At 43.0% G+C, this 144,179-nt stretch overlaps 4 protein-coding genes across 4 annotated transcripts; all 4 read right to left on the reverse strand.

Annotated features, from left to right (window-relative positions):
• Nucleotides 1–4,705: 4,705 nt before the first annotated feature.
• LOC115776552 (programmed cell death 1 ligand 1-like) lies at nucleotides 4,706–11,435 on the reverse strand. Its single transcript, XM_030724266.1, has 3 exons — nucleotides 11,337–11,435; nucleotides 6,445–6,813; nucleotides 4,706–6,207 (listed from the first exon to the last, which is right to left on the reverse strand). The coding sequence occupies exons 1-3, from the start codon at nucleotides 11,422–11,424 to the stop codon at nucleotides 6,044–6,046; spliced, it is 621 nt and encodes a 206-aa protein (XP_030580126.1). The 5' UTR covers nucleotides 11,425–11,435; the 3' UTR covers nucleotides 4,706–6,043.
• A 33,117-nt stretch (nucleotides 11,436–44,552) lies between these two features.
• Nucleotides 44,553–87,769, reverse strand: LOC115776518 (uncharacterized). Its single transcript, XM_030724235.1, has 6 exons — nucleotides 87,630–87,769; nucleotides 86,177–86,373; nucleotides 51,554–51,655; nucleotides 50,185–50,283; nucleotides 46,228–46,314; nucleotides 44,553–44,913 (listed from the first exon to the last, which is right to left on the reverse strand). Exons 1-6 carry the CDS (start codon nucleotides 87,767–87,769, stop codon nucleotides 44,870–44,872), a joined length of 669 nt encoding a protein of 222 aa, XP_030580095.1. The 3' UTR covers nucleotides 44,553–44,869.
• An 11,506-nt stretch (nucleotides 87,770–99,275) lies between these two features.
• LOC115776553 (programmed cell death 1 ligand 1-like) lies at nucleotides 99,276–102,207 on the reverse strand. The gene is made up of 3 exons (XM_030724267.1): nucleotides 102,127–102,207; nucleotides 99,851–100,189; nucleotides 99,276–99,613 (listed from the first exon to the last, which is right to left on the reverse strand). Exons 1-3 carry the CDS (start codon nucleotides 102,176–102,178, stop codon nucleotides 99,528–99,530), a joined length of 477 nt encoding a protein of 158 aa, XP_030580127.1. The 5' UTR covers nucleotides 102,179–102,207; the 3' UTR covers nucleotides 99,276–99,527.
• A 35,576-nt stretch (nucleotides 102,208–137,783) lies between these two features.
• On the reverse strand, nucleotides 137,784–140,901 carry LOC115776507 (programmed cell death 1 ligand 1-like). Its single transcript, XM_030724228.1, has 3 exons — nucleotides 140,711–140,901; nucleotides 139,399–139,731; nucleotides 137,784–139,161 (listed from the first exon to the last, which is right to left on the reverse strand). The coding sequence occupies exons 1-3, from the start codon at nucleotides 140,766–140,768 to the stop codon at nucleotides 138,944–138,946; spliced, it is 609 nt and encodes a 202-aa protein (XP_030580088.1). The 5' UTR covers nucleotides 140,769–140,901; the 3' UTR covers nucleotides 137,784–138,943.
• Nucleotides 140,902–144,179: the final 3,278 nt, after the last annotated feature.

The raw sequence follows: 144,179 nt of genomic DNA on the forward strand, positions 1-144,179 counted from the left end.
GACTCCTGAGCAAAGATAAAGAGTCAGTTCAGACCTGCAGTTGGTCCTCATGGTGTTTGAACTTGAATTCAGCCTGATTAGTTTTTCATGTCTTCTCCTCCATCATCAGTTATCAGGAGAGCAGACAGTCAAAGGTCAATAATTCAAACAAACACAGAGATTCTACTTACAGAGCAGACACAGCACAGATGTTTCCTTCATCGTCCTTCTCACTCATTTGAGCTTTTTTTCATTTCTCTCACTGACACCAAGTAAAGCCCCGCCCTCTTCCTCTGAGCACCAGCTTTACTATTGGTGCAGACAGGGGGGTTCTTTATGTACACATGCTCCATTTCCATGTAGTGGACGTCCCCCTCAGTGAGAGAGGCAGATATGAGCTGAAACACAGGAATCAAACCAGGGACGCTGCTGTTATGGAGCTGGACTGGAACCATTCACACACTGAGGCCCTCTGAACACATTTTAATTACAGCTGTGCAGAGACACACTGATGACTGACTGGAACACTATGATTCACATTTTAGATTAACACCATCCTCCCACAGGCTTTAGATATGGACACTAGAGGGAGCTGCTGGACTGGAAACACTACATGGATACAAGCAGGTCATCGGCGATGCTTCCATATTTCACTATAAAGTCATAACTAAGTCCAGCACCAATCCAGAGGCACCACCCATGCCACATTGCAAAAGTGTGTCAGCCAAGATAGTCCAACAATGCTCAGAGCCTTCAGGAACTCAGGGTGAATCTCAATCACTCCAGTGGCACTACCACCAAGGAGTTGTTTAATGACCTCAGTGACCTCACCCCCAGTGATGGGTGAGTTGTCCCCTCATACCCAGACTCTACTTCCACTACAGAATTCAGTAACAGAACACCTGTTAGCACTCCACCCAGTGATTCCAAGAAGGCCGGGTACTCTAAACTATCTTTGGCACATAAGTACAAAAAACAATCAGAGCCCATTCCCTGGCCCAAAGACAGAGGCAAACGACCCCACACCCTGGTAAAATCTCCAATATATGTGCAGCAAGGCGAGGATACGAGGATAGTCACCCTAGCCCGGTGCCGTACATCAATGTAATTCCAGACTGGAACAGAGTTCAACACCTCTCCAGGAGATTCCAGTGCCCAGGCCATGCGTGAGTCTGACTATATCCAGCTGGTGGTGGAACTAAGGCCAACCACAAGCGCTCTCCCTTGAGCACCCTCCCCAAGCCTGATGCCAGGGTGGGGCTCCGGTTACCCAGTCAGGAGATCGAGACTGCTCCCTTGATTTTCCTCTCAGAAGGGTTGTCTGAATTTCTCTGTGTCTGGCTCCTCACCCAGGACCAAGTGCCATGGGAGACTCTACCAGATGACATAACACCAGGGATCCGTGGGACAAAGAACACCACAATAAGGTGGCAATTCCTGGAGGAGTAATAGTAGTGAGGTGCGGTGAGGTAGACTCGTCTGGAGTCGGATGTTCACATATATGAACCCAAAATAGAAGCTTATATTTCAATTTTAATTATGCTAATGATTAATTATGCTTGAATCAACATCATACTGTTCAACAATGATGGCAAGAAAAACAAAATATTTAATGTGAGGTCAAACTTTTTTTTGTTTGTGTGTGTGTGTGTGTGTCTCTCTCTCTCTTTTTATATAAATAAAAAAAAAAAAAACATGTATTATCTTATCACGGACTACAAAGCACCACACACACACCCGGTGAGTGCCGACGCTTCTCTGGCTGATGAACTCAACATCTTCTTTGCGCGCTTTGAGTCGGGAAGCCGACAGCCCGCTGCGCTCCCGGCCGGAGGGGCGGAGACACTCACTGTGACGGAGCGCGACGTGAGGAGGGCGTTTCGACGTGTAAACACCAGGAAAGCGGCTGGACCAGACGGTATTAGTGGACATGTCCTTAAGACCTGCGCTGACCAGCTGGCACCTGTGTTTACACTGATATTCAACCTCTCACTGAAACTGTGTGTGATTCCCACCTGCTTTAAAAAGTCCATCATAGTCCCTGTCCCAAAGAAACCACACCCCAGCAGCCCCAATGACTTCAGGCCCATAGCACTCACCTCTGTGGTGATGAAGTGTTTTGAGAGACTCATCAAGACATTCATCACCTCCTCACTGCCCACCACCCTCGACCCACTACAGTTTGCATACCGGCCAGACAGATCCACAGATGACGCCATATCCTTCCTCCTCCACAAGACCCTTTCACACATAGACACTGGTAAGGGGAACTATGTGAGAGTGCTGTTTGTAGATTACAGCTCAGCATTCAACACCATAGTTCCCTCCAGGCTGGTCTCTAAGCTGCTGGACCTGGGCCTGGGCCCAGCCCTGTGCAGGTGGGTTCACAGCTTCCTGACCAGCAGACCACAGGTGGTACGAGTGGGTCACCTCACCTCATCCTCCCTCACCCTCAACACTGGATCCCCCCAAGGCTGTGTGCTCAGCCCTCTGCTGTACTCACTGTACACCCATGACTGCGAGGCCACGTCAGAGTCCAACGTCATCATCAAGTTTGCTGACGACACTGCTGTTGTGGGACTAATCTCTCACAATGAGGAGACAGCCTACAGGAGAGAGGTCTCCCGCCTGGAGAACTGGTGCCAGGAGAACCACCTCCTGCTCAACGTCAGCAAAACGAAGGAACTGATCGTGGACTTCAGCAGGAAGCAGCAGAGGGACTACCATCCACTTGTCATCAGTGGTGCTGAGGTGGAAAGAGTGGACACTTTCAAATACCTGGGAGTGACCATCTCACAGGACCTGTCCTGGACTCATCACATAAACATCACTGTGAAGAAGGCCAGACAGCGTCTCTACCTCCTCAGGCGGCTGAGAGACTTCAAGCTCCCACTCAAGGTGCTCAGGAACTTTTACACCTGCACCATCGAGAGCATCATGCGTGGGAGCATCACCACCTGGATGGGAAACTGCACCAAGCAGGACTTCATGGCCCTAAAAAGGGTGGTTCGTTCAGCTGAACGGACCATCAGAACCACCCTCCCCAACCTGCAGGACATTTACACCAAGCAGTGCAGGCTGAGGGCCATGAAGATCCTAAAACAGCCCAGCCACCCCGGACACTCTCTCTTCTCCCTGCTCCCATCAGGCCGGCGTTACCGCTGCCTGAGGACTAAAAGTTTGAAGAAGAGTTTTTACCCACAAGCCATCTGCTCAACTCTGAGTCCTAACTGGACTATTATTGCACTATGTAAATAATATAATATTCTATAGTTCCGTGTAAAAGTGTGTATAGTATATAGTGTATAGTGTGAATTACTTTTTTTTATTTTTATTCTTATTATTTATATGTGTGTGTATATATGGTTGCAGGTCCAAAATATATTTCACTGTGCATTGTACTGTGTATAACTGTGCATGTGACAAATAAACACTATCTTATCTATCTTATCTTATCTTATCTATCTTACCTTACGCATATCCTTCTCCCTATGGGGTAGCACTGCTGCACCACTGCCCCCTATCGGTGCAGCACGGTACTTCCTGCTTCCCCCCTGTGTATTTTCACTGTGCATTTATGACCGATCACAAAGAATAAACCTGTCACACACCGTCATTCAGTATATTAGACAGACTGTGGAATATGAGCATGTGCAGCACAGGTGTGATCAAACATGTATTTTGGTGATACAAAGAGAGACAGCAATGGGCATGCTCCAAACAACTTCATTTATTGTATGTGACACAGCGCCACCAGAGGTGAGCCACAGCACTGCACTGGATCGCCCCACATTTCTTCCATGTGTTTGAACAGGTAAACGTGTAAATTCTGCAATTTTGACCATTAAAATGTTGAAATAATTCAGAAAACAGTTTAATAGAACAGTCAAATGATCAAATGTATTTTCTCTGATCATTGTTAGTATTTTACTTGTCATGATGACAGGGGAGGCACTGCCTCACCTGACTGCACATCACTGGGTGATATGTATGTGTGATGTATATGTGTAGCAGCTGGGCAGCACGGTGGTGTGGTGATTAGCACTGTTGCCTTACAGAAAGTCCTGAGTTTGAGTCCACCTTGGCCCGGGCCTCCCAGTGTCTGCGTGGGTTTGCATGTGCATGTGTTTAGACTGTGGGTTCCTCCCACAGTCCAAAGACATGCAGTTAGTGGGGTTAGGTTAATTGGTCACTCTAATTTGCCCACAGGTGTGAATGGCTGTCTGTCTCTCTGTGTTAGCCCTGTATAGGTGTATCCTGCCTCTCGCCCTATGACAGCTGGGATAGGCTCCAACTCCTGAACAGGATAAGCAGAAGAGAATGGATGAATGGATGGATGTATATATAGAAGCTGATTCACTGGAAATGGTTGTTGAATGAGAAATTCAATGAATGAGTGAGCTTGTTTGGTACGGGGACCTTCACTCAGCCTGTGAGGACCTGTGGTTAGTGATGGTACAATAAGACTTTCTCAAGTTCTGAACATCATTTAAATTTGAACTTCAAACCAAATTTCCATCTTGTTTGTTTGTTGTTCATCTCTGTGTGCTGCAGGGAGACAGTCTCAGGACTGTTGGGATGTTGTTCTTGGTTATCTACGATCTGTTTAGACTGACTCCAGCTGAGATCTGGATCATCTGCTGCCACAGATCCAAAACCTTCAGATAAAAACTTTCACAATCACAGAGGAAACAACTGAATGAATTAAGACAAACACACAGCACGATTTTCTGTGAAAAGTTTTATTAGCAACACAAACACAAAGTAAAAAATAAATAAATATGTGACCTGCTCTTGAACTAAAGTAACAACCAGAAACTATCAGCATGCAGAGGCCACTTCATGGAGGGAAAAGTTCCACACATTCAGTCATAGCTGCCCAGTGAACTCTGACCTCTATCAGACAGATTAATGATGATCTGGGATCCACAGTAATTCATGTGTTCATCATCAGTGTGTGTTTGTGTCAGGTGGTTCACTCGGTGAGTAATTGTACTGTAACATCTGATCTCTTTATGAGCATCAGTTTGTTTGCATCAGACAATAACGAGTCTGATCTGACACACAGCTGCTGATAAAACACAAACACACTGATTCTGATGCTGTAACACACACACACGCACACACACACACACACACTGAACTCAGGAAACAGAAGATTTTGCCTGGAAAAAAATACTGAAATGTTTTAAACTTATTCTAAGATTTGGTAACTTTTCTTTTCTCCTGCTGTTCCACATACAAGCAAAAGGGAAATGTAACCTCACACAGAGGTGAGCGGCTAACCTGGAAGCTAACCTGGAAGCTAACCTGGAAGCTAACGGGGCCTCAAACAGCATCAACACAGATCTGACATTTTCCTCCTGAATTCATCCAAACTGGACACATTCAGAGCAAATATACAATCACAGGATGACAGACTGTCTTATAAACATTCAAAACATCATCAAAACGGAATAAAACTACTACTTATCATAATTTATGAATTTCAAGCACATCATAAGTCAAAGATGCTCAGAGTTGGAAGAACATAAAATACCTGTAAAGAACTACAGAAAAGCTGTAAGCTTTACATTTATCGTAATCTAACAGGCAGCATCTTCTCTGATCTTATCAGCCTGTTCATTAAACATGACACAAAATAAACTCTCATTTCCTGGTTCTATCTCACAGATGCTGGAACATAGTTTTTTGGGGGCTTTTTTCAAATCCATTTGAACATTGCAGTTAAAATTATTTGTAATAACTGACAGGTTTTCATTGGGCTGACAGATCAGCTGCTACTTAATCTAAAGTCTTTGTCTTTTTTTCCATCTTCAGGCACAGTGAGGGTCTCGGGGGAACTGATATTCAACCCCTCTGTGTTTCAGCCCAATCAACACTTTCTTTAATTTAATCATCATCTCCTCCTTTATTACCTGTCAAATCCCCAAATGTGAGTCTTCTGGTTTTCTACTGTGATGCTACTGCATTAGTTTATTCAGTCAGACTTTCTCCTGCCGTTTTGTCTAATGATGAAGGTTTCTCTAACCCAGCATCATCATCTAAGAAGCTCTGAACCATTTCAAACAGGATGCAGTTCAACAGGAGGATGATATGGATCCTGATTCTGTTTGTGTTTCCTGTAGATCACAAATCCAACAACAGCAGCAAGAAGCAGAGCAGAAACTGAGAGACCAACGATCAGTCCTACAGATCCTCCACCCTCTGTGGTTCCTCCTCCTGGACCTGCAGGTAGAAACAGGTGTGAGGTGTCAGCTGTCAGGTAGGTGATGAGTGAAGAACAGAACAGAATCCATTTCCTCTTCAAACTGCTGTCAGACATTATCTACTGCACTCTGATCACATCACTCAGACCAGCTGCTTTCTACAAAGTCTCATCAACAACATCTTTAGAAACAAACATCAACAACCAGGAAGCAGCTTCACCTCTGATCACAGACACACTGAACTCTGCTCACTCACCTGGAGGAGCAACTCTCAGGGTGATGATGCTGATGGGGTCACTGTCCAAATTAGCTTCCATATTAGCTCTCTTCCTGCGGTTTGTTGTCTGGAAGACACGACACTCGTATGTTCCAGTGTCGTTAATCGTCACGTTCTTCAGAATCAGAGACACGTCTCCATCCTTCATCTGTCTGTCCTGCAGATCCGCCCGGTTCTTAAAGGATGGATGCTGGTTACCTGGATCAAACTGCTCATGCCTGTACAAAAGGACATATTTCAGCCCCAGGTCAGCTCTGCTCCACTCTACAATCATGACGGTGTTGTTGTTTGGAGCTCGACATGTCAGAGTGGCGTCCTGTCCAGGCTGAGCTGTGATGATTTTCTGCCCTGAAAGAGGAAACAACACAGAGCAGAGAGGTTAAAGGTCAAAGTACAACTGTTCACAAATATTGATACCAACATTGGTATTGATTAGGGCTGGAACGATTCCTCGAGCAACTCAAACAATTCGATTATAAAAAATCCTTGAAGCAAATTTGCTGCTTCGATGCTTCGTTTAAACTCTGCAGTGATCAGGTGTCTCCGTGTAAGTGGAGCATTTCACCCACATCAGCACATTACAGTTCTCTGTAGTTGTCATCTTCTTCTTCTGGTTGTAATGACAATAGACAAACCAGCTTAGAGCTGCATTACCACCCCCTACTGGAATAGAGTGGGAACCAGGAGTTAGAAAAAACCCTCAGATTCTATAAAGTTCTCTGTCGCTGCGACGGATTCCCTTTAACACTGAGTGGATCATCGCTGACATGTTTTTCTGTCTCCACCGCTCTCTGTGTGTTTGTGTGTTGTGCTCGCTGTGCTGAGAATTTCAGCTGTTATTTCTTTCTCTACTTCAGCTCCCGGACATACTGCTAGCGAGTGCAGCTATTAGCACTGGTGACCGTGACTGTCCGGTCACCAGAGCGAATAGAGCACTATTTTGACCCCTTCCCCGTCAAAATATTTTTGATACTTTAATCCCTTACTAGTGACTAAATATAGACCTGCAGTAGAAACTTATTTAGGAGAATGCTTTTAAATATAAAGCATTACAGGAATACGCTCACGCAGCCCCCAGTTTTTCAACATAAACACTGATAACACAACAACAGTAATCAGCTGTTTTACCTGCAGTCTGTCTGCACAAGCACAAAGAGGCGGAGCCGGTGAGCTCAGATGGAGCGGAAGGAAATGTTTTTCTAGCATCCAAAAGAAGCTTTTCCCCCTGTAACCTCCATTAAACCTTTACTGGGAAACAGCTGGAGGTCCTTCATCAACCAGCTGATCAGTAAGTGAAGAAAAGAGAACTTTGTAGCTGCTCCATCCACCCTGTTTGTTTCACACAGGGAAAAACTGCAGTACAGAAGTTAAAATATGCAGATGAACTGTTAATGTTAAAAAAGGATTTCTTATCCAGTTACTCGGGTAATTGATGGAATAATGAATAGAATATTTGATTACTAAAATAATCGATAGTTGCAGCCCTAGTATTGATATTGATCAATATCAGTGTAATGAGATCAATACTTTAGCTTCAGTTTCTCTCCTGTATGCAGTGCTGCGGTTTCATCAAACTAAGTGCCGCTCCTGTCACAGCTCAGAGCAGGCACACTTTGCTCCTCCCCTCCTGCAGGGTTTTGACGTTATACCATCATGTGACACGTAAAATATTTTACTTGGGAAAAAAGAGAATTTGCTTTAAATGTTTTATAATGTTGTGGAGTGATAATTTTGTACAGCTTGTTTATTTAAGAAAAAAAATCCATAAAATTTGTGAATGAAGGGAAATATTTGTTACATTTTTGTATTATCTTAAAAAAGTTTTAATTTGTTCTTGAGTGATAAATTTGTACACTTTATTTAAGAAAAAAATCCAGACATTATATGGGTAAAATTATATTGTTCTAATGTTTCAGAAAAAAAAACTTTTATTTTGATTTAGTATTTTCTATTTACCTATAAACTTTGCCCAATTCTATCCTGGGTTTTAACTAATTAATGATCCAAAGAAAAAAAAAAAATCACAAAAAACTTAAAAGTCATGAAAACTCTTCATAACTATTAAAAAGTGTCGTTATCAGTATCAAACTCAGAATCCAGCACACATAGATACTGTTTTTTGTTTTTTTGGTTACCATGGTGCTCAGTGACAGCCTGTTGCAGGAAGTTGGGTGTTTTATTTTGCTCTACAAAGTTCTCTTTGCTTCACTTACTGATCAGGTGGTTGATGAAGGACCTCCAGCTGTTTCCCAGTAAAGGTTTAATGGAGGTTACAGAGGGAAAAAAGCTGCTGCTTTGGACGCTAGAAAAACATTTACATTCGTTCCACCTGAGCTCACGGCTCTATAACGGCTCCGCCTCTTTGTGCTTGAGCAGACAGACTGCATATTAGTGATGTTTGATACCACAGATTTCCTTTCCGATCCAATACTGAGTAAAATTCAAGATGGAATTGGCGATACTGATCCGATATCAATACTTTGTGCAAAAACACCAAATGTGTCTGGTAAATATAAATAAAGAAAAAAAATGGTGTAATTCAAATCTTGGCTTCATAAAAAGCACAAGATATCACTCTGATTTATTTATTTTAAACTCGGAAGTACACTGAGGTAGCTTCCTCATTTATTACTCATTTCCCACAAACATCGCAGATCTTGTCTGGGCTACTTGTGGAGCTGAAATAGCTCCACGCATGACTTCTTTTACGTTTTGCCGTTGTGTCTGTGTTTGACTGTGTGAGCAGCAGCACACTCATTTCGTCCTTACGCATTACACACTTATCAGGTGGAAGAAAAAGTAGTTCCAATCAACCTCATCTCATTTAAGTAAGATCTCAATAATTTAGTTACTTTCTAATGTGTTCTTTTTAAGATACATCACAAATAACTGAAGTATTGAAAGTATTGATACTTGGATTTAAGAAAAGAGTTTTGAAAAACCTGTCAGTGATGATCCACTCAGTGTTAAAGGGAATCTGTTGCAGCGACTGTGAACTTTTAAGAATCTGAGGGTTTTTTCTAACTCCTGATCAAATTTTACTGAGGATTTTACATAATCGAATTATTTACATTAATCAAGGAGGAGTTGCAGCTCTAATCTATTCTGTGTGTGTCTATTATTCAAGAAGGAAGAAAAAAGCCTGATCATGAAAACAAGTTCAAAACCACAAAGGATCCTTCGTGGCCTACCATATCCCATGATTCACTGCGCATCAAAACTCAAACAACAATGGCGGAAGATAGCGCCCAAAAAGTTTGAAAAACGACTGTTTCTGTGTCATAAAATAAACTTTTAAGATGTTTTCAGGTGAGAATGTAAATGAGTAAACCTCAAATATCAGCTCGTTTTATCAACATATCGCATAATTGTAAAAGGTGCTCCGCTGTTTTCAGAGCTGTCCGTTGGCACTGCTCTACCAGCAGCTCACCTCGCTAGCTGCCAGCTGACCGGATGGTCGAGCCTCACTACACCCGGAGAGAACGCCTGACTGCCGGCACATCCTTTTGAAAACCCTGCTGACTTTCGCCGCTGAGTGGAAGTTAAGCACAGATATAACTCCCTCAGATGATCTCTAACAGCTGGTGTTTGGTTTGTTTCAGTGTTTCATTTGTTCCTCAGCAAATCGGTTTGCCTGAAATTAAAGTTAAGCATCATAACTGGATAGATTTATTGAACATTAATGTCTCACCAGAGCGCTGTTAATATATTTAGAAATTATTGATTGACCCATCTGTATTCCTTGATGTTGAAATGTGGAGTTTTAACAGCTGACATTTAATAAACCAAAAAAAGAAGCAAAATTTCGAGCTCCATTTTAACGCCTTATTCCCCTCAGCTGTGCTGTACTGTCACGGTTGCTAGGCAACAGGAGCTGATGTAAGGGCAGGCAGGGATGAAGGCGAGGCCGTCCATCATCACTGACACACACTTCTGAATTTGGACACAGCTACACTGTCTCCTATTTTCCCCTCTCATTTATATTACTCTACTCCACCTCGTGTTAGGTAGTTGATCTGTGGGTTGGAGCATATAAATATTTAATTACATATACCTGACATGAGACAGCACACTGATAAACTTTGACACATAGCCTTCAACTTGTGATACTTAGTAACAACTTTCTTTGTTCTGTTTTAGCAGTACTGAGCAAAGGTTTGTAGATGAGTGCCCTGAAAAGAAGCCCCTGCACCCCTCACATGAAGCCACAGGGATATCGTTGCTACGCCCCCTGCAGGTTGTGGCATCTGGGGGTGCCACAGCCAGCTGTGAGCACTGATTTGAGTTTGTGTTCTTTCTGTTATTGGAGCTGTGACTGAAGTCCCCCCTTAGTTGACTGTGTCTCATTAGTTATCCAGGATTTTAATTAGCAGAAGAACAGATTAGTGACCTGTCCGTTGGGTGACCCACCTTCTGTCCTGTGACAGTACCAGGGACAGGCTCCAGACTGACCCCATCCTAACAAGGTGGAGTCCACGGACTCCCATCCATGGACTCCACCTTGTTAGGGTGAGCAAAAGAAATGTTTTCCTCTTTTCCGATTGCAGCTGCTGAGTGACGTCACTTCCAGCTCCATCCTCCGACGTCAAAACAGCGCAACAATATTATAAATCTACGTTTTCGTTCCCTAGTACTGCTACATTTTCCTAGTACTGCTACATTTTCCTAGTACTGCTAATTTTTACAAGTACTGCTAATTTTTTAAAGCACTGCTGCCATCTTGGATTGTGAAGTCACGGCTTGACCGACTTTCCGTGGTGGCTTGTGGCCGCTGAATTTTGTACCGTACTTTTCGTTACTGGGTTACGGAAAAATCTGCTTACAGTATAACTTTTACGTTATGTTCCTGTTTACGTCAGAGGGAACCTCACCTGCAGAGACAAACACGAAGACGCCAACAAACAGCAAAGTCGAGCAGAGCGAAGCGCATGTTACCGAAGCCATTTCCGTGTTTAGCATCTAAGCTAACGCGGAAATGATGTGTTTGCACATGTGACCCCTCCCCAAGTGGCATAACTGATCATTAATTTTACATGTAACGATTATCTTTGATGGTGTAGGATCAAGTGCTAACACCCAGTCACACAGGCCTGGTTTGCTAGCATGTTTCTGCAGTTGAACTGATGGATTTGTGTACAAACTTTACGGAGTTTCTCTTCGTGCTGTAGTCAAACTGAAAAGTGTAACAAAAACTGGAAACAGATTGCCTTCAAAATAAAACTCGCACCCCCTGACTCATGTTGGTTGAAGCGCTGAGGTACAACTTTTACTTTGAAGGTGAGCTAGTTTCTTCCCCGGTTTGTGGCACATTTTAAACAGTTTTACTGCTTTCAATAAAAAAAAGTGCACCAGAGAAATATTTGGAATAACTGCTGAGAAATTTGATTGAAAGTCACAGAGAAACTTTTCACTTTCTCTAATTTCTCTGTTTAGGAAGTGCAGATCACTGCTGGCTGTAAGGCGTTCCAGAGTAACGCGTTCATGTAATCACATTATTCTGTAATACTGTGAGCACTGAGGCTTGCAGCACTGTAGCCTCCATTTCTACCTGAAGTCTCTGAGTTAGTTTTGTGTTCGTTCATAAATAAAAGAAAAATTGTGTGTGTTCTCATCAGGATGGACGTGTGTGTCTGTGTGACTGTAGCCTGAAGTTTTTATTAACTGTAATCACGATGTATTTCAGGCCATGTTACAGAAAAAGCAATGTAACAAGTAGTGAACAAATATTACTTTGACTGGGGAGTAATTAAGTAACATTATTGCATTAATTTAAAGACAAATATGAGTAAAGTGTAATAGATTACCTTTATGAATAACTAACAATCCTCAGTGTTGCAGATTAAGTCAGAGCACTGAGGGGAGGATGCTGGGAGAAGGCAAAGCTAGCTTTCAATAACTGAACTATAAGATTTTCACAGTACTCTGTGCTAACCGTCCTCAATCATCTGATGATTGTTCCAGTGGTTTTGTGGTAGTTAAAATTGGGTTTGCTGAGCTGAAAATTATTTTTGTTAGCTAGTTAGCAAAGACATTAAGTAGCCTGTTACTTTGTCCAAAAAGCAAGCAATAAAAAATATGAGGTAATGAAACTATTGTGAAAGTAAAGTCATTTGCCCCGCCCACTTTCTAACATCCTGTTCTGTGATTACATGTGACCATTACTCTTAGATCATCCAGTCTGACCTGTCTTTGTCTGTGCTGGGATTCAGAGCTGATTGATTCTTTAAAATAGAGCAGCTGATTTCTGCCTCTCTGCACATGTACATGGACTTAACACAACTTTGGATCCATGAGCTTTAAGATGGGATTAAAGAGCAAACTGGAGCTTTCCCATAAGATTCATTAGTGACTAGATATGTGATGTACAAGTACTTAGTTACTGTACTTAAAGTACAGGTCCTGCTGTGTGTGCTGTGTGTATTCAGGTAGCAGTTCTGTAGTTTTGTTGTTGGCTGTGACCCACATTAGCCTGTGTACGTTCCAAATAAACAACATGTAAACTTGGTTCTGGCTTTTCACTATTTCCTGTTGGAGGGACACGACAACCAAACCTGCCAAGTTTCCCGTTTTGGACGTGAAACTCCTGAATTTTAACCCTCTATCCTGTAAATTTCCTGTATTGTAATAAAATAATTTAAATAAAGCATTCCAGAGACAGCAATACTGATCGTGAGGTTTGAGATTTTAGAAATTTATGACATGAATAAGTGGGTGTGTATGTATGTGTGCGCGCGCGCATGTGTGTGTGTGTTTGTGTGGCGTGCCAGTATCCTGGTTGTATTCAAACCTGTTTAGCAGTGAGTGTTTGTTGTTTGCATAGACAGACTGTGTGTTTATCATATGATCTGCTGATATGTTCAGAGACAGTTTGTGTGTTTGTGTATCATATCAGGGTTTCTGCTGGTGTTTGCAGTTTAAGGACCTTCATCAGTTCTTGTCTTTTGTTAAAGTGATTTCCAATCTTCCTGTTAGAACTAGCATAGCTTAGACTGACAGATCCAACCAGATGTAAAAAAATTCTCTAAACTTAATGTCCCTTCCTCATCATCCATCCATCCATCCATCCATCCATCCCTGCTTATCAAATTTGAGGGTCTTAGCAGGTGACCCCCCCTCCCTGAGCCTGGTTCTGCTGGAGGTTTCTTCCTGTTAAAGGGAGTTTTTCCTTTCCACTGTCACCAAGTGCTGCTCATAGGGGGTCGTTTTGACTGTTGGGTTTTCTCTGTATTATTGTAGGGTCTTTACCCACAATACAAAGCGCCTTGAGGCGACTGTTTGCTGTGATTTGGCACTATATAAATAAAGTTGAATTGAATTGAATTGGAGGGGTGTGTGTGGAGCTTTTTTCAGCTGTCATTTAAAATTTAGAGTAACTAGTTATTCCAACCACACTAACTGCATGTCTTTGCACTGGTGGAGGAAGACAGAACACCTACAGATGTCATGATGTTTTCTTCTAAGTGACTAAATGATTAATGGACAGAAGATTAATCAGTAGCTACTTTGATAATCATGATTTTAATGTAAAGCTTTGTGTCTTTTCCTGTTTTTTGTTCCTCCTCTGAGGTGAGACGGGGAGAAATTTCCCAGCATGATTACTTAATGAAAGGACACGTGATGAAACTGAGTAAACAAAGAGGAACCATTAAATGTTAACTTCCTTTCTATGTGCTGGCAGTGAGTGATATAAACTCTTTATGGTCATCAAACACTCAGTAAACTCTTTGAATCAGTCTGGAAATAAGAAGAACTCGTTTGTACTAAAGGCTGTGAGAAGTGGGGACACTGAGGGCGCTTTAGCACCCCCTGGTGGATGTTAGAGACACTGTGTGACCACTGAGACGTATTAAATATTATTATAAAGTTATTTTTCACATTCTGATCATGTTTCTTGACTTCAGTAAGTAATATTAGTCGATTAATATTGTTATTGTTATTAACATTATTCTTAGTGTCAGAGGTCACTTTTATTATTGTTTAATGTGAAAATCCACCTGTACTTTAATGCAGTGTCTAAATACTATATGAATGTGTAGATAATATTTTACAGATATCTTCCTGTATGATTACTCCTCATAAGAAATAGTGTATTTTATGAATCTTTGACATATACAAAGTTCATGTTTAAAGTTAATTTATTTGAATAATTATAAACATGTTTTAAACCTCTAAAACATTTTGTATTCCTCTGTAGGCTTCAAATGAGACAACACTGCTACCATGAAGTGAACTGAAACATTGGTAAGTCTCCTCAAACAAACCAGAATTTAAAATAAAGAGTTACAGTCTGCTACAATACCACATATATAATTTATGTTATTTGCTAAGGAATAAACAGTGATGATCAAACTCTGTGAATTCATTGAATCTGATGTGTTTTCACAGATTAAAGCAGCCAACAGTAAATCAGATGCTTCCACTAACTCCACCTGAGCTTCATGTGTAACAGGAAGCAGTAAAGTGAAGCTTTAATCCTGCTTCATTAACATGAACAATCTGTTAATCCACTGAAGCTCACAGACTTCAGTCAGATCAGCTAAAAGGCTGAAAGAGGTCATTTTAAACACTTACTGTTGATGAAGGAGCTCTGAGAGCCTCAAACACTCTGCTGATCATCAGGAAGGAGAAAAATAGAATCCACACAAGTAAAATCCCAAATAAAATGCTAAACCTGAAATATAACAAGTGTCCTCTGTGCCAAACAGAAAGAAGTGACCTTTGTTTCCTTGTATCAGCTGTTCCACACAGACACACCCAGAACTGTGACAGAAGAGAAACCACATTCCTGTTTTCTGCAGCTGAGCTCAGATATTTGACAAACAAACAGCATGCATGCAAAACTGTGACAGTAACAGGGAGTGAACACGTAGGTGATTTTCCACTCTGTCACTTCACATAAAGCCAAAGCTGTACGACGTGTTTAGGCATAAATAAAAGAAACACTATTTTTACTTAATCATACACACAATACAAAAGCCTCACATGAGGGTCAAAGTTCCTCCACAGCAGCTCCCTCTGTGGGCATTGTTTACTGTAATGAACACTGTTGGACTTTCTATGTATTCATTTAGTTCTGCGTCTGGCACTTTTTCCAGCAGTTTGTTGCCTCATAACTTCACAAGTTCAGCAGATTTTCACAAGAAATCCTCAAGGCTGAAAAACACATTCAGGATCTATTTTACACCACCTGCTCAAACTGTCTAAATCTTTATCATAACGTCACAGTTTCAATAAACTGCAGCAATCTGAAGTCTCAGAGGAACAGAAACAGGTGTCTGTGGGAAAAGTGCATTCTGAGTAAGGCTGAAGGCTCATATGACCATGTGGGACAAGTTAGCACATCTGAAAGTCTCCCATTTCCTCTAAAAAACAGCTGATGGATGTGTTACTGTTTGCTCTGAAAACAGCTTTGTGGTTGTGGAGAGCTGAGTTTCATTTATCATTATATTATCATTAATTTAAATTATGATTAATTTAATGATAGAGACAATAAAATAAACAAAAAGATTGAAAAATATTAGTCTAAGAACATTCTAATGATGTTGCATCAGCTGTCCTATGTGCAAATATTCAAATAGAGTGAAGCCCATATTGTATGTAAATCTCCTATAATTATTCTATCATATGAAATTCAGTGTTTTGATGAATTCATGAACACAATCATAACTGAAAACTGTAACATGTTCCATCCATCCATCCTCTTCTGCCTATTCGGGGCTGGATCGTGGGGGCAGCAGCCTAAGCAGAGAAGCCCAGACCTCCCTCTCCCCAGCCACTTCCACCAGCTCATCCGGAGGGACCCCAAGGCAGGCCAGCCGAGAGATATAGTCTCTCCAGCGTATCCTGGGTCTGCCCCGGGCCTCCTCCCGGTGGGACATGCGCGGAACAACTCATGCAAGAGGGGCCCAGGCAGCATTCTAGTCAGATACCCGAACCACCTCAACTGGCTCCTCTCAATGTGGAGAAATAGGGGCTCTACTTTGATCCCCTCGCGAATGGCTGCACTCCTCACCCTACCCCTAAGGGAGGTCCCAGCCACCCTTTGGAGGAAGCTCGTTTCTGCCGCTTGTATTCACCATCTTATTCTTTCGGTCATTACTCAAAGCTCACAACCGTAGGTGAGAGTAGGAACGTAGATCGACCGGTTAATAGACAGCTTTGCTTTTACACTCAGCTCCCTCTTCACCACAACAGACATGTGCAGCGTCCATATCACTGCAGACACAACCCCGATCTGTCTGTCGATCTCCTGTTAAGCTCTTCCATCACTCATGAACAAGACCTGAGATACTTAAACTCCTCCACTAGGGGCAGGAACTCAGCCCTGCACCGGAGTGGGCGCTCCACTCTTTTGTGGCTGAAGACCATGGCCTCAGACTTAGAGGTGCTGATTCTCATGCCAGCTGCTTCACACTCAGCTGTAAACTGCTCCACTGCGAGCTGGAGGCCACCACCATTTTCATAGGAAATACTGTATTTTTTTTTTTAGTCTATGACTTAGTGTAAGAACCATAATCACATATGAAAGCACAATCAATGCACACATTTGTGAGTAGAGAGTAACTTCAGTCAGATTAGCTAAAAGGCTGAAAGACATCATTTAAAAACTTACTGTTGTTGAAGGAGCTCTGAGAGCCTCAAACACTCTGCTGACAAACTGAATCCACCCAAGTAAATATTTCAAATCAATCTGCAAAGATTAAATATAAATGTGACCTCTGTACAAACAGCCACAGCCCAAACTGACCTGCATTTCCTTGTATCAGCTGTTTTATACAAACACACCTGTGTGACATCTGCACACACAGCTCCACCTTATCAACAACATTCCTGTTTTCTCCACCTATCAGCTGAGTGCTACATCTGATATAAAGAACAGCTGATCCTGCTCCCTCAGAATCAGCTGGTTTTATTTATTTCTGTGTTAGTTTGTTTGTTTTATTATTGTTTAATGTGAAAATCCACCTGTAATTTAATGCAGTGTCCAAAGATCCTTGAATCCTTGATCTCTTCTGTGAGCATCAGCATGATGGGACGATCATACTTCACTAACCTGCAGCAGTGTGATGTCTGTGATGCAGAGGATTTGATGTGTCCTCTGATAACTGACCGTATCACCATGTGGGATATGAGGCTGCTCAGGACACGTTACAGCATGAGAAACATTTGGCTACAATTCCTGAGAGAGAACAGAAGGATCTCTGATTGTGTTTGCTGCTCATGTCTGTCAGAGCTCACAGAGCTCAGCTTCACTCTGTGAGAGCCCAACAGAACCAGAACAGCTCATTATTAACATCATCTATCAGTACTTAACAAGGTTTATGGATTATTGTTATTGTAATGTAGCTCTGAGATCCATCATACAGCATTTATTTAAGAGGAAAACGAAGCTCATCATTTACTCAACTTCATCAAACAGACTTCAGTGTTTGATTTCAGATTCATTTACAATAAACTGATTTTACAAACTTTGTATTTTTATAAATGTAACAGGTGAAAAACTCATAAATGATGATTTGTGTTAATAAAACTTTAAGTGACAACAAAATGTGATTCTTGTTCCTGAGCTCATTAATAACAAATTAATCATCAGAGCCTCAGCAGCTCTGTGGAAAAGAGGTGTGTGTGTGTGTGTGTGTGTGTGTGTGTGTGCGTGTGTGTGTCTCAGCATCCTGGTCAAACACTGACTTGTTTGCACACAGACACTCTGTGTGTGTGTCCTATCATATGATCTGCTGGTATGTGCAGCCTCAGTGTGTGTGTGTTTGTTTGTGTAGTTTAAACTCCATTTTTTCTCTTGTCTGGTTTTAAGTTTCTTATCAGAGCTCACAGAGCTGTGGTTCGCTCAGACTAACAGATCCAAACAGTTTAAAATGCACTAAAGTTCAAACTTCAGTGTTTCTTTAGAGTTTATTTTCATGCTACTTCATAATATGATTACACAATGGACAAAATGAGTCATGAAGCACTCTGATGATGATGTGAGAGTTACAGACAGAAACAGACCGGCTCCCTCAGCTTCCTCTAATGTGAAGCTTTGTGTGTTTTTCCTGCTCTGAGGTGAGAGCAGAGACAGAAACATGTCAGCATCATCAGTTCATGAAAGGAGACGTGAGCTGAGGGAAGTGGAGGAGAGCGTGACCACGAGTGGGTGAAGATCAGAAATGAAACTGTTTCTGGTCATCAGTAACTCTTTGATTCAGTCCATGGAAACATTCCCTCTGCTCTCTATGCTGAGTCCAGCTCATAAGAGATCATTTCTAATAAAGTCACATCTCATCACTGATCACTCTGCTTCCTCACTGCTGCACACGTTTGTCTCATCAGCCAGAAAAATGACCCAAACTGAAGCAGTTCCTGATTTACTGACAGCGACATCCACACAGCTGGATACCAAGACAGGAAGTTCATGATGGCAGGAAAAAGCTGGAAATCAACAGGAACGTTGATAGAAGAGCCAGAAGGAAGAAGTCAGTGAGGGTCGAGTTATAAGCAAGGTCAAAGTGACAAACACTAAACTGTCCTGTAGTTCCTGGTCAGCTGGTTTACACAGACACACCTGTGTGACATCAGCGTCCACAGCTACACCTTTACAATCACATCCTTGATGCTCCATCTGTCAGCTGTGAGTGCGCACATTTGACAAATACCACAAATGCAAAGTGATGTGAAGGAAGTGAAGTAGTTTCAGTAAAACAGGTAAATGTGTAGAGACGACGTCCCACTCTGTGGATTTACATCAACTTGGTCTGAAGAAGAAAAGTCAAAGGTCATGACCTCCTGTCCAACATGTTCAGAGTAATAAACAGACTTCATAAATTGTTGCTGTGTGAGTATTGTGGTGTCTGTACTGCTATGTTAAACTCTATATATGCATATGTGGTCTCTTTCATTTAGGCCTTTATTGATTTGTGTAAAAGGGTAACCTGAATTTAACATAAAGGTTTGGCCTCAGCTTAAAAGGAATGCAGAGAGGGCCCCTTGTAGCTTCTCTGGCCTTCCATATAAGGAATTGACCATATGTTCAGATATAGGATATGGCTTGAAGCTGTTTTCATAGCCATGTATGGAAAGTTAGGATGTGGGGGTTTCGCCAACACTATATAGCCTTTGTCCTCCCATTGTTGAGTTGAGTTAGGGCTGCAAAGGAAAAAGCGCCTGTTTTGACACTGTCTGTTTTTTGCAATAAACTTTGTATAAATGCATTAAGACTTTGTCAGCGAGGATTTTTTCTCCAAGAACACATCCCTCCAAGACATGGCAGTATGATCCAAACTCAGGACAAAGTTCAAAGGTTTCTTAAACACACTGTGTGTGTGTGTGTGTGTGTGTGTGTCCTGGTCAAACTGGTTCAATAATGAGTGTGTGTTTGTACAGATGGACTGTGTGGTTTGTGTCACATGATCTGCTGGTCTGTTAAGGCAAAGTTATCTCAGTAGAGCTGACATATCTGGTCAGCTCAGGCTGTCTGATAGAAAAGAACCAAACAGTTTGAAATGTCTTATAAGGAAACATGAGTTCATTTGGTATTTAATATAGTTTAGATATTAATGTATTAGCATTGTTGTAACTTTGTGTCATGGCCCCTCAGTCTCCTGTATGCCCTCTCCATTTTCTCTCCTCTGTGTGTTTTTGTGTGTGTTAACCTCACCTTTGTGTTTCAAGGGTGGGACCGTCTTTGGGTCTCCACCCTTTGACTCCACAAGCTGGAAGCCATTGTTACACCTGTTCCTGATGACCTCATCTGCTGCTGCTGTTTAAGCTGGTGGTTTTTCTTCAGTCATTGCTGCATTGTTGAGCTAACCACAGTCTGTGAAGCTGGCTCTGATTGTTGTTCTGCCCAAACTCCCATCTGTGCTGTGAATACCTTGTTGTTTCCCTTCTGTGCAGATATTCTGGAGAAGGAGAGGCTTTGGTTTCTGGGAGAGAAACTGTAGAGCAGGAAACTGGATTGACACGTCTTGTCTGGAAATTGAAATCCACATTTGATAGAGTGTGCTGACATCTTTTTGAACCTTCTTTGTAAATAAAACTGTTAAACTTTAACCTTGAGTCCTGCCCAGTGATGGCCATGACAGAACGATCCAGCCAAGAAATGGACTCAGTGGACACATACCCAGTTCATCACGCTCAGACTGCTGGCTTACTTGTGGTTCCTAGGATACTGAAGAGTAGAAAGGGAGGCAACAGTCCAACATACTGCCTCTATGTCGCTTCCAAGGTAATAGACCAGGTACTGTGGGGTTTTATTTTTTAGCGTATGAACAAAATGAAAATACTTAAGGGATCTGGCTCTTGGTGGACAGAGTTGTGGCTTTCCTCCCTCATTAGTAATAAGTATAAGTACATAGACAGAAACACTTTTGCAACCACAACACAAAAAATATTCTTGGATTATGTAGCCATGCTTTGTTTGTTTTGTTTTTCCCACATAAATTCTTTTTCCAAGTATTCTTTGTTGTTGTTTTTTTCCTTCTGCTTTTACAGATGCAGCACTTGATGAACCATTATGTTTATTTTCTTCCCTTTTTTTCCCTCAGCCTGTCAACTCTGGCATATGTATATGGAAGTGAAAAATAACACAAATACATAAAATAAAAGGAAAAACATTAACAACAGGAGCCTGAATTGAATTACTGAAATAAATCAACTTTTTCATGATATTCTAATTTTATGACCAGCACCTGTAGCCAGACAGCAACTGTGTGGTTCAACAGCACATTCAGATCATAATCTGCTAAAAAAAGGCTAAAAAAACCCAAAAACAAACCAGAGCCTCTGAGTGGATCTTCATCAGAAGAGAAGAAACAAAGTAAAACTCGAGGGAGATGTTTGAGTGTAAGTAGTGCAGGGATAGCTCATAAATGAGCTCCTTCAGTGTGTTAGTTAAAAAAATACACATGAAAGAAAAGTTATATTCTTCATAAAATGGTTGCATTTTAATAAAGTATGGATAAAGATTACCTTCACTTAAATATGTGCTCAGATTAATCATGACATAATCAACTGTAGGGCTCAACTGTACTTCCTGTCTGAGCTCTAATGCTTTTAATTTAAACTGGGGAGGAGCACAAATGTATTCCAGAGAACTCTGAACATATTTACAGTATGTTTAATACTTCACAGTGTCAGCGCTCACACTGAATAAAACTTTCCACATTCAGAGCTGCAGCTGCTGATTGTCCTCAGGGTGAATTCACTTTTTTTTTTCTTCTCGTGTTTAGAGTTAATAAGCAAAGAAAAGAAGGTGGGAAATATGACTTTGTTATTTTAGAGCAAAGAAGTCACTGTAAACTAGCACAGCTGAGGTAACATTACTGTTACTGTGTTCTCTGTAATGGTGAACGGGCATTTTCTAATGTTTATGTTACTGCATCAAGCAGAGAGGAGTCAGAGAAAGTGCAGCCAGAGCCTCCAGCAAAGAAATGATTTAGCTGGAGGTGCCCACTGATCATTGCTCACTCCTTAAGGGGCCTTTATACACACCATGCAGTATCTCATGAACAGCATGAAATGTTGATGTAAAATTGACGTCACATCTGCTGTCACAAACCAGCATTTTGCTAATCATGAACTAATTTTTGATAAAATGGTCTGATCATTACAGCTGAATGATACATGAGTACAGAAGCTCAGAGATTCACAGATTACACACAGGAAGATGTTGCAACAGTTTAAAAGATGAGACTTTGTGGAAAAAAAAAAAACTTTGAATAAAGGAGTTTCTGGTGTTGACTTTGACTCAATGATCCAGCAGGGGGTGCTGCAGCACCATCAGGACAACCTGAGTATCGCGGTATTTCAGACGCCCCTTTTCCCACAATGTTCCCCACATCCTCCTCAGTGACCCTAAGATGCTCCCAGCCAACCCAGAGGAGATCCTCCAGTTTGTGGCAGTAACCTGTGAACATCCATCAGATATCCAGAAGTTTAGAGTCAGGTTCTCATCTGTTCCTGTGTGAGATTTTCATCTGTGTGTCTAAATGGAAATATTATAACTAATAGGTTCTGAAAACAGCATAAACTGCACCCTAACTGTAACCCACACTGGATCATACAATACGTCTCATTGCTGATTTTGCTGCAAAATAAGAATAACAATAATGATAATAAATATTATAATTCAAATAGGATATATTTTTATGAGTTATGAGAATATATACATGAGAAAAAGGCTCAAAACATTAAAAAAACTATGTTTAACACATGGATGGTCTGTGAGGTGCTGGGGGAGCAGTCAGAGAGCAGCAGCTGGACGTCAGTGGTTGGACTGGTGGATACTTCAGTGAAGAGTAGACGACGTCTGGCTCTGGTTTAAAGTCTGAACACAAACACACACAGTTCAAACAACAGGAAACATGATTACAAGCTTTGGAGTTCAATCAAGACCTCCAACCTGCACCTCTCTGCATCACACAGTCCCAGTTCACACTGGTAAATATGAACTGGGACTGAGCTTCACTCAGCAGGTGGTTTGGTTAGCTTAGCTTAGCATGATGGCTGCAAACAGCAGCTAGCTTGGCTCTGTTACAGAGCAGCTGTACCTGGGCCTCCTTGATCTGATGGTTGTTGGTCCATAACTGACGTCTTCAGTTGTCACTGCTGAGTAGACTGCAGCTGAATCAGTGTCTGCAGAATAAAACACATTTAAGTTACTGCAGGTACAACTGCAGCAGTACAGCTGTATCATTACACTGCAGCTAAATGAGACAAAACATTTGTTCTGTTTGTAATGCTGCATCATGAAGAGAGTCAATGATGACTTTTGGATCATGGAGTCTTTGGTCGTCTGTTCCTCCATAATTCAGAAGAATTGCTGCTCTCAGAGTGTTGATGTGATTTCAGTGAAACCAGATGAATGTGTGTGGATGTGACTGTTTGTGAGTCTCCTCGACTCCTCAGTGGATTTTAATTCTCATTAGTTTGTCCAATACAGCCAAACAGCAACAAGAAAACTTGTAACTTTCTTTGTGTCCTTCACACATTACACCTGAAAGCTGTGATGGACCGTGAGCCTGATGAGCTGCTACATCACTGATGTTGTGCTTTATAAACCGCAGCAGCTTTCACAGCTTTTGCTCCTCTTAACACCTCTGCTGAGAAACACTGACTGACCACAAAGAACTGGGGGCTGTTTCTGAGAAAAAGGCAGCTGGACGACCACAAAGCTGCCATCTTTCTCCAGCGCAGACTCACACTCTTCACCACAGCGCACAAAGCAAACACGTTCTCACAGCAGGAACACTGTTGTTGGCCAAAGTATTAACACTGCGGTGAGAACGTTCAGCTGTTTCAGATCAACTGTGATCAACAACAGGAAGTTGCTGCTGTGGTTTCACATGCACAACTTTGATAAAGTTCATTTATTGGAACAAAGAACATTTTGTCCTTTACTCTGTTTGTAGCCCACGCCTGCGACGCGGAGACTGGACCAGTGACTAAGTTCGGGAAGGGAGAACCAGAAAATGCGGGACTCTCAAGGAAACAGCTGGAGATTTGAGAGGGTTTGATAACTTTGTTGGAAAACACACAATTAACAGGCAACTACAAATAGAATAAAATAAAATACTTAAAGGATTTACCACAGTGGTAATTTCAATACACTCTACCCCGGGGTCTCAAAACAGTGTTCATAAAAAACATCATAATCCAAGGATAAGAAAAGAAAACAAAGAAGTCACAACCATGTAGGCATGTCTTCACAATCAGTGTGAGAAATGAAACGATATCAATAACAACAAGTCTTTCCTTATAGCTCACTGTGGACCTGAGTCTCATCAAATTCAGTCACGATTCCCCAGTCACGTGATCAGGCACCCACGCAGTGAGCGATAACAGTCACGTGATCACTTCCGTCTCCAATCCGAAGAATAGTGAGTTAAGTCTGGAATCTCCTCTTGCACTCACCCAGCACAGTTGGTGTGCAATAGTCAATGACTGTGTGTGTTTATATCAATCCTACCACAGGCGACAGGTTCACTTGTACCAGGGGAGGAATGAGTGAAGTTCTCTATCGACATCCAAAACCAACGGGTCCTTGGGTAGCTCGCCACCTCCGCGTCACGGAGGAAATCCTGAGTCCAGGTTCAGCTGTCAAAAGGGATCCACGGGAAAAAAACCCAGCCTGCGTAACAATAAATCCTTATTGCACACAGTTCTGGCATTACAATTGTGGGTAGCCATATTTTGATGCAAACCACAACTACATCTTCCTACTATGCAACTTTTCTCACAATGGGTTATGCATAAAGGGTTCTCACAAAACACTGAATAACTTATCATTGAACTACTTTACAAACAACAATTACGCACACTACAGTACTTAATTGCATAAAACAAAACATTCGCAGACTCAATTCACTGGGCAACATGAAATACACTCACTTTTAAGTACACAGCACTAAAACACGATTAACTTTAATACCGCCAATTAGCATCAATCAAGAATACCCGTCCCCTGTTAGCACCACTCACGGCGACACACCCCACTGACCGATGTGCTAATGCTAGGTTTGCTATCTTAGCTTAGCTACAGCTCCTGTTGCGTCTACTCACCAAGACGACTAGCGAACGGTCAAGCTGTATTAACTTGTCGCTCGCCGTTTCAATCGGCCTTACTTTCTCCCACAACCACTTCAGAGAAATGGGAAAAGCACATCTCTTCACTTCGTTCCTTTCTGAAACTTCGCTCTCGTCTCGCTCACGTCACTTGGGGTGTCCGCTCTAGCTGCACCGGGCCTGCTCGGTGAGGGGAGGGCAGGGCACATTTTCTCCCTCCAATAGGATTTTAGAAATCTCATGTAACTAGGGAAGTTAGAACTTTTCAAAATAAAATCGGAAATGTGTATTAAAGCGAATAACCTCTCTTTTTTTCTTTTTACCCTTCCCCACACAAATATAATACTGAACATTGAATAAACAGTTTGGGAAAATGTAGCTTTCTTTTCACCGGGCTACACTCTCCCCTTTTAAATACAATGCACGTCCCGTTGCATGTAAACACTATCCTCAAGGGAAGTTATCACTTCACTTACTCACTTGTGTAGCTAGTAACGTTTTCTTTAGTCAGAGAGTCTGCCAAAGCTGTGGTCAAGCCTTGGAATAACGCCTTAACCACTGTGACTAAGGGATTCCCTAACTCAGGGTAATCAAGCCTTCGGGGTGGTTGTCGGCTTCTCTCTGATCTCCTCAGTGGTTGAGTGGTAACCACATCATTAGTCTCGAGCTTATCCAGTTGCTCATTCAGCAAGGTGCCAGTCTCTGCTTCAGAGCAACCAGGTACCGCGCTTAAGGAAGACTCATCATGAGTATTATTCTCCGGTTGTGTGGGAATAACATCGCCGTCTGAATCACCGAAAACTGAGTGATCGCAGTCTGGTTCACTCCCATCAGTGCTAATCTCTATGTCATTAAGATCGACATCTTGCTTCGTAGGGTCTGAAGCTTGAAGTGAGTGAGATTCCGGCACTGTTCGATCAAGTGAAACCTCTCCCAACGGAAAGTCAGAATTGGTAAGAACTGGATCAGAATGAGGTTGAACATCAATATCACACCTTGCTTCAGGTAAAGGAAAGTCATGAACAGTAGTAAACCTCAAAGTGCTCTGGCAAGGGGGCTCTTCAGGTACTGAGATCAAAAACTCTTCCTCAAATTCATCTGAGTCAACAACATCAGTATCATCAGCTCCCGCTGTCTGACGGGTGCATGGTCGACTGACCGGTTTTGGTGAGGGAGGCACCGCCTCTAATGGTGCAGGTAAAAACCCACAGGGAAGCAGGAGATCGCGATGTAAGGTGCGGGCGGGACCCTCACGACTTTCTGGTTTGACAGTGTAAACAGGGAGATCCCCAGCACGCTTAACTACAACATGGATCTCGTTTTCCCACTTGTCAGCCAATTTGTGTTTGCCACGTAATCGTACATTTCGCACTAAGACTCTGTCTCCAGGTTCAAGACCTGAAACAGTCACCCTCCTGTCAAATTGGGCCTTGTTTTTGTCTGCCAGTTTTTGAGCATTTTGAGAAGCTAGTTTGTAGCTCTCCTCTAAGGTGGATCTAAGGTTTTGTATGTACTGAGAGTGTGATTTCTGTTGGTCACCTGTAAGTGGCAATCCAAAAGCTAAGTCTACAGGTAATCTGGGCTTGCGTCCGAACATCAGCTCGTACGGAGAGAATCCTGTGACCTCACTGCATGTGCAGTTGTAGGCGTGCACTAGAGGCTTCACAAAGTCTCGCCAGTGAGACTTCTGTTTGTCCTCCAGTGTCCCCAGCATGCTCAATAGCGTCCTGTTGAACCTCTCCACAGGGTTACCCCTTGGGTGGTATGGAGTGGTTCGAATTTTTTGAATGCCTGAGACCTCACATAGGTCTTTAATCAACCTTGACTCAAAATCAGGCCCTTGATCACTGTGTAGACGTTCTGGTATGCCATAATGGACAATAAAATTGTCCCACAAGCACTTAGCAACGGTTTTAGCTTTCTGGTTGGGTGTGGGCATGGCGATCGCAAATTTAGTAAAATGGTCCGTCATTACCAGGATGTCCTTTGTGTTACTATGATCTGGTTCTAGACTAAGAAAGTCCATGCAGACCAATTCCAATGGTCGAGAAGTCTTAATATTTACCAGGGCAGCTGCTCTCTCAGGAGGGCTCTTCCTGCGTATGCAGCGCCCACAAGTTTTTACTTTACGCTCTACCTCTGCAGCCATCCTTGGCCAGTAGAACCTAGTTCTGATGAGATCTAGGGTCCGGTCAATACCAGGATGACCCATATCATTATGCAAGCTGTGTAGCACCGAAGCTCTTAGTTCTTCAGGGAGGACCAACTGATAGGTCACCTGGTCTGACTCTTGTCTCCTTCTATATAGCACCTCGTTGTGGAGCTCTAAGCGATTCAACTCCCGTAGCAAAAAGGGAAGATCGGGGAGCTCTTTGCGGGATGTGGGGGAAGGCGTTTCCCCCAACTCAATTTGTGCTATGACTTCTCTGATAGCTAGATCGTATCTTTGCTTGTCCCTGATCTCTGCTCGAGATAACGAAGGAATCGGGGGTAAGCCATATCTGTCCTCTGAAATGTAGCTTTCAGGAATGGCTTCAGCAGAGATTGCCAGAGACTCAACGAGAGTGATATCACAGCCACTGGAACAGGCACCATCCGCCACCTTAGCAAGTTGGTTCTGACAGATTGCTTGGACGGCGTCCTGGTCAACCACCTCAGTGGCTCCAGTTTCGGCCAAGTGATGTTGCATGAATCGACTGATGCGTTCTTGCTCCTTCTTTGAATGAGCATCCATGAACAGTTCCCCATGAGGCCTTCTGGAACGCCCATCAGCATCCAGATTCTGCTTGCCAGCTCTGTACTGGAGCTTGAAGGAGTAGTTCGACAGGGCGGCAAGCCACCTATAGCTCGTGGCATCCAACTTTGCTGAGGTGAGTATATAGGTCAGAGGGTTACTATCTGTAACCACAGTAAATTGGCCTCCATACAGATAATCATGGAACTTCTCTGTAACTGACCATTTCAAAGCAAGGAACTCCAGCTTATGGGCTGGATACCGGGATTCACTTCTGGAAAGTCCCCGACTAGCAAAAGCAATAGCCCTGAGCTGGCCCTCCTGCTCTTGGTATAATGCCGCACCAAGGCCAGTGGTACTGGCATCCGTATGCAGAATGTAGGGCTGCTTTGGGTCTGCAAAACCAAGAACAGGGGCTGAGGTAAGTTTACCTATGATGGTTTCAAATGCTTTTTGGCAACGGGGGGTCCACCGACCCTCAAAGGGTTGTCTGGGGTCAAGATATTCAGAACTCACCTTGACTTTGGAACCCTTGCGGAGAGGTGGGTACCCGCGAGTCAACTCATTTAGAGGCTGGACAATGGCTGAATAGTCCTTAACAAAACGGCGATAGTAGCCTGCAAATCCTAAGAAGGACTTTAGCTCTCTCAGGTTCTTGGGTCTTGGCCAGGTTTTTAAAGCCTCAATCTTTTCTGAGTCTGTTTCAACTCCCCTTTCAGACACAACATGTCCCAGATAACGGACGGTGGTCTGAAAGAACTTACACTTTTCCGGTGACAGCTTGAGCCCATACTCCCTGAGCCTGCTGAGTACACGCATAAGCCGGCTTTCATGTTCATCCAGAGTCTTTGAAAAGATGATCAAGTCATCCAAGAAGACTAAAACTTCTTTTAAGTTCATGTCTCCTACACACTTTTCCATGAGCCTCTGGAAGGTGCTAGGGGCATTAGTTATGCCTTGTGGCATGCGATTAAACTCCCAGAAACCTAATGGAGTGACAAATGCTGTCTTAGGTTTATCAGCCTCATCGACCTCAATCTGGTAGTACCCAGATTTGAGATCGAGCACGGTAAACCATTTGGATCCTGTTAAGGCTGAAAACGTCTCTTCCAGGTTTGGCAGTGCGTAAGCATCTTTTATCGTATGAAGGTTGAGCTTCCGATAATCTATGCATAGACGCACGTCATTGTTCTTCTTCCTCACAACAACGATAGGTGATGAATAGGGAGATTGAGACTCCCTGATCACACCTGCAGCGAGCAACTCCTGCAGATGTTTCCTGACTGCCTCAAGGTCCTGTGGATGTATTGGACGAGCTCGGTGTTTAAAGGGAGTCTCATCGTGAAGCTTGATGTGATGCTTCACTTTATCCGTACACCCAAAATCTAGGTCGTGCTGAGCAAAAACCTCAGGAATCTCATTCAACTTTTTGGAGATTCGCTCTTCCCATTCAGGTGGGATGGGAGAGTCACTGAAGTTAAAGCTCAACTCTGTTCCTGGGGATTTGTCTGAGTTATTGGTGCTGCTTACACTGTGCTGGGAGATGACACAGTGGAAAGTGCCAAGTTCTGCAATTACACAGGTAGGTGGGATGGTAACATCCTGATCTGATTCATTTGTGACAATGACAGGAACTTTGTAGGGGGCACGTGCAGGAAGAGTGATCAAACAGCTCTTAACACAAATGCCGCCAGGTAAAGAGGACTGTGCAGGGTGCTCAACTATGGCACATTTGTCTGTTAGAGAACAGTGGACAGTTGCACACCCTTCAAGAACAACAGTGTGCCCTGCGGGAATAACAACGGCCATCTTATCCTGCAAGGTGACTAAGCCTACTTTACCATCTTTATTTTGTCTGTGTCTCAGTTTAAGTGTGTTTAAGACTGCCCTGTACCCGTAGGTATCAGGTTGGTAATCAACACTGTTGCTGCCCAAGTACCTCTCATAGAGGACATCCAATGTATTGGTCCCTATTAATACTGGTGTTTGGTTTTCAGGGTGGATGGTTGGGACAACAAGAGCAAGAGTTTGTATTTCAATGTCAGTTTGGAGAAAGGCTTTTGGAAATGTGACGCACATTTCTATGTAGCCTAGGTAAGGGACAGACTGTCCAGCTGCACCTTCCACCTCCAAAAGGTCATGGAGGGGTTTAAGGCTTTTGTCTGGAAAGTGGCGTTTGTAAAATGTTTCCGAGACGGTGGTCACTTGGGAACCGGTGTCCAGGAGACAGTTGAAGTCTGCACCAGCTATGCTTACAGAAGCAGTACATTTGGACCCCACTAATCCTTTGGGCAACTTGTGGGCTAGTCCCCTAGGGAAGAACTGCTTAAGATTAGCATATTTCTTGTGCTTAGGTTTAGCGGGACATTGTTCGCCAGCTAGAGTCCCCATTCGCCCCGTAATAGAGACTGGTTCTAGTTTAAATGTTCAACTGCAGAGGTGGGGTTTTCTGTCTCCCATTTTCTTTGTCTCTCCTTTAGCAATTTCCTTTTTTCAGTGACCAAGCCTGGGTTTGCGTGGTTTCCACAATTGGATTTAATGTGTCCGTCTTCCCCACAATGAAAACAATACCATGGTTTCGGTTTGGGGCTCTGACTTTTAGCAACTTGGTTTGCCAGCTGTTTGACTGGCTGCCCTGACTTCTGTTTCCACTGCGGCCTCTCACCGCAAACTCTTTTAGCATGGGAAGGTTTCCCTTTGGGCTGCGCAGTAGTCAGGGTCGCTAATTGACTTTGGATCTCAGCCACCTGCTTAGTCAATTCTTGGGTGAGTGTGCTTAAAGCAGTATACCCATCCTGTTTCCCTTCACAGCTGTGTACAGATTGCACCTGTGTTACCACTTTCTGTTTGGTAGTGCCAAGGTGTTGTCGCATTCGGTCAGCTTTAGCCGCATGTTGATTTTCTTCTGTGCGTAGTAGCAGAAGCAACTCTGGGAATGTTGGTGGACTTGCCCTCTTTTGCTTTAACTGCAGATCAGAAATGAGGGAATTATCCCAACATCCTCTGCAGAACTGTGTGAGGAGGTGTCTGTCTGCTTCTTCGCTAGAGGCACCACCTCTTCTGACAGCTAAATTCAAGGTCACTTGAAGTCGCTGCAAATATGTAGACGGCTTCTCACCTACATCCTGTAGTGTGTTAAGAAACTTGGCATACAATTCACTGCCATCTTGGACAGACCCGTAAGCAGAATCGAGTAAGTGAAGATACTCGGCAGGTAAGCAGTTGGAGTTTAGATGTCTGACCACATCAGCTGCTGGAGGTAAGAGACTTTCAAGGATTCTCCTAGATCTTTGCAGCTCTGACATGGAGGGGTCGCTCATAAGCAGTTCAACACTGGAGCGCCAGGTGTCATAGTCGGGTTCATGACTGGGTCTGGGAATTTTACCAGAGAATGCACGAAGTCTCAGTGAAGACTGCATCTGCAGCATACTGTCATCTCTTTTAACGATGTGCTCTACTACTACACGCTGCACTTCTGGGGGATTGAGGTCATGTGTAGTCAGGGCTGGAGCAATCTGTGTCCCACCACCTTCAACTGGAAGTGGTGCTGTACTTACTTTCATGGCGGTACTCCTAACAGGAGGTGCAACTGTAGCATGCTCTGTCTCAGTTAACTGAGGGGGGCTGTCTAGTTCCTCAGTTGTGGGGGTCTCCGTTATTTGGGGTATTCTATCTAGTCTCTCAGTTGTAGAACGCACAAGATCTGTGATAGATTCGCTGATTTGGGACATCATGTCCTTGAGAACATCAGCATAGTCTCTCCCACTTACCTTAGCTAAGTTTTTAAGCTCAGTGAGGTAGGACTGGGTGGTACTATTCCCAACTGCTTGTGTATAAACACTAGCAAGGGATTGGACATGATAGCTAATGCCACTATCATGAGCTCTGTGAATGAAAGGCAGTAATGGTGCTAATGCCTCCACAGCAGTCCCTGTGTTGTACTCTACGATTAGGCTTGGGTAGAGATCAGAGGTTTGCTCATCTACATGTATGATCCTATTAATGGAACCATATTGTTTTAGATAATCTGTAATTTCTTCAACCTTCTCGTCTCCAGCTATTCCACTGATGATCACAGCATTAGGGACCTTTATAGAGTGTTTCTGAACAATATCCATTTTTTTTTTTTTATCAAAGTCAGTACTCATTTGCAGGGAAAAATTATTTAACCCTCTGGTTCTCCTGGCTGGCTCGCCAAGAATTCTGTAGCCCACGCCTGCGACGCGGAGACTGGACCAGTGACTAAGTTCGGGAAGGGAGAACCAGAAAATGCGGGACTCTCAAGGAAACAGCTGGAGATTTGAGAGGGTTTGATAACTTTGTTGGAAAACACACAATTAACAGGCAACTACAAATAGAATAAAATAAAATACTTAAAGGATTTACCACAGTGGTAATTTCAATACACTCTACCCCGGGGTCTCAAAACAGTGTTCATAAAAAACATCATAATCCAAGGATAAGAAAAGAAAACAAAGAAGTCACAACCATGTAGGCATGTCTTCACAATCAGTGTGAAAAATGAAACGATATCAATAACAACAAGTCTTTCCTTATAGCTCACTGTGGACCTGAGTCTCATCAAATTCAGTCACGATTCCCCAGTCACGTGATCAGGCACCCACGCAGTGAGCGATAACAGTCACGTGATCACTTCCGTCTCCAATCCGAAGAATAGTGAGTTAAGTCTGGAATCTCCTCTTGCACTCACCCAGCACAGTTGGTGTGCAATAGTCAATGACTGTGTGTGTTTATATCAATCCTACCACAGGCGACAGGTTCACTTGTACCAGGGGAGGAATGAGTGAAGTTCTCTATCGACATCCAAAACCAACGGGTCCTTGGGTAGCTCGCCACCTCCGCGTCACGGAGGAAATCCTGAGTCCAGGTTCAGCTGTCAAAAGGGATCCACGGGAAAAAAACCCAGCCTGCGTAACAATAAATCCTTATTGCACACAGTTCTGGCATTACAATTGTGGGTAGCCATATTTTGATGCAAACCACAACTACATCTTCCTACTATGCAACTTTTCTCACAATGGGTTATGCATAAAGGGTTCTCACAAAACACTGAATAACTTATCATTGAACTACTTTACAAACAACAATTACGCACACTACAGTACTTAATTGCATAAAACAAAACATTCGCAGACTCAATTCACTGGGCAACATGAAATACACTCACTTTTAAGTACACAGCACTAAAACACGATTAACTTTAATACCGCCAATTAGCATCAATCAAGAATACCCGTCCCCTGTTAGCACCACTCACGGCGACACACCCCACTGACCGATGTGCTAATGCTAGGTTTGCTATCTTAGCTTAGCTACAGCTCCTGTTGCGTCTACTCACCAAGACGACTAGCGAACGGTCAAGCTGTATTAACTTGTCGCTCGCCGTTTCAATCGGCCTTACTTTCTCCCACAACCACTTCAGAGAAATGGGAAAAGCACATCTCTTCACTTCGTTCCTTTCTGAAACTTCGCTCTCGCCTCGCTCACGTCACTTGGGGTGTCCGCTCTAGCTGCACCGTGCCTGCTCGGTGAGGGGAGGGCAGGGCACATTTTCTCCCTCCAATAGGATTTTAGAAATCTCATGTAACTAGGGAAGTTAGAACTTTTCAAAATAAAATCGGAAATGTGTATTAAATCGAATAACCTCTCTTTTTTTCTTTTTACCCTTCCCCACACAAATATAATACTGAACATTGAATAAACAGTTTGGGAAAATGTAGCTTTCTTTTCACCGGGCTACATGTTTCTTTATGCATCTCATACACCTGACATCTGGACCTGAGGCTGAGCCTTTAGTTAAAAAAAAACTGCAAATACAACTAGATTAGAGGTCCTTGCCCTCCAAGCTAGGGTCCTCTACCAGAGGCCTGGGAGCTTGAGGGTCCTGCGCAGTATCTTAGGTGTTCCCAGTATTGGGCTCTTATGGACAGAGATCTCGGATGTTGTTCCAGGAATCTGCTGGAGCCACTCTCCCAGTTTGGGTGTCATTGCCCTGAGTGATCAGATTACCACGGGGACCACTGTTACCTTCATCTTCCTCATCCTTTCCAGCTCCTCTCTGAGCCCTTGGTATTTGTCGAGGTTCTCGTGTTCCTTCTTCTTGATGTTGCCACATCTCTGTAAAAAGGCGACTGGACTTCTCTTTGTTTCTTGAAGACTCACATGGTAATGCAGAGTTTATCACTATGGCTTTCTTCCTCTGTTTGTCCATCACTAAGATGTCCGGTTGGTTAGCTACCACCTAACCTATCGCCTGTCCTTCCACAATAGTTCCTGTTCTTTCTCCTGTTCTTTCCTTGGTTTCTCCTGCCTGAGGTAATCACTAAACACCTGATCCTTTGAGGGGATCTTCCTGATGTATTCAAGGATCTTCGTAGTTCCATCCAGGATAGTGGTTCTGAGCTTCCAGTCCAAGTATTTTTTTGTTTCTAGCCTTGGAGGGGAGGTGTTCTTATATTGTTCCCCTCCCACTGCGACTACACCTTGGATAGTTCAGTAGGGAATCTACTCTCTAGTATAGCTCTTCAGGCTAACAAGTCTGTATGGACTGCTTTTTGTACTTCTTAGTGACCTGAACAGCTCCTTGTGGTTGCTGTAACTTTTTGGTTTCAGTAAAGGCTGAAGTAGGGACTGTCCATAGTATTCTAGTAGACTTCATGCCTTTTACGCCAGGCAATCACCGCTGAAGTGGTGGTTCCCTGCCCTTGCTACTCATGATCAGCTGGTTAAGATGTAGTGTATCAGCGCCAAGTTGGCTGATCAATGGAATTATGATCAGTTGGCTTTTTACCGTAACTCTGGGACTGTTTGTCCTATTGGAAAAATTCTAACAGGTCCTGAGATCTCAGAAATTGCACTTCACAGCCATATAGGGGTATCGTGGTATTTGTTGCCAGCAGTCTGCAAACAGTGGCACTTTTGAAGTACGCTGTGTCACCTTTGACACGTTCGGAGGTATAAGGTTAATCATCCGGCTGTTTGCATGTGTAGTAGCATTCCAACAGTTCTCAAGCCTCATCTCATATCCATTTGTGCCATAGCCATGTTCCAGTAGACTACTCATTGGTTCCACCACACTTGACGCGGATCTTGCCAAGCTGGGTAACGTCTGAGCTTCAAGCATAGTCCGAGGTATGGGGACCCTTACTGGATTCACACGCCTGGCTGGGATTTAAACCCCCAGCCTCTTGTTTGAAATAATAATGTTACCAGTACACTATCCAACTATAGATAAAATTGATACCATATCTGATGCAATCAATTACATTGGTAATAATTCTATAATCTTCTTCTACCTAATGAAATTATGCATCACACGGCTCCTATCAGAGCATTAAAAAGACTGTAGACTCCAAAGTCACACTGTCTCACTTTGGTCTATGTTAAGAACACAATAATCCTGTATAAACACTGACCTACAGCTTCACTATGACAACAATGGGCTGAAACTTAACACAAACCAGGTGTATTTTTTTTTTTAAAGGCCTTTGATCTCACATACCATGGTGATGACTGCCAGCTACTGGCTGTTGTTGAGGATTTGATATTATGATGGCACTGTGCATGATGTCAGTGATGATGTCATCTTCTTCTTGGTATGCTAAAATGATCAAAAATTAACAAAAATATAAATTCAATATCTGAACAGATTCCAAGTATGAAAGTTACTGTGATCATAAATAATGTGAACTTTATTCTAGTAAAGAAACTCAAAGATGAAATATCAGGAAGTCTGAGTCTCACCTTCAGATTTCCTGTGAACACATCGTCTCACCAGCAGAACCAGTAACACCAGTAGAACCACAAGACAGACTGATCCAATAAATGACATCACAGAGAGAAAAAAGGATAAAGGCAGAGGTGTGGATGTAGGTGGAGGTGTGGGTGTAGGTGGAGGTGTGGTGGTGTGTCTCTCTAAAATAAAGCAAACACAGTCATTAAGTTCTGGTCACATTGTGAATGTTGAAACCTGCACAAACACAGACAGGTGAGTGTGTCACCTGTGACAGTGATCCAGCTGGATGGAGACTCTCCATGACCGCTGATGTCACACTTGTAGAGGCCTTCATCAGACCTGGAAACATGCTGGATGGTCATGTGACCTGTAGGCTGCTTCCTGATGAGGGAGCCATCTTTATAGAAAGCAGCTGGGAGGTTGGAGGGAGTGGTCTTTGTTTGACAGAGCAGAGTGACGTCATCTCCCTCCATCACAGGGAGGACAGGACTCTGCAGGATCACTGATCCACCTCAACACAGAGACAAACTACAGCATTTCATCCATTTACACACAGCTTCATCAACACTAACTCCACACACTCAGCTTACCAGAGACTGTGAGATTAACCATGTTACTGATGGCACCCTCTCTGGACTCACACCAGTAAACTCCACTGTCATGATGCATCATCATACTGATGTTACAGGAAGAACCAGCACCTTCTCCCCAAGTACCTCCACACTGAGTCCTCTGTCGTTTGCTTGTGTTCCTCCTCAGAGTCCATCCAGCAGAGCTGTCGTCCTCCTCACAGCTCAGAGACACAAAGTCTCGAAGAAAGAACTGAGAGCTGCTGGGACTCACAGTCAGACGAGCTGTGAGGGTTAAAACGACATCGCAGGGTTGTTTTGTTTAATTCTTTATTTCAACAATTTTATATCTGGGACTGTGTCTGTCTAATTTCTCAGTCATCCAGGTCACAGTAGCATCTGGAGCTTGAAAAAAGCTACTGGTCTTCTTTAGTTTTTTTGAGGATGTTTCTCCTCTGATTCAAAAGGCTTCTTCAGTTGTAAAACCAAAAGGTGAAGAGTTCTAGATATTTTAACCTCTGTGGGTGTAGTTACCTGGAGGTGCTTCTTAACTCACTATTCTTTATGTGCATAATCATATGTACAGTGCCTTGCGAAAGTATTCGGCCCCCTTGAACTTTTCAACCTTTTGCCACATTTCAGGCTTCAAACATAAAGATATAAAATTACAATTTTTTGTGAAGAATCAACAACAAGTGGGACACAATCGTGAAGTGGAATGAAATTTATTGGATGTGTCAAATGTTTTTAACAAATAAAAAAATGAAAAGTGGGGTGTGCAATATTATTCGGCCCCTTTACTTTCAGTGCAGCAAACTCACTCCAGAAGTTCAGTGAGGATCTCTGAATGATCCAATGTCGTCCCAAATGACTGATGATGATAAATAGAATCCACCTGCTTGTAATCAAGTCTCTGTATAAATGCACCTGCTCTGTGATAGTCTCAGGGTTCTGTTCAAAGCGCAGAGAGCATGATGAAGACCAAGGAACACACCAGGCAGGTCTGAGATACTGTTGTGGAGAAGTTCAAAGTCGGATTTGGTTACAAAAAGATTTCCCAAGCTTTAAACATCTCAAGGAGCACTGTGCAAGCAATCATATTGAAATGGAAGGAGTATCAGACCACTGCAAATCTACCAAGACCCGGCCGTGCCTCTAAACTTTCATCTCAAACAAGGAGAAGACTGATCAGAGATGCAGCCAAGAGGCCCATGATCACTCTGGATGAACTGCAGAGATCTACAGCTGAGGTGGGAGAGTCTGTCCATAGGACAACAATCAGTCTTACACTGCACAAATCTGGCCTTTATGGAAGAGTGGCAAGAAGAAAGCCATTTCTCAAAGATATCCATAAAAAGTCTTGTTTAAAGTTTGCCACAAGCCACCAAGAGACACACCAAACATGTGGAAGAAGGTGCTCTGGTCAGATGAAACCAAAATCCAACTGTTTGGCCACAATGCAAAACGATATGTTTGGCCTAAAAGCAACACAGCTCATCACCGTGAACACACCATCCCCACTGTCAAACATGGTGGTGGCAGCATCATGGTTTGGGCCTGCTGTTTGTCAGCAGGGACAGGGAAGAGGGTCAAAATTGATGGGAAGATGGATGGGGCCAAATACAGGACCATTCTGGAAGAAAACCTGTTGGAGTCTGCAAGAGACCTGAGACTGGGACGGAGATTTATCTTCCAACAAGACAATGATCCAAAACATAAAGCCAAATCTACAGTGGAACGGTTCACAAATAAACGTATCCAGGTGTTGGAATGGCCAAGTCAAAGTCCAGACCTGAATCCAATCGAGCATCTGTGGAAAGAGCTGAAGACTGCTGTTCACAAACGCTCTCCATCCAACCTCACTGAGCTCGAGCTGTTTTGCAAGGAAGAATAGGCAAGAAGTTCAGCCTCTCGATGTGCAAAACTGATAGAGACATACCCCAAGAGACTTGCAGCTGTAATTGCGGCAAAAGGTGGCGCTACAAAGTATTAACACAAGGGGGCTGAATAATATTGCACGCCCCACTTTTCAGTTTTATATTTGTTAAAAAAGTTTGACACATCCAATAAATTTCATTCCACTTCACGATTGTGTCTCACTTGTTGTTGATTCTTCACAAAAGATTTACATTTTATATCTTTATGTTTGAAGCCTGAAATGTGGCAAAAGGTTGAAAAGTTCAAGGGGGCCGAATACTTTCGCAAGGCACTGTACCAAGGGGGGAAAGAGGATGTGTCATAAGTGAGGTTTTGCCCCACTCTATCTAGCAACATAGTATATGCTGTGCAGTGAAGACTGCAGTGAGCTGTACATTAAGTGGTGGCACCGGGGGAAGGGGGGGGGGGGGGGGGGGGGGGGGGCTAGAGGGTACAATAGCTCCCCCTGGAAAAGTCATAGCACTACCAAGAAAATAGCTTGTGTTGAGAATTGAAAGAACAAACGATCCTTCATAGCACCCTCAGTAACATGTTTTGTCCCCCCCTTAGCACCTGCTGAAAGACATTTCTGGAGCCGCCACTGTCTACATTGAAGAAACCACACATACTATGTTTCCAATGTTCAATGAACCGGCGAAACGATTAAGAACGGGCCCGCGTTCCCACCGCGTTTCTGTGAACCACTCCTTTACGTATGAGTGTGGGCGGGTCCACGTCTGGACATGGAAGCCGAAGCGCACAAACGTGGGAGAACACGCTCCCCTTTCTGTGCTACAAATACGTTTTAGGGTCCAAACAAACTACTGCAGCATCTGTGTGCAGCACAGAGGGAAACACAGACAGCGATTAGAGCAAGACAACAAGTACGCACTTTGTGTCCTTTTATCTGGCGAAACGATTAAGAACGGGCCAGCCGACAAGGGGAGGTGCACGGTTGTGCTGAATTCATCGGATTACCACAACAAAATTACTACACAATTACGACACTCCTCAGTGACAACAATACTTATGAGGTCTTGAGACGTGATCCCACAAGCAACTACAAGAAAAAGGTTGTTTGCTGCCTGCAACAACTTGAAAAGGAAAAAGCCATTGACCGCCCCACTTACTACCGCCTGTACCCTGGAGAAGCCACTCCATGCATTTATGGACTCCCAAAGATCCACAAAGAAGGAGTCCCACTTCGACCCATTATCAGCAGTATAAACTCGGTCACCTACAACATTTCCAAACACCTCGCCACCATCTTATCACCGCTTGTTGGCATCACACCCCACCACATTGAAAACTCTACAGATTTTACTAACAAGGTCCAGAATCTTGTACTGGATCCAGATGAAACCATGGTGTCCTTTGATGTGGTTTCACTTTTCACTTGCATACCCACAACTGAGGCAGTGGAGACCGTCAGAAGACGACTACAGGAAGACGATTCCTTACTGAACAGAACCAGCTTCACCCCAGATCAGATTTGTGCACTTTTAGATCTCTGCCTTACCACAACATATTTTAAATACAATGATGGATTCTACAGACAGAAGCATGGATGTGCCATGGGCTCCCCAGTGTCTCCCATTGTAGCCAACCTTTACATGGAGGAAGTGGAAAGTAAAGCTCTTGGTTCTTTCAAAGGGATGGCACCTAGCCACTGGTACAGATATGTAGATGACACCTGGGTCAAAATCAAAACCCAAGAAGTAGAAGCCTTCACTCGTCACATTAACTCAGTGGATAAATACATACGTTTTACCAGGGAGGACACCAGAGATAACAAGTTACCATTCCTGGACTGTGCGGTGCTTATCGAGGAAGATGGAAGCCTCAACATTGAAGTTTACCGGAAGCCCACACACACAGACCAGTATCTCCTCTTTGACTCCCACCACCCTCTGGAACACAAACTTGGGGTGATCAGGACCCTACAACACCGTGCGGAAAGTGTTCCCTCTAAGGCAGAAGGGAAGCATAAGGAACACACACACATTGAGAAAGCCCTCAAAACATGCGGTTACCCCAACTGGGCCTTCATCAAATCAGCTAAGATGCACAGGAATGAAGGCCAAACACAAACTACAGAGAATAGGAAGGACAAGAGGAACAACATTGTCATCCCATATGTGTCAGGCTTGTCAGAGAAACTCAGAAGAATTTTCTCCAAGCATGACATCTCAGTATACTTCAAACCAAGTCACACCCTAAGACAAAAACTGGTTCATCCCAAGGACAAACCCGCCAAACACAAGATCAGCGATGTAGTGTATGCTGTTCAGTGCAGTGAAGAGTGCTCGGACCTCTACATTGGTGAAACCAAACAGCCTCTTCACAAACGAATGGCACAACATAGAAGAGCCACCTCGACAGGACAAGATTCAGCAGTACATCTGCATCTGAAGGAAAAAGGGCACTCTTTTGAGGATGCCAATGTCCACATTTTGGACAGGGAAAACAGATGGTTTGAAAGAGGAGTGAAAGAAGCATCTATGTCCACTGTGAACAACCATCATTGAACAGAGGAGGTGGATTACGTCACCAACTTTCCCCCGCTTACAGTGCTGTCCTGAGCTCCCTTCCCAGACGTCTCAACCCCCATTCACACCTTTGTTCCAGTGACCTCAATAGGCCACAGGAAACAATGGAGCGGAGTCCTAAATTGGTTTCAACTGAAACCACTGATTAAATATGACCCACGCCCCCTTCACACCTGGGCACATGTGTTCACGCACATGATCAATAGAGGGTCATAACCACCTCCAGGGGACTACGCCCACAGGGGTTTAAATACCTGGGTCTCTCCACCTTTTGGTTGAGAACTGAAGAAGCCTTTCGGATGAGAGGTGAAACGTCTTCAAGAAACAAAAAGAAGTCCAGTCGCCTTTTTCAAGCTCCAGAGACTTTTATCTGTGATATGAACTGATACAAAGCAGCAAGTTCAGCCTTAGAGTCCAACCTAATTCACTGCCGTGAAAATTGCTTCGCTTTTCTCCTGTAATACACATGTAATATGATAGAAAACTTGATGTTGAGACGGCAGAATCACGCCCCTCTGCCGCTTTCGTCACGCATTCTTGGTTTGAAACCAACTAGTTTACAGGGCTGGAGTTGAACCCTTTTTTCGGTCGAGCACTGAGTGCTTCCGCGGTGGAAAGCCTGCTGAATGCTTCAAATACTGGCACCAGGACTGGAACTCCGTAGGTGGAAAAGCAGCCTCAGTCACTTCACAAACAAATGGCACAACATAGAAGAGCCACCTCAACAGGACAAGACTCATCTGTACATCTGCATCTGAAGGTCAAAGGTCACTCTTTTGAGGATGCTAATGTTCACATTTTGGACCAAGAAACAGATGGTTTGAAAGAGGAGCAAAAGAAGCATCTATGTTCACTATGAACAACCATCATGGAACAGAGGAGGTGGATTATGTCACCAACTTTCCCCCACTTACAGTGCTGTCCTGAGCTCCCTCCCAGGTGACTGAACCACAACTCACACCTTTGTTCAGGTGACCTCAGCAGGTTCACTTGATAGAATGGGTCAAAACCTCACATTTTCACCCGAAACTACTGATTGTAATGACCCACACCTCCTTTGACACTTTGGCACATGTGATTATGTACATGAACAATAGTGGGTCAGAACCCCCATCAGGGTCAAACCTACTGGGGCTTAAATACCGGGGTCTCTCCACCTTTAGGTTTGAGAACTGAAGCCAAACAGGTCATATTAGTGAGCATTTATCAGGTTGAAGCTGTGACAGAAGAAGGTTACTGACCTTGGTTTGTTGTGCAGCTCAGCAGTGAGATCAGAACTAAAGAGAAATGACACTCAGGTTGGTTTGACATGAACACACAAAGGTGATCACTCAGAACAACTTTGTATTGATTTACAGTGATGCTTCCCTCTGAGAGGAGCAGAGAGCCAAAGCAGGTCAGAAAATGGTGCCCGTAGTCTAACAGAGGCTCCAGGATTGAACGTTTCATCCTCACAGTGACACAATTATAAAATAAACTGATCACAACATTTTGGACTTCATGCTCCACTAATGGAGTTCCTGCTGAACCAGGAAACGCTTAAAGTTACAGTATCATTATGACAGGAGGATTTACACAATCCCACTTTAACTGGTGTGTGTCCGCTGCACTGTTCTGTTCACACAATCAGCAACATTTGATTGAAGCTTCTCACTGTTAGATTCATCAGTAACATTGTTACACTTCCTCCTCAGACCTGCAGTTGGTCCTCATGGTGTTTGAACTTGAATTCAGCCTGATTAGTTTTTCATGTCTTCTCCTCCATCATCAGTTATCAGGAGAGCAGACAGTCAAAGGTCAATAATTCAAACAAACACAGAGATTCTACTTACAGAGCAGACACAGCACAGATGTTTCCTTCATCGTCCTTCTCACTCATTTGAGCTTTTGTCATTTCTCTCACTGACACCAAGTAAAGCCCCGCCCTCTTCCTCTGAGCACCAGCTTTACTATTGGTGCAGAGGCAGTGGGGGGGCTCACTTTTTTTCTTTGTCTAAAGATAGACATTAGTACAAGTGAAAATACATTTGAAAATCAACCAGTCACACACACACACACACACACACACACACACACACACACACACACACACACACACACACACACACACACACACGTCCCCCTCAGTGAGAGGCAGATATGAGCTGAAACACAGGAATCAAACCAGGGACGCTGCTGTTATGGAGCTGAACTGGAACCATTCACACACTGAGGCCCTCTGAACACATGTTAATGACAGCTGTGCAGAGACACACTGATGACTGACTGGAACACTATGATTCACATTTTAGATTAACACCATCCTCCCCCAGGCTTTAGATATGGACACTAGAGGGAGCTGCTGGACTGGAAACACTACATGGATACAAGAAGGTCATTTATAATGCTTCCATTGTTTAACAGGCTGAACATGTGCTCTTCCTATGAAAATGTTTTCTTTCTGTAAAACAGAGGTTTAAAATTACCTTCATGCGCAGTATCTTAGCTGTTACCAGCTCTTCTGGATCTCAGATGTTGTTCCAGGAATCTGCTGGAGCCACTCTCCCAGTTTGGGGGTCACTGTCCCGAGTGTTCCGATTACCACAGGGACCACTGTTACCTTCATCTTCCACATCCTTTCCAGCTCCTCTCTCCTTGGTATTTGTCGATCTTCTCGTGTTCCTTCTTCTTGATGTTCCCATCATTTGGTATTGCAGCGTCTATCACCAGGACCTTCTTCCTTTGTTTGTCCACCACTACAATGTCCGGTTGGTTAGCCACCACAAGTTTGTCTGTCTGTATCTGGAAGTCCCACAGGATATTAGCTCTGTTGTTCTCAACCACCCTTGGGGGCGTGTTCCATTTTGACCTTGTGACTTCCAGGTCATACTCAGCACAGATGTTCCTGTGTACTATGTAGGCCACTTGGTTATGGCGTTCCATGTATGCCCTGCCTGCTAGCATCTTTCACCCTGCTGTTATGTGCTGTGTTGTCTCAGGGGCATCTCTGCACAGCCTGCACCTGGGGTCCTGCCTGGTGTGGTAGATTAACACCATCCTCCCACAGCCTTTATATGTGGCCACTAGAGGGAGCTGCTGAACTGGAAACACTACATGGATACATGCAGCTCATCAATTTCATACTAAAACTTTGAGCACGTGCAGTTAATGAAACAACTGTTTGACTTAAACACATGCTTAATTTCACATGAATTTGTTAATCAAATATCAAATATGTTGTGCTACCATGGAAGTTTTCACCAGAGAAATCATGGGGTAAAATGCATAACTTTTTTATTATTATTCCATCCATCCATCCATCCATGGCCGGGACACGGCGGCAGCAGCCTAAACAGAGAAGCCCAGAGCTCTCTCTTACCAGCCACCTCCTCCATCTTATTTGGGGGAACACAGAGGTGTTCACAATCTCTCAGAGTAGAGCAGAGCTGCTGCTCATCCATATCATGAGGAGCTGAGGTGGTTCAAGCATCTAACTATGATGCCTCCTGTGTGAGGTGCTACCAAGAGAAGCCACGCTGGTATTTATTGAACTCCCAGTGAGTAATATTATGCTACCAGAGAATTTTTGGGTGAATAGTGTTGTTATGTATCAGCTCCTGGCTGGTTCTTGTCTGGTTTAGAACATCCAGGTGAAGCTCTCTTCCTGCTCTGAAGTTTTCAGTGCTGTTTACAGCTACTGAAACGTTTCTGCTGCTGCGGTTTAAAGCTTGCTTCTTTTCTTTCTGCAATGAAGCGATGTTGGGTTAACCACAACCAAAGTGGAAAAAGTCAAATTTTCCATCTGCCATCTTGGTGAAACCCACAGAACCACACGAGAAACACAGAGGCAAACAAAGGTTTATTAATCCTGCAGAGTAAACAGCTGCTGTGGGAACTAGAGCAAGGTGCATATTTGAAACAAATGGAGTGAAGTTACTGTGGCCATAAAACATATTAACATACATATATTATCATTGCTGATACAATTTTAAGACTCCAATTAAAAATATATACAGTCCAAATCTTTGTAAATGGACTAGTTCTTATATTTTTCTACTCTAGCTGAGCACTCAAAGCGCTTATACAACATATTTGTATTCACCCATGTACACTCTGATGTTGCATCGGAGAACAACTTGGAGTTCGGTATCTTGCCCAACAATACTTTGGCATGCAGACTGGAGCAGCCAGGAATCAAACCGCCAACCTTCCGATTAGTCAATGACCTGCTCTACCTTCTGAGCCATAACCACCCCATGTAACATGATGATGGTCTGTGGTGTGAGGTGCTGGGGGAGCAGTCAGAGAGCAGCAGCTGAACGTCAGTGGTTGGACTGGTGGACTACTTCAGTGAAGAGTAGACGATGTCTGGCTCTGGTTTAAAGGCTGAACACAAACACACACAGTTCAAACAACAGGAAACATGATTACAAGCTGCACCTCTCTGCATCACACAGTCCCAGTTCAGACTGTACTGGAACCAGCATACAGAACACACTTTAAATCAATACTGAAATTCACAAAATCAAACCTGGCACCAACAGAGCAGCAAATTAGCTCATCAAGTGCATCAAATCACATTAAAAAGTCAAATATTTTTAGTTTTATTTCACCCCATTCCTGCTTAATTAATTACTTTGTTGCAACATTTAGCCACCTTTCAATGCAATGTGATGCACTGGTGACCTATAAAGCCTGTACCTCACCTCTCACCACAACACCTGTGATAAGCTCCACCTCCCACCAGTTTAGAAAATAAATGGATGGATTGGCCAAGTAAAATATTCATGGACAATATCACATAGATTAGTAAGAATGTTTTGCTCTGCTAGCACAAAAACATCTCTCTCTCTCTCTCTCTCTCTCGAGCAGTGACTTCAGAGAGTAAAGGTGAGCAGGGTGCACAGTGGTGGTGCAGCAGTGAAGCGAAGCGTGGGTGTGTAAGACTGACCCAGTTAATTTTGTATAGAAAAACAAAAAGACCTAAAATTGAACCTTGTGGTGCACCACAGGCAGGTATCTGTGAGCTGTACATGATGAGATGTTGTCTGTGGTGACCAAAAAAGCTTCTTAAAGATGAATGAAAATAACTGTTAATAAACATATTGTGAGTCAAAAGCAGATTTATTTCTGCCAGTTAATGTGTGTTAAATTGTTAATATTTTTAATTAATATGCAGTGCACATGGTGTATTACAGCAAAGTTTACTAAAGTATCTGCATTGAGACGGTGTTGTTGGCTTTTATTTATTGTTAAAATGTGTGAAATGTTTGGATGGTAAACTGGCTGCTTCCACTCTGCAGAAAAACACAATAGATACACTGTCTCCACATTTATACTGAAACTCTTATTTCCAGAGTGGCTTTGCATGATACACAGTTAAAAATAATCCTTCTTTATCTTATACTGAACCTCGGTGCAGCCTCTGTGCTCATTCTCTGCCTCACATAAGGTGAATTAGCCCTTCACCTTCATGGAGACATTTGTATGATTTAAATGGAAGCCTGATAGACTTCAGGGCAGTTTCCACTGCACAGGAAATTTATAAGTGACTTCACATAGTGTTTTATGCTTTAAACAGCACAACTGTATGGTAAAAAATATCTTTGAAATGATGACAAGTAGTATGAGTCATCATGTGGTTAGCTTAACTTAGCACAGAAACAGTCGTCTCTGTCCAAAGTCAAAGAGCAGCTGTACCTCTTTTCCTCTTTGGTGTGACGGCTATTTGTTCATAACTGACGTCTTCTGTTCTCACTGCTGAGTACACCACGGCTGGACCAGGCTCTGCAGAACCAAACACACACATTACTACAGGTACAACAATACTGAGAGACTATTACACGTCAGCTGTGGCTAAACATTTAAATCTGATTGTGCACAGATTAGGTTTTAGCTTTTGCAGCTAGCACGGGGTTGTCACAGTTTTTTCCACTTCTTTACACCTCTGCTGAGAAACAACAATAGACTACAAGGAACTGGTGGGTGCTGATGTGAACAGGGAAGGTGCACAACCACAGCGCTGCCATGTTCTGTCAGTGCAGTCTGACACAGTTCACCACAGAGCACAAAGCAAACAAGTTCTCACAACATGAACCTGTCGCTGGCCAAACCAGAACTGTCTGTGGTGAGAGGCCTCATCAGCTTCAGACTACAGTTACAGACTACAGTTAACAGGAAGTAGCTGCTGTGGTTTTACATGCAGAACTTTATGAAGTCAAAGGGATTCATTGTATGATAGTTGTCTCTTTATATGCCTGATATCAACAACAAATTTACCAAGCTAACAATTTAGATAACAGCCTTCACTCCCCACATACACCAGTGAGCCTCAGCTGCCTATGACCCTGTCACTGGTTCACCACTGTTCCTGTCTTGGACTGCTTTTGATAGACACTAATCACTGCAGACCAGGAACACCCCACAGGTGCTGGAAATGCTCTTACCCATTCATTTAGTCATCACAATTTGGCCCTCATTCAAGTCTTCATGCTTTCATGGTCCTGGGCCAGCAGCCCAGTGTTTTGAGTTCTTTTAGTGTAGCACAGGCCAGCACAGTGGTTAGCACTGCTGCCTTACATCTAGAAGGTCTGAGGTCAATTCCACCTCTTGCTGTGTGGAGTTTGCATGCTCTCCCTGTGTCTGTGTAGGTTTCCTCCCACATACAGTTACTGGGGTTAAGTTAATTGGTCACTCTAAATTAACCACAACAGTGAATGTGAGTGTGAATGGTTGTCTGTCTCTGGCAACCTGTACAGGATATGCCCTACCTTTCGCCAATTGGCTCCAGCCCCTGCAACCCAGCTTATAGTTTAGCTTCTTGGTTTGTTATAATTTTGTATTCTGTTTTTGGATATAGTTATTTGTATTTCATTCTGGTTTTTCCCTTAGTTCTTGTCTTCCCTGTGTCCGTGGTTGTGTGTTTGTTTTCCTTTGTCTATCTGTATCCCCATGTCTTGGCCCTTGTTCGATGATTTGTGTTTAGCTTCTCTTCCTGTTTTCCTGTGTTCTGTTTTATTGTGCTCCCATTAGCTTTAGAGTCTAGTTTTCCTTGCGTTTTCCCTTAGTGTCCCTCCACTGTGTTGTGGAGTCTCTTGTCTTATGTAAGCCTTTGTGTTGTAGTTGGTTTTAGATTTCCTCTGTGTGTCAAGTCTGTCTGTACCATGTTAAGTTATTTCCTCTTTGCTTCCCCTTATTTTGTCTCTGTAATTATGTTCAATTCAATTCAATTTTATTTATATGGAACCAAATCACAACAAACAGTCGCCTCAAGGCGCTTTGTATTGTGGGTAAAGACCCTAAAATAATACAGAGAAAACCCAACAGTCAAAACGACTCCCTATGAGCAGCACTTGGTGACAGTGGGAAGGAAAAACTCCCTTTAACAGGAAGAAACCTCCAGCAGAACCAGGCTCAGGGAGGGGGGGTCATCTGCTGAGGGGGGAGAGAGACAGGACAGTGCTACCCGCTTGTTGTCAGTCTCCTCATTAGCTCTAGTGAATTTAATGTCTGCTTTTGTCTCTGTCGGGTCCTCATCTGCATTGCCCCGGATGTCGGTAGAAGCCGACATCCGGCAGAAGCCGTGTAGCTGGCTCCTGTCCAGTTTTTGGTTTTGAATTGTTTAATAAAGCTTAAGTTAAACATAATTCGAGCCTCGAGAGTCTTGCGTTGGGGTCTTCTGCCTTGCCGCAGCAAACATGACACATGCTACCCATTTTTCCTGCTTCTAACGTCAACTTTGAGGACAAAATATTCATGTGTTCCCTGATAAATCCCACCCACTGACAGGTGCTGTCATGATGCCATGATGGGTGCCATGAGGAATTAGTGTCATCGACTTAACCACTCAGTGGTTGTATAATTATTGTTGTATCTGCCTGTGTATAGTTTAATTGGGTCTAATGTATAAGAACGTTAGTATTACTCAACTTGTGATCTTGTCAGAGTAAATGGTAAAAAAATATTTCCATCTCAATGCCAATAATACAGAAGCTGAAGTTCTTGCCTGAGAAAATGTGACCCACCTGATCAGGAATAATTTGAGGTCCCTGTTCTCTGCTCAAGTTAGCGGACAGTCTTCAAACAGTTCTGGTCCTTTGATACCCATGCTCTATAAATCCTGTGCTCATGTAAATGGGGAGTCTTCTTCACACACTAAGGTTAATTATGGAGTTCCACAGGGTTCTGTGCTAGGACCAATTTTATTTACATTATACATGCTTCCCTTAGGCAGTATTATTAGAAAGCATTGCATCAATTATCATTGTTATGCAGATGATACTCAGCTTTACCTATCAATGAAGCCAGATGACACACATCAATTAGTTAAACTGCAGGAATGTCTTAAAGATATTAAGGCCTGGATGAACTTTAATTTCCTGCTTCTAAATTCAGGTCAAACTGAAGTTCTTGTACTCGGCCCCACAAATCTTAGAAACATGGTGTCTAACCAGATACTTACTCTGGATGGCATTACTTTGGCCTCCAGTAACACTGTGAGAAATCTTGGAGTCATTTTTGACCAGGATATGTCCTTCAATGCACATATTAAACAAATGTAGGACCGCTTTTTTGCATTTCTAAAATTTATTTAATTTATTTCTAAAATTAGAAACATCCTTTCTCAGAGTGATGCTGAAAAGCTAATTCATGCATTTATTACTTCTAGGGTGGACTATTGTAATTCATTATTATCAGGCTGTCCTAAAAGCTCCCTGAAAAGCCTTCAGCTGATCCAAAATGCTGCAGCTAGAGTACTGACAGGGACTAGAAAGAGAGAGCATATTTCTCCCATATTGGCTTCTCTTCATTGGCTCCCTGTTAAATCTAGAATAGAATTTAAAATTCTTCTCCTCACATACAAGGTCTTGAATAATCAGACGTCATAGTCCCATATCACCCCAACAGAGCACTTCACTCTCAAACTGCTGGCTTACTTGTGGTTCCTCGGATACTTCAGAGTAGAATGGGAGGCAGAGCCTTCAGCTTTCAGGCCCCTCTTCTGTGGAACCAACTTCCAATTTGGAGTCGGGAGACAGACACCCTCTCTATTTTTAAGATTAGGCTTAAAACTTTCCTTTTCGATAAAGCCTATAGTTAGGGCTGGATCAGGTGACCCTGAACCCTCCCTTAGTGATGCTCCTATAGGCCTAGGCTGCTGGGGGGTTCCCATAATGCACTGTTTCTTTTCATTCACCTTATTTACTTTGTTTATACTCCACTCTGCATTTAGTCATTAATTGCTATTAATCTATGGCTCTCTTCCACAGCAGATGACTGCCCCTCCCTGAGCCTGGTTCTGCTGGAGGTTTCTTCCTGTTAAAGGGAGTTTTTCCTTCCCACTGTCACCAAGTGCTGCTCATAGGGGGTCGTTTTGACTGTTGGGTTTTCTCTGTATTATTGTAGGGTCTTTACCTTACAGTAAAAGTGACTGTTTGGTGTGATATGGGGCTATATAAATAAAATGGAATTGAACTGTATTAAACAGGAATTGATGATCATACTCCTGTTCCAGCTCCTGAAATTCTTTATGTTCTTCACTCAGTAAATCTGCCATGGATCACATGCAGGTTCATAATTCATAATGCTGCTGCTGTGCTGTTTACTGAGAGTCAGATGGTCTCAGCGCAGACAGGAGACAAAGAAGAGCAGCTGTACCTCTCATCTTTGATCTGTTTTTGTTCTCCTTGATGATGATTCGTCCATAGCTGATGTTCTCTGTCCTCACTGCTGAGTAGTCTGCAGCTGGAGCACTCTCTGCAGGATAACACATGACTCACTGAGATACATGCATTTAAAATGTTGATGTCACATAAATATGAAACAGTAAAATCAGTTCAAAGATAAGCTGTGAAAAACACTGAAGTTCACTTATTGCAGTTATTTGTTGTCTCATACGCTGCTTTGAGAAACACCTGCAGGTGATTGAAACAGGAAGCTGTACGACTGCAGAGGTGTTAGCTTCTGTTAGCTTCTGTTAACCACAGACAACAAACACACAGGCCAGCAAAGAACACTCAGTGAGCGCAACGTGAGACTTTACAGACTTGAAATCTTGGTTACGATGACTTATTGGAAGTTTGGACAAAGGAAACAAATCAAATAAAAAGTTTGTAAAAATTAAATTTAAAAAATATTTCAGGGTTAAACTGTAGCATCAAATAATTAAGGTGTTTGTTTTACTGTTAGAACAACACACATTTTTACACTTGATCATCGATGTGAAGAATGTTGCTGCAGTGTGAGGTTTTACCAAAATCCTCCAAGAAGCAGCTCTAACCACTCAGCAGGTTTATATATATGTAACATCATTGGACCAGTTATTATAAAGCTTCTGTCTAAATGATGCTCAGTCCAGAGCATCTACAGGATCAGCATCTCTGGCTTCTGACAGCTGAGCACTGAGCAAACCAACCATCTACCATGAAAACACATGAGGCTCCAGCAGTGAGTCAGTCTAACATGACTTCCATGTACAAAATATACAGCAGAAATAAAATTGTTTACAGACCGATATTGAAACTGTTTTGGTCTCTGTGGACATTTTATTTATAACTCGTGTTTAAATTGTATAAGAAGAAGCTACATTTAGCTGCTCCCTTATCACTGTCACCACAGCAGGTAGCTCTCTCTGATTTGTCAGAATTGTTCATTGGAAGTTTATCCTGGTGCAGCGCCAAAGGAGATTTTCTGTCTCCGGCTAGAATTGAACCAGTGATCTTTCACTGGCCAAGCAAATGTGAAAACCACAACAATACGGAGCCACTTCACCTGTTTAACTTGTATTTAGGCTTTAGGTTTGCATAGTTAGAGGCGTGGTCTCATTGACTGACAGGTGGATGGTGACACAGGCGGCTGTAGCTGCTAGCTGTCTGCAAGGCTTCACCTCAGCTAACTGGGCTGCCTGTAATGGACTTCTGGACTGTGTTTGTGCAGTTGGAGCATTTTTGATGTAATTATCTGACTACACACACCGAAGAATCATGTAACCAAAAACAAACAAACAAACAAACAACACCAATGTTACCTTTCTTCTGTTCGTTTGGCTCAAGTTGAGGATTTGATATGTTGATGTCACTGTAGTTGATTTCATCTCTGACCTCATCTTCTGCTGCTTCATCTTGAACTGCTGAAATGATTCAAATTTAACAGGAAAATATTTAACTGGATTTTTTTTTATGTTATATGTAACAATGTGAGTGAGTTGCATGGAAATTAAACACAAACACATAATAAATAACAGTAGTATAATGTTTACATTAACAGAAACTCAAACATGAAAGATCAGGAAGTCTGAGTCTCACCTTCAGGTTTTCTGTGAACACATCGTCTCACCAGCAGAACTAGTAACACCAGTAGAACCACAACACAGACTGATCCAATAAATGACAACACAGAGAGAACAGCAGGAGAGGTGGATGTAGGATGAAGTGTGGATGTAGGTGGAGGTGTGGATGTAGGTGGAGGTGTGGTGGTGTGTCTCTCTAAAATAAAGCAAACACAGTCATTAAGTTCTGGTCACATTGTGAATGTTGAAACCTGCAGAAACACAGACAGGTGAGTGTGTCACCTGTGACAGTGATCCAGCTGGATGGAGACTCTCCATGACCGCTGATGTCACACTTGTAGAGGCCTTCATCAGACCTGTTAACATGCTGGATGGTCATGTGACCTGTAGGCTGCTTCCTGATGAGGGAGCCATCTTTATAGAAAGCAGCTGAGAGGTTGGAGGGAGTGGTCTTTGTTTGACAGAGCAGAGTGACGTCATCTCCCTCCATCACAGGGAGGACAGGACTCTGCAGGATCACTGATCCACCTCAACACAGAGACAAACTACAGCATTTCATCCATTTACACACAGCTTCATCAACACTAACTCCACACACTCAGCTTACCAGAGACTGTGAGCTTAACCATGTTACTGATGGCACCCTCTCTGGACTCACACCAGTAAACTCCACTGTCATGATGCATCATCATACTGATGTTACAGGAAGAACCAGCAGGTTTTCCAAACCCATCTGTTCCACACTGAGTCCTCTGTAGTTTGCTTGTGTTTCTCCTCAGAGTCCATCCAGCAGAGCTGTCGTCCTCCTCACAGCTCAGAGACACAAAGTCTCCTTTAAAGAACTGAGAGCTGCTGGGACTCACAGTCAGACGAGCTGTGAGGGTTACAATGAAACATGAAGCCAAACAGGTCATATTAGTGAGCATTTATCAGGTTGAAGCTGTGACAGAAGAAGGTTACTGACCTTGGTTTGTTGTGCAGCTCAGCAGTGAGATCAGAACTAAAGAGAAATGACACTCAGGTTGGTTTGAGGTGAACACAAAGAACAACTCCACACAAACAGCTGACAGACACACAAACTCGTCTCTCTCTGATAGATCTGCTCATTTTAGACTTGATGCAGCAACAAGTTTCAATAAAGTTTGGACAAAAAACACTGTGGAAAACTATGTGTAGTCAAAAAGAAAAAGATTCTTCGTGGTCCTCTACCTCTGTCTTTAGCTTAAGAGGAGCACATTATCACAGACTACACTGTGACTTTACACAATCTCTCCTGTTCACTGTCACAGTAAAGTCATGTGTCCTCTGTGCAGCTGTGTTCATGTAATCAGTGAATGATTTGAGCTTTTCACTGCCTGCTGTGTTTCCTGGACTCCTGAGCAAAGATAAAGAGTCAGTTCAGACCTGCAGTTGGTCCTCATGGTGTTTGAACTTGAATTCAGCCTGATTAGTTTTTCATGTCTTCTCCTCCATCATCAGTTATCAGGAGAGCAGACAGTCAAAGGTCAATAATTCAAACAAACACAGAGATTCTACTTACAGAGCAGACACAGCACAGATGTTTCCTTCATCGTCCTTCTCACTCATTTGAGCTTTTTTTCATTTCTCTCACTGACACCAAGTAAAGCCCCGCCCTCTTCCTCTGAGCACCAGCTTTACTATTGGTGCAGAGGCAGTGTGTGTGTGTGTGTGTGTACGTCCCCCTCAGTGAGAGAGGCAGATATGAGCTGAAACACAGGAATCAAACCAGGGACGCTGCTGTTATGGAGCTGAACTGGAACCATTCACACACTGAGGCCCTCTGAACACATGTTAATGACAGCTGTGCAGAGACACACTGATGACTGACTGGAACACTATGATTCACATTTTAGATTAACACCATCCTCCCACAGGCTTTAGATATGGCCACTAGAGGGAGCTGCTGGACTGGAAACTCTACATGGATACAAGCAGGTCATCAATGATGTTTCCATATTTCACTATAAATTCATAACTAACTCCAGCACCAATCCAGAGGCACCACCCATGCCACATTGCAAAAGTGCGTCAACCAAGATAGCCCAACAATGCTCAGAGCCTTCAGGAACTCAGGGTGAATCTCAACCACCCCAGGGCCACTACCACCAAGGAGTTGTTTAATGACCTCAGTGACCTCACCCCCAGTGATAGGTGAGTTTTCCCCTCATACCCAGACTCTACTTCCACTACAGAATTCGATAACAGAACACCTGTGAGCACTCCACCCAGTGACTCCAAGAAGGCCGGGTACTCTAAACTATCTTTGGCACATAAGCACAAAAAACAATCAGAGCCCATTCCCTGGCCCAAAGACAGAGGCAAACGACCCCACACCCTGGTAAAATCTCCAATATATGTGCAGCAAGGCGAGGATACGAGGATAGTCACCCCAGCCTGGTGCCGTACATCAATGTAACTCCAGACTGGAACAGAGTTCAACACCTCTCCAGGAGACTGGTTCTAGTGCCCAGGCCATGCAAGAGTCTGACTATATCCAGCTGGTGGTGGAGTTAAGGCCAACCACAAGCACTCTCCCTTGAGCACCCTCCCCAGACCTGATGCCAGGGTGGGGCTCCGGTTACCCTGTCCCTGTCAGGGGGTTGAGAGTGTTGCCTTGATTTTCCTCTCAGAACGGTTGTCTGAATTTCTCTGTGTCTGGCTCCTCACCCAGGACCAAGTGCCATGGGAGACTCTACCAGATGACATAACACCAGGGATCCCTGGGACAAACCATACCACAATAAAAAAGGTGGCAATTCATGGAGGGGTAATAGCAGTGAGGTGTAGTGAGGCAGACTCGTCTGGAGTCGGATGTTCACATATATGAACCCAAAATAGAAGCTTATATTTCAATTTTAATTATGCTAATGATTAATTATGCTTGAATCAACACCATACTGTTCAACAATGATGCAAGAAAAACAAAATATTTAAAGTGACGTCAAACTATTTTTTTGTTTGGGTGTGTGTGTCTCTCTCTTTTTAAATAAATTTAAAAAATAAATAAATAAATAAAGGTAAGTATTATCTTACCTTTATTTGAAGATGCGCATATCCTTCTTCCTATGGGGTAGCACTGCTGCAACCCTGCTCCCTAGGGTGCAGCACGGTACTTCCTGCCTCCCGCCTGTGTATTCTCACTGTGCATTTATGACCGATTATAAAGAATAAACATGTCACACACATTCAGTGGCGCAAAAAGGGGGTATGCACTATATGCAATGCATAGGGGCGCCGCACAAGAGGGGGGCGCCAAAACGATGTGGGAAAATATTTCTCTAGTTGCATTTTCTGTTTTTAACAGCTGTGCATATGACATGATCAATAACAGAGGCGCTGTGCTGATTAGGCGCCCCTGCGCTCCTTCACCTCCCCTCCTCCTGTCCCATTTAAAGACAGTCGTAAGTTATGTCGGAGCCGTTACTGAGACAGTGCGCTCAGACCAAAGCAGCAGCACTTACTCCTGTAACCACCTTAAAACCTTTATTGGGAAACAGCTGGAGGTCCTTCTTTAACCACCTGATCAGCAACATGAAGAACAGAGAACTTTGTAGCTGCTCCATAAACCGCTGTTTGTTTCACACAGAGCAGGGCTGTCAGTCACAGGACGGGCCAAAATTGAAGACACATTCTGAGTCGCGGGCGGAACAGGATTAAAAATAAATATTTAAATCAGTAAAATGAATTTGAATGGCCAGAATACAGCAGCTTTTTTCCTCAACACATTAAATAAAATATAAAATTATATTATTCTTCAAAAATCACATGAATATATTTCAAACTGATGAAAAGTTGCAAATTTTTCAGGTAAAAACTGTAATGTGAATTTCTGCACTTCACAGTCAGAAAAATGCTGCATAAACTGCGCAGTGTGTCAGTTTATCAGCAAATAGCGCAGCTGCAAACACAGCGGTGGAGACAAGTTATCACGCGGTCCAGTCCCCAAAGCTGCAGGGACGCATTATGATGCTTCATGAGAAAAGTCGACTCTCAGCCACCTTTCATCCCGGAGCCCTGCTGAGGCTTTTCCTTCACTTTCTATGAACTGACAGATTTACTCAGGCAGCTCATTGCACCTGTGTAATAAGGCGCGTCACCAAATTCAGAAGCTATTTACTCCAGAAAGACTGAAACTGCCTCTTACAAAGTTCCCTGTCTGTGTTTCGGTGTTTATGATGCGTTCTGTCTTCAGGACTCAGCTCACCTGTGCAGGTCTCCTCTTCATCTTTTCCGTATGTGTCCCACCAATCCGCTCTTTTCCCCGCAGCGCAAGTGAGGAAAAGAGACAGATGGTTTACCTTCGATGTCAGCATTCAGGTCTTTTGCCTCCCACCTGTTTGGAAAATCCCTGTTTTCCACTTTTCCTTTGGTCATTTTTTGGGGAGTCAGGCAGCTTAAATGTCACTGTAAAAAGTGCTGACCGATGTTTTATCTGCTGATCACTGATCAATCGGCAACAGGGAAAATGGGTTAGCGCACAGTTTTTGGCCTGCCGGTGTTGTGCCAAAAAGTGATCGTCTGCCATAAAGTGATTTTTGATGTTTCTGTGTGCTTTTATGTGTAATGTCTTTGCTTATATTGGTGAACAGAGTGTAGTCAATAGGATTTATGAAGGGCTTAAATATAAAATGAAGAAATGGCCTGTTTTTCAATTATGTTTATGACTCTGCATTATTGCACGTACATTATAATAAATCCAGCCTCTTTGGTCACTTAAAATATCTTTATAGAGTGTAATAATATATTTGTTCTGATTTCTGCTTCCCTCTTGGCCAGATTTCTCTTTAAAATCTGACCGATCACAGTTTTCACCCTCATAAATAAAGAATATATAAAAGTCGCTGCCAAAAACTGATTGCAGCGTCTACCTTGTGACAGAAATGTTGTTTCTTACTCAAAATGACTTGATATCATTCATGAGAGAAATGTTTGACATATTTTTCACAGATTCTAGGTCAGCAAGTCATTTACACAGTTTAAATACGGGCAATCATTTTCTGGCAATCACTTTTGGCAGACGATCACTTTTTGGCACAACAGGCAGCTGCTGCAGTGCGTGGAATTTGTAGTATAAGCGGTGGGAGCACATTTACCCGCGGGCTATTAATAATAACTATATGAAATCATCTTGCTGGCCGTATAAAATTAGATCGTGGGCCAGAAGTGGCCCGCAGACCTTGAGTCTGACACATGTGACATAGAGAAAAACTGCAGTATGGAAGTTAAAATATGCAGATGAATTGTTAGTATGAAAAATTATTTCTTATCCGATTACTTGATGGAATAATCGATACAATATTCGATTCTGAAAATAATCGGTAGCTGTATTCAGAAAGCCATAGTCAAACATTAGTTTTCAGCACCAGTGGAGCTGTGAAAGGCCTTCAAGAAAAATGACACGAACCTGAGAAATATGTCTGTGTAGATTCTCAGTCATCCAGGTCATAGTAGTCTCTGGAGCTTGAAAAAGGCGACTGGACTTCTTTTTGTTTCTTGAAGACGTTTCACCTCTCATCCGAAAGGCTTCTTCAGTTCTCAACCAAATGGTGGAGAGACCCAGGTATTTAAACCCCTGTGGGCGTAGTCCCCTGGAGGTGGTTATGACCCTCTATTCTTCATCAAATCAGCTAAGATGCACAGGAATGAAGGCCAAACACAAACTACAGAGAATAGGAAGGACAAGAGGAACAACATTGTCATCCCATATGTGTCAGGCTTGTCAGAGAAACTCAGAAGAATTTTCTCCAAGCATGACATCTCAGTATACTTCAAACCAAGTCACACCCTAAGACAAAAACTGGTTCATCCCAAGGACAAACCCACCAAACACAAGATCAGCGATGTAGTGTATGCTGTTCAGTGCAGTGAAGAGTGCTCGGACCTCTACATTGGTGAAACCAAACAGCCTCTTCACAAACGAATGGCACAACATAGAAGAGCCACCTCGACAGGACAAGATTCAGCAGTACATCTGCATCTGAAGGAAAAAGGGCACTCTTTTGAGGATGCCAATGTCCACATTTTGGACAGGGAAAACAGATGGTTTGAAAGAGGAGTGAAAGAAGCCATCTATGTCCACTGTGAACAACCATCATTGAACAGAGGAGGTGGATTACGTCACCAACTTTCCCCCGCTTACAGTGCTGTCCTGAGCTCCCTTCCCAGACGTCTCAACCCCCATTCACACCTTTGTTCCAGTGACCTCAATAGGCCACAGGAAACAATGGAGCGGAGTCCTAAATTGGTTTCAACTGAAACCACTGATTAAATATGACCCACGCCCCCTTCACACCTGGGCACATGTGTTCACGCACATGATCAATAGAGGGTCATAACCACCTCCAGGGGACTACGCCCACAGGGGTTTAAATACCTGGGTCTCTCCACCATTTGGTTGAGAACTGAAGAAGCCTTTCGGATGAGAGGTGAAACGTCTTCAAGAAACAAAAAGAAGTCCAGTCGCCTTTTTCAAGCTCCAGAGAACCTGAGAAATGTAACTACAGGTTCACAAAGACTGTGATTACGCTTTAGATGTGCTTTCTGGTTACATGTGTAGGCCCCTTCACTCAATTAACAAGCGGGAGCAGCTTTTAACGGTTAGTATTAGCTTGATAATTACCATTACCATCCCCGCCCCTGGGGAGGGGGGGCGCCTAAAAATGTGTCCGCATACACCTCAAAAAGTATATAGCTGCGCCCCTGCACACATTCATTCAGTATATCAGACAGACTGTGGAAAATGAGCATGTGCAGCACAGGTGTGATCAAACATGTATATTGGCGATACAAAGAGAGACAGCAATGGGCATGCTCCAACCAACTTCATTTATTGTATGTGACACAGCGCCCCCAGAGGTGAACCACAGCACTGCACTGACTCACCCCACATTTCTCCCATGTGTTTGAACAGGTAAACGTGTAAATTCTGCAATTTTGACCATTAAAATGTTGAAATAATTCAGAAAACAGTTTAATAGAACAGTCAAATGGTCAAATGTATTTTCTCTGATCATTATTGGTATTTTACTTGTCTTGATGACAGGAGAGGCACTGCCTCACCTGACAGCATGTTACTGGGTATTATGTATGTGTGATGTATATGTGTAGCAGCTGGGCAGCACGGTGGTGTGGTGATTAGCACTGTTGCCTTACAGAAAGTCCTGAGTTTGAGTCCACCTTGGCCCGGGCCTCCCAGTGTCTGCGTGGGTTTGCATGTGCATGTGTTTGGACTGTGGGAGGAACTTGCAGTGCAAACACATGCAGTTAGTGGGGTTAGGTTAATTGGTCACTCACAGGTGTGAATGGCTGTCTGTCTCTCTGTGTTAGCCCTGTACAGGTGTACCCTGCCTCTTGCCCTATGAGAGCTGGGATAGGCTCCAACTCCTGAACAGGATAAGCAGAAGAGAATGGATGGATGAATGGATGGATGGATGGGTGTATATATAGAAGCTGATTCACTGGAAATGGTTGTTGAATGAGAAATTCAATGAATGAGTGAGCTTGTTTGGTACGGGGACCTTCACTCAGCCTGTGAGGACCTGTGGTTAGTGATGGTACAATAAGACTTTCTCAAGTTCTGAACATCATTTAAATTTGAACTTCAAACCAAATTTCCATCTTGTTTGTTTGTTGTTCATCTCTGTGTGCTGCAGGGAGACAGTCTCAGGACTGTTGGGATCTTGTTCTTGGTTATCTACGATCTGTTTAGACTGACTCCAGCTGAGATCTGGATCATCTGCTGCCACAGATCCAAAACCTTCAGATAAAAACTTTCACAGCCACAGAGGAAACAACCGAATGAAAACTGAATTAAGACAAACACACAGCATGATTTTCTGTTAAATTTTATTAGCAACACAAACACAAAGTAAAAAATAAATAAATATGTGACCTGCTCTTGAACTAAAGTAACAACCAGAAACTATCAGCATGCAGAGGCCACTTCATGGAGGGAAAAGTTCCACACATTAACTCATAACTGCCCAGTGAACTCTGACCTCTATCAGACAGATTATTGATGATCTGGGATCCACAGTAATTCATGTGTTCAGTGTGTGTTTGTGTCAGGTGGTTCACTCAGTGAGTAATTACACTGTAACAGCTGATCTCTTTATGAGCATCAGTTTGTTTGCATCAGACAATAACGAGTCTGATCTGACACACAGCTGCTGATAAAACACAAACACACTGATTCTGATGCTGTAACACACACACACACACACACACACACACACACACACACACACACACACACACACACACACTGAACTCAAGAAACAGAAGATTTTGCCTGGAAAATACTTAAATGTTTTTAACTTATTCTAAGATTTGGTAACTTTTCTTTTCTCCTGCTGTTCCACATACAAGCAAAACAGAAATGTAACCTCACACAGAGGTGAGCGGCTAACCTGGAAGCTAACCTGGAAGCTAACGGGGCCTCAAACAGCATCAACACAGATCTGACATTTTCCTCCTGAATTCATCCAAACTGGACACATTCAGAGCAAATATACAATCACAGGATGACAGCCTGACTCTCTTATCAACATTCAAAACATCATCAAAACGGAATAAAACTACTACTTATGATAATTTATGAATTTCAAGCACATCATAAGTCAAAGATGCTCAGAGTTGGAAGAACATAAAATACCTGTAAAGAACTACAGAAAAGCTGTAAGCTTTACATTTATCGTATTCTAACAGGCAGCATCTTCTCTGATCTTATCAGCCTGTTGATTAAAATGACACAAAATACACTCATTTCTCAGGTCTGTCTCACAGATGCTGGAACATAGTTTTTTGGGGGCTTTTTTCAAATCCATTTGAACATTGCATTTAAAATTATTTGTAATAACTGACAGGTTTTCATTGGGCTGACAGATCAGCTGCTACTTAATCTAAAGTCTTTGCCTTTTTTCCATCTTAAGGCACAGTGAGGGTCTCGGGGGAACTGATATTCAACCCCTCTGTGTTTCAGCCCAATCAACACTTTCTTTAATTTAATCATCATCTCCTCCTTTATTACCTGTCAAATCCCTTTGGAAAAATGTGAGTCTTCTGGTTTTCTACTGTGATGCTACTGCATTAGTTTCTTCAGTCAGACTTTCTCCTACTTTTATGTCTTAGTGTTGAAGGTTTCTCTAACCCAGCATCATCATCTAAGGAGCTCTGAACCATTTCAAACAGGCTGCAGTTCAACAGGAGGAAGATATGGATCCTGATTCTGTTTGTGTTTCCTGTAGATCACAAATCCAACAACAGCAGCAAGAAGCAGAGCAAAAACTGAGAGACCAACGATCAGTCCAGCAGATCCTCCTGATGGCCCTGCAGGTAGAAACAGGTGTCAGCTGTCAGGTAGGTGATGAGTGAAGAACAGAACAGAATCCATTTCCTCTTCAAACTGCTGTCAGACATTATCTACTGCACTCTGATCACATCACTCAGACCAGCTGCTTTCTACAAAGTCTCATCAACAACATCTTTAGAAACAAACATCAACAACCAGGAAGCAGCTTCACCTCTGATCACAGACACACTGAACTCTGCTCACTCACCTGGAGGATCAACACTCAGGGTGATGATGCTGATGGGGTCGGTGTCCAAATTAGATTCCATATTAGCTCTCTTTCTGTGGTTTCATCCTTTCTGGATGACATGACATTCATATGTTCCAGTGTCGTTAACCGTCACGTTCTTCAGAATCACAGACACGTCTTCATCCTTCATCTGTCTGTCCTGCAGATCCACCCGGTTCTTAAAGGATGGATGCTGGTTTTCAGGATCAAACTTACCGTCCTGGTAAAACAGGACATATTCTGTCCCCAGATCAGCTCTGCTCCACTCTACAATCATGATGTTGTTGTTTGGAGTTTGACATGTCAGAGTGGCATCCTGTCCAGACTCAGCTGTGATGGTTTTCTGGCCTGAAAGAGGAAACAACACAGAGCAGAGAGGTTAAAGGTCAAAGTACAGCTGTTCACAAATATTGATACCAACATTGGTATTGATTAGGGCTGCAACGATTCATTGAGTAACTCGAATAATTCGATCATAAAAAAATCCTCGAAAAATTTGGTGCTTCGATGCTTCGTTTAAACTCTGCAGCACTCAGTTGTCTCCATGTAAGTGGAGCATTTCACCCACATCAGCACATTACAGTTCTCCGTAGTTGTCATCTTCTTCTTCTGGTTGTAATGACAGTAAACAAACCAGCTTAGAGCTGCATTGCTGCCCCCTACTGGAATAGAGTGGGAACCAGGAGTTAGAAAAAACCCTCAGATTCTATAAAGTTCTCTGTCGCTGCGACGGATTCCCTTTGACACTGAGTGGATCATCGCTGACATGTTTTTCCGCCTCCACCGTTCTCTGCCTTGTTTGTGTATTGTGCTCGCTGTGCTGAGAATTTCAGCTGTTATTTTTTTCTCTACTTCAGCTCCCGGACATACTGCTAGCGAGCGCCGCTATTAGCACTAATGATCATTCTGTACCGGAAGGACCCCTTCCCCGTCACAATATTATTGATACTTTAATCCCTGATTAGTGACTAAATATAGACCTGCAGTAGAAACGTATTTAGGAGAATGCTTATGAATATTAAGCATTACAATATTACACTCTTGCAGCCCCCAGTTTTTCAACATAAACAGCAGCAATCAGCTGATTTACTGCAGTCTGTCTGCACAAGCAGAAAGAGGCGGAGCCTGTGAGCTCAGGTGGAGCAGAAGGAAATGTTTTTCTAGTGTCCAAAAGAAGCCTTTTCGTCCCTGTAACCTCCATTAAACCTTTACTGGGAAACAGCTGGAGGACCTTCATCAATCAACTGATCAGTAAGTGAAGAAAAGAGAACTTTGTAGCTGCTCCATCCACCCTGTTTGTTTCACACAGGGAAAAACTGCAGTACAGAAGTTAAAATATGCAGATGAACTGTTAATATGAAAAAAGTATTTCTAATCCAGTTACTCGGGTAATTGATGGAATAATGAATAGAATATTTGATTACTATAATAATCGATAGTTGCAGCCCTAGTATTGATATTGATCAATATCAGTGTAATGAGATCAATACTTTAGCTTCAGTTTCTCTCCTGTATGCAGTGCTGCGGTTTCATCAAACTAAGTGTCGCTCCTGTCACAGCTCAGAGCAGGCACACTTTGCTCCTCCCTTCCTGCAGGGTTTTGACGTTATACCATCATGTGACACGTAAAATATTTTACTTGGGAAAAAAGAGAATTTGCTTTAAATGTTTTATAATGTTGTGAAGTGATAATTTTGTACAGCTTGTTTATTTAAGAAAAAAAAATCCAGAAAATTTGTGAATGAAGGGACATATTTGTTACATTTTTGTTTTAATTTGTTCTTGGGTGATCATTTTGTACACTTTATTTAAGAAAAGAAATCCAGACATTATATGGGTAAAATTATATTGTTCTATTGTTTCAGAACAAAAACTTTTGATAAAGTATTTTCTATTTACCTATAAACTTTGCCCAATTCTGTCCTGGGTTTTAACTAATTAATGATCCAAAGGAAAAAAAAAAAATCACAAAAAACTTAAAAGTCATGAAAACTCTTCATAACTATTAAAAAGTGTCGTTATCGGTATCAAACTCAGAATCCAGCACACATTGATACTGTTTTTTGATTTTTTGGTTACCATGGTGCTCAGTGACAGCCTGTTGCAGGAAGTCGGGTGTTTTATTTTGCTCCACAAAGTTCGCTATAAAGTTCTCTTTGCTTCACTTACTGATCAGGTGGTTGATGAAGGACCTTCAGCTGTTTCCCAGTAAAGGTTTAATGGAGGTTAAAGAGGGAAAAAAGCTGCTGCTTTGGACGCTAGAAAAACATTTACATTCGTTCCACCTGAGCTCACGGCTCTAAAACGGCTCCGCCTCTTTGCGCTTGAGCAGACAGACTGCATATTAGTGATGTTTGATACCACAGATTTCCTTTCCGATCCAATACTCAGTAAAATTCAAGATGGAATTGGCGATACTGATCCGATATCAATACTTTGTGCAAAAACACCAAATGTGTCTGGTAAATATAAATAAAGAAAAAAAATGGTGTAATTCAAATCTTGGCTTCATAAAAAGCACAAGACATCACTCTGATTTATTTATTTTAAACTCAGAAGTACACTGAGGTAGCTTCCTCATTTATTACTCATTTCCCACAAACATCGCAGATCTTGTCTGGGCTACTTGTGGAGCTGAAATAGCTCCACGCATGACTTCTTTTACGTTTTGCCGTTGTGTCTGTGTTTGACTGTGTGAGCAGCAGCACACTCATTTCGTCCTTACGCATTACACACTTATCAGGTGGAAGAAAAAGTAGTTCCAATCAACCTCGTCTCATTTAAGTAAGATCTCAATAATTTAGTTACTTTCTAATGTGTTCTTGTTAAGATACATCACAAATAACTGAAGTATTGAAAATATTGATACTTGGATTTAAGAAAAGAGTTTTGAAAAACATGTCAGTGATGATCCACTCAGTGTTAAAGGGAATCTGTTGCAGCGACTGTGAACTTTTAAGAGGGTTTTTTCTAACTCCTGATCAAATTTTACTGAGGATTTTATATAATCAAATTATTTACATTACTCAAGGAGGAGTTGCAGCTCTAATCTATTCTGTGTGTGTCTATTATTCAAGAAGGAAGAAAAAAGCCTGATCATGAAAACAAGTTCAAAACCACAAAGGATCCTTCGTGGCCTACCATATCCCATGATTCACTGCGCATCAAAACTCAAACAACAATGGCGGAAGATAGCAGCCAAAAAGTTTGAAAAACGACTGTTTCTGTGACATAAAATAAACTTTTAAGATGTTTTCAGGTGAGAATGTAAATGAGTAAACCTCAAATATCAGCTCGTTTTATCAAGATATCGCATAATTGTAAAAGGTGCTCCGCTGTTTTCAGAGCTGTCCGTTGGCACTGCTCTACCAGCAGCTCACCTCGCTAGCTGCCAGCTGACCGGATGGTCGAGCCTCACTACACCCGGAGAGAACGCCCGACTGCCGGCACATCCTTTTGAAAACCCTGCTGACTTTCGCCGCTGAGTGGAAGTTAAACACAGATATAACTCCCTCAGATGATCTCTAACAGCTGGTGTTTGGTTTGTTTCAGTGTTTCATTTGTTCCTCAGCAAATCGGTTTGCCTGAAATTAAAGTTAAGCTTCATAACTGGATAGATTTATTGAACATTAATGTCTCACCAGAGCGCTGTTAATATATTTAGAAATTATTGATTGACCCATCTGTATTCCTTGATGTTGAAATGTGGAGTTTTAACAGCTGACATTTAATAAACCAAAAAAAGAAGCAAAATTTCGAGCTCCATTTTAACGCCTTATTCCCCTCAGCTGTGCTGTACTGTCACGGTTGCTAGGCAACAGGAGCTGATGTAAGGGCAGGCAGGGATGAAGGCGAGGCCGTCCATCATCACTGACACACACTTCTGAATTTGGACACAGCTACACTGTCTCCTATTTTCCCCTCTCATTTATATTACTCTACTCCACCTCGTGTTAGGTAGTTGATCTGTGGGTTGGAGCATATAAATATTTAATTACATATACCTGACATGAGACAGCACACTGATAAACTTTGACACATAGCCTTCAACTTGTGATACTTAGTAACAACTTTCTTTGTTCTGTTTTAGCAGTACTGAGCAAAGGTTTGTAGATGAGTGCCCTGAAAAGAAGCCCCTGCACCCCTCACATGAAGCCACAGGGACATGGTTGCTACACCCCCTGCAGGTTGTGGCATCTGGGGCTGCCACAGCCAGCTGTGAGCACTGACTTGAGTTTGTGTTCTTTCTGTTATTGGAGCTGTGACTGAAGTCCCCCCTTAGTTGACTGTGTCTCATTAGTTATCCAGGATTTTAATTAGCAGAAGAACAGATTAGTGACCTGTCCGTTGGGTGACCTGTCCTTTGGGTGACCCACCTTCTGTCCTGTGACAGTACCAGGGACAGGCTCCAGACTGACCCCATCCTAACAAGGTGGAGTCCACGGACTCCCATCCATGGACTCCACCTTGTTAGGGTGAGCAAAAGAAATGTTTTCCTCTTTTCCGATTGCAGCTGCTGAGTGACGTCACTTCCAGCTCCATCCTCCGACGTCAAAACAGCGCAACAATATTATAAATCTACGTTTTCGTTCCCTAGTACTGCTACATTTTCCTAGTACTGCTAATTTTTACAAGTACTGCTAATTTTTCAAAGCACTGCTGCCATCTTGGATTGTGAAGTCACGGCTTGACCGACTTTCTGAGATGGCTTGTGGCCGCTGAATTTCGTACTGTTTTCGTTACTGGGTTACGGAAAAATCTGATTACAGTATAACTTTTACGTTATGTTCCTGTTTACGTCAGAGGGAACCTCACCTGCAGAAACAAACACGAAGATGCCGACAAACAGCAAAGTCGAGCAGAGCGAAGCGCATGTTACCGAAGCCATTTCCGTGTTTAGCATCTAAGCTAAACACGGAAATGATTGCACATGTGACCCCTCCCCAAGTGGCATAACTGATCATTAATTTTACATGTAACGATTATCTTTGATAGTGTAGGATCAAGTGCTAACACCCAGTCACACAGGCCTGGTTTGCTAGCATGTTTCTGCAGTTGAACTGATGGATTTGTGTACAAACTTTACGGAGTTTCTCTTCGTGCTGTAGTCAAACTGAAAAGTGTAACAAAAACTGGAAACAGATTGCCTTCAAAATAAAACTCGCACCCCCTGACTCATGTTGGTTGAAGCGCTGAGGTACAAGTTTTACTTTGAAGGTGAGCTAGTTTCTTCCCCGGTTTGTGGCACATTTTAAACAGTTTTACTGCTTTCAATAAAAAAAAGTGCACCAGAGAAATATTTGGAATAACTGCTGAGAAATTTGATTGAAAGTCACAGAGAAACTTTTCACTTTCTCTAATTTCTCTGTTTAGGAAGTGCAGATCACTGCTGGCTGTAAGGCGTTCCAGAGTAACGCGTTCATGTAATCACATTATTCTGTAATACTGTGAGCACTGAGGCTTGCAGCACTGTAGCCTCCATTTCTACCTGAAGTCTCTGAGTTAGTTTTGTGTTCGTTCATAAATAAAAGAAAAATTGTGTGTGTTCTCATCAGGATGGACGTGTGTGTCTGTGTGACTGTAGCCTGAAGTTTTTATTAACTGTAATCACGATGTATTTCAGGCCATGTTACAGAAAAAGCAATGTAACAAGTAGTGAACAAATATTACTTTGACTGGGGAGTAATTAAGTAACATTATTGCATTAATTTAAAGACAAATATGAGTAAAGTGTAATAGATTACCTTTATGAATAACTAACAATCCTCACTGTTGCAGATTAAGTCAGAGCACTGAGGGGAGGATGCTGGGAGAAGGCAAAGCTAGCTTTCAATAACTGAACTATAAGATTTTCACAGTACTCTGTGCTAACCGTCCTCAATCATCTGATGATTGTTCCAGTGGTTTTGTGGTAGTTAAAATTGGGTTTGCTGAGCTGAAAATTATTTTTGTTAGCTAGTTAGCAAAGACATTAAGTAGCCTGTTACTTTGTCCAAAAAGCAAGCAATAAAAAATATGAGGTAATGAAACTATTGTGAAAGTAAAGTCATTTGCCCCGCCCACTTTCTAACATCCTGTTCTGTGATTATATGTGACCATTACTCTTAGATCATCCAGTCTGACCTGTCTTTGTCTGTGCTGGGATTCAGAGCTGATTGATTCTTTAAAATAGAGCAGCTGATTTCTGCCTCTCTGCACATGTACATGGACTTAACACAACTTTGGATCCATGAGCTTTAAGATGGGCGTAAAGAGCAAACTGGAGCTTTCCCATAAGATTCATTAGTGACTAGATATGTGATGTACAAGTACTTAGTTACTGTACTTAAAGTACAGGTCCTGCTGTGTGTGCTGTGTGTGTTCAGGGAGCAGTTCTGTAGTTTTGTTGTTGGCTGTGACCCACATTAGCCTGTGTACGTTCCAAATAAACAACATGTAAACTGGGTTCTGGCTTTTCACTATTTCCTGTTGGAGGGACACAACAACCAAACCTGCCAAGTTTCCCATTTTGGCCGTGAAACTCCTGAATTTTAACCCTCTATCCTGTAAATTTCCTGTATTGTAATAAAATAATTTAAATAAAGCATTCCAGAGACAGCAATACTGATCGTGAGGTTTGAGATTTTAGAGATTTATGACATGAATAAGTGGGTGTGTATGTATGTGTGCGCGCGCGCATGTGTGTGTGTGTTTGTGTGGCGTGCCAGTATCCTGGTTGTATTCAAACCTGTTTAGCAGTGAGTGTTTGTTGTTTGCATAGACAGACTGTGTGTTTATCATATGATCTGCTGATATGTTCAGAGACAGTTTGTGTGTTTGTGTATCATATCAGGGTTTCTGCTGGTGTTTGCAGTTTAAGGACCTTCATCAGTTCTTGTCTTTTGTTAAAGTGATTTCCAATCTTCCTGTTAGAACTAGCATAGCTTAGACTGACAGATCCAACCAGATGTAAAAAAAATTCTCTAAACTTAATGTCCCTTCCTCATCATCCATCCATCCATCCATCCATCCATCCCTGCTTATCAAATTTGAGGGTCTCAGCAGATGACCCCCCCTCCCTGAGCCTGGTTCTGCTGGAGGTTTCTTCCTGTTAAAGGGAGTTTTTCCTTTCCACTGTCACCAAGTGCTGCTCATAGGGGGTCGTTTTGACTGTTGGGTTTTCTCTGTATTATTGTAGGGTCTTTACCCACAATACAAAGCGCCTTGAGATGACTATTTGCTGTGATTTGGCACTATATAAATAAAGTTGAATTGAATTGAATTGGAGGGGTGTGTGTGGAGCTTTTTTCAGCTGTCATTTAAAATTTAGAGTAACTAGTTATTCCAACCACACTAACTGCATGTCTTTGCACTGGTGGAGGAAGACAGAACACCTACAGATGTCATGATGTTTTCTTCTAAGTGACTAAATGATTAATGGACAGAAGATTAATCAGTAGCTACTTTGATAATCATGATTTTAATGTAAAGCTTTGTGTCTTTTCCTGTTTTTTGTTCCTCCTCTGTGGTGAGACGGGGAGAAATTTCCCAGCATGAATGAAAGGACACGTGATGAAACTGAGTAAACAAGAGGAACCATTAAATGTTAACTTCCTTTCTATGTGCTGGCAGTGAGTGATATAAACTCTTTATGGTCATCAAACACTCAGTAAACTCTTTGAATCAGTCTGGAAATAAGAAGAACTCGTTTGTACTAAAGGCTGTGAGAAGTGGGGACACTGAGGGCGCTTTAGCACCCCCTGGTGGATGTTAGAGACACTGTGTGACCACTCAGATGTATTAAATATTATTATAAAGTAATTTTTCACATTCTGATCATGTTTCTTGACTTCAGTAAGTGATAGTCGATTATTATTATTATTATTAACATTATTCTTAGTGTCAGAGGTCACTTTTATTATTGTTTAATGTGAAAATCCACCTGTACTTTAATGCAGTGTCTAAATACTATATGAATGTGTAGATAATATTTTACAGATATCTTCCTGTATGATTACTCCTCATAAGAAATTGTGTATTTTATGAATCTTCAACATAAACAAAGTTCATGTTTAAAGTTAATTTATTTGAATAATTATAAACATGTTTTAAACCTCTAAAACATTTTGTATTCCTCTGTAGGCTTCAAATGAGACAACACTGCTACCATGAAGTGAACTGAAACATTGGTAAGTCTCCTCAAACAAACCAGAATTTAAAATAAAGACTTACAGTCTGCTACAATACCACATATATAATTTATGTTATTTGCTAAGGAATTAACAGTGATGATCAAACTCTGTGAATTCATTGAATCTGATGTGTTTTCACAGATTAAAGCAGCCAACAGTAAATCAGATGCTTCCACTAACTCCACCTGAGCTTCATGTGTAACAGGAAGCAGCAAAGTGAAGCTTTAATCCTGCTTCATTAACATGAACAATCTGTTAATCCACTGAAGCTCACAGACTTCAGTCAGATCAGCTAAAAGGCTGAAAGAGGTCATTTTAAACACTTACTGTTGATGAAGGAGCTCTGAGAGCCTCAAACACTCTGCTGATCATCAGGAGGGAGAAAAATAGAATCCACACAAGTAAAATTCCAAATAAAATGCTAAACCTGAAATATAACAAGTGTCCTCTGTGCCAAACACAAAGAACTGACCCTTGTTTCCTTGTATCAGCTGTTTCACACAGACACACCCAGAACTGTGACAGAAGAGAAACCACATTCCTGTTTTCTGCAGCTGAGCTCAGATATTTGACAAACAAACAGCATGTATGCAAAAATGTGACAGTAACAGGGAGTGAACACGTAGGTGACTTTCCACTCTGTCACTTCACATAAAGCCAAAGCTGTACAACGTGTTTAGGCATAAATAAAAGAAACACTATTTTTACTTAATCATACACACAACACAAAGGCCTCACATGAGGGTCAAAGTTCCTCCACAGCAGCTCCCTCTGTGGGCACTGTTTACTGTAATGGACACTGTTGGACTTTCTATGTATGTTCAGCAGATTTCCACAAGAAATCCTCAAGGCTTAAAAACACATTTATAATCTATTTTACACCACCTGCTCCAACTGTCACTGTCTAAATCTTTATCATAAGGTCACAGTTTCAATAAACTGCAGTGATCTGAAGTCTGAGAGGAACAGAAACAGGTGAGTGTGGGAAAAATGCATTCTGGGTAAACTCTGAAGGCTCATATGACCATGTGGGATATGTGGGACAAATTAGCACGTCTGAAAGTCTCCCATTTCCTCAAAAAAACAGCTGATGGGATGTGTTACTGTGTGCTCTGAAAAAAGCTTTATGGTTGTGGAAAGCTGAGTTTCATTTATCATTATATTATCATTAATTTAAATTATGATTAATTTAATGATAGAGACAATAAAATAAACAAAAAGATTGAAAAATATTAGTCTAAGAACATTCTAATGATGTTGCATCAGCTGTCCTATGTGCAAATATTTAAATAGAGTGAAGCCCATATTGTATGTAAATCTCCTATAATTATTCTATCATATGAAATTCAGTGTTTTGATGAATTCATGAACACAATCATAACTGAAAACTGTAACATGTTCCATCCATCCATCCATCCTCTTCTGCCTATTCGGGGCTGGATCGTGGGGGCAGCAGCCTAAGCAGAGAAGCCCAGACCTCCCTCTCCCCAGTCACTTCCACCAGCTCATCCGGAGGGACCCCAAGGCAGGCCAGCCGAGAGATATAGTCTCTCCAGCATATCCTGGGTCTGCCCCGGGCCTCCTCCCGGTGGGACATGCTCGGAACAACTCATGCAAGAGGGGCCCAGGCAGCATCCTAGTCAGATACCCGAACCACCTCAACTGGCTCCTCTCAATGTGGAGAAATAGGGGCTCTACTTTGATCCCCTCGCGAATGGCTGCACTCCTCACCCTACCCCTAAGGGAGGTCCCAGCCACCCTTTGGAGGAAGCTCGTTTCTGCCGCTTGTATTCACCATCTTATTCTTTCGGTCATTACTCAAAGCTCACAACCGTAGGTGAGAGTAGGAACGTAGATCGACCGGTTAATAGACAGCTTTGCTTTTACACTCAGCTCCCTCTTCACCACAACAGACATGTGCAGCGTCCATATCACTGCAGACACAACCCCGATCTGTCTGTCGATCTCCTGTTAAGCTCTTCCATCACTCATGAACAAGACCTGAGATACTTAAACTCCTCCACTAGGGGCAGGAACTCAGCCCTGCACCGGAGTGCGCGCTCCTCTCTTTTGTGGCTGAAGACCATGGCCTCAGACTTAGAGGTGCTGATTCTCATGCCAGCTGCTTCACACTCAGCTGTAAACTGCTCCACTGCGAGCTGGAGGCCACCACCATTTTCATAGGAAATACTGTATTTGTTTTATAGTCTATGACTTAGTGTAAGGACCATAATCACATATGAAAACACAATCTGTCAGTAGAGAGTAATTCAGTCAGATCAGCTAAAAGGCTGAAAGATGTAATTTTAAACACTGTTGATGAAGGAGCTCTGAGAGCCTCAAACTCTCTGCTGACAAACTGAATCCACCCAAGTAAATATTTCAAATCAAGCTGCAAAGATTAAATATAAATGTGACCTCTGTACAAACAGCCACAGCCCAAACTGACCTGCATTTCCTTGTATCAGCTGTTTTATACAAACACACCTGTGTGACATCTGCACCCACAGCTCCACCTTATCAACAACATTCCTCTTCTCCACCTATCAGCTGAGTGCTACATTTGACATAAAACCAGCTGATCCTGCCCCCTCAGAGTCAGCTGGTTTTATTTATTTCTGTTTTAGTGTCAAAGGTGGGGGCTGGAAACCCACTCCAGCCCACTCTGACAACAAAATCTGATTTAGCTCTAATTTAGTGTCAGAGGTCACTGTTTTATTATTGTTTAATGTGAAAATCCACCTGTACTTTAATGCAGTGTCCAAAGATCCTTGAATCCTTGATCTCTTCTGTGAGCATCAGCATGATGGGACGATCATACTTCAATGACCTGCAGCAGTGTGATGTCTGTGATGCAGAGGATTTGATGTGTCCTCTGATAACTGACCGTATCACCATGTGGGATATGAGGCTGCTCAGGACACGTTACAGCATGAGAAACATTTGGCTACAATTCCTGAGAGAGAACAGAAGGATCTCTGATTGTGTTTGCTGCTCATGTCTGTCAGAGCTCACAGAGCTCAGCTTCACTCTGTGAGAGCCCAACAGAACCAGAACAGCTCATTATTAACATCATCTATCAGTACTTAACAAGGTTTATGGATTATTGTTATTGTAATGTAGCTCTGAGATCCATCATACAGCATTTATTTAAGAGGAAAACGAAGCTCATCATTTACTCAACTTCATCAAACAGACTTCAGTGTTTGATTTCAGATTCATTTACAATAAACTGATTTTACAAACTTCATATTTTTATAAATGTAACAGGTGAAAAACTCATAAATGATGATTTGTGTTAATAAACTTTAAGTGACAACAAAATGTGATTCTTGTTCCTGAGCTCATTAATAACAAATTAATCATCAGAGCCTCAGCAGCTCTGTGGAAAAGAGGTGTGTGTGTGTGTGTGTGTGTGTGTGTGTGTGTGTGTGTGTGTGTGTGTGTGTGTGTGAGAGCATCCTAGTCAAACACTGACTTGTTTGCACACAGACTCTGTGTGTGTGTCCTATCATATGATCTGCTGGTATGTGCAGCCTCAGTGTGTGTTTGTGTGTTTGTGCAGTTTAATCTGCATTTTTTCTCTTGTCTGGTTTGAAGTTTCTTATCAGAGCTCACAGAGCTGCAGATCGCTCAGACTAACAGATCCAAACAGTTTAAAATGCACTAAAGTTCAAACTTCAGTTTTTCTTTAGAGTTTATTTTCATGCTACTTCATAATATGATCACACAATGGACAAAATGAGTCATGAAGCACTCTGATGATGATGTGAGAGTTACAGACAGAAACAGACCAGCTCCCTCAGCTTCCTCTGATGTGAAGCTTTGTGTGTTTTTCCTGCTCTGAGGTGAGAGCAGAGACAGAAACATGTCAGCATCATCAGTTCATGAAAGGAGACGTGAGCTGAGGGAAGTGGAGGAGAGCGTGACCACGAGTGGGTGAAGATCAGAAATGAAACTGTTTCTGGTCATCAGTTAGTAACTCTTTGATTCAGTCCATGGAAACATTCCCTCTGCTCTCTATGCTGAGTCCAGCTCATAAGAGATCATTTCTAATGAAGTCACATCTCATCACTGATCACTCTGCGTCCTCACTGCTGCACACGTTTGTCTCATCAGCCAGAAAAATGACCCAAACTGAAGCAGTTCCTGATTTACTGACAGCGACATCCACACAGCTGGATACCAAGACAGGAAGTTCATGATGGCAGGAAAAAGCTGGAAATCAACAGGAACGTTGATAGAAGAGCCAGAAGGAAGAAGTCAGTGAGGGTCGAGTTATAAACAAGGTCAAAGTGACAAACACTAAACTGTCCTGTAGTTCCTGGTCAGCTGGTTTACACAGACACACCTGTGTGACATCAGCGTCCACAGCTACACCTTTACAGTCACATCCTTGATGCTCCATCTGTCAGCTGTGAGTGCGCACATTTGACAAACAAATACCACAAATGCAAAGAGACGTGAAGGAAGTGAACTAGTTTGAATAAAACAGGTAAATGTGTAGAGACGTCCCACTCCACCCTGACTGTCTGTGGATTTACATCAACTTGGTCTGAAGAAGAAAAGTTAAAGGTCGTGACCTCCTGTTCAACATGTTCACACTAACAAACAGACTTCATAAATTGTTGCTGTGTGAGTATGATCCAAACTCAAAGTTCAAAGGTTTCTTAAACACACTGTGTGTGTGTGTCCTGGTCAAACTGGTTCAATAATGAGTGTGTGTTTGTACAGATGGACTGTGTGGTTTGTGTCACATGATCTGCTGGTCTGTTAAGGCAAAGGTATCTCAGTAGAGCTGACATATCTGGTCAGCTCAGGCTGTCTGATAGAAAAGAACCAAACAGTTTGAAATGTCTTATAAGGAAACATGAGTTCATTTGGTATTTAATATAGTTTAGATATTAATGTATTAGCATTGTTGTAACTTTGTGTCATGGCCCCTCAGTCTCCTGTATACACTCTCCATTTTTTCTCCTCTGTGTGTTTTTGTGTGTTAACCTCACCTTTGTGTTTCAAGGGTGGGATCATCTTTGGGTCTCCACCTTTTGACTCCACAAGCTGGAAGCCATTGTTACACCTGTTCCTGATGACCTCATCTGCTGCTGCTGTTTAAGCTGGTGGTTTTTCTTCAGTCATTGCTGCATTGTTGAGCTAACCACAGTCTGTGAAGCTGGCTCTGATTGTTGTTCTGCCCAAACTCCCATCTGTGCTGTGAATACCTTGTTGTTTCCCTTCTGTGCAGATATTCTGGAGAAGGAGAGGCTTTGGTTTCTGGGAGAGAAACTGTAGAGCAGGAAACTGGATTGACACGTCTTGTCTGGAAATTGAAATTCACATTTGATAGACTGTGCTGACATCTTTTTGAACCTTCTTTGTAAATAAAACTGTTAAACTTTAACCTTGAGTCCTACCCAGTGATGGCCATGACAGAACGATCCAGCCAAGAAATGGACTCAGTGGACACATACCCAGTTCATCACGCTCAGACTGCTGGCTTACTTGTGGTTCCTAGGATACTTAAGAGTAGAAAGGGAGGCAACAGTCCAACATACTGCCTCTATGTTGCTTCCAAGGTAATAGACCAGGTACTGTGTTTTCTTTTGTTTTATTTTTTAGTGTATGAACAAAATTAAAATACTTAAAGTTAAATTGCAGGAAATGAGAAATTAAATAGGCAGTGGCTGAAGCAAATAAATAAATTAGAGTGCAGGCTCTCGGGAAAATATTTCTTATCCTTAAAGATTATTCTGAGTACATGTCACTGCACCCTGTTGCCAAGTAGAATAAAAGTGCAATGTCACGATTAGGGAGATGTGGAGGCAGGAAGGTATGTGTTTTCTTTTAGAGCGCTCTCATTGCTGATTGGAAGGAGTCTGTGCCATAAGGCCAGAACCAGCCACTGGACCAATGAGGGAAGACCAAGTATAAACCACGGCCCCTCCCCATCTGTTTGAGCTGTTCTGAAGAGTGCTGCAGGTCCTCTGATGGAATCAAGTGGAATCTGTCCTGATCCTTCAAAGCTGCTGTTACTCATCAGCAGGCTGGAGTGTTTTCTGCTGTGCCTTTAATGAACAGACTGGCTGTGAAGCAGCTCTAAAGAATTTCACTGTTAGGTTCTGTCATGGCCGGGGAGGAAACGGGCAAGGAAGGGCCAACACGAGGGACTCCAGAGAGTGGCATAACTTAAAGGTATTTATTTACGTAGAGAAAAACAAATACAAAACCCTTTGAAGGGGGACGAAGGGAAGACACGAGGAACACGCAGGCACAATAACGTCAACGACGTGACAGAGAACAAATGGAAACTGAGGGCTTAAATACACAATGGGTAATCAGGGCAAGAGGAAACAACAGGGAACAACAGGTGAGGCAAATGAAACTAATTACACAGGGGAAGCAAAGCTAAACACAAAGCACAAGGAAATCACATTGGCAAAATAAAACAGGAAGTGATAAACCAAGGAACACGCAGACGAGTCACAACACTGGGAACAAGACAAACATACAGGGAGGACAAACTCAGGAAATAAACTATTAACACAAAACGCTGGGCAAACAGCCCAGGACATGACAGGTTAAAACCATGAAACCCCGACATGTTGAAGGAAACAGGTTAAAGTCTTCTGTGTGAAAATATCGATCATCCAGATGTTCAGGAGAATCTGAAATAGTCACTTTTTGCCCCCATTAGTAATAAGTACATAGACACAAACACTTGTGCAACCACAGCACAAAAAAAATTCTTGGATTATGTAGCCATGCTTTGTTTGTTTTGTTTTTCCCACATAAATTCTTTTTCCAAGTATTCATATTCTAATTTGATGACCAGCACCTGTAGCCAGACAGCAACTGTCTGGCTCAACAGCACATTCAGATCATAATTCTGCTTGGAATATCTGCCAGATATACCAGGCTAAAAAAAAACAAAAACAAACCAGAACCTTTGAAAAAACTCGAGGGAGATGTTTGAGTGTAAGTAGTGCAGGGATGCAAGTACAGTAGCTCATAAATGAGCTCCTTCAGTGTGTTAGTTAAAAAAAAATACACATGAAAAAAAAGCATTTTAATAAAGTGTGGATAAAGATTACCTTCACTTAAATATGTGCTAAGATTAATCATAAGATTGTCAACTGTAGGGGCTCAACTGTACTTCCTGTCTGAGCTCTAATGCTTTTAATTTAAACTGGGGAGGAGCACAAATGTATTCCAGAGAACTCTGAACATATTTACAGTATGTTTAATACTTCACAGTGTCAGCGCTCACACTGAATAAAACTTTCCACATTCAGAGCTGCAGCTGCTGATTGTCCTCAGGGTGAATTCACTCTCTTTTTTTTTCCCGTTTTTAGAGTTAATAAGCAAAGAAAAGAAGGTGTGAAATATGACTTTGTTATTTTAGAGCAAAGAAGTCACTGTAAACTAGCACAGCTGAGGTAACATTACTGTTACTGTGTTCTCTGTAATGGTGAACGGGCATTTTCTAATGTTTATGTTACTGCATCAAGCAGAGAGGAGTCAGAGGAAGTGCAGCCAGAGCCTCCAGCAAAGAAATGATTTAGCTGGAGGTGCCCACTGATCATTGCTCACTCCTTAAGGGGCCTTTATACACACCATGCAGTATCTCATGAACAGCATGAAATGTTGATGTAAAATTGACGTCACATCTGCTGTCACAAACCAGCATTTTGCTAATCACAATCTAGTAATTTTTTATAAAATGGTCTGATCATTACAGCTGAATGATACATGAGTACAGAAGCTCAGAGATTCACAGATTATACACAGGAAGATGTTGCAACAGTTTAAAAGATGAGACTTTGTGGAAAAAACTTTGAATAAAGGAGTTTCTGGTGTTGACTTTGACTCAATGATCCAGCAGGGGGTGCTGCAGCACCATCAGGACAACCTGAGTATCGCAGTATTTCACACTGCATGAAAAGTGGGTTTTCGACAGTTTCTTGTATGTAATATTGCCGCGCGCCTTGAGTTTTAGGGCTCTCAGCAGGAGGCTTTGGCCAGAACAGTAAACTGTAGGGAAACTGCCGTGGACTCTCTGTGTCAGTGCTCCCTCAGCTCCCCCCTCTCCTCAGGTCTAGGGCAGACTTTCATATGTAAAGGAGGTTTCTGTGAGTCATACAAATGCAAATCAAGTACTCACCAGGGGTCACCAGTACTCACCAGTGGTCTACCCCTCCCAAGTTGTAACCAACATATTTTTATTTCTACAGCGAAACATTCAAACAAGACTAATCTCACAAGAAATATTCTAATTTATAAAGTAGTATTATCTAGTTGGAAATATATTTTTGGAAGTTTTCAGCTTTTGTCCCTTTTTCCAATAAGGCTGTGAGCTTCTGTCTGTGAGCTTCTGTCTGTGAGCTTCTGTCTGTGAGCCTTTGTCATGGAGTTTTTTGTGAACCCTGAACTTTAGTGGACTGAGGGAGATAAACAAAGGCTATATCTTGATTTTGGTGACACCACAAGCATTATTTTCATTGAAAAGCAAACTCAGTTTTGAGTCTAATTCACTGTAACTAAAAGTCTGTCACACCATCATCCTCTTCTGTGCAGTGGCTTCCCAGCTAGCATTGAACATTCAGACAACATCCCATGAACGCTGCTATAAACGTTCAGTGAATGTTCACATGCATTAATGACATTAAAGACTACCAAGGCAGATGGAATAAGAAAACATATAAACATATAAACATATAAACTTTATTTTGCTATACATGGATGTACATAAGAGATATCAGCAAAACCTTCATGAGAAAAATGTAAATGTAAAAAGGTAAATAAAAAAAAAAAATAAGGAAAATTTTAATGCAACAGTCACCTTCTCAGTTGTCCTGCTTAAACAGACAGTTGATGTGTGAACAACACATCTTCCAGCTCATAGGGGGTCATTTTGACTGTTGGGTTTTCTCTGTATTATTGTAGGGTCTTTATCCACAATACAAAGCGCCTTGAGGCGACTGTTTGTTGTGATTTGCTGCTATATAAATAAAATTGAATTCACTTGAAATGAAATGAATTTAATTTCCGTGTGGCAGCTTCCTCGCCTGTGATTGGACAATACAGATCACGTGCTGGTTCACGCTGAAGGTCTGTAGGACCAATCAGTGCCTTCCTTCTCTTCTGTTCAAACTGAATGGCGGTTTTTGTCTACGCTGCTTTCCCGGTACGACAATGGAGGACGTCGTCTATATTTCAACACCCCAGAAGTTCCCGGTGAAAACGGGCCTCTCTACCGGCCAGCCTCAACCAGCCCCACTGCAGACGAGAAGACGCTGCTGGCTGCAGTCAGTGGGTTATCGACTCAGTTACTCAAGTTTGTACGAGCGCGACTGAAAGACAACATGGCGTCTATTGTGTAGAGACTCGATGCTCTAACAAAGCCTCACCTACAGTAGGACTCGAGGAAAAGACGGCAGCACGATCCGAAAACTGCAGTAAGACTTGGTCGTTTCTAAAACAAAAATACTAAGAGTGGAGGAATGGTCACAGTAAGCTGACAGACGTATTGTTATTTGGTTTCTTATTTTTATTTCATCTTACAGGAAGCAGTTCCTGCACAACTCTGAATCCAATAAAAGCCGGTATGATCCTCTGCAGAGGTAAGAATCAGAAACAAAGCAGCAGTATTCAATGTGTGGAGGAGAGAAGAACTTCAAATGTTTTTACTCTTATTTATTTTCACGTTTTTTTTCCACAGACTGTTCGCTGTGTTTATTTACAATGTACAAAAATGTTTTTCAGCTTCTTGAAAAACCTACAGACGGTTCGCCGCAGCTTCCGCTACAGTCAGCCTCACGGTCCGGAAAAGGCGGCAGCCATTAAAACTCTGCCCGGTGTTGTGTAAGAAGGAAGCCGGTAAGACGTATTGGATTGTTTTGTTGGTCTGCTGTATTTGTGTAGTTAGCTTGGAAATGCAGTTTTATTTTTGGAAAATATTACTTATTGTTTTTTTAACTTTATATAAAATCTGGCTTCTTTTGAACAACACAAAATGTCTATAAAAAGCAGTGGCGGCCGTGCATTTCACACCTAGGCCTTCAGTAGTGATCCGCCTGAATCACTCCACCCTCAATAACTATTTTATGGCAATAAAACATCTTTTTATGTGAAATGCAGTAGAAAGAGCTGTTGCATTGCAGATTGAGAGCTCATGTAGCCAGAATAAAAGCATTTACCGAAGAAACAAACCCAAGGTGCACAAGTCTCCTTTTACTGCCGCTACAGCTGCGACACATATAAAATGCATTGATAACAACCTCATAAAATTATTATTAAGAGAGAAACATTTAGTCATCGTGACCCCGAAATGAAAGTTCCTGCTTGCCCCCCCCCCCCCCCCCCCAAAAAAAAGCCAATCTAACAGTCTCTTTAAGATTTCCCTATTATTCTTCACCTTTATGTCATGGAGCTCTGCTTCCCTGCGCACTTGCTCACTCAGCTGATCCGCTCTGGTGTCCCCGAATGTTTTGCTTGTAAGTGTCCGGCAGTGCTTTGGTGTCTCGTTGCTGCCTCGGTTAGGCAAGTCAAATTTACAAACCCAGTGTGGCTCCAAACACCATGTCGATCAGTGGCAAGCAACAAGCACTCCCAGCAATACAATTTGCAGTGTTCCTCGGGGCCTGTGAGCCAGTGGTACCGCTCGTAATTAGTGGACTGAAAGTGGTGGACACATCCTTTTCCCGGTTGTGACAGGCTTGCTAGCTTCGGAGTTGCCCGACCTTTCTTAATGATGTCCAGCTTTTCTTGAAAAGTCCGTCTTGGCTTTGGCAATAAATCTGCAACCAAATCCATTTCTTCTCCTTCAGCCATTGTGGGTTGACAACACAGCTATAAAATCAACACAACTATATTTTTGCTTGTGTAGCTCCCTACAGATGCAGTTTGCTAGCTCTGGCTAGTACACTGACTATCCAATCAAAGTGTATGAATATGCTGACGTTACCGTACACCTGCTAGAGGGCCTCAGTGTTGCCAACTCATAATCTGATTGGTTGATCAAACTGTTTGATCGACACTTATTTTTGTACTACGGGGCCCGCAGAACTGATTATGAAGGCCTCCAGGCAGATTTCTTTGACCCTGGCAACAAATGATGGGTGAAATGTGATTGGTTAAATGCTTTAATATGAAAATACACGTCTGGAAACAGCGCGACCACAGGAAAAGCTGTGAAAGGAACCGTACAAACCATTTGGAATAATTTAACAAGTATTGATGGACAGGATATAATTAACATCAGTCTGTGATTCAGATATTTTTTAGGCCAGCAGAGAAGGCCTTGCAGGCCCTGACGGCCCACCACTGCACTGCATCACCTTTTTATTAAAAAGGTGATGCAGTGAAGGTGAAAATAATTAACATTGAATGTTTATAGTTTCAGCAGCTGTAACATTTGGGACCTAAAAGATACAAAGTGTATAATCAGTTTAAAGGTGCCTCAAGGGTTAATGATCAAAATCACTGAAGTACTTTTATCAATGTTAAATGTTTTCAAAGTACTTGTTCATTTGTCTTTATTCACAGGATGCAGGAGTTGGTACTTTGTCAGATAACCATTGTTTCTGATGACAAAGATGGGCTGATTAATTTTTTTTTTTGCATTCAGGGTCTTATCTATGTGTACATTCAAAGTCACGAGACTCAAACTTTAAGTGTAGTTTCCTGATTTTTCACAATATTTCATATAGTTTCATAATGACTTAATGTGTGCTCTGTGTCAACAGCTGCTGGAGGCGAGGACGAGTGACCTGGCAGTGAAGGAGGTTGCCTTCTGGGACGGTGTCACCACTGACCTCATGTTGGATGAGGAGGATGGCGTCTCAGAGGGCGTGTCGGGCTGGATTAAGACCCCCAAGCTTCCCCAGCCAGGAGCTCAGTGACCTCTGAGCCAAACTGCAAGACAGACTAGAAGCTCACCCTAAATACAACGATGCACCATAAGTGTTTGTATTGTCCAGTGATAACAGTGAGACAACACTGCCCCATGAGGTCACACTGGAACATTACACTTACAGCTGTGCAGACACACTCATGACTGACTGGAACACTGATTCACATTTTATATGAACACTATCCTCATACATGGTTTATGCATTACCACCAGAGGGAGCTGTTTGAGTGTAAATAGTGAAAAGATCATAATAATCATAAAATAGTCAACTGTAGGGGCTCAACTGTACTTCCTGTCTGAGCTGTAATACTTTTAATTTAAACTGAGGAGGACCACAAATGTATTCCAGAGAACTCTGAACGTAATTAAAATATGTTTAATACTTCACAGTGTCAGCGCTCACACTGAATAACATGTCAGAAAACTTGCCACATTCAGAGCTGCAGCTGCTGATTGTCCTCAGATGTGATGGTGAATTCAGCCTCTTTTCTCTCTCTTTTTTCTAGTTAACCAGCAAAGAAAAGAAGGTGGGAAACATGACTTTGTTTTTTTGGATGGTAATGGTGACGAGCATTTTCTAATTCTTTATGTTTCTGCATTAAGCAGTGAGGAGTCAGAGGGAGATGGTACAAAGTACAGTCAACATTACAGCCTCCAAAAAGATAATAGTATAGCTGGAGGTGTCCATCGATCATTGTTCACTCCTTAAGGGGCCCTTACACGCAACATGTGGAACGACAGCACATGAAAAAGTTAATGTCAAATTGATGTCACACCTGCTGTATGCAAACAAGCATTTGGCTAATCATGAACATCTCACTGTGTGTAAAATGGCCCGTTGTGCCGCTGCCTTCACTCAGGTGTACGATCATGTTTGGTTTTACAGACGTCTGAATGATGCATCAGTACAGAAGCTCAAAGATTCACAGATTATACAGAGGAAGATGTTGCAACAGAAAACTGCAGCAGATACCTGAGCCTTAAAGGCGAGCATTAATGGATCTGACTGTGGCAGCGCACAAAGCGCTGGGGCAGTTATCCCTCCTGACCTCCAGTGTATTCCACATCCTCCTCCGTGATCCTAAGATGCTCCCAGCCAAGGTTACTGTGGCAGTAACCTGTGAACATCCACCAGATCTCCAGAAGTTTAGGGTCAGGTTCTCATCTGTTCCTCTGTGTGAGATTTTCATCTGTGTGTGTGAGTGGAAATATTATAACTAGTAGGTTCTGAAGACAGCATGTGAGGAAGCTGCTTCCTAACTGTAACCAAACTGATGGTTACAGTAACCAAACTCATACCATACGTCTCATTGCTGATGTTGCTACAAAATGCAAAATAATAAATGTTATAATTAAAACAGGATATATTTTTGAGTTATATACACAAAAAAGCATAAAACATACAAAAACATGTTTAACACATGGATGGTCTGTGGTGTGCTGGGGGAGCAGTCAGAGAGCAGCAGCTGGACGTCAGTGGTTGGACTGGTGGATACTTCAGTGAAGAGTAGACGACGTCTGGCTCTGGTTTAAAGTCTGAACACAAACACACACAGTTCAAACAACAGGAAACATGATTACAAGCTTTGTAACGAAGTACAAATAATTTGTTACTGTTTGCTTTACTTGAGTATTTTTCTGACTAAATTTTTACACAAATATCTGTACTTTCTACTCATAGTATTTTCAAAACATACTCGTTACTTTAGATTTAACCAGTGATGGCATGGTTACCTTGAAAAAGTAATCTAATTACTGATTACTCTTTTAAAAAGTAAAACAGTTCCTTTACTGACTACTTAATTTTAGAAGTAACTAAGTTAGATTACAAGTTACTTTATTAGTTACATTCATTAGCTGTTGGTGTTGTGCCACAAAATGATCATCTGCCAAAAAGTGATTTTTGGTGTTTGCCAGAAAATGATCGGCTGTAAATGACTTGCTGACCTATAATCTGTGAAACATGTCAAACATATCTGTCATGAATGATATCAGGTCATGTTGAGTGAGAAACAGCATTTCTATCACAAAGTAGAAGCTGCACTCAGTTTTTGGCAAAGTGACTTTTATATATTTGGTTTTTGTTTTTGTTTTTAAATTAAAGGCAGCACGGTGATGTATTGGTTAGCACTGTTCGTTCACATCTAGAAGGTCCTAGGTTCAATTCCACCTTGGCCCCAGGCCTCTCTCTGTGTGGAGTTTGCATGTTCTCCCCGTGTCTGTGTGGGTTTCCTCCCACAGTCCAAAGACATGAACTGAGGTTAGGTTAATTGGTCACACGAAATTACCCATAGGTGTGAATTTGAGTATGAATGGTTGTCTGTCTCTCTGTGTTAGCCCTGCAACAGGCTGATGACCTGTACCCTACCTCTTGCCCTAGTTTAGCTGGGATAGGCTCCAGTCCTATAAAGATATTTGAAGTGGCCAAAAAACTTTGGATTGATTATAATGTAGGTACAATAACATAAATTCCTAAAGATGGTTGAAAAACAGGTTATTTCTTCATTTTATATATAAGCCCTTCATAAATCATGCTGACTGCACTCTATTTACCAATATAAGCAAAGACATTACACATAAAAACACAGAAACATCAGAATCACTTTATGGCAGCTAGGAAATGCACATCTCTCTCCTCCCTCCATTGTCTTTCATGGGGCTCTACAACTGATCTTTGCATCCCCCACCAGCTGAATCTGCTAATTTTCCTGTTCAGGTGAGGCAGAGCCACTCTCTGCAATGTTAGTTACAATAAATAGGGCTTCAAAAAAGGGTTCTCTGCTCATTTGTTCTAGCTGAGTGCATTCATTAGAATTAGAATTTGGATTAAAATTAAGTTTGTATTCTTACGTAAGGTTCAGTTAGTTTTACAGTAAAATAGCAGGTAGAAGTGTCTTCCAGAGAGGACGCTTCTACCTGCATCCTGTCTTACTTTGCATACACTTTCGAGCCTGTACTTTTTTACTTTTACTTGAATAAAGAAGCAGATTCAGTACTTCAACTTTTACCAGAGTATTTTTAGCACACATGTCTGTACTGGTACATATCGGTAAAGTGTGAACTGGGACTGAGATTGAGACACGATGTGGTTTGGTTAACTTAGCTTAGCATGATGGCTACAAACAGCAGCTAGCTTGGCTCTGTTACAGAGCAGCTGTACCTGGGCCTCCTTGATCTGATGGTTGTTGGTCCATAACTGACATCTTCAGTTGTCACTGCTGAGTAGACTGCAGCTGAATCAGTGTCTGCAGAATAAAAAACATTTAAGTTACTGCAGGTACAACAACAGCAGCAGTACAGCTGTATCATTACACTGCAGCTAAATGAGACAAAATATTTGTTGTTTGTAATGTTGCATCATGAAGAGAGTCAATGATGACTTTTGGCTCATGGAGTCGTTGATCATCTGTTCCTCCATAATCCAGAAGAATTGCTGCTCTCAGAGTGTTGATGTGATCTCAGTGAAACCAGATGAATGTGTGTGGATGTGACTGTTTGTGAGTCTCCTCGACTCCGCAGTGGACTTTAATTCTCATTAGTTTAGTATCACTGATGTTGTGCTTTATAAACCGCAGCAGCTTTCACAGCTTTTGCTCCTCTTAACACCTCTGCTGAGAAACACTGACTGACCACAGAGAACTGGGGGCTGTTTCTGAGAAAAAGGCAGCTGGACGACCACAAGCTGCCATCTTTCTGCAGCGCAGACTCACACTCTTCACCACAGCGCACAAAGCAAACACGCTCTCACAGCATGAACGCTGTTGTTGGCCAAAGCAGTAACACTGTGGTGAGAACGTTCAGCTGTTTCAGATCAACTGTGATCAACAACAGGAAGTTGCTGCTGTGGTTTCACATGCACGACTTTGATAAAGTCCATTTATTGGACCAAAGAACATTTTGTCCTTCACTCTGTTTCTTTATGCGTCTCATAGTGACAATAAGCTCATGTGCAGCAAAAACCAGACAGCAGAGCCATGTGGGCCTCATCAGAGCTGCTCTCAGCACCTGCTGCTCAGTTACAACACTGCTGATGTTCTGTGGGCCAGAAACACCCCTGACATCTGGACCTGAGGCTGAGTCCAGAGAAAACTACAAAGGGTATACACAGCATATTTTGTACAATTGCATATACTGCATATATAAAAACTTCTACTACTATAGCAAATAGCATTATAAAAATCACACTTCACCTTGTGGGCGGTCACCGGCCCTTTTACCACCAACTGGGTGGCGGTGCCAGTATTTGAACCTTTCAGTGTTTTTTTCCAAACATGAACACACTCTGTGCTTGGCCAAATAACGGATTCAACCATTCTGCCAGTTTGGGAGTCACTAATTACCACAGATAGAGGACCCGAGCTTGGAGGACAAAGACCTTTGACCTCACGTACCACGGTGATGACTGCCAGCCCACCATAAAGAAAACTCGACACTACCTCTGTGTTGTCTGATTGGCTCTTGATGATTCAATATTATGATGGCACTGTGCATGATCTCAGTGATGATGTCATAATTGCCAGGTTCTTCTTGATCTGCTGAAATGATCCAAAATGATCATGAATTAGATCAATAAAGTTAGATAATAAAAAGACATAACATGCAAGACAGTTACTGTGATCATAATGAATGAACTTTATTCTACTAAACAAACTCATGAAAGATCAAGAAGTCTGAGTCTTACCTTCAGGTTTCCTGTGAACACATCGTCTCACCAGCAGAACCAGTAACACCAGTAGAACCACAACACAGACTGATCCAATAAATGACAACACAGAGAGAACAGCAGGAGAGGTGGATGTAGGTGGAGGTGTGGATGTAGGTGGAGATGGGGTGGTGGGTTGGGCTGCGGTTGTAGATCTACCTGCACAGAGACCCCACCTGTTCAGGTGAATAGATGGATGAAATAAGAGGTGAAATCAGAATAAAGCTCCTCACCTGTGACAGTGATCCAGCTGGATGGAGACTCTCCATGACCGCTGATGTCACACTTGTAGAGGCCTTCATCAGACCTGGAAACATGCTGGATGGTCATGTGACCTGTAGGCTGCTTCCTGATGAGGGAGCCATCTTTATAGAAAGCAGCTGGGAGGTTGGAGGGAGTGGTCTTTGTTTGACAGAGCAGAGTGACGTCATCTCCCTCCATCACAGGGAGGACAGGACTCTGCAGGATCACTGATCCACCTCAACACAGAGACAAACTACAGCATTTCATCCATTTACACACAGCTTCATCAACACTAACTCCACACACTCAGCTTACCAGAGACCGTGAGGTTAACCATGTTACTGATGGCACCCTCTCTGGACTCACACCAGTAAACTCCACTGTCCCATGGGAAGATTTGACTGATGTTACAGGAAGAACCAGCTGGTTTTCCCCATCCATCTGTTCCACACTGAGTCCTCTGTCGTTTGCTTGTGTTCCTCCTCAGAGTCCATCCAGCAGAGCTGTCGTCCTCCTCACAGCTCAGAGACACAAAGTCTCGAAGAAAGAACTGAGAGCTGCTGGGACTCACAGTCAGACGAGCTGTGAGGGTTACAATGAAACATGAAGCCAAACAGGTCATATTAGTGAGCATTTATCAGGTTGAAGCTGTGACAGAAGAAGGTTACTGACCTTGGTTTGTTGTGCAGCTCAGCAGTGAGATCAGAACTAAAGAGAAATGACACTCAGGTTGGTTTGAGGTGAACACAAAGAACAACTCCACACAGACAGCTGACAGACCCACAAACTCGTCTCTCTCTGATAGATCTGCTCATTTTAGAGTTGATGCAGCAACAAGTTTCAATAAAGTTTGGACAACAAAAAGCAGAAAAAACACTCGTGGAAGATCTCAGAATAATTAACAGTTTGGACACTTCTCTCAGGGAGGGGCTGGTCTCTTGGTGAGAGCCACTGAGCCGGCATGAGTATTCTTGTATCCCCTCAGCTCCCTGCCTGCATCTATTGACTCCATCTTAATCCTGGAAGACTTCAGTGCTCATGTGGGTAATGACACTGAGACCTGGAGTGACCTGATCTGAACTTGAATGGTGTTTTGTTATTGGACTTCTCTGCAAACCACAGTTTGTCCATAACAAACACCACTTTTGAACGTTAGGATGTCCACAAGTGCATGTGGCAGCAGGACAACCTAAGTTGCAGGTCGAAGATCTTCTCCTGGCAGATGCCTGGCAGATGTTCCACATCTCCATTGTTGAGGCAGCTGCTACCACAGTGTGGTTGGTGCCTGTTGTAGTAGTGATTCCAAAGTAGCTTGAGCTCCAGAGACATCTAACAGGTATCAGCGGGCTAAATGGTTCAGACGGTGGCCGAACCAAAAACAGGGGTATGGGAGGAATTCAGCAAAGCCATGGAAAGACTCTTGGACAGCCTAGAAGTGATTCTGGCAAAACCATCAACAAATCAGGAGGTGAAAGTGGAGCTCTACTCACAGTCTAATCTGTGAGTTGGGCACTGCTGACTTCAACTGAGGTTATAGTTAAGTTGTGGAAGGAATTCTTCAAGGACCTACTTAATCCCAGGTCAATTCCAGGGTGCTGGAAAGACAGGTCCATCTGTTAGTTGAACCCCAGATTCAAGAGGAACAATGCCGTCTTTAATTTGGTAACAGAATGCTCAACCAGCTCTTTATTCTCTCAAGGACATTCGAGTGTGCGTGAGAGTTTGCCCATCCAGTTTTGTGGACTTGGAGAAGACATGTCCCTCTGGGTATCCTGTGGGAAGTGCTGCTCCAATATGAGCTGTGTGACTTGTTGTTGCCCATTGTTGAGTCTCTGTACAACCACAGAGAGCGCTTGGTCATTGTTGCTGGCTACAAGACTGACTCATTTCCTGTGGGTGTTGGACTTCGCTAGGGCTGCCCTTTGTCACCGATTCTGTTCATAACTTTTATGGACAGAATTTCTAGGTGTAGCCAAGTGGCGAAAGACTTCCACCTAGGGGGCCTCACAATCCCGTCTCTGTTTTCTGTGGCTGATGTGGTCATGTTGGCTTCATCAGGTGGTGGCCTCCAGCTTGTAGTGGAATGGTTTGCAGCCAAGTGTGAAGTGGCTTACATGAGAATTTGCACCTCTAAATCTGAGGCCATGGTCCTCAGCTGGAAAAGGGTGGAGTGCCCTCTTTGGCTCTGGGACAAACTGCTGCCCCAGGTGAAAGAGTTTAAGTATCTCAGGTTCATATTTACGAGTGATGGAGAAGAGAACGAGAGATTGACAAATGGATCAGGCATGCGTCTGCAGTGATGCAAACGCTGTACCGGTCTGCTGTGATAAAGAGTGAGTGGAGTGTAAAAGCAAAGCTGTCGATTTACGTCCCAACACCTATGGTCATGAACTTTGAGTAGTGACTAAAAGAATGAGATTGCAAATATAAGCACCAGAAATGGGCTTCTGCCGAATGGTGGTTGATCTCTCCTTTAGGGATAGGGTGAGGAGTGCAGCCATTAAGGAATTCAGGAGGGGCTCAGTATAGAGCCGCTGCTCCTCCACATCGGAATTGAGCATCTGACTAGGATGCCTCCTGGGTGCTTACCAGGTGAGTTTTCTGGTCATGTCCTACTGGGGGGATAGCCCGGGAAAGACCCAGAACATGCAGGAGAAATTATGTCTCCAGGCTTGCCGGGGAATGCCTTGGGGACCCCCTGGATAACTTCGTGGGGGTGGCTGGGGAGAGGGGGAGTTCTGAGATTCTCTGCTCTGCTGCCCCCACCACACGGTCCCTGATAAGCAGAAGAAAATGGATCTATGAATGTTTCTCTACCCCAGTTTTTACCCTAAAAACACTTTTACCAAAATGCCAAATGTACAAAAAGTTCTGGAGAGCTATGTATGTTGGCTACAATTTGAGTATACAGGAAATATTAAATACTCCTAAATCACTCTGTAAAGTCATGTGTCCTCTGTGCAGCTGTGTTCATGTAATCAGTGAATGATTTGAGCTTTTCACTGCCTGCTGTGTTTCCTGGACTCCTGAGCAAAGATAAAGAGTCAGTTCAGACCTGCAGTTGGTCCTCATGGTGTTTGAACTTGAATTCAGCCTGATTAGTTTTTCATGTCTTCTCCTCCATCATCAGTTATCAGGAGAGCAGACAGTCAAAGGTCAATAATTCAAACAAACACAGAGATTCTACTTACAGAGCAGACACAGCACAGATGTTTCCTTCATCGTCCTTCTCACTCATTTGAGCTTTTTTTCATTTCTCTCACTGACACCAAGTAAAGCCCCGCCCTCTTCCTCTGAGCACCAGCTTTACTATTGGTGCAGAGGCAGTGGGGGGGAGTTGGCCCTTTTCTTCTCTTCTTGTGACATACAGAAGTGATACAGTTTATAAACTCTACATCTGTAAACAACTTTCAGTGATCTCTTTGCAACACTTTAGATCAAAACTCATTTTGCTACACAGACATACAAGACACTGAAAACACAAGAATACACAAAAAGCTGTGTCAAATATTTAAATTATTAATGCTTGAACACACTTTAATTAAATTATAGAACATTTAACCACTCATGCTCCTGACAGTCATCACAGAGATGAGCAGAAATCTGAAAATCAATCATCCTCTGGTGTCAGTGAGCTGATCAAATCCCTTTCCATGACTGGAAAAGCATCCACATACATGCTTTTTATATATGGCCACTAGAGGGCGCTGTTGGACTGTAAACACTACATGTTTACAGTCCAACAGCAGACCTTCAGTGTTTGTTTCAATATGCTGAACATATGCTGTACTTATTAAAATGATTTGATTTGATTTATCTGTGGATGAAGGTTACTGTCACTTATTATGTGTTCATGGTTGTTGTTAAATAAACTGTTAAAAAATCAAATTAATGAAATGACTGTGAGTGTTAAAGAGTTTGTGGGGTTTTTGATCAGCCTTATTATAACCTGGAGAAAAACTCCACACACAGTGAACATTTTTAATAAGCACAGAAGGAAAAAGTACTTCCTGCTTACAATCTGCACGCAGCTGATCAACACAACACCAACAAAGTTAATTCACCACTCAACATTCAACCTAAAAATCTGCTGGGGCTGGTTCCCTCTTAGCTCTACTTGTATTTTTTAAAATTTGGAGACACAATCTCTGAGACAAAGACAGTAGGTTGATCTTTATAGAGAGTGAGGAAGATGGACAGATTGAACATGGAGCTCCCAGGCAGGAGGAAAAGTGGAAATCTCAGAGAGGATTCATGGATGTAGTGAAGAGAGTTGGTGTGACAGAGGAGATGTTGGGATGCGATGAGAGGCAAACGACAAGCATTTTTTTTGTTTTTTGAGAAGGTGTGATGACAGAGGTGCATGCTGGGACATATATTACTTGCACTTTCTACTTTGCTCTGTGGCATGTGTGCAAAATGCCCATGAACCCACTAACTACAACTATGGAACAATTTGTTTTTTTCAGAAAGTGTCTTACCGAGTAGTTTGTGAGCACAGTGGTGTGAGGGACTGTAGTTAATGAGCTCCTTGCTTTGTTGCATGCTCACAGAGATTACAGCTGTCTTTATGTTACATTAACGAGGCTGAATCTGTGTTTAGCCTGATTGAAGACGATGCTGTGAGTTTATAAACGTGTCCACTCCAGTGACCTCTGACTGTGGCTGCTGTCCATGGTGCTGATCCAAAGCTGGGATGATTACCGACCTTGGTTTATCATTGATTACTGACATATGCCATTTTGTTTGCCCTTACACTGTGTGTGTGTGTGTGTGTGTGTGTGTGTGTGTGAGAGAGAGAGAGAGATGCCCTGAAGCCAATCACAGTGTTTTCCTGCCTGTGCAACCACAGTTGTACTATGGAGGAGGCAGCATTTAGCTGTAGCCTCCATCAAACCACAGCTATTCTGGAGAACTTGATTCTCTTTAAGTTGTGTTGGAGCCACAGAGAGCAGATCTTTGTTCTTCATGGAGAACCAGGGAGGCTGTTTGGACTTTTCTCTGAGGCCTGACAGCTTTGGTTCTTCAGATGATCAAACACATTGAATTCATTGAATCTGATGTGTTTTCACAGATTAAAGCAGCCAACAGTAAATCAGATGCTTCCACTAACTCCACCTGAGCTTCTTCTGGTAATCAGGACAAACAGTCACACAAAACTGGTTATCGTACACATGAAGGGGCAGGGCTGGCAGCATCTGACCAATCAGAAGCCTGGATAACTGTACTGACAGCAGAGCAGCTGATTTTACAACAAAAGACAGAAGTATGATATTTGGAAAATATGAATATGAGAAAGGATAATTATTATTTTGGATCTCCACCAATGTTTGCTGCTGGAGGAGCTCCTCTCCTGCTTGAGCTCTACAACCTCAAAAAAACATGTAAATGTGATAAAACACAAAAACACAAAGTGACTGCAGGAAAGTGATACAGCATGATTGAGAGCATTGCTACATTTTTCTGCAATTTATGTTGGATTATTATCTTTTGCCTTATTGTTGCCATTTCCTTTAAATAGATGAAGACATTTTCAGTGTGAATTATGAAGCTAAAAGCTACAAACTGGTCCATAAAAATTCACAAGAATGCAGCAAGTGACTGACTCTCAAAATGTCCCCAAACCTCCTGGTTAATGTGGTGCTAATCATATGGACCAATACAGAAAATATACAAAAAAGAATAAAATAAATGTATGTGATAAACAATTTGTAATGTGACAAACTGACAGTTAATTGGCAGTTAATTCTGTAATTTATAAATCCCTGTTCAGATTAAAGGGGAGATCATAGCAGCAGCAAAAATAATACTTTGCTTGTTTTATTGTGCACTTCTGCTCCCGGGTCGTTTTTGTTTTTCATTCTGTGTGAACCGAGAGTCTGTTTGTGAGGGCAAATGATCCCAGACACGAACACAGTTCAGCGCTTTGCTGAGAAACTGCTAACAGAATGTTAAATGTTTAGATTTATTTTAATCAAACAATTATTCAATTAAAAATAAATAAACAAAAATGGCTCAAAGGGGAGCCACAACCAAATAAATCAAGTCTTCCATTTTTAATTTTTTAATCTCACAATGACGACAGAAAAACACATGAGAACAAAGTTTATTAATCCCGCAGAGAAACTAAGCGGCTGCAGTAAGAACACAAACAAGAACCAACAAACATTAATAAAATATGAATAAAAGTAAAGTTACTGAGGACATAAAACATTTTAACACTTGATTCTGCAGGAGTAAAAACCCATTTTAAACTCTAATTCAGTGAGAAAAAAGAGATAAAAAACAAAAATCTTGTGAGCATGTGGACGTCTGGTCTGAGGTGGAGCCGTCAGAGAGCAGCGGCTGGATGTCTGTGGTTGGTCTTGTTGACTGTAGCGTAGACGACGTCTGGCTCTGGTTTAAAGTCTGAACACAAACACACACAGATCAAACAACATTAAATTTTTCTCTCTGAGACAGAGGAGAGGTTTGATATACTGAGCCTGGTCAGCTGGGCTCTGTACAGAGATGAAGAGCAGCCGTACCGCTGGGCCCCGTCGGTGTGACGGCTATTTGAACATATCTGATGTCGTCTGTTGTCACTGCTGCAGCTGGATCGCTCTCTGCACAAAAAAAAGATTTAAATCACTGGAGTTACACCTGCTGTTATTTTACTGCACTCATTTCTATTATTAGAGACGAGCTAATAACTTTTATAAATAGCAGCTTCTCAAAGTTTTTCCCACTTCTGCTCTGAAAGAACGATTTTCCGCATGAAACTGGGGGATTTTGTGTGAAGAGGAAGGTGGATGTCGCAATTGTATCAGTTTCTCTAGGTGCAGACCGACCACAGAGCACAAACAATACACGCTCACACAATGAACACATTGCTGTTAGCCAGATCAGTCCAGGCTGTGGTGAGAAGCATTACATCAGAGTACACTCATCTGGAATCAGCAACAGGAAGTCGCTGCTGCGGTTTTTACAAACAATTTTACAGAAGTCCCCGTGTTAACAGGCGAGAGGTTTCTGTGCTGTTCAGACTCTTCTGGGACTGATCCCAGCTGCTTTGAAATGTTATTGATCAGTTACAGCACAGCCAAAAACTAGAGCACACCTGGCCCAGGTAAGGTGGGCCTGTGGCTGCGTCTACAACGTCTGACCCACTGTTCAGTGAACTGTAGAGAGCTTTGATTCAAACACCCTCAGGTTACACAACCTAAAACGACACACCCGTGACCGTTGCGCTAATGAGGCCTCACCCATAATTAGCTTCTTTATTATTTGACTTTCTTAAAGCAACCAATTAACTGTAATAACCAGTTAAACTCACAACGTTGTGATCTCGTCCTCAGTCTCATGCTAATTAGGAAATGTTAACATGGTGAATATAAGTAACAGACCCACTAAACCAAAGCCTCAGTACTGCCTGCTGAATGAACCTTGAGGTGGACTTGTTAGCCGGGAACAGGAAGCTGAAGGCATCAGTGCAACATGAAAACGCTGATTTCATTTTATGAAGCTCTTATTTGCTACAAAGTGTTCAAAGTCAAAAACTCGAAAGCAATTTAATCATGTTTATTACACACTGCTAGCTAACTGAAACTGTCACTACCTGAGTGCAGGCGTTGGCATCATCTGTTTCCAGGTAACAAGGAAATGACCTCTTTCATGGAGGTTCGTGATTGGCAGAGATAACTCGAAATTTGGACTCATTAACATGAAAATTTGAGATACATAAGTCAAAATTTTAAGAAGATAAGTTGAAATTTCTAGTTATGGATCTCAAAAAACCTTTTTTTCCCCATTGGTGGAAACAAGCTTCCACAGATTTGTCCATAATTGCCTCTCAAATGGAAATGCAGCTTCTCTTCTCCTGCAGCTCACCAAGCCCACAAGCTAACATAATTTAACTGTAACATTAGGAGGCTGCTCGGCAAACTTCATAACATTTAAGTCTGTTTTCTGTCAACAAAACATGATCCTAACATTTTAAATAAATTATTTGCCCCATGTCAGAGTTTTGAAATATTCTTTTAATAACAGAGTTTATGTTTGATGATGTTTGATGATGTTTGGATGTTCTCTTTTCCAAACATTGTTACTACTGTCTCCAAAAACCAGCACAGTGCTGTCCGTCCATCCATCCATCCATCCATCCATCTTTCTATCTTCTTCCACTTATCTGGGCCCAGGTGGCGGGAACAGCCCAGAGAAGCCCAGACCTCCCTCTATAGCCACCTACTCTAGCTTATCCAGGGGAATCCTGAGGTATTCCCAGTCCGGCTGAAAGATATAATCTCTCCAGCGTGTCCTGGGTCTGCCCAGAGCCTCCTCCTAGTAGGACATGCCCAGAAACTTCACCCAAGTGGCACCCAGGCGGCATCTTAGTCAGATGGCTGCACCCCACCTCTAAGGGAGAAGCCAGCCACCCTTTGGAGGAAGCTCATTTCTTCCATTTGCATTCACTCCTTCATGAATCTCCCATGACAGATTGTCCTGGGTGAGGGTCCACACATAGAGCGATTCCAGTGACCCCTACAGAAGAGTCATCAACACAACTGTTTACCCTGCCAGGGATAACGGGGCCCCACCCTGGAGTGAGGCTTGGGGAGGGAGCTCGAGGAAGAGCATCTGGTGGCCGGGCATTAACCCATGGTGCCCAGCTGGGCACAGCCTGAAGAGGAGACGTGGGCCCATCCTCCAAATATGAACACATTAATCCAGAGAAACCTCAAAATGCATCAGTGCAGTAACATGACTGGTTCATTTGTTTCCAGTTTCAGCTGCTGATTGGCTCTTTAGGTGCAGGAGCTGGAAAACTATTGTAAACTACATTTACACATCTTAACCAACCACACTTTGAAAGCATATTTACCTCCTTTTTGTTTGATCGGTTGTTGATGATTTGCTGTCATCACTTCACTGTACAGGGCTTCATTTTCTGCAGCTTCTCGTTCAGCTGAAATGACCCAAATTCAACAGCAATATATTTATAATGCAAAACAAATTGGAGTCACTTCCATGGGAACAGATGTTTAGATTATTCAGCAAAAGAAATCTATACAACCTTCAGGTTTCCTGTGAACACACCGTCTCATCAGCACAACCAATAACACCAGTAGAACCACAACACAGACTGATCCAACAGAGGAGATCACAGAGAGAACAGCAGGATGTGTGGATGTAGGAGGAGGTGTGGATGTAGGTGGAGGTGTGGTGGTGTGTCTCTCTAAAATAAAGCAAACACAGTCATTAAGTTCTGGTCACATTGTGAATGTTGAAACCTGCAGAAACACAGACAGGTGAGTGTGTCACCTGTGACAGTGATCCAGCTGGATGGAGACTCTCCATGACCGCTGATGTCACACTTGTAGAGGCCTTCATCAGACCTGGAAACATGCTGGATGGTCATGTGACCTGTAGGCTGCTTCCTGATGAGGGAGCCATCTTTATAGAAAGCAGCTGGGAGGTTGGAGGGAGTGGTCTTTGTTTGACAGAGCAGAGTGACGTCATCTCCCTCCATCACAGGGAGGACAGGACTCTGCAGGATCACTGATCCACCTCAACACAGAGACAAACTACAGCATTTCATCCATTTACACACAGCTTCATCAACACTAACTCCACACACTCAGCTTACCAGAGACTGTGAGGTTAACCATGTTACTGATGGCACCCTCTCTGGACTCACACCAGTAAACTCCACTGTCTGATGGGTAAGCAGTGATGGTACAGGAAGAACCAGACCATCTTCCCCACCCATCTCCACACTGAGCCTTCTGTGGTTTCCTTGTGTTCCTCCTCAGAGTCCATCCAGCAGAGCTGTCGTCCTCCTCACAGCTCAGAGTCACCATATCTCTTTCAAAGAACTGAGAGCTGCTGGGACTCACAGTCAGACGAGCTGTGAGGGTTACAATGAAACATGAAGCCAAACAGGTCATATTAGTGAGCATTTATCAGGTTGAAGCTGTGACAGAAGAAGGTTACTGACCTTGGTTTGTTGTGCAGCTCAGCAGTGAGATCAGAACTAAAGAGAAATGACACTCAGGTTGGTTTGAGGTGATCACAAAGAACAACTCCACACAAACAGCTGACAGACCCACAAACTCGTCTCTCTCTGATAGATCTGCTCATTTTACAGCTGATGCAGCAACAAGTTTCAATAAAGATTAGACAACAAAAACCTGAGAAAGTTGTTGAGGATAGTTGGAGCCTTTCTCAGCTATCATTGGGCAAGACTGAAACTGGACAAGTCAGAGGTTTCATATCCTTCCTGCTCAGAGTAATCAGTTAATATCACACGCTAAAAACATTTGACATTATATTTTCTAAATGATCTTCATTTATATTACTGAAATAAAAGTATTATCAGGAGAGCAGACAGTCAAAGGTCAATAATTCAAACAAACACAGAGATTCTACTTACAGAGCAGACACAGCACAGATGTTTCCTTCATCGTCCTTCTCACTCATTTGAGCTTTTTTTCATTTCTCTCACTGACACCAAGTAAAGCCCCGCCCTCTTCCTCTGAACACCAGCTTTACTATTGGGGCAGAGGCAGAGGGGTTGCTCACTTTTCATTGTAAAAAGACATACTTCATGATAAGATTATTTAAAAAATTCTTATTTCTTTAATTAAAATTTTAAATTGTTTTGCATTGTTTTAACAATGTAAATATAAACAGCTGACCCCGGTGGGAGGTGCTGAGCTGGGGTGGGCATTCCTGTCTCCCCTCGGCTTGCCGCCTGTACAGTTCAGAGTACCCACCCTTCTTGGAGTCACTGGGCAGGGTGCTCCATCTGGTGACTATATCATCCTTCTGGGAGACTTCAACGCTCACATGGGTGATGACAGAGAGATCTGGAGGGGCGTGGTTTGGAGGAATCTGAATGGTGTTTTGTTATTGGATTTTTCATGATGAAAACCATGTTTGAACATAAGGATGTCCACAAGTGCACATGGCACCAGGACACTCTAGGTTGCAGTTCAGTGATCGTTTTTTGTAATCATATCATCAGATCTGAGGCCGTATGTTCTGGACACTCAGATGAAGAGAGGAGCTGAGCTGTCAACTGATCCCCACCTGGTGGTGAGTTGGATCAAGTGGTGTTGGAGGATGCTGGACAGACCTGACGCACCTAAATGTATCCCAAATGTGCACTTGGAACACGTGGCAGAGGCCCCAGTCTGCAAGATCTTCAACTCCCACCTCCAGCAGAACTTCGACAGCATTCTGAGCGAGGCTGAGGACACTAAGTTCAAATGGACCATGTTCTGCACCTCTATTGCTGAGGCTCCTGCTCAGAGCTGTGACTGTAAGGTGGTTGGTGTCTGTTGTGGTGGTAATCCCAGAACCAGATGACCGTTGTAAAAGGAGCCATCAAACATACAAAGGAATCCTGTTGGGCTTGGTTTGCCTGTGAGACTCTGGAGGCAGCTTATGGGTATCAGCAGGCCAAGCGATACTCGGCCATCACTGGGGGTGAGGTCACTGAGGTAGTTAAACAAGTCGTTGGTGGCAAGGCCCCTGGGGTGTTTCTGAAGGCTCTGGATGTTGTTGGGTATCTTGGTTGACACGCTGCTACAACATCGAGTAGAGATCTGGGGCGGAGCCACTGGATTTGCAGACCCATGACCCCTGAGTATTTCACCGATTTTCATTGTTTATACTCCACTCTACATTTAATCATTAGTTGTTATTAACGTGTCTCTCTTCCACAGCATGTCTTTGGTCCTGTCCCCAGACACCAGCCTGCTGATCAATCACAGCTGGTTTCTAAAGTTTTGTAGATTTTAAAGACTGTGTTTGTGAACCCAGTGAGTTTGAATAATTTGAATAATTAAAAACAACAAAACATCTTTACCTCCAACATTAACTGCACGCTATTATTGTGAAACATTTAAATTCCTCAGCTTACTTTTCCTGAAATAAATCTGTTTTCTAAATTTTTTTTTTGTTAAAGAATCACTGACAGCACAAGCCTGATGATTGTAACTGATTACTTTATCCTGCCTTATAGGAACTTCTACTCATTGATGATTTAATGTTTCTTTGATGTTTCTTTGATCACATCACTCAGTGGCCTCAGTTTTGTGGTAAGGCGTTCTCTGCTTTGGTAAAAATAACAACTAAATCAATAAAGTCTTTTTTTAATGAAATAGTTTTGTTGTTTTATGGCAGTGCAGTGACATGAACGTGGAACTGAAAGGCCCATCAGTACCAGAGAAAAGAAGGTATCTTCTGCATGCTGTAGTGCAGCAGCTTTGACGTGTTGTCAGCCTGAAAAAAGTATTTCCCTGCAGTCTGTTCTTTAAGAGCCTAAAGTTTAAATCCACTCTGACACTACGAGCAGCAGCTTCTTATAGCTGTATTCAGTGCATCAGCTGATGTTAGAGAGGAAGCAGCGTCGAGCTCTAACTCCGACCCTGCACGTCTGATGATGCATTCACTGAGTAGCTCTAACAGTTCAGTACAGTCACAGCTGTTAAACAGCAGCTCTCCCTGAAACAATCTGAGCTCTTTATTCATTTTTATTCTGTGGCTCAAACAACAGCCTGCGTCTGGCTGCTGACCCTGCTCCTTCTGGTAATGCATGTAACTGAGCAACCCAGTGGTTCATAATCCAAGATGGCCGACAGAGCAGAAAAACAGAAGCTACAAATCGGACTTTCAGTTCTCTGTCTGTGGTTAATCCTCCTGTACTGCGAACGCTTTATATGATCCTTTCATCAACATGAATCACCTGCTCAGCAAAGTTTGGGGGAAAAACGGATCTTTATTGCTTTTATACAAAAATATGTTTTAGATCTAAAAAAATAATACATTAAAAAACATTTTTAAACTCCTGTTTATGTTTGTTCTGGATGTTCTGGATGTTTCACACCTACAAGCCAAAAATGTCCATCAGTTGATCTGAAGCAGTCTTTTGTTCTTGTAAACTTCCTCCATGAAACACTGAAGTTGTAGTTCACAGGATCACTGACAGATTTGACACATTAACGCAGGTTTGATGATAATCAGACGTATCAGGATGAATCTGATGGCTGTTTGCTGGATCTCTGCAGCAGGACGTTCGTATGGACCCCGACTCTGTTCTTCTCTAGACCACAAATCCAACAGCAACAAGAACAAGAAGAAGAACGAAATCTGGCAGACTGACGATCAGTCCAGCAGCTCCTCCTGAACCTGCAGGTAGAAACAGGTGTGAGGTGTCAGCTGTCAGGTAGGTGATGAGTGAAGAACAGAACAGAATCCATTTCCTCTTCAAACTGCTGTCAGACATTATCTACTGCACTCTGATCACATCACTCAGACCAGCTGCTTTCTACAAAGTCTCATCAACAACATCTTTAGAAACAAACATCAACAACCAGGAAGCAGCTTCACCTCTGATCACAGACACACTGAACTCTGCTCACTCACCTGGAGGAACAACTCTCAGGGTGATGCCTCTGAGGAGCTTCCCTTGCTTTGCTCCTATCTCAAAGACGTGACACTCGTATGTTCCAGTGTCATTAACTGTCACGTTCTTCAGGATCACAGACACGTCTCCATCCTTCATCTGTCTGTCCTGCAGATCCACCCGGTCCTTAAAGGATGGATGCTGGTTATCCGGATCAACGTGTCCATCCCGGAACAAAAGCACATACACCGGCTCCAGGTCAGGTCTGTGCCACTCCATGGTGTTGATGTTGTTGCTGTTTGGAGCTCGACATGTCAGAGTGACATTCTGTCCAGACTCAGCTGTGATGGTTTCCTGCTCTGAAAGAAGAAGCCATTCAGTGTGTTATTATAGAAATATTCAGTACTTCAATTAAACATGTTCAGAACTTCAATACGTGTATAACTACAGTGGTTACAAGAAGATTTGAACATTTGTTAAACTGAACTCATATTAAGCAGTAACCTCAGTCTCATGCAGACTCTGGTTATTAAAGATGAGACTCTAACATGCAGAGGCAGCTCTGCCTGTAAACATTTAGTATGAAAACAAATCCCAAACTGCAGCAACACAAAATGATATTCAGCAACAGCTGCTGAGTTTACCCACATCTGCAGATCTGAGGACAGGAAGTGACCCTGCTGCATGTTTCTGAGATCAGCAGCAAACCTTTGGAGTCCATAAATGTGTGTCGAGCTTCGCGGACTGCAGGCGATGCAGTGAATTAGAGTCAGGTCAGAGATGATGCGTTCACAGAGTGCTCTTCTCTCTCAGCCCATCACAACAGCAAAGCCTCCAAACCGTGCTCCTGACTGCCTGAGTGGCCTCTCTGACTGCAGCACGTCACAGGCAGAGGTGCCACATGCCACGAGGCAAGGCAGGCAACTGCTGGGTGCTTGAGGCTGGTGGAAGGGGAGCTGACAAACTTTAAGCTACAGCAGTGGGAAGTGACATCTCTGAGACAACTGATCCCATTGTGCCTAATTTACGACATTTGTGTCTGTTAGCAGACCTTCAACGAGCCTGCAGCCGTGCTCCCAGCATGCCAGGAGGATGGAGGATGCTGCGTGGAGGTCAAATGCTGATTGGTTGACATGTGGGCCCGAACATGGAAGAGCGAGACAGCAGATTTCACCAAGAATACCAGAAAAACTACAGTATGAAAGTACAGATGGTGGCCACAATGGAAACTTTTATTGTTTCTAACAGTCAGTTTCACTTCAGCTCTTTGTGTAACCTCACTCTCTCTGCGGCTCAAACAACACCCACTGACCACATCTGTACCACTGACTCCGCTCCGTTATGAGAGGCCTGCACGGCTCTGCTTAAACAAACTGATAACACCCAAATACATCGAGTCTCCGTTCTGGGAGTGAGAAAAGAAAGAAGAGGAGGAGGAGAAAAAACAAGATGGTGGTGATTCAAGCTGATCAAAAATAACTCAAATACATTATAACTTCCACCAGCCTCACATCATTCATTTTATTTGATGTGTAACATTTGGCAGGTCAGCCAGCAGAGCCGCCTGATGCAGCCTGGCTCTGTGAGGGATTTCCTTCCTCCGGCTCATTCTGGGATGAAGCTCTTTTGTTTTCCTGGTCTGTGTCACAGGTGGGAATTTCCTCCCACCATCAAGGTTTGCAGTGTTTTCATTTACAGCTGTAAAGCACCTCTAAATGTGCTCCTCTTCCCCACTACCTGCAGCATTTCGTAGAGCACGACTGCATGACTCACACAGCAGAGCAGTGAGAAGGGGGCGGAGCAAACAGTGCCTGCAGGAGAGCAGGTTTTTGGACAGACGTGTCTGAACACGGGACAAACTGAAGCGTCAATCTTATCACGCGAGCAACCATCCGTTACCAGTACCGGAGCTGGTACCGATACTATCGGTATTTCGATCGGCCCGCCCACCTCCAGCAGGTGTTCACTACACCTTCCACCGGAACTCAGCAGCCACGCGCACACTACCATCCCCAGTGGAAGGAGTTTAACCAGCAGCGCTGCCGCGCTTTGATGCTGAGGGAATGAAGCAGCGGATCCAAAGTCAGGTTCTGATCACATGACTTACTGAGGAGTTACAGAAAAGTCATAACGAGGATCAGGAGAGGGAGTGAAGCAAGTGCGCATCAGCATCATACCGGTGGATTAGAGCCGAAGCAGAGGCTCATATACCTGCCAACAAACACATGTAACTGCGCACACTGAGAGTGCGCGGGAGCGCGCAGTAAACACCTTTATATAACTTAATAAATCTCACCTGGACACACGCGCACTGCGCTTCTGTGCACATCTGGATCACAGTGACACATGTTAACTCCGCACACAGTTTTACTGCAATAAAAGCCCCAAACCTCCCGCCTTCACACACGAGGCTCATCAACATAAAACCAGGGTGATGCCCATCATCCATCCATCATCCATCTATGCACGCTTCTGTGTTTCTCTATCTCACAGTTTAGTGTCTAACAGTTAACTCTCACCTGCAGAGGCGAAGACAAACAGGAAACAGCAGAGTGCTGCCAACATTTCCGTGTTATGATCCAACACTTATGCTGTCATAAATGTCCGAGGATGTCGGGATTTGCTGTGAATAAGAGAACCTGAGTGCATGAGTTACCTGGGTAATAACAACGGTAAGTAAAGCTTAAAGTCGCTGACTGTGAGAACAGAAACTTTCTCCCCACGTGTTATTTCTACTGCAGCCACTGAAACAGGAAGTAATCCACCAGATGAACCAGGCAGCAGAAAAGCTTAGACTAGAATAAAACTGTATTGTTACCGATGGCTGAGTGAGTCTGCCTGTTTTTAGTTTTCTTTTCTTTTCTTGCTATTCCAGCTTTTACTGCTGAAACTTTGCCAACATCTCATTTCCAAGGAAGGGAAACGAGCCAATCACGGTAACTTCAGTTATTTCAAACCCGTCTCTCAGCCCACATTGAATTCTGCCAGCCAATCATCACAGATTGACGTTTTGGATCCGACCTATCAGCAGTACATCAATCGTCAGCGATCACTGTTCCCACGCTGACAGTTATGACGTCTAAACCGTCTTCAGCGTTCAGATGGGTGTTGTCTGCATGGTGACACATCTGTGTTAGAAAGTGAAATGCAGGACTGTGAAACATCTCGATCCACCGCTCATTTCTTTAAGAAAGGAAAAGTGAAGATTATTATTAACTGAGTTTGATTAAAACTCGCTGAAGTTCAGCCTAATGTTTTTTTTTTTAAATTTTACTGCAGTGTTGGTTTCATGCTTATCTGGAATTTAATGACTACACAAACTAAATATGTGAAGAGCTCAAATATTTAATTATAACAAAGTTTATCAGGAATTACTGTGATAATCGTGATTTTTTTCCCAATACTTAAAACGCAGTGGGATAAATGAGATGAGTCTCAGAGGTAGAGCCAGATGGAGGTGTTTGCTTCGGTTCTTTGTGAGTGAGCAGCAGAAGAGAAACTGTTTGTGTCCATCAGTGCGCATGAAACAGAAATATTGATGGATTCGAGGATTTAAACCCGACTGGAATCAAGGCTGAGAAAAGGAGGGATTCTGAGTGTGCTTCAGGTCCCCCTGGTGGACGTTAGAGGTTGTGCATGAACTGAAAGAGAATTAAAACTGAATCTGAAGGTTTTTGTATTGTTGTGTCTGGTATTGTTTCCAGACATTAATGATATTTTTGCTTAATTCTAAGTCTTTCATAGTCACCAATCAGAAAACAGCATCACTATTCCTGGAAGATTCCCCAGACCTCTGACGGGAGAGCAGGATTATTATCTGAAGTCTTTGTGTTTCTCTGATGAGCATCAATAATAACTATAGATTCTTAGAGACAGCTTTATTCATTGATATTTTTTTCTGTTGGCAGCAAACAATTTAGCATCAGTTGTATTGTTCTGTAGAGGTTCATATCTGATGCTTAAACAGGACACCTACACTGTACAACTTTGTGCATAGTCTCGAACCCTTACACAGCAGCGAGTCTGAAACTATCAGGAGCAGGTCATGTTCAGAGTTTTAGCCTAAAATTATATGGAAGTGCCACAACTTCACTGATTATTTTATTTACAGCATGTTTTCAGTATTTACATTATAGTTTAATATTTTTGTAGATTTTTAATCACCATTTAATAACGTCTCTGGTGTTGGTGGCATCGGCATCATTATGTGGGAAAGAAAAGTCATATGATCCATGAAACACTTCTTTTAGAACGCCGCCCTTTTCCTGTTAAAGGGAAACCCTGCATTAACTTAGAGACTTGATAATCAGCTTCATGTGACCATTTATAATGTCAGAGTAGAGAATCCAGATAACAGAAAGATATATGTTAAAGTCCTTTCATAGTACAGGGCCCTGCTGTTGTATAACTGTTGTTATACAAGTGTTCAGATATGTGTAGCTTATATTCATCATATATTTTCTTACCCGATCACCTTACAAAGATATTGAATTTTTATGTCTTTGACTTTTAAAGGGCCATAATCAAATATGAAAGTATGTATAACCACTGAGCATTTAACAGTAAATATCATTCATGTAGATCTTCCTCATGCTGGTGTTGAGAGTGTCCACAGCACACCAGCATGAACCACGTCCCCAATGAAATTAATTCACTTTAGTGCTGAAGAACACGTGATTCCTTTAGTCCTGGGACTCTAACAGTGATCAACACCGCCACCAAGAGGTCAAACCAGAACATTACTCTTACAACATCAGTGATGCTTCTTTAGTAAAAAATGTAACTTGGTGAGTTTGTTTGGGGTAATTTTAAAATAGCATCAGGAGACAAACTTTGCTGGTGTGGAAGGCTGAATGACTCCAGGGCGTCTGATCAGAACTGACACGTCATTTATCTTAGCTGATGGATCAGATAATAAACTGAGTCACTTTCCTCTCAGTCTCTTTATTGGCGTTAACAGTGTGTGTGGCTCTGTAAGAAGCACGAGGTACACCAAACTTGACACATATGTTCAACACAGAAAAGGATAATGAACAGATAACTATGGCCCCCATTCTGATATTGTAACAGCAACATGATGCAGTCAAACTTAGTGACTCCAGGCCACACCCCTCCCACTTAGCTGTAATATCCCCTATCACCCCACCTGAAGCTGATTGGTGGAACACACAGCCTACGACTGAGCCAATGAACAATAAAGAGTCCCGCCTCCTTCTTTAGGGCCCTCTTCTGCAGTGAGGGAAAATCATCCCACCTCAGAAGTTGCTTTTGTTGGTTGTATTTGAGGCACTGTCAATTCTTTTTTTTGGTAGTCTGTAGTTAAATAATAGCATAGGAGAAAAATAAGTATTATTTTTTTTCTTGAATCTGGCCTTAACATAATTACTACAGGTGAGAAGCCGAGAAAATAAACAGATAAAAATGTAAATGAATACTAATAGGGTAACACAGCTCTTTTCATATTTCATTTTTTCTCTCTCACTGTGACAGCCTTTTTTGTTTTCCTGCAGATAGAAAGAGCTTCACTTACTGTATCAATGTCAAATTAAAAGTCTAACCTTTCCATGGGAAAAACATGCCTGATTACCAGCCTGCCCCTGGTCACCAGTCTGAGAGCTGATGGTAGGACTGTTCCTGTAAACATCAGCAGCTCCTCGTGTCTGACCTGAGTTCATGTGATGCACTTTAAACCATCTCAAATCATGTTAAAAAACAGCAATGCAGGCCGGCGCTGTTAGCCAATGAGACTCACTGCTTGAAGTTAGTGAGGAGTGAAGACAGGATTCTGCACTCGGCCTGTTTCAGCTGTTTTTAAATATCTACATTTAATGCACACTGCTCAGTGAACACTTGATTATCACATTATGAAACAGAGTCAGACATACTTAAAGTAAATCAATCTGTCTGGTTAGAAAGAAGGAACAACTGAGAATCCGTTTTGTTAGTGTCCTCTTTTTTCCTCCAGGGGGTGCTGCAGCACCAGCAGGATGCCTTGAGCAGAACAGGGTTTCAGACGCCTCTTTCTGCAACATTTTCCAGCTCCTTCTGGAGGGGGTCGGTGGGTCCTGAGATGTTCACAGCCAAGCCAGAGGAGATCCTCCAGTTTATGGGAGGACCCTCTGAACATCCACCAGATCTCCAATATTTACGTATAGGGTTCTCATCTATTTCTTATAAGAGATTTTCATCCATGTGTTTCAACTAAATGGAAATCTTATAACTTCTAGTTTCTGAAGACAGGAAGTGTGTAAATTCCACCCAGATCCTCAAATCAATCTGATGGACAACTGGTGAATGTTTAAAGGTTAAAGGTCCAGTCAGTAATTTTTAGGTTATTTAACAGAAAAAAAGGATATTGTATTGATAAATATACATTGATCAGTGTTTAATTACACCTTCCAACAATGTGATGCATTCTCATGAACTCAGAATTATTCCATTAAAAATACATTTACTGCAGGCACTGCGGCAGTTGCCATGTTGTCCCCACTATCTTGGATAGAGGGGCCGAGGTGGACTTCGCTGTTCAGCCTAAGTGTGGTTGTGTATCTAAAGACTGGTGGTGGTAGTGTGTGGTTGGAGGTGTGGCTGCAGGGGGCGAGGTGGTGCAGGGGGTTCAGAGGGATGGTGTGAGGGGGGGCTGGCTGACTCAGCGGGCCAGAATTAACTCATCATGTCTTTCTTTACATATGTGCAGGAGCTCACTGTGCTGAGAAAGAGGAGAAGGAGACTGAAGCTGGCAATTATACACAAAGCAGTGAACAGTGCAACAACTGTGTGAAATAAACAATTGTGCAGATGTGCCACACTGGCACCCAACTATCTCCAGCATGTCAGACCCACAGCCGATGCAGCTGTGCAGGCACTGGTGGAGATGGTGACACCACTGGCTGCCATGCATAGGGAGCAGGTGGTGATGAAGTAGCAGCAGCTGGAGATGCTGAGCGGGCTAAGCAGCACAGGAAGTAACAGCTTCCTTACAGTATCGTCTCTTTACGCATGTAGAGCTTCCGCTGCAACTGTAACCACTTCCTGTAAAGCATCGTTGTTTTGTTTCATCTGACCAGCAGACCAGTCCCCCAAACTCTGAGTTTGTAAAAATAAATAAATAAAAAAAGAGGCTGTTATCTTCTTACAATTAAATAATTCATCAATGAAAATTTTAATATTTGCCACGAGCTGCTGGCAGGTTTCTGGGTGACTGAGGAAGTAAACTCGTCACACACACTCAGCACTGAAGCTTTCTTTACAGTTCATTTCACTGCTTGTTGTAGCTGTTGTGGTTTGAAGCTTATTCTTTGTGTTCTGCAGTGAAATGAAGTGTGTATCGGATAACCACAACCAAACCGGAAGGAGTCAAATTTTCCATCTGACACCTCGGTGAAAACCACAGAACCACACGAGGAGATCAGATGAGGACACGAGTTTATTAATCTGCAGAGAAGCCAGATCAGCACCATGGGAGCAAAACATAAACATAAACAACCTTAATACAACAGTAAAAGTATGAAAACATGAACCATGTGAATATTTTTACATTGCTGCTGTTGGTTTTGCAAGAAAGTACAGTCCTAAAATGTAAGATGTGGTTTTTAAGTTATGTGATTGTAACTGGAAGTGAGAAAACGACACAAAACATATAAAAACCAACACATGGATGGACTCTGGGGAGCAGTCAGAGAGCAGCAGCTGGACGTCAGTGGTTGGACTGGTGGACTACTTCAGTGAAGAGTAGACGACGTCTGGCTCTGGTTTAAAGTCTGAACACAAACACACACAGTTCAAACAACAGGAAACATGATTATGCACCTCTCTGCATCGCACAGTTCAGACTTTACTGGGAACCACTTCAGATACAAATCACAGAGCTTCCATAACGCCCACACTTTAGCTGCTTCTTGACATTCACAAGAGTCAAACATGGAAGCCACAGAGCTGAAAGCTTTGAATCTACTGCATTCAGTGACGTTAACATTTGTTGCTTCCATTCCTCAGGCTGAGCAGTGGGGTTTTTATAAGTAGGACTGCTGTGTGTATTCGGTTCTTGTAGTCTTGTCTGTGAATTGTGTCTTGGTTGCAAGATATAGGTACACTTTATACCAGCAAAAGCACCCTGTGATAGAGTGCCAACCTCCAGTTCCCACATGACTGAACTGTATAAGCAGTTCAGACAATTAAGAGACTGATGGCATAGCAAAGGCCGTCAGTCTATTAAAAGGCCAGAGTAATGCTTAGTAAGAATGTGTCCTGGCAGCAGAGAAAGAGTTCTCTGCTGCAAACTTGGATGAGCAAACTGTGAGGCCAATCCAGGCGGTGCACAGGTTGGTCAGTCGGGTCTTACAGTCTCGAGTGACTGCTCTATCTACCGGTAGTTGGTGTTCATGTATTATGAAACATGCTTACTCATCTTAGCTGCTATGATGCCTGACAGGAGTTTCCATGTTGCACTGAGGCAGGTTATTGGCTGGTAGTTGGATGGGTGTGGTCCCTTCTGGGTGTCTTTGGGGATCAAGACCATCCGGCCTTCAGTCAGCCATTCTGGGTGTGTCTTAGCCTCTAGCAGCTGGTTCATATGGGCTGCCAGGCGCTCATGGAGTGCAGCTGGAATGATGTAGTGGTAATGCTATGGTCTTTGGAGCAGGAGGTTGGATTATCACTGTCTGCTTCAGTGTTGAGGAACCATTCTGATGATAAGTGTTCTGCAGGAACACGAAGGCTACTGGAACAATAACTGGGAACTGTGGGAACTTTACTACACATGTAATCCCAGCGAGAGGGGTTACATGAAAAAGATGTGGGACCTATGGATTCTTCGAAACCCAACATCCAAACTGACTTGATAACACGACGTTTGATATCCTGAGTTTGAGTCATGATGTGGTTAGCTTAGCTTAGCATGGAGACCAGAAACACTCGTCTCTGTCCAAAGCCAAAGAGCAACTGTACCTGTGCTCCTCTTTGCTGTGACGGCTGTTTGTCCATAATCTTCTGTTCTCACTGCTGAGTAGATCACAGCTGTATCAGTCTCTGTAGAACCAAACACGCACAAATTACAGCACAGTTATAATGTTATACAACATTCTTGGCAAAACATTTTTTTTAATTTTGACCATGCAGAGATTGAGTTATAGCTTTTGCAGCCAGCAGCTGGTTTTCACACTTTATTTCCACCTCTTCACACCTCTGCTGAGAAAGAACTGATTGCATAAAACTGGCAGATGTTTGTGTGAAGAAGACGCTGCACGACCACAGAGATGCCACCTTTGTACGGTGCAGACTGACACACCTCACCACAGAGCACCGAGCAAACAAGTTCTCACAACATGAACGCTGCCATTGGCTGAAGCAGAACTCTCAGAATCAACAACAGGAAGTAGCTGCTGTGGGTTTACATGCAGGACTTGTTTCACTGCATTAAAGGACACCTGGTTCTTTAGACATCTCATATTAACAACTCATTCACCCTGCAAACAACCTACTGGATGTGTGTGCCAAAACCAGCAGACACATCTGGGCCTCATCTGGACTCTTTTTGGATTTGTTGCTCAGTTTCAGCACTGCCAAAAGTCACAGCACACCTGACATCTGGCTTGTGTAAGAGTGAGTTTATGCCACTCAGTTCAAGCCAAATGTAGTCCAAAGAATGTGCATGTACTGGTATTTATGTTGATTATCTGAAATGCATAGTTTACCTGCCAGTGTTTTAGTGCAGAATCCTTTAATTCTTATGAATTAACTCCTAAATATTCTGGTTGGCTACAACTGTTTCATTGTGTTTAATTTATAGACCACTTGCTCCATCACTAAATTTAATAAATAAATAAACTTCAATTTTTAAAAAAAGAATATAGTTGGAAATTGAATTGCAGCAGCTGCCCAGCCACAGATTTCCATAATATCACTGATTCCTTCGGTTTGAAGCATCTTTCCGCCTCCTCTAACAGGCGTGCTCAAACACTGGACCCTGTTTGTCTCTCAAAGATCATTTTTTAGCCTTTCACAGCTCTTGCAGGCTGAGAGGGAGGTACAGCCTGGACAGATCATTTCTAGGGGCAAATTATTAACTTGTGTGCACTAAATCATCAGCTTGTTGATTATAATTTGAGCGACTTTCTTAAAGCCACCAAAAATAATAGAACTTAATATTAAAATCAGCTTTGATTGCTGCTAGTAACATGGTGAACATCAGTACATTAGCATTTTCATGTTAGCATGTAGCATAAACCAAAGCCTCAGTTCGTGTCTGCAGGCATGAACCCTGATGGCCGCACCTCTCCTCTTCGACTTCGTTTTCTTCTCTTGAATGATGATTTGTTCATAAGTGACGTGTTCAGTTGTCACTGATGAGTCGACCTCAGCTGCATCACTGTCTGCACAATAAAACACACACAGAGGACGTTAGTGCAGGCAGAACAGCTGATAGCAGAGCTGATCACATAAACATCGCTGCAACTGTGGAAATCTTCACACAAAAACATTTTGGATCATTGATTGTTTTCATTTAGTGGTTAAGTCCTTTGTTATCATGACTGCTCATCAGCAGAGTGGCTGTATCTGATCAGGATGTCACAAAGACCATAAAATAAAGAATTATTCAAATAATTTCACTGAGTGCAGTTAATGCACTCAATGTCAGCGCCTTTTTTTTGTTAAAACTTTTTTTAAATCAGATACATGATGTTGGGCAACTGCAGAACTTCTGTTTACCACAGACCACAAATTACGTCTCTGGAACAGTTATTTTGAAGCCAAAGTCTAAACGGATGGAGGGACAGAGATAACTTTGGGGCCTGTTCCCCAAAAATACATTTGAAAAGTTTTTTTTTTTTCTTCTGCGAGTTATGATAAATACTATAGTACAAAACTATGAAAAAAATCTACATATTACACCCTGAATCCAGAACATCAACATGATTAGCGTCTCTGGTTTCTGACACTAGAGTGCAGAATAACCCAATTATCGGCTTCAGGGGTCGTAGAATAAGCAGAAATGCCAAGACTGCAGTTCCTCTAACGTCCACATGAGGCTTGCTATAAATGTGAGTCAGTCCCCAGAGACTCTCATGTTAAATGTCCAACTTTACACGTTTACTTTCTGTTGCAAAAAATGTTTCAGTCTCTATAACTAATTTACTCCTTTGTAACAACTGTAAAGGGCTTAAATGTTTCTGAAACTAGGTTTAAAGTTTTCAATATTAGAGGCATGACTCTATGAGTGACAGGTGGATGGCGACACAGGCGGCTGAAACTGCGAGCTGTCTGCTTGGTTTCACCTCAGCTAATTGAAGCTCCTGAACTCGACCTCTGGACCCTGTTTTTGCTTTTTAATGCAATTAGCTTACAAATAATTTGGCTTCTGTGTAATTAATTTTCCTAACAGACCACCCAAGAGGTCTGTGCTCCACTCTTTGTGAACTTTTAAAGTTTGCATATAAGGATGTCCACACTAGGGTGCAGATTGATGATTGATTTTGTTATTGTCTCATCAGGTCTGCGGTCATATATTCTGGAAACTCAGGTGAAGAGAGGAGGTGATCTGTCAACTGGGTGAGTTGGATCAGGTGGAGGGGGGATGAAGGACCTGGGGCGATGCATAGTGGGGGGGCTGGGAACACCTGGCAGAGGCCCCAGTCCATGAGATCTTCAACAACTCCCACCTCCAGTAGAGCTTCTACAGCAGTCTGAGGGAGGCTGAGGACTACAGCTGTGTCCAAATTCAGGGGCCGCATCCTTCGAATGCCACATTTGAAGGCTGATTATGTCACAGCGAGACTGTCAAAATTTGAAGGCTCCTCCAAATGCAGTCAGTTAATGTGTCCTTCTTTTCCCCCGAATTTGAAGGACAGGTCTGGTGTATCCTTCGTGGCCTACCATATCCCATGATTTATTCCACATCAAAACTCCAATGCAGCAATGGTGGAGGAGAGCGGTTAAGAAGTTTGAAATATGACTGTTTCTGTGATACAAAATAAACTTTTAAGATGTTTTCTGGCAACGCTAAAATGAAGTATAAACCTAAAATATTTGCTTGTATTTGTTTCAGTTTGGCTGAAACTAAAGTTAATCATCATAACTGGATAGTTATATTCAACATTAATCTCTCACTAGAGAGCTGTTAATATATTTGGAAATTAATCATTCACCCATCAGTGTTCCTTGATGTGGAAATTTGGAGTTTTGACAGCTTATTTTCAATTAAAAGCTGACATAATTTTTTTAAAGGAGGAAAAGTTTGGTTCCATTATATCAGCTTCTTTTCCACAGCTGTGTTTCACACTGTCACGATTGCTAGGTGACGTGAGTTATGCTGAGGTGAGGGTAGGTGACACAGATATGAAGGCAAGACCGTCCAATTTCACAGCTGCTCACTTTCGACCTTTGCGATCTTCGTGGGCTGAGAAGGACCCGGTCTACATGGGCCATGTCCTTCGTCTGACTGGACCATGTTCCGACATTGTTGAAACTGTAGCACAGAACTGCAGCTACAAGGTGGTTGGTGCATGTCATGATGGTACAAAAACTAGATGATGGACATGGAAGTTGAAGGGGGCCATCAAGCTGAAGAAGGAGTGCTATCGGGCTTGGTTAGCCAGTGGAACCCAATGGCATGGCTCATTTGGTCAGTACAAGAACATGATCTGCATTGATGGCAATAAATTTCTGGTAGCTATTGGATTTTGTCAGGGCTGCACTTTATTACAGATTCTGTCTTACGAATAGAATTTCTGGGTATAGGTCAAATGTCCTCTTTGGTGGCCTCAGCATCTCATCTGCTTTTTGCGAATGCTGTACACATGTAATGTGTATCAAACTGGAGTAACTTGTACCAGCTTGCAGTTTAAATACACATCAAACCAAATTATGAAGCAGTTCAAATTATTACCTGAACCTTTAAAAAAAACTCAAAGATAAAAGATCAGGAAGTCCAGAAGTCTCACCTTCAAGTTTCCTGTGAACACACCGTCTCACCAGCAGAACCAGTAACAGCAGTAGAACCACAACACAGACTGATCCAATAGATGACATCACAGAGAGAACAGCAGGAGAAAGTGATGGAGAAAGAGTGATGGAGATGGATGTAGGTGGAGGTGTGGTGGTGTGTCTCTCTAAAATAAAGCAAACACAGTCATTAAGTTCTGGTCACATTGTGAATGTTGAAACCTGCAGAAACACAGACAGGTGAGTGTGTCACCTGTGACAGTGATCCAGCTGGATGGAGACTCTCCATGACCGCTGATGTCACACTTGTAGAGGCCTTCATCAGACCTGGAAACATGCTGGATGGTCATGTGACCTGTAGGCTGCTTCCTGATGAGGGAGCCATCTTTATAGAAAGCAGCTGTGAGGTTGGAGGGAGTGGTCTTTGTTTGACAGAGCAGAGTGACGTCATCTCCCTCCATCACAGGGAGGACAGGACTCTGCAGGATCACTGATCCACCTCAACACAGAGACAAACTACAGCATTTCATCCATTTACACACAGCTTCATCAACACTAACTCCACACACTCAGCTTACCAGAGACTGTGAGCTTAACCATGTTACTGATGGCACCCTCTCTGGACTCACACCAGTAAACTCCACTGTCTGATTGGAAAACAGTAATATTACAGGAAGAACCAGCTGGCCTTCCCCACCCATCTCCACACTGAGTGATCTTATTTTTGGTCCTCAGAGTCCATCCAGCAGAGCTGTCGTCCTCCTCACAGCTCAGAGTCACAAAGTCTCTTTCAAAGAACTGAGAGCTGCTGGGACTCACAGTCAGACGAGCTGTGAGGGTTACAATGAAACATGAAGCCAAACAGGTCATATTAGTGAGCATTTAAGAAAAAAAAAATCCTGAAAGAGTAGTTGTAAAACAGCTAACTGATCATCTGCAGAGGAACGGTTTATTTGAAGAGTTTCAGTCAGGTTTCAGAATTCATCACAGTACAGAAACAGCATTAGTGAAGGTTACCAATGATCTTCCTACAGCCTCTGACAGTGGACTCATCTCTGTTCTTGTCCTGTTGGACCTCAGTGCAGATTTTGATACTGTTGACCATAACATTTTATTACAGAGATTAGAGCTTGCTATAGGTATTAAAGGTACTGCACTGCAGTGGTTTGAATCATATTTATCTCATAGACTCCAATTTGTTCATGTAAATGGGGAGTCTTCTTCACACACTAAGGTTAATTATGGAGTTCCACAGGGTTCTGTGCTAGGACCAATTCTATTTACATTATACATGCTTCCCTTAGGCAGTATTATTAGAAAGCACTGCATCAATTTTCATTGTTATGCAGATGATACTCAGCTTTACCTATCAATGAAGCCAGATGACACACATCAATTAATTAAACTGCAGGAATGTCTTAAAGACATTAAGGCCTGGATGACCTCTAATTTCCTGCTTCTAAATTCAGATAAAACTGAAATTCTTGTTCTCGGCCCCACAAATCTTAGAAACATGGTGTCAAACCAGATACTTACTCTGGATGGCATTACCTTGGCCTCCAGTAACACTGTGAGAAATCTTGGAGTCATTTTTGACCAGGATATGTCCTTCAATGCACATATTAAACAAATATGTAGGACCGCTTTTTTGCATTTGCACAATATTTCTAAAATTAGAAACATCCTTTCTCAGAGTGATGCTGAACAGCTAATTCATGCATTTATTAATTCTAGGCTGGACTATTGTAATTCATTATTATCAGGCTGTCCTAAAAGCTCCCTGAAAAGCCTTCAGCTGATCCAAAATGCTGCAGCTAGAGTACTGACAGGGACTAGAAAGAGAGAGCAGATTTCTCCCATATTGGCTTTTCTTCATTGGCTCCCTGTTAAATCTAGAATAGAATTTAAAATTCTTCTCCTCACATACAAGGTCTTGAATAATCAGGCCCCATCTTATCTCAAAGACCTCATAGTACCATATCACCCCAACAGAGCACTTCGCTCTCAGACTGCTGGCTTACTTGTGGTTCCTAGGATACTTAAGAGTAGAATGGGAGGCAGAGCCTTCAGCTTTCAGGCGCCTCTTCTGTGGAACCAGCTCCCAATAGTCATGTTGACTGTGGGGTTTTCTCTGTATTATTATAGGTTCTTTACCCACAATACAAAGCACCTTGAGGCAACTAATTGTTGGGATTTGGCACTATTTAAATAAAATTGAATTGAATTGAATTGAATTGAATTGAATTGAATTGAATTGAATTGAATTGAGTTGAATTGAATTGAATTGAATTGAATTTATCAGGTTGAAGCTGTGACAGAAGAAGGTTACTGACCTTGGTTTGTTGTGCAGCTCAGCAGTGAGATCAGAACTAAAGAGAAATGACACTCAGGTTGGTTTGAGGTGAACACAAAGAACAACTCCACACAAACAGATGACAGACCCACAAACTCGTCTCTCTCTGATAGATCTGCTCAGTTTAGACTTGATGCAGCAACAAGTTTCAATAAAGTTTGGACAACGACAGACCGAGAAGGTTGGGTAAGGCTGAAACGGCTCATGGACGATCTTGCAAATATTCAGACAGGCTCTTGATGCTCCTCTAACCCATCTTGAATTTTTTTCCAAAAAGCAGTACTTCAAGAAATCTTTTTGTCCTTTCATTAAAATGATGAAAAGCTAAAAAATAACTGTTGGATGATCTCAGAACAACTTGGTCTCCTCATGCTTCTATTGCTGTTTTAATTTGAAAATCAGGTCTTAAAACAATCATTGTGATTATATTCTGTAATTCTAGTCTGATTATACAGGAAAAATATCAAGTACTTCTAAATCTCACTGTAAAGTCATGTGTCCTCTGTGCAGCTGTGTTCATGTAATCAGTGAATGATTTGAGCTTTTCACTGCCTGCTGTGTTTCCTGGACTCCTGAGCAAAGATAAAGAGTCAGTTCAGACCTGCAGTTGGTCCTCATGGTGTTTGAACTTGAATTCAGCCTGATTAGTTTTTCATGTCTTCTCCTCCATCATCAGTTATCAGGAGAGCAGACAGTCAAAGGTCAATAATTCAAACAAACACAGAGATTCTACTTACAGAGCAGACACAGCACAGATGTTTCCTTCATCGTCCTTCTCACTCATTTGAGCTTTTTTTCATTTCTCTCACTGACACCAAGTAAAGCCCCGCCCTCTTCCTCTGAGCACCAGCTTTACTATTGGTGCAGACAGAATTTGGGGGGTGGGGGGTGTCACTTTATATAAACAGACAACCAAATCCATTTCCACGTAGTGGACGTCCCCCTCAGTGAGAGAGGCAGATATGAGCTGAAACACAGGAATCAAACCAGGGACGCTGCTGTTATGGAGCTGAACTGGAACCATTCACACACTGAGGCCCTCTGAACACATTTTAATGACAGCTGTGCAGAGACACACTGATGACTGACTGGAATACTATGATTCACATTTTAGATTAACACCATCCTCCCACAGGCTTTAGATATGGACACTAGAGGGAGCTGCTGGACTGGAAACACTGCATGGATACAAGCAGGTCATCAATGATGTCTTCAGAACTCTGTGTGGTTGCAGTGAATGAACACAAGAAAATAAACTATTCATGGTCATCAAATAGTCATCATTAAACACTTGAATTAGAAATTGAATTGGAAATAAAACAGAAACAGTGATGCACAGGATGAGTTCATTAGAGTTACAGCCTCAGAAACTCCAAGGTAACAGCTTCCTTGATAAGAGCCCACCTAAATATTTCACAGAGTTCTAGTTGCACAGACATCTCAAAATAGACTGTTCAGAGAAGACTGTGTGAATCTGAACTTTATAAACTGCTGCAATGAAACCACTTCAAAGGAAGAACAGGAAGAGAATGGCTTGGACCGAGGAACACGTGGAATGGACATTAGAGCAGTGGAAATCCTTCCTTTTCTCTGATGAGTCCAAATTTGAGATTTTTGGTTCTAAACACCATGTCTTTGTAAGATGCAGAACAGGTACATGCATAGTTTCCATTGTGAAGTATGGAGGAGAAAGTGTGATGGTATGGGGGTTCTTTGCTGGTGACACTGTTGGTGATTTATTCAAAATCCAAGGCACACTAAACCAGCATGGCTACCACAGCATTCTGCAGTGACATGTCATCCCACCTGGTTTGAGCTTAGTGGGACCATCATTAATTTTTCAACAGGAAAATGACCCTGAACATACCTCCAGGATATGTCAGAGCTATATGACCAAGAAAGAGAGTTATGGAGTGTTGCGTCAGATGATCTGGCCTCTGGTCTTCCCAATCACCTGATCTAAACCCAACTGAGATGGTGTGGGAGGAATTGGAACGAGGAGTGAAGGCAAAGCAGTCAACAAGTGCTCAGCACCTTTTTTTTGGTGTGTGCATGTATGTGTCAGCATACCTGCCCATATTCACAAGTGAAGACATGCACACGATCCCGTCAAATCCAACGTGGTGAGCCCAACTCATCACACGAGAATTTTCTTTTCGTTCACAAAAAGGTAACCAAGAATAAAAGCACCTCAGGGAACGCCAGCATCCAGACCCCTAAACAAGGACAAAGAGAGTACCAGAAACAAAACCAGGCAGTGTGGTTAATCCAAACATCACAACACAGGATGGCAACAAGAACCCAAGTGTCTGCAACCTGCATCAAAAGCAGAGAAGCAGGGGAAACACCTGTGCCAAGACAGAAACATGCAGTAAGGTCTCTACCAGCGCCTGGGGCCCTTGCCAAGACCAACAGAGGCTGAGAGCACAGCCCAGTCCTGCCCAGGCAGCACGGACACCCAGAAAAGAAGCCCAAAGCACCACATGAGCCAAGGGACGATGAACAGACCCAAAGCCCAGGAAGGACACCAGCCAGTACAATCCAGGAACCCAGGCACAGCCCCAGCAGCTCAGGACAACCTGGCCCACAGGACGCCCGCCCGAGCCCCCCCACCGCCACTGACCCCCCCCCCCCGACAGAGCAAAGGGCTCCCACCCAGCCCCAGAGAACCAGGCACAGAGGCAGTGCACCAGAACCACAGGGCAGACAGCGAGCACGGACCAAATGTGTATGCACAGTGCAGGGTAGGGGGAAGGGAAAGGTGAGAGGGACCCACACATCCCCCACCAGCACGACCCCCAATGCCCATATCACACCCACCCCACCCCATGGAGTCCCCACACTATTAACATGACCCCCCCGGAGGGACAAGTACCGGACCCCACCAGCACCGGGGAGAGGCGCGAAACAGCCGGGGGGAGGAAAGAGAGATGCAGGGGGCTGAAGACACCGCAAAATCCCCCTCGAACCTCATCACTTATCAGCCCACCTGCCACTCAACTCCTACCAAATATTAAATTAAATTATTATTATTCATATGTAAATAATATTTTTTATTTATTTTTCATTTCTTTGTCATACATAATATATGGAGTCTATGTATTTATGTTTTAAATATATTCCCCAATTTCCTGTTTAGGGAGAGTCTATAAATTATTATAATTTATGCATTTTCTAATTGCCTGATTGGAATTTTATTTCTTTTTAAGTGTGAGCCCCACCTACCCATGTAAAGTGACTGGTGAGATGTGTTAAAATGGATGGCAGCTGAAGTAGGGAAGATTGAAGCAGGGGGGACAATCCACATTCCTGTAGATGGCCTGACCCTCTATGTGACCTCCCACTACCAGTCCAGCCTGCTACCAACACCTGCAGTGAGATATGTAGTGCTCCACATAAAAAATTATTATGAATCTTATGTGTGTGTGCTAAGCTAGTGCTGTGCATTAAAAGAAGAGTGACAAGTGAGGCTAATCCGATCCCGGTGGAGAACAGAGGGCAAAGGCAGAGACACCCACCTACCCACCAACTCCTCACCCCCGCAATCCCACCCCCAGAACCGGGGAAGGCCCAACCCCCTGAGGCCCCCTGCAGATCGACGGTGGCAGGGCCCCAGGGATCCACAGAGGGGCAGAAACCATAGCGAGGGGACTGGGCTGACGGCACAAAGGGCAAGGTACTTCTAAGAACAGATCAAGAATGAGATGAAAGTAAGAGACCGTCAAAAGGCAGAGCAACCGAGGAGAGGGCCAGGGAGAGGAGTCACACCCGCCTCGTACGTGATAAAGCTTCACACAACCATCACCTGGAGCTCATCTCATGCTGACACTATGGTCAACAGCTTCAACACTCCCCTAACCCCAGGAAACATTTAATGTGGAGGTGTGTCCAAACTTTTGACTGGTACTACACAAGGTCTTGAATAGTCAGATGATAGAGTGATGGATGATGGTGACAACAGTGCCACCATGAGGTCAAACCGGAATATTACATGTATTGCTGTGCAGAGCACACTGACTGAGCACACCATGACCACAAGAGGGAGATATTTGAGTGTAAATGAATACAAGCCCTCATCAGTTCCTCATGTTATTAATGTAACAAAGAAAAATAAAAAGCACATTGCAGCAAGAGCTAAGACCTCTCCGAATAAAATGGCTACATTGTATCAACATTACCTTCACTTAAATATGTGTTCACAATAGTGGTAAAACAGACTGCGAGTACTTGTGTGGTTTTTCATCAGGTTAATATATAAACTGAAGAATTATTCCATATTGCAATAGGTGGAGGCAGCGTTGGTAGAGTAGCTCATCTACTAACTGGAAGGTTGGTGGTTTGATTTTGGGCTGCTCCAGTCTGTGGGGTATGAAAACAGTGGTGCTGAAGTTGCCTGCTTTATGACAGGTAATTCATTCATTCACTAGTGCAATATTCATTCACCATGTGCAAAACACACCATTCATTATTATCATTCATTATTACTTCATTATTATATGTATACACTTATTTTATTTTTTACAACATATATATTTTTAAACATTCTTATTTTCTGTATATTTTATACATACTGTTTTATTTTTTGTATATTTTTAGAAGTTCTAATTTATATTTTATAATGTTTGACTTTCTACTACATGACACTGAACAGGAGTGGCCCTCCAATCTCATTGTACATCCTGTATAATGACAATAGAATAGAATAGAATAGAATAGAATAGAATAGAATAGAATGCCTTTATTGTCATTATACAGGATGTACAATGAGATTGGAGGGCCACTCCTGTTCAGTGCCATGTAACAGAAAATCAAACTCTCTAAAATAAAAATATTATAAAAATATTATAATCTAGTATAATCAATATGATCGAGAGATATACAGAAAATAAACAATGTGTAAAATATACAAAAAATAGAATGTATAAAAATATATACATACATACCTACATTGGTGCATCTGTACATTGTAAGAAAGTAAATGCGTGTATACATATAATAATGAAGATGATGAATATTGCACTTGGTGAATGAATATTGCACTAGTGAATGAATACTGTGTAGGAGTCGGTGGAAGGAGACACGAGCAGGTATGTAGTCTCAGCTTTATTGGCGGTAAACTCACAACAAGCTAGAACTCAAAATATAACTGCCTGCAAAAGGAGAAGTCAAGCCCTTTTATTCCAGGCCTCTCTCTCCCGCCTTTTCCAGATCTATTCCGGTCTCTCTCTTCGCAATAAGAGCTTGGGGCATTCTGGTGTGAAATGTGCATATATGTGGCCACCACACAGGCCCCCCCTGAACACACAGAATGGCAAACAATACAATAATAAAAACAGCAACCATTTTCAACTCAACATAGCAAAAATAAAATACCACATCAAGAGTATCTCCTAGGGGGTTTAACAAGGCGGCCGCTACGGCTGTGCATGGCAACCACAGGTGGTGAAAACGAGGGAGGGGCATAGCCCCGACTACGGCGAGACTGCCCCCTCGCAGGGGAAAAAACAGCAGCTGGGGGCAGGTCCTCCGAGTGAGGCATAGAAACGGGAGGACGACCGCGGCGCGGAGGTTGGGCCAACTCAATAGGACCATCCGGAAACATGTGAGCAGGCTTAAGGCGATCCACCGAAAACCCACTCCTGACTACCTCCCAGCTCAACCAAAAAATCCTTAGGTCCCACCTCTAGCACACGGAATGGACCATCATAAGGAGGTCGAAGTGGAGAACGGTGCGCGTCATGGCGGATAAAAATGTACTTGGCAGACATCAGGTCCTTTGGCACATATGACTGTGGAAGGCAGTGATGCGCCGCTACTGGGGCCAAAAACCTATCATTCCCCGGGAAAACCGGCCCGCTCCTTTTGTCGGCCCCCGAAGCAGATGCACCAGGAAGGAATTCCCCTGGAACCCTCAAAGGCTGGCCCAGGACCAGCTCAGCTGAAGAAGACTGCAGGTCCTCCTTAGGTGTCGCACGCAGGCCCAGCAGGACCCAAGGAAGGCGGTCAACCCAGCTGCTGTCCACCAGCGCAGCCCGTAAGGCAGCCTTCATGGTACGGTGGAACCTCTCGCAAAGGCCATTGGCCTGCGGGTGGTACGCGGTAGTGCGATGGAGTCTGACGCCAAGGTTCTCCGCCACAGCAGTCCACAGCTCAGACGTGAACTGAGGACCCCTGTCAGATGTCAAGTCAAGCGGTACGCCAAACCGAGATACCCAGGAGGAGAGGAACGCACGAGCAACATCTGCTGAGGTGGTTGACGCCAAAGGAACTGCTTCAGGCCACCGAGTCGTCCTGTCCACCATTGTCAGGAGATGGGTGAAACCCCGGGAAGGGGGAAATGGACCTACCAGGTCTACATGGACATGTTCGAACCTTCTCTGGGGTATGGGAAAGTGCTCCAGAGGGGATTTGGTGTGTCGTTGCACTTTGGCGCGCTGACAAGCAACACATGAGGAAGCCCACGCCCTGACCTCTTTCCGGAGGCCGGGCCACACAAACTTGGCCCCCCACCAACTTAACTGAGGCTTTAACTCCTGGGTGCGAAAGAGAATGAACTGCCTCAAAAACCCGCCGACGCCAGCAAGCAGGAACCAAGGGGCGAGGCCTGCCCAATGAGACGTCGCAAAGTAGGGTTACGCCACTATCCTGAAATGAGACATCTTCCAAACGCAAACTGGACTCGGCCACCTTAAAAGCCTGAATCTCCGTATCCGTAAGTTGGTCGGCAGCCATGGCAGAGTAGTCCACTCCCAAATGCACAGAACTAACCTGCGCCCTGGACAGACAGTCAGCCACCCGATTACACTTGCCGGCGACGTGCTGAATGTCAGTGGTAAACTCTGAAATAGCAGAAAGCTGCCGTTGCTGCCGTGCAGTCCATGGTTCTGAAACCTTTGCCATGGCAAATGTGAGAGGTTTGTGGTCTACAAAAGCGGTAAAGTCACGGCCCTCAAGCAGGAACCGGAAATGACGCGTCGCGAGAAAAAGGGCAAGGAGCTCCCTGTCAAACGTACTGTACTTTCTTTCCGCATCCCGAAACTTCCTGCTAAAAAAGGCGAGGGGCTGCCAAGCACCACCCACCCATTGTTCGCACACGGCCCCGACTGCAAAATCGGAGGCATCGGTAGTAAGGGCAACAGGCGCCTCGGGAGACGGGTGGGCCAGCAGGGCAGCGTTGGCAAGAGCAGCTTTGGCACTGTCAAGTGCCTGCACCCGCTCAGGTGTCCACTCTATCTCTTGGTTGCCTTTCTTGCCCTTAAGTGCATTGTACAGAGGGTGCATGAGGTGAGCAGCCCGGGGGATGAAACGGTTATAAAAGTTCACCATCCCCAAAAACTCCTGCAGGGGCTTCACTGAGGAAGGGCGCGGAAAAGCAGAAACCGCCTCCACCTTAGCGGGCAGGGGAAACGCCCCTTGGGGCGAAACGAGGTGTCCCAAAAACTCTATGGCCGGCAGACCGAACTGGCATTTAGCTGGATTCACAATCAAACCGTGCTCACTGAGACGCTCAAACAACTGGCGGAGGTGCACTGAATGCTCCGCGGCGGAAGGGCTGGCAACCAGTATGTCATCCAGCTAGACGAACAAAAATGGCATACCACGCAAAACGGAGTCCATGAGGCGCTGAAACATCTGTGCCGCGCCCTTCAGACCGAAGGGCATTCGCAAAAACTCGAAAAGGCCAAAAGGAGTGATAACCGCGGTCTTGGGCACATCACGCGGATGGACAGGAACCTGATGGTATCCCCTCACCAAATCCACCTTTGAAAAAATAGTTGCCCCCGCAAGATGAACCGAAAAATCTTGAATGTGGGGAACCAGGTACCTGTCATTAGTCGTCGCATTATTAAGGCACCTAAAATCCCCACAAGGGCGCCACCCACCGTCAGCTTTAGGGACCATGTGCAACGGGGACGCCCACGGGCTGTTTGAGCGGCGCACAATACCAAGGCGCTCCATGTTTGCAAACTCCTCCCTGGCTATCGCTAACTTCGCGGCATCGAGACGGCGTGCACGCGCAAAAACCGGCGGACCCACAGTGGTAATGTAATGCTCCACACCATGTTTAGCTACGGCTGCAGAGAAGGTGGGAACCGTGAGGGTGGGAAACTCGGCAAGCAAACGCTGGTACTCATCACCTGTGGCAAGCATGTTAGCGAGGGGCAGGGGGCCAGGACTACCAAGTGTACAGGGGTAGGTATCAAAAGACACAGCATCTATCAAGCACCTATTAGCTACATCGACCAACAACCTGAAAGCACACAAGAAATCAGCGCCGAGTATAGGTACTGACACAGACGCTATCACAAAGTCCCAGTTAAACTGACGTCCCTTGAAACACACAGTCACCAACCTCATTCCATATGTGCGAATGGGGGTACCGTTCGCCGCGTCCAGCAGGGGTCCGTGACATTGTCCAAAGGCGTCCGCAGCTGAAGCCGGCATGATGCTACGCTGAGCACCCGAGTCCACAAGCAGACGGCGTCCCGAAGCAGTGTCCTCAATGAAGAGCAGCTTGTCCGAGCTGCCAGCGCACACAGCTGCTAGTGAGCACCGGCCCTCTCGTTTCCCTGGTGCTGGAAGGTACACGGCGGAATGCAGCGCTTCACCTTCACTCCGAACCGGCGATGATAGAAGCAGAGCACGCTCTCCTTCCTCCGGCGCTCTGCGACGGCGGCCACAGCACCAGCTTCTCTAGTCTCCGTCCCTTGTAGAGCCGCACTCGGTAAAAGTGCATGCACACCGGAATGCCTGGATGCCAGCAAAATCTTGTCCGCCTCTTCAGCTAGCCCGCGGTAATCCTTGGCCCGTATCAGAGCGGAGCTGGCTAGCGCGGTGCGTACGGGAGGGGGGAGCTGGCGCAGGAACAGATGCGTAAAGAGAAACGAAGCGTCGCCCGGGCCGAGCAGAGCCAGCATGTGCTCCATCAGCTCGGAGGGTTTACCATCTCCCAAGCCATTCAGGGACAACAGGCGATCAGCCCGCTCTTCGTCTGAAAGCTGATAAATCCGCAGCAGGTTCTCCTTCAGCGCTCCATACTTGTTAGCAGGCGGCGGGTTCCAGAGCAGTCCCATCAGCCAGCGGGTAGAAGCAGAGTCCAGCGCCGCGACGACATGGTAATACTTGGTGTCGTCTGAGGTGATCCCGCGGAGGTGAAACTGGGCCTCCACATGCTGGAACCAAGGCTCTGGATCGTGCTGCCAGAACTCCGGGAGCTTGACCGTGGCCGCAAAAATAGCGGGAGAAATGGCGGCGGCTGGTGAGGAAACGGCGGCGGCTGGTGAGGAAACAGCGGCCGTTGAGCTGTCGTCAGCAGACATGTTCTTTAGTCGGGGTCACCAATGTAGGAGTCGGTGGAAGGAGACACGAGCAGGTATGTAGTCTCAGCTTTATTGGCGGTAAACTCACAACAAGCTAGAACTCAAAATATAACTGCCTGCAAAAGGAGAAGTCAAGCCCTTTTATTCCAGGCCTCTCTCTCCCGCCTTTTCCAGATCTATTCCGGTCTCTCTCTTCGCAATAAGAGCTTGGGGCATTCTGGTGTGAAATGTGCATATATGTGGCCACCACAACTGGATATTACACAATATAGGAGTGATAGATATTGTTCAGTATGAATAATATAATATTGCACAGAGATGTGGGTGTTGCACAGTTACAGTGGGTGAGTGTGTGAGTTCAGGGTGGTGATTGCTCTGGCGAAGAAACTGTTCCTGAGTCTGTTTGTTCTGGCTCTTTTTTGTACTTTTTGTATTTCATATTTGTTAGTTTTGGTGCATTTGTCTCTGCAAACAACTGCTACACACGCCAGGATCTTGTGGACATTGGCTACCGGCACAAGATATCAGTATCGAGTGATTTTCACTACACTCATAACATCCCAGACGCTATAGCGAGACCGCCGGGGGCTCCGTGGATTGTTATCGGGTCTGGAAGGCGCCGCCGACGGCGGAGGGAGAGGAAGCAGAAGCGGGGCTGCAGGTCCGGCTTTATGCTGAAGCTGAAATGCCAACCACACAGGCCTCCTCTGCCGAGCCTGTATCTCTCCAACGCCAGGTCCATGGTAAATAAAACGGACAACCTAGAGTTAGAGCTGGCTGTAAATCGCTATGTTCGTGACTGCTGTGTAATGATTATCACCGAGACCTGGCTAAACCCCCACATTCCCGATGCTAGCGTGCAGCTAGCAGGCCGCACTCTGCTACGCGGAGATCGGACCAAGGACTCCGGTAAGAGCAGGGGAGGGGGTCTCTGTATTTACGTTATAAGGGCAACAAAGGCATTCTATTCTATTCTATTCTATTCTATTCTATTCTATTCAATATCTTGACACATGAAATGAGGAGTAGGTAAACAGAATTCAACAGTATTCAATTGAATTGACGGCCATCTACTGACATCTAGTGGTGGAATTTCCACACTGTACCATGAAACTGCAGTTATTTAAAGAACATCTGCTCTACTGTAGCTTCACAGTTTCACCAGTAGATGGCAGCAGATGTCGAGCGTGTTTCAGGATCATTTCAAATTTTAAAGCAATTTAAACCCAGAGATGGGACTCTTCTATGCTGGATCACGAGATATGAACCAATCTGAATGACATGTTCATGAATTTGTAGTCTCTCCACTAAAACATTTCAGCTCTCTGTTTTCATGTCGAAGTCTGGGTTTGGAGCTATGAATGTTTCCCACCATGATCGTTTACTGACAGAACCAGGTTTACACCCGCCTGGGAATTTTAGCTGTAAAGTAAGTGTGATCATTGTCTGACGTCCGAGTTTACTGGTTGAGGTTGTTCTGCTTCATCTGACCAGCAGACAAGTGTCAGCTGCTACCAGAGAATAATTTTTTGATTCTTATAACATTTAACTACGGAAAATTAAATTTTCTGGTTTCTGTGTGAAGCCCTCTAAACTCTTCACACACACTCAGCACAGAAGCTTTTCTGTGCAGTTTGCATTCACTGAATGTTGCAGCTCTTGTGGTTTAAAGCTTATTCTTTGCTTTCTGCAGTGAAATGAGGTGTGCGTCGGTTAACCACAACCAAACCGGAATAAGTCAAATTTTCCATCTAACACCTCAGTGAAAGCCACAGAACCACACGGGGAAAACAAATGAGGACACAAGTTTATTAATCTGGCAGAGAAATCTGATCTCTACCATGGGGGGCAAAAGCCAACAACCATAAATAACATTTATGAAACAGTATGAATATATTTAGATTGTTGTGGCTAATTTAGCATGAAAATACACTTTTAAGCTCAAAAAAATAATATCTGAGTTTTTTTAATGATATGAGTCTGAAGAAGTGAGAAAAATAATTAAAATGTAAAAATATTTTTAACATGTGGATGGTCTCTGGTCTGAGGTGCTGGTCTGAGAGCAGCAGCTGGACGTCAGTGGTTGGACTGGTGGATACTTCAGTGAAGAGTAGACGATGTCTGGCTCTGGTTTAAAGGCTGAACACAAACACACACAGTTCAAACATGATTACAAGCTTTGGAGTTCAATCAAGACCTCCAATCTGCACCTCTCTGCATCACACAGTTCAGATTTTACTGGGAACCACTTCAGATACAAACCACAGAACTTCCACTTCCACCCACTCTACTGTGGCGCTGCTTCTTGAAATTCCCAAGAGTCAAACTTGAACACACAGAGCTGAAACATTTGCATCTACTACATTCAGTTCCAGCTTCCTGTGCAAGATTTAGCCACATTTCATGTCCAGCAAAACACCCTGTGATAGAGTGGTGACCTCCAGCTCCAGCATGGCTGAACTGAATAAACAGATAAAAAAATGGATGAATTGATGGGCCTAGCTAAACAAATATCACACTGATTAGTACGACTGTTTTTCCCTCCTGGCAGAAGAGAGTTCTCTTTCTCCGTCTCTTCAGAGAGTACTGTGTGCTCAGCGGTGGTGTAGCAGTGAACTGAGGTGTGGGTGTATTAAATTTGATCCAGTTAACTGTATATATACATATCTATAAAGGACCTGAAATTGAACCTTGTGGTACACCACAGGTAGTTATGAACTGTAGATGATGAGATGTTATCTGTGGTCACCAAAAAGCTTCTCTTGAGTCAAAAACTGCAGTTCTGTGCAAAAGAATGCATCCATACTCCAACACAGCAATAGCAACACAACAACAGCAACACAAAAACAGCAGATTTATGTCAGCCACTTAATGTGTCTTAAACTATCAGACACATTGTTATTGGCTTCCCCCGAGTCTAAGAAAGGAATGGTCAGGCCTTTCCTATATGTGTTAATCAGGACTCTTTGCCGCTCCAGGCTCTACTGGACTCTGGGCAGAACAGAGTCTCCCAGATGGAGAGCTGGCAAAGCAATTTAAAATACCTCTACACCCTTTAAACCTCACCTCAGTCACTGCCTACGGAATACCACGACCTACAAATGGTATTCAGCAAAGACAGAGTCCAGTAACTACCCCCCCTGGGGGCACCCCTGCCCACCAGTTGACAATGCAGCTCAGAGCAGGAGTTCCTGGAGAAGCATACTCAGGAGTCTCTGACAGCAGGGATCGTGAAACCATCTTCGTGTATTGCCTGAATCAGGGGGACTGAATCTGCAGGGAACTGTCATCTTTATAAATATGGACTTTGCAATGGACCTACCACTTGGTCCGGAGAGGGAGACAAATTGAAAACAGCATTCAACACACCACCACCCTGCAGTTTTCCAGGCCCGAGACAATGATGTACTCAGGGATTTTCTAAATACCTGAGTTTAACCCCCTTTGACCTTCCTCGACTCTGTACCCCAGAGTGAGGAAATTTGTTTTTAGCTGATTCTTTGTTGTAACAATGCTTCTTGGCAATAAATCATATACTATTGGAGAGTCTGCTTATTTCCCCTTAAATGGAGCCACATTTGTAAGAAAAATGAATTTGTGGGTGTAGCAGCAGAGTTCAGTCTGTGGGCTGTGCCAAACAGGCTTTCCAACAGTGTAAGATTTATATTTATATTTCCTTCCTGAGTTTATTTTATACTTTAAAGGAATAACGCAACAATAATTTTGTTATCGTGAGTCATGATGTGGTTAGCTTAGCTTAGCACAAAGACTGGAACCACGCCTCTGTGTGAAGTTAAAAACAAAGAGCAGGTGTACCTCTTTTCCTCTTTGGTGTGATGGCTATTTGTCCATAAAGGATGTCTTCATTTCTCACTGCTGAGTAGATTACGGTTGTGTGACTCTCTGCAGAACCAAACACACACAAATTACAGCACAGTGATACAACAACACTACAGCTGCAGCTAAACATTTATTAACTTTGATCATGCAGAGATTAAGTTACAGCTGTTGCAACAGGCAGAAGGTTTTCACACTTTTTTCCTCCTCTTTGCACCTCTGCTGAGAAACACCAACCGACTGCACAGAACTGGCAGATGTTTGTGTGAAGAAGGTGGTACACGACCACAGAGATGCCACCTTCTTTCAGTGCAGTCTGACACACTTCACCACAGAGCACCAAGCAAACATGTTCTCACAACATGAACGCTGCAACTGGCCAAACCAGAGCTCTGTGTGGTGAAAAGTCTCAGCAGCTTCAGACTCAAATCAACAGGAAGTAGCTGCTGTGGTTGCACATGCAGAACGTGCTCCAGTGCATTAAAGGACATTTGGTGTCTTCAGCCTGTTTCTTTAGACATCTCATATTCACAACACATTCAACCTGCTAACAACTTATATGAGTGCCAAAACCAGACACATCTGGGCTTCTCTTGGCACCGCCAAACATCACATCACACCTGAAAGTTGAGCCATGGAATGGAGACCTGTGGCTGAGTCTGTGCCAGTAATGTGGACCAAAGAAAACAGTTTCATATTTAAACCCAACATCGCTGAGATAGTTTAGTCCTTATTTATATGTATTCATTTTAGGAGGTCTGTGAGGATGAGGTTTTAACCTGCTAGTTTGTTACCACTGAATCGTTGATTCAGTGGTAACAAACTAGCAGGTCAGTAAAGTGTTTTATTGTGTTTCCTGTCCAACAGAACTGCTTTCAAACAAGTTCAACAACTTTTCAGCTTCGGTGATTGAATGAGATACAGTGGGTACAGAAAGTATTCAGACCCCTTTAAATTTTTCCCTCTTTGTTTCATTGCAGCCATTTGCTCAAATCAAAAAAGTTCATTTTATTTCTCATTAATGTTCACTCAGCTCCCATCTTGACAGAAAAAAACAGGAATGTAAAATTTTTTGCAAATTTATTAAAAAAGAAAATCTGAAATATCACATGGTCATAAGTATTCAGACCCTTTGCTGTGACACTCATATTTAACTCACATGCTGTCCATTTCTTCTGATCCTCCTTGAGATGGTTCTACTCCTTCGTTGGAGTCCAGCTGTGTTTAATTAAACTGATTGGACTTGATTAGGAAAGGCAGACACCTGTCTATATAAGACCTCACAGCTCACAGTGCAGTCAGAGCAAATGAGAAGAGGTCGAAGAAACTGCCCAAGGAGCCCAGAGACAGAATTGTGGCACAGATCTGACCAAGGTTACAAAAGGATTTCTGCAGCACTCGAGGTTCCTCAGAGCACAGTGGCCTCAATAATCCTTAAATGGAAGAAGTTTGGGACGACCAGAACTCTTCCTGGCTGTTCAGCCAAACTGAGCAATCGTGGGAGAAGAGCCTTGGTAAGAGAGGTAAAGAAGAATCCAAAGATCACTGTGGGTGAGCTCCAGAGATGCAGTAGGCAGATGGGAGAAAGTTCCACAAAGTCAGCTATCACTGCAGCCCTCCATCAGTCGGGGCTTTAGGGCAGAGTGGCCCAACAGAAGCCTCTCCTCAGTGCAGACATATGAAAGTCTGCATAGAATTTACCAAAAAAATCATGAAGGACTCCCAGACTATGAGAAATAAGATTCTCTGGTCTGATGAGACAAAGTTTGAACTTTTTGGAGTTAATTCTAAGCATTATGTGTGGAGAAAACCAGGCACTGCTCATCACCTGCCCAATACAATCCCACCAGTGAAACATGGTGGTGGCAGCATCATGCTGTGGGGGTGTTTTTCAGCTGCAGGGACAGGACGACTGGTTGCAATTGAAGGAAAGATGAATGCGGCCAAGCACAGAGATATCCTGGAAGAAAACCTCTTCCAGAGTGCTCAGGACCTCAGACTGGGTCGAAGGTTCACCTTCCAACAAGACAATGACCGTAACCACACAGCTAAAATAACAAAGGAGTGGCTTCAGAACAACTCTGTGACCATTCTTGACTGGCCCAGCCAGAGCCCTGACCTAAACCCAACTGAGCATCTCTGGAGAGACCTGAAAATGTCTGTCCACCAACGTTCACCATCCAACCTGAGGAACTGGAGAGGATCTGCAAGGAAGGATGGCAGAGGATCCCAAATCCAGGTGTGGAAAACTTGTTGCATCATTCCAAGAAGACTCATGGCTGTACGAGCTCAATACTGAATACTACTCAATACTGAGCAAAGGGTCTGAATACTTATGACCATGTGATATTTCAGTTTTTCTTTTTTAATAAATTTGCAAACATTTCTACATTTCTGTTTTTTTCTGTCAAGATGGGGTGCTGAGTGAACATTAATGAGAAATAAAATGAACTTTTATTTTATTTTAACAAATGGCTGCAATGAAACAAATAGTAAAAAATTTAAAGGGGTCTGAATACTTTCTGCACCCACTGTAGTTTGAATTAATTGTAAACTTTAGTCTGCACACTGCTGAATCCCATCAGCCTCTGATTTCCATAATATCACTGATTCCTTTAGATTGAAGCAGCATGTTTCCACTGGACCATGTTTTTCTCTCAAAGATCAGTTTTGAGCCATTCTCAACTGTCATCCTGTTATTTCTAAGTACAGATTATTAACCCGTGTTCTGAAAATAATCAGCTTGTTAATGATAATTTCCAGAATTTGTGTGACTTTCTTAAAGAAACCAAATAATAACAATAGAACTTTCAAATATTACAATTAGGGTTTTGCTGATTAGTAAATGTTAGCTTGCTACTAACATGGTGAACTTAATTAGCAAAACTGCTCACCATCATCAGTGCATTAGCATTCTCGTGTTAGCATGTAGCTTAAAGAAGTGAACCATGATGGAGACAAAGAGCAGCCGTACCTCTCCTCTCTGAGGCTTTCTTCTTGTCTCTGTGATGATGATTGGTTCATAACTGACGTCTTCAGTTCTCACTGCTGACTCGACTGCAGCTAGATCTGCACAATAAAACACACACACACACACACACACACACACACACACACACACACACACACACACACACACAGGACATCAGTGCTCATAATATTGCTCTTTCTGTATAAATCTTCACACAAAAATAGATATTTTTCGTTTAGTATTTAAATTGCTGTCACATTTTAAAAAAGTAAAATTAACTTCAATTTCCTTTGATAACGTGACCTATCAGGATGCCACACAAACTATGATATAATCACTAATTTGAGTAATTGGACTTAATGCAGTTGGTAATAGTTTCTTGTTCTGTTTTTAAGTCTAACACCTCTGTGTGCAAAACCCACAGCTGTGTTTGTTTTTCCATCACAAACAGGATGCTGGACTGCAGAGCTGTGAGCTTCTGCTAACCACAGACAACAAACACACAGTCCAACACACAAAGTACACAACAACAAACAAACTCAAGTTTTTAAATTTGGAAAAAGAAGCAAATAAAAAAGTAAAAGTGTAAAATATGAACAGAAACACTATAAAAATAATAACTATAATTCAGGGTTAAACTAACATGAAACAACACACATTTCTGCACAATGTCCCCATCGTTATATAATTATAACATTATATGATAAATATTACCATAATCACAGTCAGAAACAATCAGCATCATACTAAAACCAATCAGCCTCTGGGAGAGCTGAAAGTCAGTGAACGTCCCTCAAGAACAAGTCTAACCACTCAGAGGCCGGATGTTACGCCTGTGGGGCAGCTGGGGGCTTTAAAATAGGTTTAAAGGGCTTTTTTCTCCTCTAAGTTAATGTAATATATATTACAATTGTCAAATTACATGACATCACACCCTCAGTCCAGAGCATCAACATGATCAAGGTCTCTGGTTTCTGATGCTGAATGAACCAATCATCAACCTTAAGAATGAAGCTGAAAAAGACAAATGCAGTTCCTCTAATGTCCACTGGAGGCTCCAGCAGTGAGTCACTCCCCATAGACTCCCATGATAAAATGTCCAAGTTTACAAGAGAAATAAACAGGTTTACAGTCTGCTGCAAAAACAGTTTCTCTATCCGGTTGTCCAAACTGTCACATGATCAATGCGATGGTGTGTCCCTTGTTGTTTTAACCGATCCAAAAAAAAAAAAAAAAAAAAAAAAAAAAAACACACTCAGCTCTGATTTTACTGATGAGAAAGAGAAGAGAAAATGCGTTCAGTTGATAAGCTATGTTGTAATCTTCTGTAATAGTCACATGTTCTGCCATTGCTGTTTATTTAGGAGCATTTGGACCAGGAAATGACATCAGACTTAAAGACCGAATAGCTAACAGACCTATTATTCACAACAACTATACAGAGTCTGAATGGTTTTAGTTTGAATATACATCTACTGATGCACCTCTACACATCATCAGTGACATATTCTGGAGTCACTGGGTGTTTCAGGTCTTCCTACATCATACACCCTCTCACGGGTGACCCAACCACAGTTGATCAGACTGTGGCCTGTGTTTAGGTAGCAACTGCTTCTCTCCATGGACCATGTCTTAGTATCCAGAGCCATCTCGAGGCTTTCTCAGCTGCTTCTGTGATGTTCTTGATGGCTCTGCTCCTCGCTCAGTGTACTCACTGCTCTGTGCAGTGAGAGCCCCACAAAACCACTTCAGCCTATTTCAGTGGACATACACCTTGCCTTCCAGCCCTGCTCACGTCAGTTTGTCACCAACTGAGCATATTTAGACCCCTTGCATTCATGTGCCTCTCCGAGGCGATCCTCTCATGGCACTGTCAGCTCCATGATGATATATTCTCGGTGGACTCTGAGACCAGAAGGATATCCGGCCTCAGAGTGGTGCAGACAATATGCTGTGGGAATCTCAGTTGTTTCTCCAGGTCCATTGAGAGTGTCCATTCCTGAGCTGTTGACAGGATGCCTGTGGTCACCTCTTTGCGCACATCTCTGGATTTTAAAAAGGCCATTGAGCTGATGATGTTGCACACTCAGCTGTGGCATCCCACAGCTGAGTGTGATCCCCTTGCTGATGGCTTCTGCAACTTGGTTAAGGCACCAGGTGTAAGTGCTGGCTGATTGCTGTTGGATAGGAGCTCAAGATGTGCTCTTACGATCCTCTTGCTACACGCAGTGGGCAATTTGGTGTCTCCACCTTCCTCGAGGTACGTGTCTGCAGAGCAAGGACGATAACCGAACAATTTGTCCCAGAGAACTGAAGGCTGTTCAAAAACATCTGCATTATCAGGAATTCGGCTCCCTTAGTCGGCCTTGAGGCTGGTAACCATATCTCTCAGGGACAATGTGTTGACAAGATGCTCTTCCCCCCTCCTCTCTCTCTGTGATTTGTGTGGCCTGGGACCTGGTGAACCACGACTGCTGATGCACGACCATCACTATCAGCAAACTGTTTAGGCAGGGAGCTAGGTCCTGGCTCCACAATGCCCTGACCCCCCTCGACTCTGTTGGCACCCCGAACCCTACAGGCACTTATCTCCCATGTGTGTTAGTTTTTGTCTATCTTCTTGGATGAGTGTTTTGGAATGAAATTTCATTGTATGTCTTGATGTATAATGACAATGAATTTCTTCTTGATTCTTGAAGAGATTAGCTGGGCTGGGCAGGACATCATACATATATATGTTTATATGTTATTTTTTTAAAAAAGAAACTTTTATTTTACCAGGTAAAATGTATGAGAAGCAGTTCTCATTTACAAACATGACCTGGCCAAGAGGCCCCAATAGAATCAGGTCCACTACAGGTATTAAAGTTTAGATGTTCATTATTAGGACAGAGGCCTTTTTGATTGTATCGGATTACAGAGTCCCTGAACTGGACCTCTGGACCGAGTTTGTGCTATTAGAGCCTTTATAACCCTCTGTACCCAACAGCAGCCACCTTCCCCATAACTGCTGTGGCCGGCCAGCGTGTTTCTACTACTGTTTGCAAAACACAAAACAACACTCATCAATAAACCAGGAAAAAACTGATATGTATTAATTAAATATTTTATAATATTTTTGTTTTTACTCACAGGTCTCCTCAAACAGTCTGGCTGGTGTTTATCAGTGAGTGTTCCTGTAAGTAAGCTCCTGTCAGCTGTCTGAAGAGGGAGGGCCACATGTTAATCTGCTGAAAATCAGTTATTGGGACAATATCAGAAAAAAATAACCTTTATGCACATTTTATGTGTGAGAGCCCCGACTTCAGTTCAGGTGTTGAGGACTAAGGTGAGGAGGAAGAGGTGGAGAACTCGGGAAGCAAAGAGAGCAGTGGTGGAAGAGGAAGATGAAGAACAGTAGGATGATAAAGTGAGATAATGAGAAATATATGATGAAATATACAAATGTTAAATGGAAATGCATTGTTTAAAAGAGCTACTCATGATCTTTAAAACTAACATAAAATTTATATTTCACAGCAGTTTATTTTTGCTATGTGTTTAGAGTTCATCAGATTTCCCATTTCTTTCAGAGTTCTCAGGAATCTGGAGCATTCCGGCGCTGTGCCATGATGAGGTCATCTTGCACCAGGCTGAGAATTTCACCGGTTCGCTATCAGAATTCTTTGCTACCACTGCAAGCAAGCAGGCATGCAAGCCAAGCACTCTGCCATGTCGCTGATAGCAGACTGATTTTTTTTTTTTCTTTGGCTAGATTCCGACACTATAATATCATTTCACTGCTTTTTCGAATCTGCCAGCCGGGCAGGCCTGTTTGGTTCACAATGTGCATGCGCCATCTTGCAACAGTCCTGTTCATGCTTGATTTCACGGGGCTACAGAAAGCAAACTGGTGACGAGCATGAACGCAAGGGGGAAGAAGAGGAAAAATGGAGCTCAAAGGACAAGTTCGAGCTTCCTATTAAACATAGAATCCCACGAGCTGGGAGAAGCTGTGGGACATGTTGAATGAAATGATATGTAAGTGTACGTCTTCTGCTTTATATGCAAAAAGAATTATCACTCTAGCGATCTAATGAGGCCTGAATTAGAGTTCTTCCTTTGTCCTACATACATGACTGGAAATCCCCTCTGAGCTCTATGCTGGTAATCTGACATGCACCTCTCGAGAAATGTAACTACACATCACACTGATGCAGCCCACAAGAATTGTGATTATCGCACTGGCTTCAGAGGTGATTTACAGTTACTTTTATTTGACTAACAGCAAAATGAGGAAGACTGAAGTATAAATAAAAAACAAATCTAATCAAATTTGCAAAAGTGCTTTTGCACAGTTTTTGCTCGGGGCCTAAAAACTGCATTCATAATTCACAAAAACAAAAACCACACATTTAAAATCGAGAAGTCTGAGTCTCACCTTCAGGTTTCCTGTGAACACATCGTCTCACCAGCAGAACCAGTAACACCAGTAGAACCACAACACAGACTGATCCAACAGAGGAGACCACAGAGGTGGATGTAGGTGGAGGTGTGGATGTAGGTGGAGGTGTGGTGGTGGGTCTCTCTAAAATAAAGCAAACACAGTCATTAAGTTCTGGTCACATTGTGAATGTTGAAACCTGCAGAAACACAGACAGGTGAGTGTGTCACCTGTGACAGTGATCCAGCTGGATAAAGACTCTCCATGACCGCTGATGTCACACTTGTAGAGGCCTTCATCAGACCTGGAAACATGCTGGATGGTCATGTGACCTGTAGGCTGCTTCCTGATGAGGGAGCCATCTTTATAGAAAGCAGCTGGGTGGTTGGAGGGAGTGGTCTTTGTTTGACAGAGCAGAGTGACGTCATCTCCCTCCATCACAGGGAGGACAGGACTCTGCAGGATCACTGATCCACCTCAACACAGAGACAAACTACAGCATTTCATCCATTTACACACAGCTTCATCAACACTAACTCCACACACTCAGCTTACCAGAGACTGTGAGATTAACCATGTTACTGATGGCACCCTCTCTGGACTCACACCAGTAAACTCCACTGTCTTGAAGTGCTATTGGACTTATGTTACAGGAAGAACCAGACCATCTTCCCCAACCAACACACTGAGTCCTCTGTCGTTTGCTTGTGTTCCTCCTCAGAGTCCATCCAGCAGAGCTGTCGTCCTCCTCACAGCTCAGAGACACAAAGTTACCTTCAAAGAACTGAGAGCTGCTGGGACTCACAGTCAGACGAGCTGTGAGGGTTACAATGAAACATGAAGCCAAACAGGTCATATTAGTGAGCATTTATCAGGTTGAAGCTGTGACAGAAGAAGGTTACTGACCTTGGTTTGTTGTGCAGCTCAGCAGTGAGATCAGAACTAAAGAGAAATGACACTCAGGATGGTTTGACATGAACACACAAAGGTGATCACTCAGAACAACTTTGTATTGATTTACAGTGATGCTTCCCTCTGAGAGGAGCAGAGAGCCAAAGCAGGTCAGAAAATGGTGCCCGTAGTCTAACAGAGGCTCCAGGATTGAACTTTTCATCCTCACAGTGACACAATTATAAAATCAAACTGATCACAACATTTTGGACTTCATGCTCCACTAATGGAGTTCCTGCTGAACCAGGAAACGCTTAAAGTTACAGTATCATTATGACAGGAGGATTTACACAATCCCACTTTAACTGGTGTGTGTCCGCTGCACTGTTCTGTTCACACAATCAGCAACATTTGATTGAAGCTTCTCACTGTTAGATTCATCAGTAACATTGTTACACTTCCTCCTCAGACCTGCAGTTGGTCCTCGTGGTGTTTGAACTTGAATTCAGCCTGATTAGTTTTTCATGTCTTCTCCTCCATCATCAGTTATCAGGAGAGCAGACAGTCAAAGGTCAATAATTCAAACAAACACAGAGATTCTACTTACAGAGCAGACACAGCACAGATGTTTCCTTCATCGTCCTTCTCACTCATTTGAGCTTTTTTTCATTTCTCTCACTGACACCAAGTAAAGCCCCGCCCTCTTCCTCTGAGCACCAGCTTTACTATTGGTGCAGAGGCAGTGTGTGTGTGTGTGTGTGTGTGTGTGTTTGGGGGGGGGGGGGGGGGGTCTGTTTTCAGGTCCAGTGTTAGCTGATTAATTAGCAGTTCACCCTCTTGTCCAAATACTGGAACCTTTGAAACAACACGGCTTCAGACTCAACAGTTTCAGTTTTTATATCAACACTTAGTTATGCCCTTCAACAACTAATCAGTCAACACCCCCCCCCCTCCCCCCAGTAATGACTGAATGCAAACAAACATCAGACCTTAGAGAGAAACCCATCATCTGCTGTTGGACTGCTTCTTGGTCCCATCAGACTGATTCCAGCTCAGCATCAAAAGCATCGACACATTTACTGGTTCAACATGTCAGGAAAACATTACAGCAAAAATTAAGGAATTAAAAACTGAATCAAGAACACATTTAGTACTCATGCAAGTAAAACTTTATTAAATTAAATAAAAATAAAGCAACAATATGTGAAGAGCTGCTGAAAGATTTCAAGTAACAAACAGACTGAAGCGTCTCCTTCATGAAGGAAAAGTTGAGTAAAGCTTCACAGATCAGAGGAAACATCTCTGCAGATACATGGAGATGATTTCTCTCTGTGCTTCATGATACTGTCACAACAATGTGTCACTGAGTTACAGCTGATCACTGAACACACAAAGATAAACACACACTGATCCTGATGCTGTAACACACACTGAGCTCATGAACAGTGAGAAACAAACCATAAACAAAGTGATTGATGAAGCTCAGAGGCAGCTAAAGCAGCAAAGATCCTTTCAGCATCCACGAGTCTGCCAGCTCTGAATTCCACCATCAGAGGGAGAACGTGACGGGCTGTGCAGACGTCTGCATGCTTTCCTGGTTTCTCTGTGACCACATGGACTCAATGCAGCAGCTACACATGCGCCCCCATCAGGGGGGCTGTCTGTGTCCATAACAGAGTAGAACCTGACTGAAAACAACTGAATTAAATATTTCCTCCTCAGTGTGTTCAAACTCTGTGAGCTGCCTCAGAACAGGTGAACTAACGAGGCTGTCTTAATACATTTAACAGACATCTGTAACTCTGTCTGCATGAAGACCATATCTGACACCTCACTACAAATCAATAAATCAATAATGACGTGGTTTGATGAACATTAGAAAAGCTTCCAGGTTTTTCTGAGAGTAGATCTAATAACTGTAACTGATCCAGAGTCAGTTTGTTCTGTAACAGAGAAACAAGGCTTACAGCAGTGTTAAATGGAATAGTACTACTGCTACTACTGCTACTACTGTATGTTTTACTCCTAATAATAATGTTTGCAATTTTCCAAATGACCAAAAATGCAAAACAACAAAGTATTAATCTACATCAAAGTAAAAAAAACACTGAGATTATGTAAGCTTTAACATTGTAAACATATTCTAATAGGCAGCATCTTATTAACTTTATCTTTACTTGGTGTCATCACTGACTCTAGTTTCCTGACACACTCCCACAGACACAGAGGAATATGTTTTTAATAACGGTCTGTCTCTGCTGACAGATGAGCTGCTCCCTGCCATCCACCTGTTTTCTTCTTTGTCTCTTGGTGTCTGTGCTTTTTGTTGGTATTCAAACATTGTGGGGCTCGTTGTTGTCTAAAAAGCTCTGAGACACTTCAGAGCTGCTGCTGTTCAGGAGGAGGCTGGTATGAGGCTTCATCTGGTTTGTTTTTACGTTTTCTGTAGATCAGAAAACCAACAACACAAACAACAATAAGCAGAGCAGAGACTGACAGACCAACGATCAGTCCAAGAAATCCATCTTCCTCCTTCCCTCTATCCTCCTTCCTTCCATCCTCCTTCCCTCCATCCTCTGTGGTTCCTCCTCCTGGACCTGCAGGTAGAAACAGGTGTGAGGTGTCAGCTGTCAGGTAGGTGATGAGTGAAGAACAGAACAGAATCCATTTCCTCTTCAAACTGCTGTCAGACATTATCTACTGCACTCTGATCACATCACTCAGACCAGCTGCTTTCTACAAAGTCTCATCAACAACATCTTTAGAAACAAACATCAACAACCAGGAAGCAGCTTCACCTCTGATCACAGACACACTGAACTCTGCTCACTCACCTGGAGGAGCAACTCTCAGGTAGATGATGCTGAGGAGCTTCCGTTGGTTTGCTCCTATCTCAAAGACGCCACACTCATATGTTCCCTCATCATTAATTGTCACGTTCTTCAGGATCACAGACACGTTTCCATCCTTCATCTGTCTGTCCTGCAGATCCACCCGGTTCTTGAAGGATGGATGCTGGTTATCTGGATCTAACCACCCGTTCCGGTAAAAAAGCACATATTCTTCTCCCAGGTCAGCTCTGCTCCACTTTACACCTATGATGTTGTTTGGAGTTCGACATGTCAGAGTGACGTTCTGTCCAAACTCAGCTGTGATGTTTTTCTGCTCTGAAAGAGGAAACAACACAGAGCAGAGAGGTTAAAGGTCAGAGTACAGCTGTTCTCACACAGTCTCTGGAGCTTGAAAAAAGGCGACTGGACTTCTTTTTGTTTCTTGAAGACGTTTCTCGTCTCATCCGAAAGGCTTCTTCAGTTCTCAACCAAATGGTGGAGAGACCCAGGTATTTAAGTCGCCTTTTTTCAAGCTCCAGAGACTACTATGACCTGGATGACTGAGAATCTACACAGACATACTGTTCACACACAGTTTCAGTACAATAATACATTTCAATATATTACAGTATAGTTCAGAATAGTACATCACTGCATAATAATCATTATTTAAAGAACCTGACTTGCTGTTAAAGTCTGTGACAGAATGAGGAAGCTGCACACCTGGATGCAGGTGATTTTCTGTCTGTTTCTGGTTACCATAGCACCATGTTGAGTGGCAGCCTGTTGCAGGACTTCCTGTTTGTGGTTCTTAATCATTAATGTGTTTATTATGGGATAACATGATGGTGCTGCAGAGCGTGAGCTCCGTGGAAAACAAAGAGCAGAAAATAAAGTGTTTGTTCCAGCTGTGATCATCACAGGAGCGCTCACTCTGATCTACTCCTGCTGACACCAGCGACAGTCATCATCAGCCTGAACCCAGAGGACTACAAATACCAAACTCTCATATTCTGAACACACAGTTATTCATGATCCTCAGGGTTCAATCAGTGCTGCTCAGGATGTAATTTACAGTAAATAAGGAGCTCGTCATATACAACACATCACACTGACACACACGTTAAACTTCTTTGTGTCTGTGGTCAGTCTGCACTGACTCGACAAAGACTCCACCTAATCCCGTGACTTCTTCACACACAAACCAAACCAATATGAAACTAATAGTTTGGGAAGTGTTGGTAACATGTAACCCAGGCTGCTGTTTATTCCTCTTTCTCTCAGATGGAAACTCCCTTTGGTTCATAACCCTCACCTGCAGAGACAAACACAAACAGCAACGTTGAGCAGAGCGTCGCGGTCACAGCAGCCATTTCCGTGTTCTTCTTTCTGCTGATCGACGCTCAGTTTGTTCTAAATGTCTGAGTCTGTTGGTGTTTTCACTGAAGAACAGAACCTCAGTTTGAACCTGACTGCAGGAGATTACATTGAAGGCTTAAAGAAAGATGAAACTTGTTTTTCAGCCGCTCGATCAAACTCCACACTTTCGATTCTATGTAAGGAAGTCGCGTTAGAGTGACGTCGGACTGTAACCAGAAATAAGTGCGTCATCACTAAACCCGAGACTCTGCAGCAGCTCTGAGAGTTTAACAGGTTCAGTTCTTCAATGATCTCCACAGAACAACACCAACATAACCTCTCTGATCATCAATCATCAGCTACATACTAAAGAGCATCATCATCATCATCAAAGGCCTTCAGAATGATTTCCCTGTATAAAAATGTAGATTGTACATTTGTAGCCTCCATCAAACCACAGCTATGCTGGAGAACTTTGTCCTCCTTTGATTCTCTTTAAGTTGTGTTGGAGCCACAGAGAGCAGATCTTTGTTCTTCATGGAGAACCAGGGAGGCTGTTTGGACTTTGCTCTGAAGCATCAGAGCAGGAGACTCTCAGTACATCTGATTACAGAGAGGAACGAAGAAGCAGCACAAACACACAGAGAGGAAACAGGGAAACCAAAGAGCAGCACCCACTGCCGTGTCACATGACTGTAATCAGAGTAGAGCAGAGTAACTGAGTACATTTCTTCTCTGTCATTAAGGTGATCTTTTTCTTCTATTGTTAAGATAAAGTCTGACAGCTTTTGGTTCTTCAGATGATGAAACTCATTGAATTCATTGAATCTGATGTGTTTTCACAGATTAAAGCAGCCAACAGTAAATCAGGTGCTTCCACTAACTCCACCTGAGCTTCATGTGTAACAGGAAGCAGTAAAGTGAAGCTTTAATCCTGCTTCATTAACATGAACAATCTGTTAATCCACTGAAGCTCACAGACTTCAGTCAGATCAGCTAAAAGGCTGAAAGAGGTCATTTTAAACACTTACTGTTGATGAAGGAGCTCTGAGAGCCTCAAACACTCTGCTGATCATCAGGAGGAAAATGATCCACTGACAGAGGAAAAAGTGTGTGGTTCCTGATTTTCAGCAGGAGCATCCTGAAGTTTTATTCCTCACAAAAACAAAAAGTTTCAAAAAAGCAAAAAGTTCCAAAGTGAAAAATGTAAAACAGAACAAGTTAAAAGTGTGTGGGTGAAGTGACCTCTGTACCAAACCAGGCTGCACATCCGTGTGTCATCCTGTTTTATACAACACACCTTCACCTGTGTGACATCACTGTAACAGCAACACCTTAGCAAACACACTTCCTCCTTCTAAGTAAACTGGTCACATATGCAAACACACACAAAGTCACAGAGAAGTGACAGTGAGAGGAGGGAGCTGTTTGAATACAACAGACACACAACTTCCCCTCCACTGTCTGAGAGTTCAGCTCAACTCGGTCTGATCAATAAAAGTCAAAGGTCATGATGTCCTTTACAACATGTTTGGGTCCAATAAGAACAGATTACAGTTAATGCAACACAAGCTACATCAAAACAACCCAGTGTGAGAAATTATTCCAAAATACGCCTCAAATTAAAGATGAAAAGCAGACGTCATAAATCAGATGATCCCAGACTCAACCATCAAAATAGAAATCATTATTTGTTCCAAGTGTCTCTGTCTGAAGACAAAATCTGCTTCATGATCATCTCCATCTTTTCTATGACCGACTGTGAGCGTCAGTATGATGGGACATATGACAGCTCAATAAACTGCACCAGTGTGATGCAGAGGAACAGGAACAAGTTTGAGTACCCTGGATCTTTGATCTGTTAGAGGAAGTTAGATCACATGAAAGCTCCGACTCTGATACATTTACTGAAAACACAAGGATCTGTGTGTGTGTGTGTGTGTGCGTGTGTGTGTGTGTGTGTTAATATCCTGGTCAAACTGGTTCAGTAGTGTTTGTCGTCGGTACAGTAAACTTGTATTTATCTAAAACAAACGTGACTGTTTGTGTCTTTCCTGTTCTTGTTGTGAGTCCATGAAATGTGTGACTGTGCAGTGATTTGATGTCAGAGCTTCTTATTAGAGCTGACACAGCTGTGGTTAGCTCAGCCTGTCTAATGAATGCAGACAGTCTGAAACATCTGAGGATGAACATTATTCAGTCATTTGGTCCTCAGCTGATTTTTGTGTTATCATTGTGTAGCTCTGAGATCCAGCACACACTGTTTACCACTTTGTGGTAGCAAAGACAAGTGAAGCTCACCAGGAACTGAGTACATTTACTACTGAAAAGTACTTTTATATACTTTTGCCATCCTTGGGTTCTGTAAAAACTCCACATCCAAAGAGCTCATATGAACTTGTTTTGCTTTATAGGATAAAACTAAAAGGTTAAAGACACAAATTTCATCAGTATCTCCTGCCATCTTCATCTGAGTGAGATTCTTAAAGATACAAACAAGAACAGATTTCATACATTTACCTTCAAATGTAGTTTTGCTTCTTTCCTGTTTATTGTTTGATCACTGAGGTGAGAGCAGTGACAATGAAATAAAAACAGACAGTTGGATTAAACTGAAAATGAGAAGAGAGGTGGAGCAAAGTGGGACCAACGGGAACCATTGAATTTTCACTTCCTGTCTCTTTGCTGTCAATAAGAGAACACACACAAAGCTTGCAGCCATCAGTCAGTAAACTGTTTGAAATTATTGATGGGAAATAAAACTGAAGGTGTGTTGGATTCAGGGGAAGCAGTGAGGCTCACTGTGCTACAACACCACTTCTCAGATGTTAGAGGCGCTGCATGATCACAGAGAAAACCGAGGGTTTGTGTGTCCCAGTGATCCCAGGAGCCATGTTGTCAGGGGGCTTGTCCCCCTTGTAGGGTCTCCTATGGCAAATTGGTCCTGGATGAGAGGCCAGAAAAAGAGCAATCCAACAGACCCCTATGGGAGAGTCACCAATGGAACTGCTTACCCTGCCTGGGATGTTGTTACTGGGGCCCCACCCTGGAGCCAGGCCTGAAGAGGAGCTCAAGAGAGTGACTGGTGACCTGACATTAACCCATGGTGCCTGGTCAGGTGCAGCCCAAATAGAAGCTGTGCAGTGTGTGTTGGGTGGGAACCCTGGTGAACCGATCCACGGCTATTGAGACTGACTATTGGGACATGGAATGTCACCTCTCTGGTGGAGAAGGAGCCTGAGCTACTGCGTGAGGTTGAAAGATACCGGCTAGATATAGTCAAGCTCACCTCAACGCATGGCCTGGGCTCTGGAACCAGTCTCCTGGAGAGGGACTGGACTCTGTTCCAGTCTGGAGTTGCCCTCGGTGAGAGGCGGCGAGCTGGGGTGGGTATTCTTGTATCCCCCCAGACTGCTGCCTGTACG

Source organism: Archocentrus centrarchus, unplaced genomic scaffold, assembly GCF_007364275.1.
Source record: "Archocentrus centrarchus isolate MPI-CPG fArcCen1 unplaced genomic scaffold, fArcCen1 scaffold_33_ctg1, whole genome shotgun sequence".
In the NCBI taxonomy this organism is placed as follows: Eukaryota; Metazoa; Chordata; class Actinopteri; order Cichliformes; family Cichlidae; genus Archocentrus; species Archocentrus centrarchus.

What these genes read in the sequence shown, in the direction of transcription:
- LOC115776552 (XM_030724266.1), bottom strand. Translation starts at nt 11,424, where the DNA reads ATGCTAAACACGGAAATGGCTTCGGTAACATGCGCTTCGCTCTGCTCG. An exon ending in CTTCGTGTTTGTCTCTGCAG is followed by an intron (nt 6,814 to 11,336) that starts GTGAGGTTCCCT and finishes TTCCTCTTTCAG; the next exon opens with GGCAGAAAATCATCACAGCT. An exon ending in CCTGAGAGTTGCTCCTCCAG is followed by an intron (nt 6,208 to 6,444) that starts GTGAGTGAGCAG and finishes TTCTACCTGCAG; the next exon opens with GTCCAGGAGGAGGAACCACA.
- LOC115776518 (XM_030724235.1), bottom strand. Translation starts at nt 87,769, where the DNA reads ATGTCTCTGGAGCTCAAGCTACTTTGGAATCACTACTACAACAGGCAC. An exon ending in ATCTTCGACCTGCAACTTAG is followed by an intron (nt 86,374 to 87,629) that starts GTTGTCCTGCTG and finishes TCACCTGAACAG; the next exon opens with GTGGGGTCTCTGTGCAGGTA. An exon ending in AAACAGATCAAAGATGAGAG is followed by an intron (nt 46,315 to 50,184) that starts GTACAGCTGCTC and finishes TTGGTTCTGCAG; the next exon opens with AGCCTGGTCCAGCCGTGGTG.
- LOC115776553 (XM_030724267.1), bottom strand. Translation starts at nt 102,178, where the DNA reads ATGTGTCACTGTGATCCAGATGTGCACAGAAGCGCAGTGCGCGTGTGT. An exon ending in CGCAGTGCGCGTGTGTCCAG is followed by an intron (nt 100,190 to 102,126) that starts GTGAGATTTATT and finishes TTCTTCTTTCAG; the next exon opens with AGCAGGAAACCATCACAGCT. An exon ending in CCTGAGAGTTGTTCCTCCAG is followed by an intron (nt 99,614 to 99,850) that starts GTGAGTGAGCAG and finishes TTCTACCTGCAG; the next exon opens with GTTCAGGAGGAGCTGCTGGA.
- LOC115776507 (XM_030724228.1), bottom strand. Translation starts at nt 140,768, where the DNA reads ATGGCTGCTGTGACCGCGACGCTCTGCTCAACGTTGCTGTTTGTGTTT. An exon ending in GTTTGTGTTTGTCTCTGCAG is followed by an intron (nt 139,732 to 140,710) that starts GTGAGGGTTATG and finishes TTCCTCTTTCAG; the next exon opens with AGCAGAAAAACATCACAGCT. An exon ending in CCTGAGAGTTGCTCCTCCAG is followed by an intron (nt 139,162 to 139,398) that starts GTGAGTGAGCAG and finishes TTCTACCTGCAG; the next exon opens with GTCCAGGAGGAGGAACCACA.